Here is a 144179-nt window from a genome sequence, read left to right on the forward strand (position 1 = left end):
AGTTTGATGAGAGTCTAGTGTTTTAGAAGATACCCAAGTTTGGTTTTAAAGGTCTTTGGTCAACTTTGGATTCCGGAGTGTATGTAAATAACTTTTCCTTTTCAGATCTCCTTCCCTGCTGTTCCCTTCCCAAATCCCTTTTCCCCCCCACTTGATCACTCCAAGATTCTGTGTAATAATTACATTCGGAATTGGAGGTATCGAGAGGTGGGTCCTTATTACTTCACGACAGACCCCGAGGAAGACTTCGCCTGACAAGTAATTAATACCCCGACACCATCCCGCACTTTTCCTACTGTTGCACCTACCTGTAATTAGATTAGTAATTGATACCCCTACACCATACAACACTTACCCTACTGTTGCACCTATCTGGAGTTAGGTTAGTAATTGATATTCCTACACCAGAGTACAATTTCTCTTGCATTATGTGTTTAATATACCTTTTGGTTTTCTTTCTTTCTTTCTGGTCTGGATTCTGCTTGTATTTTCGTCTCTTGGTGGCCTTTAGAGTTGTTGTCCTTTTGAGATATTTGATGATCAGAAGATTTTTTAAGAGTTTCTAAAAAAAGGAAAAAGGAAAAAGAAATGTCATTTAAATGCAAAATGTTTATGATGAAGTTAAAAATGTCAATACATTTGGGTATAATTTATCTTGATTTTACAGTGCCCTACACCATCCTACACTTTCCCTACTGTTGCACCTACCTGGAGTTAGAATAATAATTGATACCCCTACACCATCCCACACTTTCCCTACTGTTGTACTTACCTGGAGTTAGAATAGTAATTGATACCCCTACACCATCCAACACTTATCCTACTGTTGCACCTACCTGGAGTTAGAATAGTAATTGATACCCCTACACCATCCCACACTTTCCCTACTATTGCACCTACCTGGAGTTAGAATAGTAATTAATACCCCTATACCATCCCACGCTTTCCTTACTGTTGCACCTACCTGGAGTTAGAATATTAATTGATACACCTACACCATCCAACACTTTCCCTACTGTTGCACCTACCTGGAGTTACAATAGTAATTGATACCCCTACACCATCCAACACTTACACTACTGTTGCACCTACCTGGAGTTAGAATAGTAATTGATACCCCTACACCATGAAACACTTACCCTACTGTTGCACCTACCTGGAGTTAGAATACTAATTAATACCCCTACACCATCCCACACTTTCCGTACTGTTGCACCTACCTGGAGTTAGAATATTAATTGATACCCCTACACCATCCCACACTTTCCCTACTGTTGCACCTACCTGGAGTTAGAATAGTAATTGATACACCTACACCATCCAACACTTACCCTACTATTGCACCTACCTAGAGTTAGAATAGTAATTAATACCCCGACACCATCCCGCACTTTTCCTACTGTTCCACCTACCTGTAATTAAATTAGTAATTGATACCCCTACACCATCCAACACTTACCCTACTGTTGCACCTACCTGGAGTTAGGTTAGTAGTTGATATCCCTAAACCAGAGTACACTTTCTCTTGCATTATGTGTTTAATATACCTTTTGGTTTTCTTTCTTTCTTTCTGGTTTGGATTCTGCTTGTATTTTCGTCTCTTGGTGGCCTTTAGAGTTGTTGTCCTTTTGAGATATTTGATGATCAGAAGATTTTTTAAGAGTTTCTAAAAAAATGAAAAAGGAAAAAGAAATGTCATTTAAATGCAAAATGTTTATGATGAAGTTAAAAATGTCAATAACTTTGGGTATAATTAATTTTGATTTAACAGTGCCCTACACCATCCCACACTTTCCCTACTGTTGCACCTACCTGGAGTTAGAATAATAATTGATACCCCTACACCATCCCACACTTTCCCTACTGTTGTACTTACCTGGAGTTAGAATAGTAATTGATACCCCTACACCATCCAACACTTATCCTACTGTTGCACCTACCTGGAGTTAGAATAGTAATTGATACCCCTACACCATCCCACACTTTCCCTACTATTGCACCTACTGGAGTTAGAATACTAATTAATACCCCTACACCATCCCACACTTTCCCTACTGTTGCACCTACCTGGAGTTAGAATATTAATTGATACCCCTACACCATAGTACACTTTCCTTTGCATTATGTGTTTTTTTTATACCTTTTACTTTGGTTTCTTGTTTTTGTGGTCTTGTTTCTGGTTTTATTTTCCTCTCTTGGTGGCCTTTTCAGTTGTTGTTTTTATGAGATATTTGATGATCAGAAGATTTTTTGAGAGTTTTTAAAAAAATGATTAAGGAAAAGGAAATATCATTTAAATTCAAAATGTTTATTATGCAGTTAAAAATGACAACAATATTGAGTATAATTTACTTCATTTTACAGTCCCTTTTATACTATGCTAACATTTCCATGGTATAGCATTTTTCATATGTTGCAATAGTATTTTATTCCCCTACAGCATTAAACAATCTCCCTATTGATGTAATTATCTGGAGTTAGATTACAAAATAATACCACCTACACCATCCCACACTTTTCTTTCTGCTGCTGTTACTTGGAGTTAAAATAGAAAATATTACGCCCTACATCATGTATGTAATCTTTATTTACGACTACATTTAAAAAAATCAATAATGTAAATAACAAAATATTTACCTTATTTTAAAGTTGTCGATGAAATTTTCAAAGTAGAGAAAAGATGTTTTTTTTCGAAAAAGATTTTCTATGTGAAAATTAAGTAAAATATATATGGATTTAAAAATGTATTTCCGTTTTTTTGGTTAGAATACTGATTTTAAAAAAAATCCTAAAGTACCTTCAAATTAATCTTGAAGTAGAGTGTTGCTTCTGTAGCAAAACCCAATTATTTTTGCTGTGGGCCTTTTCGTAGTAGATTATAGTACTTCGACTATTAATAAAAATATAACATTTGGTGATGTTTGGAGAATAATATATATATATATATTTTATTGAAAATATATTTAAATAATACACATTTTTATTTACATTTTAGTATGCTTTTTATATGTATGGCATTTTATTTATGGATATATGTATCCATAAATATAGTAACATTTTGGTGTTATATTATTACGTTTAAATACGAAAAATATAATTAATAGGGACAGCCTTTTAATTGTTTGTCGAAAACATTGCAGATATTACTTAGTAACTTACTTGTTTTATGAGAAATAATGCTCCTAATATATAATCGGGTATTATCTTCGCAAACAGGTCAGAGGGTCAGCTTTTGGCATCTGGTCTCTCTAGGAGTTGAGAATCAACTGTTTTAAAAATGGTGTCTGGCTCGTATTTATAAGTTTTTCACTGTGTCATTGTTTTTTCGAAGAAACACAGCGTTGGTATTCTTTTTTTAGGTACGAGTTAATTCTGTGGAAAGTTATAATTTAAAATGTAGTATAAAGGGTCATTATTTTCGCTTTCTAGTTCCGTTTTGGCATCCATTTTGGAAGTAGTGTTGTGGTATTATTTTCATGGAAAGAGTTGTAGGACATATTTTGAAAGTACACAGTTTAAAATGGCGACTAAGTGTATGTTTAATGTTTTTGTTTCCGAATAATTATTTTAAATATTACTAATATGTTTGTTCTTTATTTCAGTGTTATTTTCGTACATTTTGTAAAATTTTAAACAGTTACGAATACATGAGTATTAATTTTTAATACTCGGGTATTAATTTTAATACTTGAGTATTATTTTTAATAAAATCGATGAATTTATTTAAAATAACGTTCAGTTTTTCTCTACATTTTAAAACACTTCCCCACCCAAAACCCCTAGTTTCCCTGCATCCCGTGCCAGGTTTTATTTTACAAAAAAATATATATATATTATATTATTTGGCGTTGTAAAGGTATGCGTTGTAAATGATTTCGTTGTAATAGCATATTACTATAAATAACACTATCTTGCGTTGTAATAGTATTCGTTGTAAATACATGCGTTGTAATAGTATTTGCGTTGTAAAAAATGCGTTGTAAAAGCATGCGTTGTAATAGTATGCGTTGTAACGTCATACATCCGTTATGATTGATTGATTGATTGATTGAATTTCAAGGCTGCCAGGGTGTCAAAACGACGCCCTGTTGCACCACTGAAATGTGCATGGGTACACAGTGGCGCAGATACAAGCATGTATGTGCGCCACATGGCACTTTTAAAAATACAAAAAAATTGCATTTTTCAAAGATATAGCAAATTACCACCAACTTGAAGTTGGTGGTAATTTGCGATTTCTTAAGGCTAAATTGCACTTTTTCTGTGCTTCATACATTGCATTTAAGGAATTGCAATTTGCAATTCCTTAAATGCAATCGCAAAATAGAGAATCGCAAAAGGCCTGTTCTCGTTCGCAAACAGGCCCATTCTGCGAATCGGCCCATTTGCGAACGGGAAAAGGGCTTATTACATATGCCCCATAGTCTACTAAATCAACCCCTGCTCCCCATGTATGCACTTTCCCCAAAATTTGTTGCAGAGAAATTTGAATAGTGGTGTAAACAGGGGCGTAGTCATAGAAAGAACACAGAGACAGAATTATTGGCTGTGCGCTGCTCAGTGACGGAGTACCAACATCAGATCAAGACACTCCAAAAAGAGGTGGTGCTGATACAAGCCAGGATGGATGATGTGGAGGGATGCTTGGGGAGGAAAAATATCCAATTTGTGGGTTTCCCTGAAGGCACAGAAGGCCAAGGCATGGATTTATTCTTAGAAACATTGCTGACTGAGCAGATGCAGTGGGGGAAGATCTTCAGGTTTTTCTCAATGGAGAGGGTGCATAGAGTGCCTGGCTATCCCTCTGCGCCGGGAGACCAGCCTCGACCACTGGTTACAACACTATTTAACTTTAGAGATAGAGACAATATATTATGGATTTCTAGAACTAACGGTCCACGGACAACCATCAACAGTACTGTCACAATGTTTCAGACTACACGGTAGACATGCGCAAAATGCAAGATTTGTTTTGAGATGTGAAACAGCATCTCCGCGACATGAGTGTCAAATATGCACCATTAACTCTAGCAAAACTGAGTGTCATCTCACACAGTGAGACTCTTCACTTCTTGGCACTGAAGGATGTGTGGTCCTTACTTGAGACACAGGAAGACTTCCAATGGTTGTCCTCACTGGCCCAGGGGAGGGGAATGGAAGACAGAGTGGAACAGATGACGTGAGGGACATGGACACATATAGTCCCACTTGTGACTGAGCACACCTTGGTAGGCCCATAAGGGTCATCATGCTATTGCGGAAGGCTCTTCGGTGAGCTCCACAAGTTAGTTGTATTATATGCTCCTAACGTGGGTCAACCCCTCTTTCTTAACACGCTTTCACCGGCTCTCCTTCTATCAGCACTGTTCCCAATATTTTGGTGTGGAGCCTTCAACAGGGTTCCAGGCCTGGAGAAGGACAATTCCACTCCTCCATTGCCAGGGGCCAAAGCACATGCCACAACTAGGGAGCTCCAACAGTGGGCCCATAATGTACAAGTGTTAGATATTTGGCACACCTTGCACCCGCCCCAACCAGAGTATTCCCATTACTCTGCCCTACATGCTCTTCACATGAAGATTAACCTGGTGTATAGCAGTGGGGCATTGGCGATTAAATGTAAATATGATAAGTACTTCAGTAGGACATTTCCCCTTGATAGTGACTTTTCAGTGGGGAAAGCCCCATCCGGTGATCCCCACTTGGCATTTACAACAACGGGCATTGTAGCTGTATGTTGTAGACACAGGTGGGGGAACATATAACAGATACTTTACCTAAAATTAGGGGTCTGCCAAAGATGTGGTGATTAAGTAGGATGCATTCAAATTGGTTATACGTGGTTTGTGCATGACTACACAGTATGGCATGAAATTGGGACTTCAAAGAGAGGTGTTAGATGTGTAGGGTGGAATGAGAACAGCAGAAAGGGAATCTGTGTCAAATCCTGCTATGTACCCCACACAAGAGGAAATTAAGTCAGTCTACAGAGAAGTGTCAAGACGCTCATGTGCCTTTGATGATTGTAAATAATATATCAAGTATCAATATGAGCTTTTGGCCAGGTTGTTGAAATCTGAACACCTGTGCACCCCAGTCGGGCCATCTGTTTGGCAGAGGGCCCCAAAGTGAACTGTCAACTAGCTATAAATGGAGAATTTGAGGCCTACTACAGTGAGCTATATCGACCCGCAATGGGTGTGGAGAAAGAGGTGATCTCTGCCTATCTGAGAGCTCTTGAGACCCCCCTTCATAACCTGTTGCCCCTTGACCCTTGAGGAGGGTAAACTGGCCATTAAACAAATAGGAAGAGGCAAGATACCACACACCGATGGGCTACCAGAAAAGTTGTATGCCGCGAATCAGCCCATCTGACCCTCTGGCTCTTGAGAATGTATGAACAGGCCAGGGAGCATGGTAGACTTTCAGACACCATGAGGGAGGCTTTAATTACAGTATTTTCTAAACCTGGGAGGGATCTTGTTGAGGTGGTCACGACTCCCAATGTTGGGTGGCCTCACTGAAATGAAATGAAATGAAAAGACCATTTATAAAGCGCGATAGCTACCCTTAGGCGTCCCAGCGCTGTAGAGGTCACGCTTATTGTAAAACAGTTGAAAGCTACTCCGGTTTATTAAAAAGCAGGGTCTTTAGGAGTCTACAGGAGGTGAGTAGTTTGGGCTCCGATTTGAGTAGAAGTGGGAGGGAGTTCCAGAGCCTGGCGAGATTATAGGAGAATGAGCGGCCTCCACACCTAGCTTTCTTGATCCTAGGTATTACAGCCAGGAAGGAGGACCCAGATCTGAGCTGTCTTATTGGATGGTAGGTGGTTATCAGGGGCCGATTAATGATGGCGCCTGTTTTCCAGAAGGATCGATGTGCAATGCACATCGCCTTGAATTCGATCCTTGCCCTCACTGGGAGCCAGTGAAGGTCCTTCAGTCTGGGTTTGATTGAAACTTGGCGGGGAATTTGGAGGAGGGTTCTAGCTGTGCAGTTCTGAATTATCTGCAGCTTGTTTAGAGTGGCCTGGGATGCCCCCAGATAAAGGGCATTCCCATAGTCTAAACGGGACAAGATTAGACCTTGGACCATTATCTGTCTGGCGTGAAAAGGTAGCAAGGGGAGGATTTTGCGCAGGAGTCTCAGTAGACCAAAGCAGGTGGCTGATAGTTTAGTCGCTTTGGGGCCCGATTCACAGAACTAACTTAAGACAAAATCCTAAACTTACTACTTTTGGTATTCACAGAAGATAGGGCCCGATTCACTGAACTAAAGTAAGACAAAATACTAAACTTACTACTTTTGGTATTCACAGAAGTTAGGATTTCGTCTTAAGTTTGTCTTAAGACAAACTTAAGACAGACTTAAGACAGACTTAAGACAGACTTAAGTTAGGATTTTGTCTTAAGTCTGTCTTAAGTTTGTCTTAAGACAAACTTAAAACAAAATCCTAACTTCTGTGAATACCAACAGTAGTAAGTTTAGGATTTTGTCTTAAGTTAGTTCTGTGAATCGGCCCCTTAGGATTTTGTCTTAAGTTTGTCTTAAGACAGACTTAAGACAGACTTAAGACAAAATCCTAACTTAAGTCTGTATTAAGTCTGTCTTAAGACAAACTTAAGAGAAAATTTCGGGCCTGATTCCCAGAACTAACTTAAGACAAAATCCTAAACTTACTACTTTTGGTATTCACAGAAGTTAGGATTTTGTCTTAAGTTAGTTCTGTGAATCGGCCCCTTAGGATTTTGTCTTAAGACAGACTTAAGACAGACTTAAGACAAAATCCTAACTTAAGTCTGTATTAAGTCTGTCTTAAGACAAACTTAAGAGAAAATTTTGGGCCTGATTCCCAGAACTAACTTAAGACAAAATCCTAAACTTACTACTTTTGGTATTCACAGAAGTTAGGATTTTGTCTTAAGACAAACTTAAGACAGACTTAAGACAAACTTAAGACAAAATCCTAACTTCTGTGAATACCAAAAGTAGTAAGTTTAGGATTTTGTCTTAAGTTAGTTCTGTGAATCGGGCCCTTGGTGGTTAAAGTCGAGTGACTTGTCCAGCCAAATGCCCAAGCTTTTGATTGAATCTTTTGATCTTTTGGTGCAGGGGGGGTCCAAGGCATGGGGGCCAGAGTGGGTCAATGGTGATGTTAATGGAGTTGCCAAGGAGTATGAGCTCTGTTTTATCCCCATTTAATTTGAGGCAGGAGGATGTCATCCATTCGGTGACTGCTTCCAGACAGTTCTTCAGGTCGTGGGGTGCGTGTTGCAGGGGATTGGGAGCCACAACTAGCTGGGTATCGTCCGCATAGGTGATGATTTTTACTCTGAAGGGGCGGACGATCTCAGCTAGGGGGCTCATATAAATATTGAATAGTCTGGGGCTTACGGAGGAGCCCTGCGGGACACCACAGTTCAGAGGCCTGCTAGAAGAGATACATTGATACAAGATACGTGGAGAGGTGTGGCTCACTGGTTAGAGGTGGCAGACCTGTAAGCAGAGAATGACCCGGGACCAGGGTTCAATTCCCGACGCGGCAGGGTCTTGGACCAGGGTCAACGGACTCGATAATTCTCGCCTCAGTGCCTACTCCAACCAGGGAACACACTCGGTAACTCTGGGCATTAAGCTTGCCTCATCTCTACAACGGCCCCCCACAGACGCCGGGGATGCCTGGTTTCACCCTGGAGATACCCTGAAAGGGACCATCTCACAGGGAAAACCAGGACGGGTTCCCCAGCGGTCTACAGCGCCAGGACACTCGGGTAGAGTAACAGTGCGCTTTACAAGTATCCAACATTTAACATTTACATTCACTTTAGTATACCTAAAGGAGCGGTTGGAGAAGAAAGACTTAAACCAGGTGATTGCCGTTCCTGAGATTCCCTTCCTGCTGAGTCGTTGCACCAGGATGTTGTGGTTTACAGTGTTGAAGGCGGCACTTAGGTCGAGGAGGATGATGGCTGCTGACCCTCAATTATCCAAGATCCCCCTGGCCTCCACTGTTACTGCCACTAGGGCGGTTTCTGGGAGGGGTCTAGGAGTTTGTTGGAAGCTAGGAAATCTGTTAGTACTGTACTGGCGTGTTTTTCAAGGAGTTTACTTAGCCAGGGCAGTAGGGAGATAGGTCTGTAATTGGAAGGATTGTTTTGATCTAGGTTCAGTTTTTTTAAGAGAGCTTTGACCATGGCTTGTTTCCATGGGAGTGGGACAATGCCGGTGGATAGGGAGGTATTGAGTAGTTCAAGAATGGTAGGTAAAATGTGATTGATGACTGAGAGTAGGGTGCGTGGAAGTGCGGGGTCATTTGGGGACCCAGATTTTACCTGATGCATGATGGCTTCTAGATTGGTGGAGTCTAGGAGAGGGAAATGATCAAGTGTGGCTGGGGCCGGAGGCCCGGGTTCAAGAGGGTTCTTGAGCAGAGTGACGGGGTGGGAGAAGGAGGTGTTGATCGTTTCGATTTTGCAGAGGAAGAACTCTGCTAGATTGTCACAATGAGTTTGGACGTTCAGGAAATTTTGGGGTTTCTCAGGTAATTGAGAAGGGATTTTGCTATGCGGTATATGTCCCTGGGTTTTGAGGCTGATTTGGGGATTTTTTCCTCGGAAAAAATCGCCTGTGCGAGTTTAATACTGGCCTTGTAGGATTTGATCGCTGCTCTGTAAGCGATTTTCCTACAGGGGGAGTAGTCTAGGCGCCATTTCCTCTCCATCTTTTTGCAAATGCGTTTAGATTCCCGAAGTTCTGCTGAATACCAGGGGGCGGTCTTATTGCAGCGTTTGGATTCAGTGGTTTTGATGGGAAGCACTGAATCAAGTGAGTTGGAGATCTACTTATTGTAGTTCTCATTCCCCAGAGCGGGGTCGGAGGAGATAGGTGGTTTGGTAGTTTCAATACTTCCCAACCATTCCAATTAGGGGAGTTTCGACCAATCCCGTTTTTTGCGAATTGCTGCGGGCCTGAGAGGGTGTGGATTTGGAACGGTCCACACGAGTGGGACAAGAAAGTGGTCCGTCCAAGGAAGGGGGGAAGGAGTTCCCACTTGTAGGTCAGAGCAGTTGCTAAAGATGGGGTCAAGGAAATGGCCTTTAAGATGGGTCGATGCGGGCACTAGCTGTATAAGCTCGAGAGCTGAGAGGCTGGTGGTTAATTCTCTGGCGTTGGGGTCATTGGAGTTATCGAAATGAATGTTGAGGTCTCCTAGAAGGGTGAAGTTGGATGGGCTGTATGCTAGGTTGACTATAATAGGTGGGAGAGCATGGGGAAATTGCCCTTGTGTGCCAGGTGGGCAATATAAAAGCACCGCCGAGAAGGTGCTGGTAGAGGAAAAGTCAATAGTGAAGGGGAGACTTTCACAGTTTGGAATAGAGGTAGGTGAGCTGCGACATCCATAGCAGTTTTTGTGAATCACTGCTAATCCTCCACCCCTTTCCACTTTACGGTCGCTGCGTGGTATTAGATATTCTTGGGGGAGGGCTTGAACGAGGTCAGGTTCTGACTGATCGTGCAGCCATGTCTCTGTCAGAAATAGAGCATCACATTTTAGCTCCTCTAGTAACATTGAGATTTCTAAAGAGTGCTTGGGAAGAGACCTGCAGTTTAAAAGGTACATTTTATGCTGCAAGGTTTTGATTGGGGGGGCAGGGTGGAGTCGGAAGCCGCACTGAGGGCAGATAGTGTGTTGGGCTGCTGGGTCCCAGGAGGAGTGGCATGAGGAGGGGGTTTCCCCTCTTAGATTGTATAGGGAGTTCAGACTATAACTCCTGAAGTGGGAGGGTGGACGGGCAGGGGTTGTGGCCCCTGGCCCCGACCAACGCAGACGGGCCCAGACGGGCTTGCCTTTGGTGCGCCATAGTGAAGTGCATATGGTTTTATGTCCCCTGCCGGTGAGATCCGCCCCCTCCTTCCCTCTAACCCGGAAGTGGTGAATGTTCCGCTCCTCCCTCCACAGCAATCGGGAAAAATCCCGTGGTGGACCGGGGAGGTGCCGGGTGTCGGAGGGTACAGGAGTGCAGGTGAGTCAAAACAATTAGGTGGAGGCAATTTCTAAAATGCAGCAAAAATTTTTAAAATAAAAGTCTGTTTTTTAAAAAATGTGGCAAAGGATACCAGAGTGAGCAATCCCTGTTCTGGTAAAGCGCGCGTCCGCTGCGCTAGTGAAAGGCAGACGATTTTATGTCTGCTGCCGGTGAGATTCGCCCCTTCCTCCTCTCTAACCTGGAAGTGGTGACTGTTCCGCTCCTCCCTCCACAGCAATCGGTAAAAATCCCGTGGTTGACCGGGGAGGTGCGGGGAGCCGGGTGTCGGAGGGTACAGGAGTGCGGGTGAGTCAAAACAATTACGTGGAGGCAATTTCTAAAATGCAGTGAAATATTTTAAAATACAAGTCTGTTTTTTAAACAATGTGGCAAAGGATACCAGAGTGAGCAATCCCTGTTCTGGTAAAGCGAGCGTCCGCTGCGCGAGTGAAATGCAGACGGTTTTATGTCCGCTGCCGGTGAGATCCCCCCCCTCCTCCCCTCTAACCCGGAAGTGGTGAATGTTCCGCTCCTCCCTCCACAGCAATCGGGAAAAATCCCGTGGTGGACCGGGGAGGTGCGGAGAGCCGGGTGTCGGAGGGTACAGGAGTGCGGACATAGAGAAAGTGTTTGATACTTGAGGTGGGCCTACTTGAAAAACGTACTACTGAAATTAAGGCTGGAGCTGGGGTTTCACACATGGATAGGGTGCTTATGGGGGATCTCATCTCCGACAGTTTTGTCCCTGAATGGGGCACTAGGTGTGGTTTAATCCATCCCCCTTGCTGTTTGCATTGGCCTTGGAATAGTTGGCCTAAATGCTGGGGGGCCCTCAAATGGGGGTGTTGGGTTGCGAGTTGCCTCCTGTACATTTCCATGTATGCCGATGACACATTGATCTATCTAAAGGCATATCCACCATTCCTACTGGCCATTATGGTTGTTGTGGATGACTCTGGTTGCATCGCGGGGCAACGGATCAATTGGGGAAAGCCATGCTTATTCCCTCGATTGCAGACATCTGAACTGCCATGCCACACAGACGAGACTGAACCCCAAAAATGGAAATATGACACCATTACGTACTTGGGGGTTTAGATTTACCATTCAGGAATATGACCATGTAGATATTGAAGAGTGTGGGGCTAAGAGATGAACCCTGGGGTACTCCGCAGGTGATTTCGGTGGGGTTGGACAGGAAGGGCGGGATTCAGATCCTCTGGGTACTGTCCGCAAGGAAGGATCGGATCCAGTCGAGTGCGGTTCTTTGTATTCCTGCGTCGTGCAGTCTGGGAGAGAGCGTGCATTTTGAGACGGTGTCGAAAGCTGCGGAGAGGTCGAGAAGGATGAGGGCCGTAGTGTGCCTAGTCCAGAAGCATACGGATGTTGCAAAGAGGGTGGTCTCGGTGATGATACAAGCCCCACCATCTTCAAGACAAGCTACATCACATACAGGGCCACCAGAAGCAGCAAACCACACACTTGAGCAAGAAATAAACAACCTCAGCCAGGCAGCACACACTAGAAATCAGAACATAACTATACAAAAAATAAAAAGTGGCAAAAAGGAGTTTATGAGAAGACAGGCTGTCTCCATATATGCTCCAAGCATTTAGAACAGCATGCCTGCTAACATCGGAACTGCCTCAGCCCACCCCCAACTCAGAAAGGAGCTGCAGGTCACTCTTCAGGGCATACTGCATTACTCCTCAGTGGGAATTCTCTCCCCTGTGCACTGTACCTCGCTGTAGCTTATCTTGGTGCCCACGCATGGCCAGCTCTCAGGTGCTCTCTAGCTAGGCTCACCCATATACACATACATGCATAACTTGCATCTTCAGACTGTGGCCGTCCATGACTTACATGCTGTACCTTCCCTACATGGATACCTGCATGGATATGCACTGCACTGCCTGCTCTTGAAGCTGTGATAAAGAGAAGTGTCTCTCAAACCTTGGGGGCAGCACTTACTTTTCACCGCCAGGATTTCTGTCACTGCTGCCGGTCTCCCCCCGCGGCAAGCCTCCTGACATCTTGGCGCGGCCGCTGTGAGGGGGGGCTACACGTCCCACGAGCCTTAGCGGCAGGAAGCCGTTCCCGCCCATTCCGCGCCCGGAGGCGCAGATCGGAGGAGAGCCCCGGTGGAGCGGGTGTCTCTCAAACCTTGGGGGCAGAACTTACTTTCCACCGCCAGGATTCCTGTCACTGCTGACGGTCTCCCCCGCCGGGGCAAGCCTCCTGACATCTTGGCGTGGCAGCTGAGGAGGGGACTACACATCCCACGAGCCTTAGCGGCAGGAAGCCGCTCCCGCCCATTCCGCACCCTGAGGCGCTTAAGATTGGAGGAGAGCCCTGGTGGAGCGGGTATCTCTCAAACCTTGGGGGCAGCACTTACTTTTCACCGCCAGGATTCCTGTCACTTCTGCCAGTCTCTCCCCGCCGCCGCAAGCCTACAGACATCTTGGCGCGGCCGCTGTGAGGGGGGGACTACACGTCCCACGAGCCTTAGCGGCAGGAAGCCGCTCCCACCCATTCTGCGCCCGGAGGTGCTTATGATCGGAGGAGAGCCCCGGTGGAGCGGGTGTCTCTCAAACCTTGGGGGCAGCACTTACTTTTCACCACCAGGAATCCTGTCACTGCTGCCGTTCTCCCCCCGCCGCCGCAAGCCTCCTGACATCTTGGCGCGGCCACTGTGAGGGGGGGAACTACACATCCCACGAGCCTTAGCGGCAGGAAGCCGCTCCTGCCCATTCCGTGCCCGGAGGCGCTTAAGATCGGAGGAGAGCCCCGGTGGAGCGGATGTCTCTCAAACCTTGGGGGCAGCACTTACTTTTCACCGCCAGGATTCCTGTCACTGCTGCCGGTCTACCCCTGCCGCCGCAAGCCTCCTGACATCTTGGCGAGGCCGCTGAGAGGGGGGACTACATGTCCCATGAGCCTTAGCGGCAGGAAGCCGCTCCCACCCATTCCGCGCCCGGAGGCGCTTAAGGTCGGAGGAGAGCCCCGGTGGAGCGGGTGTCTCTCAAACCTTGGGGGCAGCACTTACTTTTCACCGCCAGGATTCCTGTCATTGCTGCCGGTCTCCCCCCGCCGCCGCAAGCCTCCTGACATCTTGGCGCGGCCGCTGTGAGGGGGGGACTACACGTCCCACGAGCCTTAGCGGCAGGAAGCCGCTCCCACCCATTCTGCGCCCTTAGGCGCTTAAGATCCGAGGAGAGCCCCCGCGTCGTAGGACGCACGCGGGCGTAGCCGGGGTAAGCCCAGGCAAAGGGCGGGCCGTCTGAGGCTGTCTGAGACGGAAGAGACTGGGCTAGGACAGTCCCCTTGGTTTGCCCCCAGTGGACTTTTGGGACATTTTTACGCAGAGAAGTAAGACATTCATAAGACACCTTTTGTCCATTTAGAAACATTTCTGCTGCGGACTTGTATTTTTTAGATTATCAAGAGGCTTCTCTAGCCCCTTACTTTTAAACATTTTACCACCATATTCATATTAGCTGTGTTCATTTTTGCTAACTAATTTTGTTAACATGACAAAGCTGATGGGAAATAAAACCCCCTTGGAACATGCTAGTGCAACCCTTGATAACTACCTGGTGAGAGCAGTCAGTGTAATTAACGATGAAATAAGCCGAGCTGAACGAAGACTCTCTTTAGATGTATGCAGTGTGCCAGTAGTTCTCCCTTCATTTTCACCAGATTCTGTTATAGTTAATTTGGCGACCAGTGGCCCAGGCTCTGTATTACCGAAGGATGCTATACAAACTCCAATAACACCACCCATATTTGATGATGGATCCAAAACCTCTACCCCAAAGACACAAGTTTCCAAAACAAGGAGGGGTTGTAGAACAGCTCAAACTAAGAGGGGTGATAACAATCAGAAAATGGGAACAGAAAGTTTGTCCTCTAACGAACCCAGTAATTGGGTAAACAGAACACTGTGGTTATGAATACGGACCAAATCCAGCATATAACCAATCTCATTGCCGCTAAAGTGGAAAGTCTTATTAAGCCCCTATCTGACAAATTAGACATCCTATCTAACAAGGTGACTAGGTTAGGCAGCCAACTATCTGCCCACAGAGAACAAGTCAAAAATGTGATAGCTACTACAGTAGAACGCAGGGAATGTAACGATGCCCCTAATAGATCTGATCCTGTAGTTCAGCGTAGAGGGGAAACGGATAAGGTAGCTTCAAGCAAGAATAACTTGCAATCGTCTAGTGGCAAGAAGAATAAGGTTGCAACTGACCTCAGGAGTGATAAGACTGCTGTTGAACCTAAGCGTTGCCATACCATTAATTCACCCCCCGATTGCGCCCCATATGTGGCTGTTCTAACAAACGTGCCACCACTGGAACATGGTTTACACCAGAATCAGACGGAATCCCATGACTCCCTTAAAAATAAAACAATATTTTGGTTGAATAGACAATGTGGGTTCCCTGTGAACCCTAATAACCAGATCCTTACCTCCAGAAGGGTTAATTGGATCGATAATTCTAACAAAAGCATTAAGGGCGACTGTGTCATTATTAATTTTAAAAATCCTCACCATGCTGCAACTTTCCTGATAAGAGCGCTTTCGCTACCACATTCTGACCAGGCAATTACCCTGCGCCCCCTTGACTTTTTCTATAGTCATGTAACTCATGTACTCAAAGATAGAGCTATGAGAGGTCCACCCTTGCTAGGAAGATGCCAAGATTTATTCTTAAACCCAGAGGTCCCTGTGTCAAATTGGTATCAAGCATTAAGTACTTTAGATGTTAACGATTGACTCAACCGGGACTGTAATATTAATTTAGAGATGGTCCACTGTAGTAAATGACTTCTCTACTGTTCTCCACTTGGTAGACTGTACTACGATATCTGTGACATCATAGAATGCCTGGGTGTTTCTCTGGCTCACAGTATCTCTCTCTATCTGACTTTGGTAGTTGGTCAATTCAGGCTGAGCTGCTGATGGAGCGAGTTTCAGAAATGCATTCATTTCAACTCGTGAAGTTACACTTCCATAATTAATTATTATTATTAATGATGATGTGTGTTGTGTGTTTACTAATTCAACCTAGAATAAAGTTGCATTCACGAATATATGGGTTTTTACATTATGTGCTCTATGTTGCAGCGAGTACGTTTTTAAAAAACAATTAGCTAACCTTGTTTGTTTGTCTATTTGTCTTATTAATTGCGGCTGTTCAATTAATGGCATGTGCCTATTTTATGTATGCTTTTGTCTATGTGGTGTCTTTTTATTTTATACAGGTATGCGGAGAATCCTGCTGGATGAAATGAAGAATAGTAGATATAAATGCTGCTTTATTTGTTTGCTTCTGCTAGGTAATATAGATTAACGGGTTAATTATTAGCAATGGTGGGTGGGTAACAGAACGAATTTCATTTTTCACATTAATTATTCCTTTGTGTTTGTTTATATATTAGTTGTCAGTGGTTTTGGGCCTAGCGCATTCGTGGCTGGCAAAAATTCTGCTCGAAAAAAGCAAGAGTCCAAATGTGGTCGAATTCTCTGCCAAACTTATTGACGTGATGAAAAATGAAACGTGGTGAGCTGGCTGTTCTTTAGTCAAGCAAGGCCAAGGCCAGGAACCGGCAGAGGAGTTTGACAAACTGAGGAAGTTATGAACCCTGTTATTATAATGTTGCAAACTGAAGGAAGCCTCACAATTCGAAAAGCGAAGGACAATGGACTCTAAGAAAGAGACGGCACTAAAGTTCTGAAAATTGCAATGACATGATGGCCTGTCACTTGACAAGCCAATCAGACTCCGACTTGAGCAGAAAAATATAAGTTTTCTTAGATTAGTTTAGCGTAGATATAAAAACTCTTCCCCCGGGGAAGAGAACTGCTGCTTCTTGCTGACCTTTAGATGGGAGTGTCGTGCTGACGGACGTCTCTTGGAGCACGTAAGAGACTCTTTAGGCCCTAAAGATTTGTACCCTTTATTTCTTTATGTAGCAAGTGTAGCCAGGAACTTAGAATTTCAATGATGTCAAACTGCTATTTTCTATTCGAATTATGCTTTTAAATTTTATTTGAAACTGTCATATCCTTTTTGCAAAGACTTTATTAAAAATGCTTTAATAAAAGATTCTAATGCACTTTCTAAACAATAGTTAATAAAAACATTCTTTGAAAGACAAGCTGGCCTTGTTATTCATGGGTTTAGGTTACCATTAGCAGATCTTTTCGCCACAGTGGCTTAATTAATCGTAGGGTTTGTTAAGGTGTGATGAATTCGTTGTACTGCAGTTGTATATAAATGTATATAATTTGTGAATAGGTTAATTAGGTCACATGATTCAGTTGGTCAAAATATGTCATGTTAGTTTATGGGCTTGTGAATAATTTTTGGTGAGTATTGTGGAGTTGGGTAGCGTTGCTTATGGCATATTTCCTATAGGCCGCTGGATCAATTTCCTGGTAGCAGAGATATGGTTGCTATGGCAACCAACATGCTACATGGTAGTTACATATGATCGATGTCTAACATATGTTGAGTTCGTTCACTTTTGTTACGTGTAGTCGAAAGGTTTTTTCCTGCAGTGTGAAAAATCCTAGTTGTACCGGTACAGAGTGGTGTAACAAGAGTGAAGTTACACAGTGCATTTGATCTGTTTCAGAATAGTGGTATTATTTTATATCACAAGTGTTGTGGTCGTGGCACACGTGTTAGGGATTTAAGTGTGCTAGATAGAATGCATGTATAGTGAGGATGACATTTTGGCTTTGAGTATAGGGACAGAGAGCCCGTTTTAAAACTCACTGCGAAAAGAGTAATAGAATATATTCGAGCTTGTGTGAAGCGTAGGATAACATCGTTTATTTTGCTGGTGGTTCTTCATTTCTGTGGCTGGTTAAAGTCCTGTCAGGGTTTCATGTATGAGTAGATAGGGTAATTTTCCGTTTGAAAGTGCGTAAATGATTCTGTAATTTCATTTGAGTCAAACTTTGAATTGCTACTTTATGTGCATTCATAGGAAAACGAGTTCGTTATTACCTGTTTGAAGGGTAGAGTAAAAGTTTACTTTATCGAGGAATGTATATTCTGTGAGAATAGCGTCGTCTATTCCACGCAAAAGAATTCTTGCATGTCTGTAAAAACTGTCACTTTATTTTAGAGAAACAGACAAATGGTTTGTTCTTTTTGTCGTTATTAATTGAGTTTTCATTGAAAAAGCGTTCTTAAAATGGCGCTGTGAAAAGTTTTTGTGAAGGAGGGGTGAGCGCTGGGAGTGAGACGCAAGAAACCGCAGCGGCTGTGTACGTCACACGTCCGCGCTGTGATTGGGTATCATACGTCACAGGCTGTACTCTGATTGGCTCACGTGACTTTGACGAGCTAGACGCTGATTGGCTTTTGCGGAAAGCTCTGTTCTTACTGGTTGAGCAAGGTGGTGACGTTGCTCGAACCTCATTGGTCTGTTGGTGTGTTTCGCGCACGGATTGGCTGGGTTTGCGGAACATACAGGAAGTGTTTACGAGCATTTCAATTAAGCGAATTTGATTTAAAAATGAGTTATTTTTACAAGAAAGTAGAGAAAAAGATTAGGATGTTTCAAAAATTTTAAATTTTTATTTCACCCGATAAGAAAATTGAAGCGCGAGGTGGAAAATTACTTCATAAATACAAAACACCTGCAGCGTATATAGAAGGTGAATATGGTTATCATACCTGCCTATGGTTTGATGTTTGGAAATATTACACTAAAGATGACGGAGTTTTAGCTTGGCCGGAAGATGGTTCATTTAACATGAGGATTTTGAGAAACTTAAGAGAAAAAATGGCAGCTCTTGTTCCAAAGCCTAGACCAACACAATTTGAAGCCTTAGTTGAATGGGACGATGAGATGTTTCAACTTCAGAAGGAAGCAAATGGTTTAATCAGACCTCCTAAAACATCGATTTACAAACGAGAAACACATGAGGATAGAATGCGTGTGTGGAGACAGGCAGACATGTGTGAAGATCTTTATGTAATATATGTAATGGTTTCTGGAACGCCAGGCGAAAAGAGTACTCAAAAGAAAAATAATGCTGTTGTAGAAAATGAAACAGAAGATGCAGTCTTAGAAGAAATTTATATGACAAATAAAAAACAGACCCCATTAAAACCAGCTTGTTCATGGTCCACTCCGATGGTTTCTCCAGGGACCACACCGAGTGCACCTCCATTAAATGAAGAATCATCCAGATTGTATCCAAATAATTCTGAATCTTTTGAAGCGCCTGAAAGGTTTGAAACAAGAACTAATTCTAGTATTTACAATGAGAGTAGAAATTTTTCTGAAACTCCAAGGAGAAGAGAAGCTCCTAGAAATGCAATGGGTACTGGGCGAGATGAGGAAGTTGCAAATACCTCAGAATATTTACGATCAAAAGAGGAATTAATTCGGCAGTTATCTAAAGGTATGGAAGCGGTGACAGTTGCAGTAACGATTGGTCCTGTCCAGCCTGTTTTTGATAAAGGAGAAATTAAACAACCAGGTTTGACAATTCCATTAAATGCAGAAATTCAGAAAGTAGCTGAAAATTTTTATTCGGAATTAACTGAAATACATCGTGAGAAAACAAAAAGGCCTGATTTAACTTCTAATGAAGGTTTGTTAAACAGAACACCAATGGGTGCAGAGTCAGATACTGAATCATCAGAAAAAACAGAGTCCACTTCTAAACTTGATGTGGCAAAAATAAAAACAGATTTAGAGGAGTTAATAATTGGCACAATTGGTCCTGACAGTTTGAAGTATTATCGAGATGATGAACTCTTGTTTATCAGCAAAAGCATTCAATGGAAAACAAAAAATAAATATGATCAGTTGAAGGAATTAGCTGCAGAGTTGGATTTTGATTTGAGCAAACAGAAAAATTTGGGAAAACATTACAGATTAGACTTTACTGAGAAAGACATTGGGAACTTCAACACAATGGGAAGAATTATGCATATAAAAGAATTGATTGTGTACATCAAAAAGTTAGGTGACTTAAGTAAGTGGAGAGTGAAGTGGACCAAAAAGAAGGAAGACGAAAGGTTAGAAAAACTATCTAGACAGCTTCCAATGAGGGAAATTGCTGGGGGTGGATATGTTAATGACCCATGATCAAGACAGGATATTCTGCTTTTTACAAATGATTTTCCTCGGCTGAGAGAAAAGCCAGTGGAATGGTATCAGCAGGTAGACAGATTCATCAAAGTTTCGAAAGTTCTGTGGATTGATCTAGATGGATTTTTTGACAACGTTGTCCCATTAGATATTTGGACAGAATGTAAAATTGCTGTGAGTTGGCCCAAGTCAGAGCCAGATCGTAACAAGGAGACAGGTGCTCCAGCACCAGTGGTCATGGATCTTTATGACAAAGTGATTTATTGGTTAAAAGAAAAAATTCCACCAAAAGAAGTTGATTGGGTAAAAATAGACAGAACAAATCAGGAGCCAAAGGAATCAGTACATTCATTTTATGAAAGATTACTGTTGGTTTTTAAACAGTACAGTGGCTATGAGAAATTAAATGAAAAGGACATGAGCCACTTTATTTACAGATTTGTTTATGGTCTTAGACCTGAAATTGGAGAAATGATCAGGAATAATATTGTCGGATGGCAATCAAATTCAGTTGATGATATTTTGAGAAAGGCAAAATACTGCAGTGATGAATTGGAAGCAAAGCAAAAGAAATTAAAAGAGAAAGCAATGTGGGCACAGGTGAAGGTAGCAGAACATCAAATTGCAAGCCTTGAGAATAAAAATTTAAACTTTGTTCAGAATCAAAACCAGAATCAGAGTCAGGGAAAGTTTAAAAATAACTTTAATAAGCCAAAATTTAATGTTAACATTGAGGAGTTAAAACAAAAATTACCTTGTTTCAATTGCGGCGAAATTGGACACTGGAAGCGTGAGTGTAAAAACCCGCCCAGAAATTTTAAAAATGCATCATTAAATCCACAGATGCAAACGATGTAGATCTGCAGCAACAGCTACAGCGACAGTTGAACGACTTGAGTCTTCAGCAACAGCTACAGCGACAGTTAGTGCAACAGCAGAGTCAGATTCCACAGCCTCCATTTCCAAACTGCGGGGGTGGTCAAAGGTTTAATTCAAACACTGGATTCAGCGGAGGTGATCAGGTAATAAGAGCTCAAAGACCAAATGTGCAGGACAATTTTTGATAACAGGAAACCAAGGAAGCGATTCTGATGACTGTTTCTGACGGTGCCCGAGAGAGGAGGAAGAGTGTGTAATTGGAGCCACTCTTGAGGTTGACCAGTCTGGTCCATATGTAAATGGTAAAGTGAATGATGTAGAAATCACTTTTCTTGTGGACACTGGTGCTACCCGTTCTACTGTTAGATCAGTGGAAATTGAAAACCTGCCTCTCTCTGGGGATCCATCCAAGTAGTTGGTGTAAGTAATCAGCAAATTAAAACAGATCTGACAGAACCTGTGAAGGTGGAAATTGGCAATTTTAAAGACAAACACAGGTTTGTAGTTTGCAACAGCAGTCCTGTAAACTTGTTGGGGAGAGATATATTGTGCAAGATGAATTGCAGAATATATTGCTCACCAGAAGGAATTGAATTACAAACTATGGAGGAAGATGGGCTGTACAGATTAACACTGTTAATGGTTGAAGCAGAAGAAACAAAATTATTTCCTGTGTTTGATAAAGAAAATTTACCTAAAGAATTAAAAGAGACAGTCAAAGCTGAAATTTGGGATTTGACAGGAAACGAAATGGGTCTGATGAAACATGTTGATCCAGTCAAGATTACAGTGAAGCAGGGAATAGATTTTCCAAACATTCCACAGTACAAAATGAAAGCTGAAACAATTGAGGGTGTTATTCCTGTGATTGAAAAATTCATTAAGCAAGGTGTTTTGAAAGAAATTGAGAGCAGTCCTTGTAACTCCCCGATTATGGGGATCAAAAAGCCAAACGGAACGTACAGAATTGTTCAGGATTTGAGAAAGGTTAACCAAATTGTTGTTCCTTGTTGTCCAGTTGTTCCAAACCCTGCAGTCATTCTTTACCAGATTCCACATGATGCAGAATGGTATACTATCATTGATCTTTGCAATGTGTTCTTCACTGTTCCATTGCATCCAGAAAGCCAGGAAATCTTTGCGTTCAGGTTCCAAAGTAGGACCCTCGCATGGTGTAGAATTCCTCAAGGGTATACTGAGAGTCCTTCTATCTTTAATGAGCTGTTAAAGAAATCTCTGGAAGATCTAGATTTACCAGGTCGATCAACTTTGGTTCAGTATATGATTACCTTTTAGTGGCAGCAAAAACAAGAGAAAACTGTGTTACAGATACAATTACTCTTTTGAATCATTTGGCAGATGAGGGACATAAAGTGTCTCCTGCAAAATTGCAGTTTTGTAAACAGGAAGTAAAATATCTTGGTCATAGAATTGCAAAAGGAATCAGACAGGTGACAATTGAGAGAATTAAAATGATTCAGGGAATGCAACCTCCAAAAACACAAAGACAAGTCAGAATGTTTCTTTTTTTATTTTTTTAATTTTTTATTAAAAGTTTTACACATTTCCCCCCCCCCCCGATATTATCCATTCCAAATTACAACACAGGAAGAAAAAAACATATCACAGTAATATACAGAAAAGAAAAACAAGAAAGCACCAACAGAAAATGGAAAATAGGCTGTTACAACATCAAGGTAAAGATCAATAGGCCTGATTGACACATGTGAACTCTAGGCTGCTCTCTAGTTAATTGATCTACTTTTCCACTGGTCAATTGGTTCCCAAATCCTTGTCCCCAGTTCTCTTGCTCTTCTTCCCTTCCTTTCATAAATGGCTTTCTCCAGATTGTATGTAGAGAGTAACCTTGCAATCCAGGTTTGGAATGACGGTGGCATCCTATCAAGCCATGTCCTAGCGATTTCAATTCGAATTATCGCAGTTACCATAAATAAAAATTCTCTAAAGTCTGCCCCCTCACCCGACAAAACACCTAAGATCATTAGTTCGTCTGTTAATTTAATCTTAATTCCTAATGGATTCTCCAAAAATTCCTCAATTGCCCCTTTTAATGTGTATAATTGTGGACATTGCGCAAACATATGCACAATATCTGCCTCTCTCGAATCACATCGCGGGCAGGTAATCCCCGTGTCACCCCCCCCACTGTGCAATTCTGGCCGGGGTGTGATACAGTGAATACACCGTCTTATAGTGCTGCGATTGTAATGTCGCTGAGCATAGCACTGTTCGTCCAAGGTCTATAGATATCTGTAACCCCTCCATTGTGGAGCCCACCTTATTTATGCATTTACTGCCGTATTTTAATCTGTCGTCTTTTTTCAAGCAGTACATCTCTGAGTATAACTTCCGAATTGTGCTATGTTCACACTTTTCGAGGTAATCTAAAATTTTGCATTGATTAAATCCTATCGATCCCCCCTTTTGTTTGTCAGGTAACTTCTTATCTGCAGGTACTTAAAGAAGTTATTACCCGGTATCCCGTGCTTCCTTTGCAAATCCTGAAATTGCACGACCATAACCTCTGTATCCAGAAGATCTCCTATCTTCCTAATACCCTTATTATCCCAGTCCTTCATGGTTATGTCCCGAAAGATTTCGGCCGGGAGTGAGTGATTTGTGTACAACCTAGTATAAAAACTGTATCTACCTATACCCAATTTTTTAGACACCGTATTCCATACATTATACACCGCTCGTAGCGTCTTGAATCTGGTATGTCTAAAGTAATTGTAGTCAATCGTGTTTACCAAACCATTCACAGCCTCGCCCCCCACCAATGCCCTGTATATGTTTCTAAGCCCTGTGTCACCGTCTTGTTGCTCAAAATTTCCACCACCTAGGAGCCCCTGTGTGTACTGTAGAACAGATGCTAAATAGTAGAGTCTAAAGTCCGGGGCCCCCCACCCCTCTTTCTCCCTGGGTAATACCATATATCTATACGCTCTTCTGGTTTTCCCTTGCGACCATATCAATCGATTGAGAACTACTTCTATTTTCCTAAACCAAATTTGATCAAAAAATAAAGGTATCGCTCTAAACATATACAAAAACTTTGGAAACGTGATCATTTAATAACATTAATTCTGCCCATTAGTGTCAAGTGGAGATTATGTATTCTTTCTGTATTTCTTTTTACCTTGGCTATTAATGGTGTCATGTTGAGATCTACGAGCTTATCTAGTTCTGTGGTCACTTTTATCCCAAGATACGTGGCTTCAGGTACCACTCTAGTATCACAGTATGATGTATACCTATTCTGTACAATCTGTGTCTTGCTTTTATTGATTGAATATCCAGCTATCTTACCAAAGCTCAATGCCTCTTGCTCAATTTCCAAAATTGCATCCGCTGGGATAGGGGTAGTAATAGCCACATCATCTGCGTATGCGAAAAGCTTATAGTCCGCCCCTTGAAGCCTAACTGGATGGATATTATTATTACTCATAAGTTTCCTTAAGAAGGGGTCTAGATATAATGCGAACAGCAATGGGGAGGCTGGGCAACCCTGCCTAGTCCCACGTCTAATCTGAACTACTTTCGTGTAGCTCCTATTTATTCTTACTCTAGCTGTTGGTTGGGCATAAAGGGCCTGAATTGCCCCAACATAGCTCTCCCCTATCCCAAACCAGTCCATGACCCTCCAAAGAAAGTCCCAGGAGACCCTGTCAAAAGCCTTCTCGGCATCCAGAAATATGGCTGCTACAGGGTCTCCTGCGGCCTCCGCGGCATCCAGGATGGTAATCATCTGCCTGCTGTGATGGGTAGTTCCTTTCCCAGGAATAAAGCCATGTTGCACGGCAATCACTAGTCCCTCGATCACCTTACTCAATCTTTGTGCAAGTGCTTTAGAAAATATTTTGGCATCAGCATTTAACAAGGTAGTTGGTCTATATGACCCTGGCTCTAATGGTGACTTGTCCTTTTTTAAAATCACTATAATATCCCCTTCTGCCCATGTGCGTGGTATTGATCTGCCACACTGTGCCTGCAACAAGGTTTCCAGCATGTTCCCTCCTAATTCATTCCAAAATGTCCTATAGAATTCCACTGGTATTTGATCAGGCCCTGTAGCCTTCCCTGCTGGAAGAGACATTATCGCATCTCTAACTTATTGTAATGTCAAGGGAAGATCTAATTTCTCTTTATCCTCTATGCTTAAAGTAGGATGCGGAATGTCTGCCAAGTAATGTAAGATCTCCATATCAGTGTTATTTAAATTCTGTTCATAAAGGTTCCCATAAAACCCCCTAAAAACTTCCTGTATTTCCTCCGGTTTGTTGACTATATTTCCTGAGCGATCTTTAATTTCCTTTATCTCCCCTGCAGCCAAATTCTGTCTAGTCCGAATGGCTAGTAAATGGCCTACTCTTTCATTAAATTCGTAGCACTTCTCCTTTTTAGCTTGAAAATTCCCTGCCGCCTTCTGAGCCAAACTCTCCCCTGCCTGCGCTTTGTTCAATTCTATCTCCAGGAGTATGCTCTCTATTGGTTCTTCTTGTGTTATGGCCATGACTAACCGCTCCTCTAATCCCTCAAGCTGTCTCAACCTATTATCCATATTAATTTGTTCCCTCTTGCTCCGCGAGAGCGTGTAGCTTAAAGTTTCCCCTCGAACTCCGGCCTTAACAGCATCCCAAACAATATAAGCTGGGACTGAGTTCCTATTATCCTCCCAGAATTGTGGAACCCATTCCTGGATATGCCTGATATAGCCTGGATCCCTCAATAATCCTCTCTCAAACGTCCAGGTAGTAGTTTTTTTAATTCCCCTGTTCAACAATGGGATCTTTAGGATCAGAGGGTTATGGTCGGAAACTAGTCTAGGCAATCTCTCTATCTGTGAACCATTTAGGCTTGAACTTGAAATAAAAAAGTAGTCTAACCTTGCTACTTTTCTATGTGGGGCTGAGTAAAACGTACACCCTGTCCCTGATGGATTCTTTTTTGCCCATACATCCTCCAGAGCGTTATGCAGCACCATGTTATAAATAGCTTTACACACTTTCTTCTTGCGGCCAGTCCGCTCTCCTTTTTTCAAAAATCCTGTCCCCTCCAGCCCATTAACGTTGAAATCCCCACAACATATTATCGGTTCTGGCCATAGTGCTAGTTCTGTATCTAAATATTCAAACATTTCAGGCTCATCTTCATTGGAGCCATATACTGATGCAATTGTAAAACAACCAGCCCCAGTTTGTGCCTCCACCACCACCCATCTTCCCTCCTGGTCTTCCTTTTTTCTTTTCATTTGCACACAGCCTTTCTTTGCTAATATGGCAACCCCGCGTGTTCTAGTTTCTTGTTTTGTGTTCGCGATCACTTCAAACCCCAGCTGATCCAGCAAGAATTTTTCCTTTCCAGCAATGTGTGTCTCTTGCAAACATATTATTTCTGCCTTAACCAGTCTCAACATTGCAGCTACTTTCTGCCTTTTTACTCCGTTATTCAGCCCACATGTGTTCAAAGAAATAATCCTTAATCCATCTGTGTATTCTAACATTCCCTACTATCTTCAAGCCTACAATCCTAAAGTCATTAGTTCCTGTTCTGTTGGGTATGTCTTCCCCTCTCTTCCAATTCAGATGTTTTCTAATCCTCTGTGTTGTTTCTTTCCAGCATCCCTTCACCCCCCAAGTGCCCCTTCCCTCCATCCCTCCACCCTCCCTACCCCTTCTTCCCACCCCTGCTGCACACTCCCCCCTCCCGCTTGTACAGGCAAATAGGTCACTCATGACCTATGTGTGACTGCTGTGTGCTATAAGGTTGCCTCTCTCTCCTCTCTCCTACCACCAATTCATCCAAAAAAAAACTGTTATATTGAAGCCTAACTGTTACTTTATATCTTATCTATTAGGCTCTCTTCTCCTTCTATTTTTTTCCTCTCCCCTTGCTCATCTCATTGAGCTCTGTAAGGTATTCTCCTGCCTTTATCTCCGAGAAGAACATCTTCGTGACGCCTCCTATAATGATTTTTAACTTGGCCGGGAACATCAGATAAGCCTCCGCTCCTTGTCGCTGGAAGGGTGCGATTAACTGCCTTAGCCTCCAGCGCCTCTCCACAGTGACGTGACAGAAGTCGGGTCTAGCAAAAAATGTAACTCCATGTGAGGTTTTCTTTGAATCTGGTCTGGCTTTTTCAATAATTTCTTGCCTTGCCAAGAAGTTCCCAAAATATACCAGCATAGCTCTAGGCAAACTCTCCTGCCTCCCATCCCTTCTTTTTTTAACAAACAAGGGAAATCTGTGCGCTCTTTGCACCTCTAACTCCCATTGCCATTGAGCTTCCGGGAAGGCCTCCTTAAGTATCTTGATGATGAAACCTCTTGGATCTTGCCCCTCCACTCCCTCCTCTAGTCCCAAAAGTCTTGCATTATTACGCCTCTGGCGATTTTCTAAGTCCTCGACTTTCCACTGCAGGTCTTCCGCTTTTTTCGTCTGGTCCAATTTAAATGTCTGCCAGTCTGTCACCTCATCCTCCAGTCTCCCTGTTCTTTCTTCCACTTGAACCACTCGCTCTTCAACCTCCTCATATTTTTTGTTCATTCTTCTTATTGCAGCCTGCAGTTTCTTGGTATCATGTCTTGCCCTCCGACTCTCTATTCTTGCTTCAGACTGCATTTGTTTCAATGTGTCATACATCATGCCCATTGTAACGTGCTGTGGGATATCGCTTTCTCCCCCACCTACGGCCCCCACCTCCCCTTGGGCTCCCTCCTGATACATGGTGGAGGTAGCCGAGTAGTCCCATGATAGTTTCTTGCTGGTTTTATCTGGGAATCCTTCTCCTTCACCACCTCCTCCTCCTTGACCTTGACCTGCCGTAGTTCTCCTTCTTTTCAGCCTGATTTTTGTCCCTTGATTTCCTTCCCAGCCTGAGCTGGATTCTCCCGAAGTACCTCTCTCCTCCTCACTCGCGGAAGTATCCGTTCCTTCAACCACTGAAAAGAATTCCCCATCCCGGTCTCTCTGTGAGTCAAGGCTCACGATGCTCCCCCATTCAGATTCCTGGGCCCGAGTAGTTTTAATGTTCAGTCCTTCCTCCACTTGGAGCAGCGCCTCCATCATCTGAGCGTTATTGGAGCTCCCTGCCTCGCATGCCGCACCGCTCAATGCTCCGCTTGCAGGCATCCCTGACCCACTCCTCACCTGTGGCGGCTGGTCGATGTTCACGTCAGCCGTTTCCTCTGGTGCCGCCGGCTCTGCTGGATCCGCTGTCTTCGTGTCTGGGGCGTCGGTAGCGTCGATAGTTAGTGTCCGTGGTTGCTCAGCAACAGGGACGCCAGCGTCCTCGAGGACGGCACCAGTTCCCGCATTGGCTACGTCTCCGCCGGCCTCTTCAATCAAGTCGGCGTTTTCTCCTGGGGAATCCTTTGCTGAGTTTCGCGCGAGTAAAGACCTACCGCCGAATGACTCAGGTAGGGTGGGTTGCCTATAATTGAAATCCTTCTGTTCTTTAGCCGTGTCAGATCTGCTACTCCTTGGGCATGAGTTATTACAATCTTTATCCTGCGTTTGAGTCATCAGCGCTGCATGACCCTTAACCACCGTCGTATGCCCCGATTTGCTTTCGTTCTTTTTCTCTCCTTTTTCCGCTTTTCTTTGATAAACTCTCTGAGGGGCGCTTGCTGTCGGGTTTGTTCGCTTAGTGGCCGGCATGATCTTCGGTGTGGTGCCCGATCCTGACAACTTAGCTGCACTCCCTGCTGTGCTAGACGTTGTAGGCGCCAATTTGTCCTTTTCTTTCTCGCCTCTGCCCCTTTGTGACATTTTTAGGATTTTAGACCAGGCAGCCTTCCAAAGTGATTTTATCTTCTTAAGCCCCGCCGAGGCCTGTGTCCTAAGGTTTGGGCCAGTCGGATTATCTTGACCATGAACAATAATCCGAAGCAACAGTCGCATCCCCAAACCAGCAGTCTCTTGCTCTGCTTGGTGGGTATTCTTTTCCTTTCAACAAGACCGGAGAGAGAGTATAGTGCGACCGCTCTCTACAGCACACTGGCGGCCATCTTGCCCCGACAAGTCAGAATGTTTCTAGGAATGGTTGGTTACTGTCGTCAATGGATTAGTGGATTTTCAGTAGTTGCGAAACCACTGCAGAGACTGACAAAATCAGATATAAAAGATCCAATTGTTCTTACTGAAACTGAGTTGGAAGCTTTTGAAAAGTTAAAAAGAAGCTTGTGTGAAGCTCCAGCTCTGGGCATGCAGGCTATGAAAAGGATTTTGAGTTGTATTGCAGTGAGAGGGAAGGATGTGCAGTGTCTGTGTTAATACAGAGACATGGAAATTTGAGAAAACCCATTGCCTATTTCTCAGCAGTACTTGATCCAGTTGCAAAGGCATTACCAGGTTTCTTAAAAGCAGTTGCAGCAACTAGTGTGAGTCTTGAGCAAAGTGAAGGAATCATAATGGGATTTCCTGTAAAAGTCTATGTTCCCCATTCAGTTGAAATTCTCCTTACAAGGAGCAAGACACAGCATATAACAAGCAATAGACTCACAAAATACGAAAAAATTATTCTGGGATCAGATAATGTGTCAATAGCAAGATGTGTGAATCTGAATCCATCCACATTGTTACCTGATGGAACTGTAACTGAAATTGGAGATGAGAATGATGTGGATCATGAGTGCTTGGATGTTTTGGAATACTGTACCAAGCCAAGGCAGGACATTAAAGATGTACCTTTGCCTGTTTCAGATCACGTTTACTTTGTTGATGGTTCATGTTTGAGAACAGAGGGAGGTTTTCTCAGAGCAGCTTACTCAGTCTGCACAGTTGCAGATGTTGTGGAAGCATCATGTCTTGAAGGAATTCGTTCAGCACAAGTAGCTGAATTGATTGCTTTAATTCGTGCATATGAAAGAGCAAAAGACATGAAGATTACCATAATAACTGATAGCCAATATGGGTATGGAGTTGTGCATGATTATGGACAGCTCTGGTCTCAGAGAGGCTATATGACATCAGCAGGTTCACCAATAAGAAACGCAAAATGTACCAAAAGATTAATTGATGGCATACAGTTGCCAGAGGAAATTGCAGTAGTAAAATGTGCTGCTCATAAGAAAGGTGAAGATTTTATCACCAAAGGGAATGCTTACGCAGATGAAATTGCAAAATATTGTGCAAGAAACAATTTTGCACTGAATCGAGAGAAAAACGATGAATATGCTTTGAATTCACTAATGCTAACATCAATAGTAGAGACATGGCAAGAAGTTAAAGATTTACAAGATGAAGCTGATGATGAGGAGAAAAACACATGGTTGAAGGCAGAATGTAGACAGCGAGATGAGGATGGAGTTTGGACTTACAAAGATGGCAGGGTAGTTTTACCAAATTGCATGATTGCTGACATGGCCAGAATGTACCATGGCCCAGGTCATATTGGAAGAGATTCGATGGTTAGGCTTTTCAAAGAAACTTGGTTTAATACCAAATTCAGAACAATTGCAGAATCACTTTGCCGAAGGTGTTTGATCTGTCAACAAATGAACCCAAACAGAAAGACGGTTGTGGGAACAGGAACCATAGGACGGGAGGGTGGTCCTTTCACCAGGTTACAGATGGATTTCATTGAAATGCCCAAACACAACAGGCTACAATATGTTTTGGTAATTGTCTGTTTGTTTTCAAGATGGGTGGAAGCATTCCCCACACTTCACAGTGATTCAATTACTGTAGCAAAGTTGCTTTTGAGAGAGATTATACCAAGATACGGATTCCCTGTGACTATAGAGAGTGATAGAGGAGGTCATTTTGATAAAAGACTGTTGAAATTAATTTGTGAAGCCTTACACATTGAGCAGAAGTTGCACTGTGCATACAGACCAGAGGCATCTGGAGTTGTAGAGCGAATAAATGGAACGATCAAGAACAGAATAGGGAAAATGTGTTTAGCTACAGGTATAAAGTGGACAGATGCTCTTCCACTTGTTTTGATGACCCTAAGAAGTACACCAGATAAAAAGACAGGTTTAAGTCCACATGATATCCTCATGGGCAGAGTAATGAGACAAGCATTTATACCAGTGGGAAAACTGTTGAGCATTAATGACAGTGCAATTTTGGAATACTGTAAGAAGCTGTCTGACGTCGTGACTTCTGTGTCTAATCAGGTGGGAACTGAACTACAGTCAAGAGACAAAGTGCAAACGCATGATCTGGAGATTGGGTGAGAACAAAAGTTCACCGAAGAAGAAACTGTCTGGTGCCGAGGTGGCAGAAACTGAGACAGGTGATACTTGTGACAACAAATGCAGTAAAGTGTAGAGGCATAAAAAGGTGGATACATCCCAGTCATACTATCCCTATACCTACACCTGAAAACTCTGATGAAGAGAGTGATACAACGGCTGATTCAGATTCTGAAGAAGAAGCTGAAGAAAATCCAGATTCTGAAGATCGACAGGAAGGTCGACATCTGGAAAGTTCATCTGTGAATGGAGATTTGACTGAAAAGGATTTAAAAATCATTGTTGTAGACTCTGGGGATGATGAAGATCTGCTAGAAAGAGAAATATCAGAAGAATCTGAAAAAGAAGTGGAAGAGACAGAAGAGTCTGATCAGGTTCAGAAGCAAGACCAGGAGAGTATTGAAGAGCAGAAAAGAAGCTCTGAAAACAGGAACGAGAAATCTGAAGCTGGGAAGTTGAAGGTAATTGAAGAAGAGGACAAATTGCCGAGTACCAATTATGGAAGTAATGTTCCTAACGGAGTGAAGCTGCAGAGTAAAGAAATACCTGAGTCAAGAATTGAAGTTTCTGACAGTGATTCTGGAGAAAGGGATGAAGATTCTCAATTAGGCAGATTGAGAAAGAGATCTTGGAGAACAGAATTGAAGAAGAGGACGAATTGCCGAGTGCCAGTTATGGAAGTAATGTTCCTAACGGAGTGAAGCTGCCGAGTAAAGAAATACCTGAGTCAAGAATTGAAGTTTCTGACAGTGATTCTGGAGAAAGTGATGAAGATTCTCAATTAGGCAGATTGAGAAAGAGATCTTGGAGAACAGAATCGAATGTGACTGAGCCAAAGAAGAAAATACTAAGAAAAGGTGATATCTGGCCAAGTGTAAATGGAGGGCTGAGATACAGATTAATAAACAGATCAAAAGAACAGGTGAATGAGATAACTAGTCAGGAGGACCCTGAAAAGAAAGCAGAAGAAGGAAAGAAAATAGAAGTTGTCTCTAGAAAAACAAAGAGAGTTTTAAGGCCAAACCAAAAGTATAAGTCTCCAGAGTGGGCTTATATAATTATCCCGCCTGTAGTTGAGATACATAGTAGCAGTCAGGAAGAAGTTGAGGACAATAGTGACAATCATTGAAGTACTAATCTGTTAGAATTTAGGTTTCTGTTTTTGGCATAAGGCTGAAGAAATTGTGTTAGGTGACACAATGTCGAAGAAATTGTGTTTAGCTGGAAAATAACTTGTGACGTAAGGTCGAAGAAAAGTTGTTAGAGGGTTAAAAAAAAAACATTCAAAAGGGGGGTGTTTAAATTTTGGGTTTTACATTTAGACATATTTTAAAATTTTTGTTTTCCTTTTCTGAGATAAAGCTAGTGAAAAATGCCTGTTGTTTTGAAGCGTAGTACCTCGAAATGTTCCTTTTTTAGAAATTGCTGTAAGATGACTCTGATATGTATGCTCATATTAATTCTGCTCTGGTTAGTTTTAGCTGTCATCTTTCCTTTCGGGGTCGATAAGGAGATGTACAAAGTCAATATGACAAGCAAAGCTTCAGTTAGTCAAGACAAACATAGTGCAACAAACAAAGCTAACAAAGTAATCGATCACAGACCAGAGGCTCATCGAGATAGGTCTGTTGGTGATTTTCCTAGCAATACATTTTCAAGACTATTGGGAGAGTATGTTAAGGTTATGGGTGTCAAAGATTGTTACATTTGTGTAAAGTTACCTGCTTCTGTTTCTGAGGGAGTGACATACAATATGCTTCCTCTTACTTATGGCATGACCTGCAGTGTGATAGCTAGCTTATTTTATCAGACTGGTCGTTCAGAGTATTATTACTCCAATTACGATGAGATTTTTGCTAATCTAAAAATTGAAAAAGCTTTAAATAAACACAAGCAAGCTAAACAGATGAGGGAATTCTTTTTAGTTACTAATGAACTCACTTATGAGTATGCTTACAGAAATAATTTAACCTGCAAATTGAGAGCTGAGGAAAAGACTTTCCTGAATTTGGTTGAGGAAAGAAGGGCAATTTATAAAAGAAATGAGATGGTCAAACAGACCAAATCCAAGTTCTGGCAGAAGGAGGATGAAAAATTCAATGGCAAATCTTTTGATAATGTTGCAATTCACATGGACAAACCAATTAGTGGCAAGCTTTGCATTAGAAGAGATAACACACTTTTTGATAATTATTTTGTGGGAGCTAGCAATTGTGAAGACACTTATCAGATCATGGGGGGTTGGGGATTTAAAGGTGGTAAAGACCCAATTTTTCCTGGAATTTATTTTGTCTGCGGAGACAAAGCCTATTATAACCTCCCGGACCATTGGTATGGGACGTGTTTTGTTGGTCTTGTATTTCCAAAGATATTTCACGTTGACAGAAATGCGGAAGGCTCATTCGAAATCAGTAATCATGTAAATAGGTATAAAAGAGAAAGTTTCTCCGAAATTTTGGGAGACATTTTTGAGGCAGTGATACCTTTAGTAGGTATTACCCTGAATGCAGGTAGATTCAGAAAATTGTCCACAATAGTTGACAGATTATCAACTGACACAGCTGGTGGTTTCCAATTAGTGGATACCGAGGTCATTGCAATTAGATCGATGGTAATGCAGAATCGTCTTGCCCTAGACATACTCCTAGCAAAAGAGGGAGGAGTCTGTGGCATTTTACATGTTCAGCATTGCTGTACATATATCCCAGACGAAAGCAGAAACATTGAAATGTACATTAGGAACATCACAGAGATGCATTCAGAAATAGTTCCCTTAGAAGAGGATGATTTTTCAGAACGTCTTTCCAAAAGATTTCAGGCTATCAAAACCTGGTTTCAAGAGATTGGTGGTTCAGTTCTTGGCAAGATTCTAACACCTTTGTTTGTAATAATTTTTGTGATAATCTTATCGAAGATCAGTTGCATGTTACATAAGAGGAAAAAGTACATGAAGGAAAAGAGAAGAATTTACAAAATCAGAAAGGAACAGGAGAGGGAGGTAGAGCTGGAGGAGTTTCGTAGAGCTCAATATGATAGTTGCAAAGAAATAGCTGAAACAAGTCTTTAGAAATACTAACACAGTGAAATCAAATCATGTTCATCCTAGATAAAATTTGCTAAATTTTGGGTGTGCTGTGGTGATTTGGAAATCACCAGATGAGGGAGTTGATGGATCGAGTTTCAGAAATGCATTCATTTCAACTCGTGAAGTTACACTTCCATAATTAATTAATATTATTAATGATGATGTGTGTTGTGTGTTTACTAATTCAACCTAGAATAAAGTTGCATTCACGAATATATGTTGCAGCGAGTACGTTTTTAAAAAACAATTAGCTAACCTTGTTTGTTTGTCTATTTGTCTTATTAATTGCGGCTGTTCAATTAATGGCATGTGCCTATTTTATGTATGCTTTTGTCTATGTGGTGTCTTTTTATTTTATACAGGTATGCGGAGAATCCTGCTGGACGAAATGAAGAATGGTAGATATAAATGCTGCTTTATTTGTTTGCTTCTGCTAGGTAATATAGATTAATGGGTTAATTATTAGTAATGGTGGGTGGGTAACAGAACGAATTTCATTTCTCACATTAATTATTCCTTTGTGTTTGTTTATATATTAGTTGTCAGTGGTTTTGGGCCTAGCGCATTCATGGCTGGCAAAAATTCTGCTCGAAGAAAGCAAGAGTCCAAATGTGGTCGAATTCTCTGCCAAACTTATTGACGTGATGAAAAATGAAACGTGATGAGCTGGCTGTTCTTTAGTCAAGCAACGCCAAGGCCAGTAACCGGCAGAGGAGTTTGACAAACTGAGGAAGTTATGAACCCTGTTATTATAATGTTGCAAACTGGAGGAAGCCTCACAATTCGAAAAGCGAAGGACAATGGACTCTAAGAAAGAGACGGAACTAAAGTTCTGAAAATTGCAATGACATGATGGCCTGTCACTTGACAAGCCAATCTGACTCCGACTTGAGCAGAAAAATATAAGTTTTCTTAGATTAGTTTAGCGTAGAAAGGTATAAAAACTCTTCCCCCGGGGAAGAGAGCTGCTGCTTCTTGCTGACCTTTAGATGGGAGTGTCGTGCTGACGGACTTCTCTTGGAGCACGTAAGAGACTCTTTAGGCCCTAAAGATTTTTACCCTTTATTTCTTTATGTAGCAAGTGTAGTCAGGAACTTAGAATTTCAATGATGTCAAACTGCTATTTTCTATTCGAATTATGCTTTTAAATTTTATTTGAAACTGTCATATCCTTTTTGCAAAGACTTTAATAAAAATGCTTTAATAAAAGATTCTAATGCACTTTCTAAACAATAGTTAATAAAAACATTCTTTGAAAGACAAGCTGGCCTTGTTATTCATGCGTTTAGGTTACCATTAGCAGATCTTTTCGCCACAGTGGCTTAATTAATCGTAGGGTTTGTTAAGGTGTGATGAATTTGTTCTACTGCAGTTGTATATAAATTTATATATTTTGTGAATAGGTTAATTAGGTCACATGATTCAGTTGGTCAAAATATGTCATGTTAGTTTATGGGCTTGTGAATACATTTTGGTGAGTATTGTGGAGTTGGGTAGCGTTGCTTATGGCATATTTCCTATAGGCCGCTGGATCACTGCTAACAGCTGGCTCCTGGTGGGATTGTTATATATGTACTTCCTAACTTGTTCTACTCATCTAACCTAGAAGGGATCTACAATAAAGGATTTACCTACTTACAGAGTTGGACTCTGCATCTTTCTTTACTACAATTTGGCGACGTTTGAAGAGGATGAACCCACGTGTGAACTAAGGAAGCTTCTACAAGAAAAGGAACTAAAGACATTTTGAAATTATACATAAGCAGAAAGGTAACGCCCGGCTGACCCCACCAGTGTCCGGTTTCGTCTAGGACAGCCTGCACCTGGGCGTTTGTTTGTGAGAGAGCCAACTACTTTGAAGGAAAATTTTGTCATCTTGCTGTCATCTGGATTGTCTCCAGCAACAAAAGCGTTTGAGACTCAGCTGGCCTGATCACCCTTCTGTGTTTCATCGATTTTTTAACCTTGACAGTTTGCAGTATGATCAAGCCTTATCCCAAGAGCATGTGATGTGCCTACTTTCACGGATTTGCCCAGCGCTAGCAGTACCCTTCGCAACAGCTACCTTCGAGTCAAGGACCACCTGTGAGTGTTTCATCAGTAAATCAAGTGTCTCTGCCCTGTGTGTGGAAAAGAGTCTTCACTTTTGAGGCATCCTGTGTGGACTCATGACATGTGCTTGAGTTTCTGAGAGGTGCAAAACAGCATTTTGAGCTATCTACAACGATATATCAGTGGTTCTTCATTGAGGAACAGTCTCTCTGGTGAGTTGTTGCTCTTTTTATCGATTTACAATGCCAGAACTCGCTACTATCTGCGCTTAAGTCTTGTACTTCGCTGGCTGAGTGTTCTGTTGCATGGCAACTCCGTGTGTAAGCTCATTGAAGAATCGGAAGAATTTAGCAGCGCGTAAATACAGGGCTGCTTCAGCATAAGTCTACTGTATCACTGTTCTTTGCAAGTTTGTTTACTCACCGTACTGTACGTTGATGACGGTTGGCTGACGGTTGGCCGACCGCGATCTTCTCTGTTTCCCTGCTACCATTCATTTGATGACGTTTTTGGAATGCATCTGGGAGTTAGCGAAGCTCTGTGACAACTGACTTCTCCGCGAGATCTTTCCTGCAGTGGACGTTTTTGAGCACGCTTCAGCCGTGAGCCACCCTGGACAGCGTCATGGATGCGTGCCGCCATTTTGTTTTGGTTCACGCTATTTCCTGTACAATGCTTCAGATTGTCGGACATCTGACGCGGCAAAGGATTTATTGGACAGTATGGTCGCAAACTTAAACGTGACATGTACCGCATGGAGAGAGGGCAGAACAATGGAACTCTCGACTCCTACATTTCAGACCGTGATTCGGTGCCGCCCGCGAAGAGCTGTGCAACATGATCCCGGGTGAGAGTTCTCTCACCGGAGCTCAAGCATTATGTTTTTTGCTTCGTTTTTTTTTAGCATTTCTTGTTTTGGGTGGGCGTGTGTTTGGCATGGTCCCTTGTTCTGTTTGCTTTATCATTGGCAACTGTTTGGAGCGTTTTGTCTATTTTGCGGTCAGGTCAAGTTTCTTTTCACCTGTGTTATAAAGGGTTATTTGTGGTGTTTCAAAGGAAAACGTCTGCAGTTGTGTTCACGTCAAATTACAGCATGGGTTTCAGTGGTACTGTGTGTTTTACTTACTTCTTACCCTACGGTGTACACTTCTTTGGGGATGTTGTGTGCTAGTGGGTAGTCCATGCCCATTTCTGTTTCCTAGGGTGATCTTTAACCTTATGGTCTTGGGCATGTTGTAGTTTTGGGTTTCAAAGGAGTGTAATGTATCTTGTGTTGTACTCTTGTTTGGTGACGTTGTAGTGTTTGTGAGTAGTCAATGCCCCATTCATGGTCCCAGGGTTGGTTTCCTGCAGTGTACCCTACATAGGGGAGGTTGTGTGTGTGTGGGTAGTCAATGGCCATTTCTATTAGTTTTCTGAGGTGGTGCTGTTTGCGGGTAGTCCATGCCCCATTTTGGTTCCCAGGTATTGTCCTGTAGTGTACCCTACTCAGGGGAGATTGTGTGTTTGCGGGTAGTCCATGCCCCATTCTATTCCCAGGTTTATTGTCCTGTAGTGTACCCTACTCAGGAGAGATTGTGTTTGCGGGTAGTCCATTCCCCAATTTTGTTCCCAGGTTTATTCTCCTGTGGTGTACCCTTTTCAGGGGAGATTGTGTGTTTGCGGGTAGTCAATGCCCCATTTTTGTTCCAATTTTAATTCTCAGGATTGTTATCTTGTGTAGTTTCCTGAGTTGTTTCTTGTGCAGATTGTTTGGGCACAATGTTTTGCTCGAAGACTACCTTCTTGGAACTCGTGGCCAAAGGTTTCATGTTGGTAGGACTTTGAGTTAGGAGTTTTACCGTCAGTGTCAGCATACCTTCATCAGGGGAACTCTTAGTTTCTTTCCTGAGCGTTTTTTTTCTGTAGTGAATTTTTGTTTTGGGGTTTACTCTTATACCCCTGTTGTATCTCTTTCAAGTGTCGGTGTTTACACTCATTTTTGTTTCCAGGGTGTTTATCCTGTGGTGTACCTACGTATGGGGAGGTGTTGAGTTTGACCACCTTTCTTAGCTGTTTTGGACTTGTTTCATCTAAACCATGCTGTTTCCCTAAGGGAGGGGGATGTGGCATGTTATTGTGTTTTTGCTCATCTTATGTTTAGCATCTCATTGTATTTCTGCTCATGCTATTGATATCTCATATCGTACATTATTAGGTTTTGTTTACCTCTTTTTGTACTTTCCTGCGAATGCTATATTTGAGGTATCTTGCTTATTCTTTCCTCTATTTTGTGTCATTCCCTAAGGAGAGAGGATGTGTAGTAAATTACTTCTCTACTGTCCTCCACTTGATAGACTGTACTACGATATCTGTGACATCATAGAATGCCTGGGTGTCTCTCTGGCTCACAGTATCTCTCTCTACCTGACTGTGGCAGTTGGTCAATTCAGGCTGAGCTGCTAACAGCTGGCTCCTGGTGGGATTGTTATATATGTACTTCCTAACTTGTTCTACTCATCTAACCTAGAAGGGATCTACAATAAAGGATTTACCTACTTACATAGTTGGACTCTGCATCTTTCTTTACTACATCCACCCAGGTTGCAATAAAACTGACGAGGTAACATCAGATGACCCAGTATTACTACCTAATGGCAATGTTGATAACGCTGTTGAAGCAAGTGGCGGACAAGACAATGGTCAAAGGGTTGAGGGTATTTTGACGGGTGACCTCCCTCAAGCAAATATGTGTACTAGGGATAATAGAGGGATTTCTATTGTTAGCTGGAATATTGCCGAGTTGGCATCTAAAGGGGATACACCGGGCTGGATGGATTGGATAAATTCTTATGATATAATCTGTTTCCAAGAAACATGGTGTACTGTCCCAGTAAGCTACGATGGTTTCGCCTCCTATAATCTACTAGCGCAAGGCTCCATATCTGGTAAAGCCAAAGGGGGACTTCTGGTACTGGTATCTATCAATCAACCTTTGACCGTGGTAAAGTATATACATGTTGGGGTGCATGTTCAGATCCTATGGTAGCATGAGAAGCATGGCCGTAATGTCCTTTTATTTAATTTGTATAACAATATTTTCGATAATACACGCCATCAAGTTGTGACTGATCTAGTCGTTACAGTAGAGAAGTTGATAGCTGAGATTAATGTTATTTTTGATTTTCTATGGGTGGGTGATTTTAATATACCAATTTGTGCATTGTCTACTCAGAAGGTCTGCGGGGTTAAAAACAATGCAGGATTTGCATTTCCATCATAATAAATATGGGAGTCACCTAACAAATTTATGGCGGATCAAGACTTGGAAATTTTGCAATACTCAAATGACTCTAATGGTAACACTGTCCCCATGCTCAGGGGTAGGAATATAAACACTATAATTGACCATGTTATTGTATCCTCCAACATTGTACCCTACTGTAAGGCTCCTAAGATTGAAGAGACCTCTCTGAGTCACCATAATTATTATTTTAGAAATTGTTATCGTGAAAGAAGGACAGCCCAGTGTGTGAGAACTGTGGGGAACTTTGAACCTCACAGGCCGAATGGTGTGAGGCTGAGATGGAAAGGTGAAAAATGTGCGGAATTGCTTAGTACCATTGTTAACAAGTGTTTAGGGGAAATTAACGATATCCTAAGTTTTGATTCTGAGTCAGAAGGGGTTTTGAACAATTTTAATGGTATTAATAAATCTATAAACGCTATATTTACTAGGCCTGGCAAATCGAAACCCAATGCCAGTCCAGGTTGGTTTGACCATACTTGTACGTCACTTTTGACTGAGTTAAAACGGGCAATATCGACGAAGCCTAGGGACCAGAATTCGATTATTCAGTTGAGACTAGATTATAAACTTGCTCTTAAATGCAGAAAGGATGAGCTGCAACAGCAGGCTTGGGAAACTCTGACGCAGGCTGTGGAATTGGCTAATTGTGCCCTTTTCTGGGATATGGTCAACTCCCCGTTTCTTAAAGATGACTCTATCCCAGTGCTTACATCAAATGTTACTAGTGAGTGCTGGGTTTCCCATTTTTCGGAAATCTTTAAATCCAGCCATTTACCCGGAACCAATCATTGCCTATGGCCGATTGTGCCTTTGGATATTAGGGTAGCGTAGGTGGAACTTGGAATTAGTAATAGTAAGAGGGTGAAAACCCAGGGGCCGGATGGGGTCCCTATCAATGTCTATAAGGCCGCCCCATCTTTGTGGAGCCCCATACTGGCAATCGTATTTAATACTGCTGTGAGTAACGGGGCACCTTCCAGTGGGGAGAATCGATTATCATCCCAATCCATAAGAAGGGTGATAGGTCGGATGTTAAAAACTACCAGCCTATATCTCTGCTGGACTCCTCAATTAAAATCATGAGTAGAGTATTACTGGTTAGATTGGAAGAATGGGCAGAGACAAACGGAATTCTGTATGGCTTTCGGAAAGGCAGTGGCACTGTCGAACAATTTTTAAATCTAGATCTTTTGATTGGGAAATACACCCAGGGAAAACAGGGATCTCTCTATCTCTGCTTTGCAGATCTAAGCAGTGCGTTTGATCTGGTGGATCACACCATTTTATGGAGGACCCTGCCAGAGCTCGGTGCCCCTGAGGGTATAATTTATTTATTTTTTTAGCCCGGCTCTATGAAAAACTGCAATGTAGTGTGCGATTTGGTGTAAGTGGAGAGTGCACCCCTAGATTTAGTGTTGAGAGGGGTATTAGACAAGGTTGTGTCCTTGCCCCTCTTCTTTTCACTCTATTTATTAATGGAATAGACGAGGTTTTAAAAACTGTTAATTCTGACGCCCCCCAGGGTAATGGGACTGCAGTGCCGGTATTGCTGTACGCGGACGATGCCGTGCTACTGTCCAGGACCCCATTGGTCTCCAACGATTGATGGATAGATTCTCTTATTTATTAAGGACAGGAAACTGCTCATCAATAAAAAGAAAACTCACACTATGACATGTGGGTTGAGCCGCAAGAAGTCTCACGCCTTCTTCTTAGATGGTCAGGAAATGCTACATGTAGACAAATTCTGCTATCTAGGAATTACATTCAATAAAGATAGCTCATGGACCCATGAATTTACAAATGTCCGTGCCAAGATGGCTAAAAGCACCCATGGGGTATTTAGATTTGTGGCTAAGGTTGGCAATAGACGAACCAGGGATATGACACAGATCTATAAAGCAAGATGTGTTTCAATTGCCACTTATGGGGCAGGCATGTGGGGGCATTATCTCGATAGTCGTCTGCAAACCGAGGAAAACTGTTTTCTTAAAAAGCTATTATGTTTACCCACTTCTGCCCCAACCGAGTTAATACATCGGGAATTGGGGATTAATTACCTGTCAGATCTGACGTCCCTAAGGCCACTAATGATTTGGCGATCCATCTGGCAAAAGGAGGAGACATCCTTTAATAGATCTGTCATAGAGGATTGTCACACACTGGACAACTCTCAAAAGATCCCCTGGTTAAAATATATCATCTATAGTTTTTAGGAAATGTTTTATTTAAATATTCTGGCCAACCCACACGCTGCCGCTGACATACCTAGAAGCGAGCTGAATTTAACATTTCTACTGTACAGAGCTAGGATGCGGGCGGTCAGTATAGGACTGTTGTCTTCGACCGTTTTTTACAATATATTGTTTCCGAAGGTTTCCAACTATATCTAATCCAGGTGACCCGTCCCGCACACAGATTTTTATTTACCAGGCTCAGATTCGGGCTGGTACATCACCTGGTGGCTTTCCCCAGCCTTAAAAAACACCTGGTCGGACCTTGTCCATGTGATGGTTCATCAAAGCAGAGCACAATGCACTTTCTTTTAACCTGCAATCTTTACATGAACTTACACACTGTTTATTTCAAACCGATGTTTATTAAATATGAAGCTTGTTCTGTACATAATGCAATGAAAATTATTTTTAACATGCAGTATGCAGATGTCTGCTTTTTTACGGCCACCTTTCTTTGTAAATCCATTAATGTAAGGAAAAGTATGGTTTTTTAAATTGTTATGTTTACATTGTATACCTCTGCAATTATGATTTTATGTGCTTTTATGGTCATTTTTTATGCACCGAATAAAACTTTATGAATTGAATTGAATTGACTCTCACTTGAAGCAATAATAGTTGTGCACTTTGGAGGCTGGTGACACCAGATCTAAGTGTCATCTCCCTCTGTACTGGGCATTGTTAACAGGTAAGTACCAAGTGGCACAAGTTGCATCAGTGACATGCTGGGTTCCTGTTGCATGTCCTCAAGGGGTTCCCTCTCAACCTACTTGGACCACAATAGGGCCAGCAGGTCGAAGGACAGGGCAACAACTCCCAGCAGTCCAGTCCACTGAGTAGAGAAAGGCCGGCTTATTTAGGAGTATGGGACCCCACCATAGAGTATAGAGCCATTCCAATGCTCCTGATGCAGTGGCCAGTGGACACACAGATAGAGGGTTCTGGGGACAAAGCCAGAATTAGGAACACTATCTGGGTGGGAATTGCCTTTATCTGAAGTGAGTGTTGTGGGCCTTGCGGCCAAGCACTGAGTCTTATGTGAGCTAAAAAGGGCTGTATTTGTCATGCTGAAGCTGCCTCTTTGGGATTATTGGAAACTACAAAGAACCTCTTCTAATACGACCTATAAATAGCCACAGCTCGGGTGTCACGCCCAGAAGGCAAAGTTCATACTATGGAAAGGGGGTGGTTCCGGGAAATATTCTCAAAAGAGAGAATTACCAGCGCCCCTGGTAAGCCTGTGACATTCCATCCTGTCTTAGATGCTGTGTCATGCAGTTGAAAAATGTCACACAAAGCTTGTTTTCAGTCTGGAGTAGGAATGCAACACTTCTGCCTGGCAGCCCTGCCCGCTCCCATGCATGGTCAGCCCGATGACGTGCCACAACCTTTGTATGGCCGTGCAGATGGGTGGGAGAGCTATTCAGGTTCTATGCATGGTGTGATCTGATAATTATTGGTTTCAGTGTCTGGCTTAGCCTACAATACAGCCATCTGCATATAAATACAAGGGCGCAAACCTCTGTGTCTTCAGAGGGAGAGTGGAGTTTCGGACTTCGCATCCTCTCAAAGACCCACTCTGACCTCTGCAGTGACCTCTGACAGATTCACCACAATGAAGATCCTCATCTTGGCCTTGATGGTGGCCACTGACCTGGCAGCTGCTGGTGAGTCTGGACTGGATACAGACACAAGGAGGGAGAGGTCACGTGATTGTTAGAGAGAAGGGACAGTAGGAGGCAAGAGTGTGGTGCTAGAAGAAAAGAGGGTTGGCTTCAGTGTAGTTCACAGTGGATGCTCTAAAGAATACAAGAAAAGGGAATCAGATGGCTTCAAGGGACTGCTGGGAGATGGCTGTGGAAATGGCAGAGAGGGGAGACTGCAGAGGCAAAGAGGAAGAGGTTGCAGAAGGTTAAAAGGTGATGTTGAGGGAATGGCAGATAGAGGCCTTTTTAGGGGATCAATAGATATGACTTGTTAAAGGTGAAAAGGTTAGAAGAATTGGAAAGAGTGGGTAAAGAAAGTGGTAAAAGTGGAGAAGAAGGTAGGGGACAAAGGTTGTTAAACTCTGAAAGGTCTGAAGAATGTGGGGAATGGTGGATAGACACAGTTAAGTAGGAGCGCTAAGAAAGAAAAGTGAGGTAAGCTTGAGGCATAGAGTAAGGAAAGCAGAAGTGATGAAAGATTGAGAGGTGAAGAAGAAGGTATGGGATACTGGGCGACAGAAAGGTGTTGAGTGAGTTAGGTGATGGAAATAAGAAATCGCTTATTAAGGAGACAGGCATCACTAGTTATAGAGGATGAAAGGACGAGCGGGTAAAAGCGATGGAAGGAAACCTAGAGTAAAGAGGAAAGTGTTGAAAAGAGGAGATGGGAAATTGAGAACAGGGAATGAGAAGAAAGCAGGGAAGATTACATTGGCCTAAATGGAAAGAACATGAAGAGGCATGGTACACATGGGTCACGGAGGAAGAAATGGCAATAGATTTGGGAGGGAAATGAAGAAGTGTAAAAGAATTGGGAGACTGGAGGAGTGAAGACAGAAGAGATGAAAGCAAAAGGGAGAAGGAAACATATGTTGGGAGTGTGAAGAAAAAGAAGTAAGTTGTAGGAAATAAAGAGCTGCATGTCAAGGATTAGGTGACAGAAGAATGTAGTAGTAGGCAGGATTCAGGAAGTGAGGAGGAGATGTTACCAATGTGGTCTTCTCACTTATCTCTATGTTTTATTTCCAGAACCCTTTCTTCCACCTACAAGCACACCATCCCGGCAACCTGCTGGGGGTGAGCCATCCGTGCCACCTTCTGGGGGTGCACCTTTGATGCCACTTCCTGGAAGTGCACCGATGTCACCACCTCCTGGGGGTGTGCCATCCCGGCCACCTCCTGGGGGTGCACTGTTGATGCCAAATCCTGGGAGTGCACCAATGCCACCACCTCCTGGGGTGCCACCATTCATGTCCCTGCCTGGAATGCCACCTGGAATGCCGCCACATGCGAGCTCACCATTTCCGATGCCTCCCGGCTTCCCAGATCTCACATTGGCCAGTAACTGCACCCAGAACGCAGACTGCTTGGGGGAGCTGAAATGCTGCTCGCTACCCTGTGGGCGGAAGTGCATCCCGCTTGTCCCAGGTGAGTACTGCATGTAGCCTCTATCACTGGACGTCAGAGGTCATGGGGAAGCAGACACACTATTGAAGGGCTGAAGGTATGCAAGTAGGGTGGTTGCCTAACCTCAGACCTGCTATTTTATATCTGAGGGTCACTGAGAGGGGTTTCGTTGTTTACCTTTTATTTCTAGCGAATATGAATTGAAAGACACTCATGAAAGAGCAGACGTGTGTAGCAAAACGACAGTAGTAAATGCTATGCACAGGCTCTTGTAGGGCATTACGGGGATTGACAAGTACAAGAACTACTATCACTCAGGCACAGAAAAGTCTGGTTTAGAAGTTGGGTGATACCTCAGAAGAGGGAGTCATGTGGCGTCAGGCAGATAGCTGTACTACCCCAACAATTGCACTGTGCTACCTAAAGAAGGAAAGGCTGCCCCACCAATAATAATAATAATAATAATAATAATACTGACATTTATAGAGCGCGAACAGCTACCTCCAGCGGAGGTGTCCCGGTGCTATAGCAACAGGTGGCCCACGCAGGTGGCATGGCACTTCAACAGAACCCTCGAGAATTAGTTTAGACAGAAGAGCCCAGTTTTCACAGTTTTCCTGGTTCAGAATCAATGTGGCGCATGTGGTTTGGCAGAGAATTCCATAATTTGGCTACTTCCGCCGTGAAAGATCTGCAGCCAAGCCGAGCTTTCCTAACTCGAGGAATGCAAAGCAGGTTTTGAGTATTAGACCTCAGTAGGCGATTTTGCTTATAAGTACGAAGCTGTTGTTTCAGGTAACTAGGACAGTTACCATGGAATGTCTGGAAGGCTAGGGTTAAGGCCTTCAACTCAATTCTTTTTTTCACCAGCAAACAGAGCAGTTCTTTGATATGTGGAGAGAAATTATGACAAAATGGAACAAGTCTAATCAATCTTGCAGCCACATTCTGTACCATCTGTAGTTTCCTGACAAGGTACGCTGGCAGGCCCATATAAAGGCCATTGGCTCAGTCCAGCCTAGATGTCACAGAGTCATGGACTATGATGCGTTGGCATTTCTCCGGCAGCAGATGTAAAACATTTTGCAAATTTCTCAATTTACTAAAGCAGGAGGCTGTCACCTGCTGAATTTGAGCCACAAAAGAAATATCTGCCTCCCACTTTACTCCCAGATTTTTAAAAGTGCCTGCCGGAATGGGCGGGAAGCTCATTTCCTCTGGCCACCACAAATCCGGTGCTGGTGGCTGGGTCTTATCATGGAACATCCATTTTCTTTGCATTAAGCTTGAGTTTGTTGTTATTCATTCAAAAAGCAATGTCTTTCAAACAGCCCTTGAAGCACTTAAAGGTTTCCTCCGAATGATCATTAAAAGAACACAACAGCTGAGTATTGTCAGCATAAGAGATTGCCATCACACCCCAGTTGGCTATAAGTGAGAACACTGGGGCCAGATAAATATTGAAAAAAAGCGGCCTCACTGCCGCCCCCTGAGGAACCACACACCATAAATGCTTACGATTGGACTGATATGGTTGGAGAGTCACCCTTTGAGTACGGTTGTTAAGGAATGATTTCAGGGAAGCAAGACTTGTTCCACCAATACCGATATCCTGGAGTCATTGAACCAGTATTAAGTGGTCCACTGTGTCGAATGCCAATGATAAATCCAGGAGCACCAGCGTGGCTGATGCCCTGAATCTACCGTAATCCTCACTCACTTTTCCACCTCTAATAAAGCCGTCTTTAGATTGGGTATCGTGCAAAATATTGTTGCTCTCAAGAAACTTTGCCAGTTGTTGCTGCACCACTTTTCCTAACATTTTTGCTGGAGCAAAGAGATGGGTCTATAGTTGTTCAGTCACCTAAATTGATATTAGTTTTTTTTAAGAGGCAGGATTGTGGCATGCTTCCACAGGTCAGGGAAAATGCCAGAAGTAAGAGAGGTGTTCCAAATGTGAGATAACATATGGATAGAAGAGGGCGCCAACTCTTTCCATCGTTTAGGGGGGCAAGGGTCCTCCGGTGACTCTGATATGCAGCTCTTGATCTCTACCAGCGCCTCCTGCTAGGAGATAGGAGCGAATTCTAAGAAAAGAGGCTTGGATCTATTTCTATCAGTCACATCTGTTTTAACTGTCTCTACTTCCGCTGAGAAAGAATTTTAGACTGTTCAAATTTTGCTGTCAAATGAATCAGAGATTCTTTCACACAGTGAAAGAGAAGGCAATGCTTCAATCACTAATTCGTGCGGTTTAATGAAAGAATTAACAACCTTAAAAATGTCTTTGCTTGAGTTCTCAGCATTGCTGATGCACATTGCTATATAGTCCTTCCTAGCCTCTCTCATAAATTTATGAAGCTCTTTCAGAGATTTCTTATATGTCACTTTATGCAGAGCACCATAATCCGCCCTCCACTGACGTTCCAGGTGTTTGCACCTGCGTTTGTGTTTCATAAGAGTCTCTGTAAAACAAGGGGCCAAAGGGGATTTTCTCATTGATTTAGTAACTCTGGCTGGGGCGGTGGACTCCACCGCTGTGCAAATCCACTTATTTAGCGCCATTGTATCTACGTTAGGTTCTATAGATAATGGTGGCTGGCTATTCAGCAAAACTGGGCTTAGGAACTCATCCGTCAGTTTATTCCAATGTCTCTTTGAAAGGTAGTGGGTACTCTCAGGCAGAAAGACATACTAAAGAATAAGTCATCCTTCCACAGGAAGAAAGCAGTGCAGACTGAGGTAAGCACTGTAGACTGAAGCCACTGCAGCCTGTGGAAGACTGACTTGCTGTTCCAGACAGTGCTGTTGAGCCTGCCATGTGCTCCCCGGCAACAGCAGAATATATGGACAGCAGTCGCAGGTGGTTGCTCACTCCCCCATCTGTAGGCAGTTGCAGTGAATATACTTTCTATATGAAGTCAGTGGAGGTCCAGTTTAGGGTAATGCTACCCACGCCATGACAATGTTTTTTTCTGGTGGAGCAGCAACACCAGGGGCACCGCTATAAAAATACATTGTTGAGGGGACTTTGTGAATCTACTGTGAGTTTCTCTGAGTGGCCCTTCTTTTTCCTTGAGTGTCCCATTTCGCTCTAGGCATGGCCTTCTAACTCTCGATGTCACCCAGACTTACCAGAGAGGAACCTTTGAGTGAAATTAACATATGAGATGCGAGCAGCAGTTGGTGAGTATGGTGGGATCAACAGCAATCTAGAGATATTGCAGTCTCTTTTTTAGGGGTGTAGGTAACAGTGGATCAAAGGGTGTGCTGATGCCAGGGAGTCATAGACATAGTACAGTGAGAGTCCTTGATAATGGTGGCACCGCAATCCACCAGGATGCCATTGGTCATTGTTAGAAATTGAGCTTCTCGTTGGCAGAGGTATCCACTCAGGAACCACAATCCTTGTCAGGGATAAGTTAGATACATACCATACATTACCCTGTGTGTAACCCTTAGTAGCTTGGCACATAGAAGTCAGCCTTTACAAGTCAGGCATAACTTAAGAGACAATGTGTAAAGTATTTGGGCAACACTTCAAACAGTGAACCAGTGAAAACACCACAAAAAGACTCCACACCAGTTTAGAAAATTAAATTATGATGTTATTAATATGCTAAGAGCAAAATGAAAAAAAATCAATAAGTAGAAGTCAAGACATTAATTTTTAAAGATTCAATGCAAAAATATCACTTACAAGCAGTAAGCGCTTTTAGAGCTAATAGGTCACGCTGGACAGAAACAAGGTCACAAGTTCAGGTGGACCATGATGGAACGTGGGGTGGATATAGGACCCACGCAGGGCCCGTTGAGCAAAAGTACCCTAATCCTGGCTGCAAACGAGATACGGGGGCAGCCAATTGATGGGTTGGTGTCAATCTCGCAGTCGAAGACATGCGTTAGTTTTCTCCACATAACAATGGCGATGTGCTGCACCTGAAAGCAAAGCATCGGTTCCAGGATGTGTTGGTTCCAAAGCCAATACAACAGGTTTCTCCACGCAGTTGAGGGGATGCATAAATCATTGTTCACTGTTGTTGCAACCATTAAGCATTCCAATGGTGATGTGGCAGTTTCATGTGCGATGCAACAGTTCTGTTCCAACAACAGCGATGATGGGTCGATTCTGCTCTTGCAGCAGAGGATGCGTTAGTCCGCTGAAGCAAGTACCTGGGTTCACTTCCAATGAACCAGACAATGGAGTAGAGTTAAAGACTTTGATGTCCCTGAGTCTTTGAAAAAAAGAAGGCTAGTCAGCTAGCCCTTGAAGTCACTCTGGGTCAAGTGATGAAGCAGCAGGCAGCAGAGTGCATAGCAAGGCTGCAGTCTTCGAGAGCAGCAGCCCAGATGTGTGGCAGTTCTTAGCAGAGCAGTTATTATTCTTGGCCAGTTGGTTTCAGGTCTAGAAGTGCGCTGAGTTGGTGGGGGTCAAAGGTCCAGTATCTATACCCAGTCATGCTTAGGAGTGGGGGTGTCTTAAAAGAAGTGTCTTTGAAGTGCATAGAGGTCCTTTCTTCCTGCTCTGGCTCCAGACTCCCTACAGGGGGAGTATGCAGTCCTTCGTGTGTGGCTGCAGCACAGCCTAGCACAGCCTATTCAGGTGTAAATGTGAGGCCGTGCCCAGCTCCTCCCTCCCTTCCTCTCAGGAAGAAGAATGAAGTCACCCCTAGCCTTCCATTGTATGTGGCTGTCTAGAGGGAATACACAAAGTGAACGGAAACTCAGCCAGTGATCAGAGACAGGCAACAGGCACCAAATAGCTAAGAGCAGGAAAATTACCAACTTTCTAAAAGTGGAATTTTTAGAATTGTAACTAGAAATCCAATGTTACGATTAAAGAGGAAGTGTCATTACCATTCTAGTGGTACTAAACATGAAAACGCCACCTTCTGTCAATTAGGAATGACAGCTTATAAAATTGTAATAAGGAATCTCCAATGTTAACCTATGAGAGGGGTAGACCCATCAGTAGTGAAAAACGAGTTTTTTTACTACCAGGATATGTAAAACTTTAAAGTACATGTCCTTCCTTATTGTTACATATCACCCTGTCCTATGGGCCACCTAGGGACTACCTTAGGGGTGACTTATATGTAATAAAAAGAGAATTTTAGGTTTGGCAACGGATACTAAATGCCAAGTTGACATGGCAGTGTAAACTGCACACACAGCCTTTGCAGCAAAAGACCTGAGACATATTTAAAGGCTACGTGAGTGGATGGCATAGACATTGGTGCAGTCCCCCCATTAGCATTTAATTTATTGGGCCAAAGCACATGTAGTGTATTGTCCTAGGGACTTACAGGTAAATGAAATATACAATTTGTGGATACATCAATCAAACTATGATTAGCGGAAATGCACATGCACTTTAGCACTGGTTGGCAGTGATTAAATGTTTATAGTCCTAAGGGTAACAAAAACGAGGTCAGAAAAAAAGAGGAGGAAGGCAAAATGTTTCGGCTGACCCTTCAGGCAGGCCATTTTCCAACAGTCATGATGTAGCAGAATAGAATCAGATATAGGTATTGGTGGCACAGAGGGTATGAGGATGCCAGGGGTCACAATAGAATGAGGGGAAAATCATCCATAGATAATAGTGTTATCAAAGGCCACCTGGATGCCGACGGTCCCACCAGAATTTAGGAGAAGGGAACAATGGAGATGGTGAGTCCAAGAGACACCATGATGTCTTGCTTGCCATGAAATGAGATAAAACATAGCCACAGAGAGTAATGATGTCGAAAGCTAACACAGTTCCATATGTGACCACGTAATGAGAGCAGGAATCAACATTAGAGAATGGTGAGTCCAAAGGGCACCAGGATGCTATGGGATAGTGTGGCCCCTACATATTGACGCCAAAATAACAAAGCATAGAAATATCAAGGACAAAATATAGAGTCCAAAATAATAAAAGGTTAGCATTGATTTTCTATACATTACTCCACATATACGTACCTCGAAAATATATATATTATCAAGGTACATAGAAGTTAGGAATAGTACTTATACGCTTCATCTACATACACTTACCTTTCGGTACTTCGTCCCTTGATATTCTGTCCATAATATACTTTTATTCTGATATTCTTAGGATGTTCAGTAGCACCCAGTATGGGACAGTATCAATAAATAATGACCCAGAAATAATGTTAAGTTAAAAAAGCACCAGAATCTCACAGGTCACTATATTATGAGAGACAAAATAGAGCTGACAGAGAATGGTAAGTTCAAACAACAGCAAGATACAATGGATCACCAGAAGATGAAAGAAAAGTCAGTGATAGAAACTGAAGGGGTCAAATGTCACTATGGTATTAAAGGATGACATAAAATTCAGTGAAAGAGACACATGAGACCAAAGGGCATGAGGATGCCATGGGTCACCATAGCATGAAGTAAAAATCAGTGATGCTGACTGGTGGGGCCAAAGGGCACCAGGATGCCAGGGGTCCCCACTGAAGGAAAGCCATGAAGGAGGAATAACGTTCCCAGAATGCAATAGGTTGCTAAAGATAGAAATAAGACTGTAACGTGTTCTTCTGATGGAATGGATTCATCTGGTGACCTTATTGCTTTGCTATGCGCTTCTCTTCTCCCCCTAAAGATGTGACTCAGCCGGAGGGTCCTAAAGTTTGCCCAGAAGACATCCTGAGGAAACTGAATATTACGGTCCCGCCTTCTGGATTTCCTGACCCCAGCACCATGAAGAACTGCTCTCAGCCAACAGAATGTGCCATGAACATGAAGTGCTGCCTGACCCCCTATGGAGGGAAGTGCATGCCAACCATCTCCTGTGAGTACACACTTATCTCCTTAGAGTAAGACATCTCCCCTCTGAGTACACATCACTTCCTGTAAGTACACACTGATCTGCAGTGAATAGAGGCACGTCTGCTATGAGTACTCACAACATAGGTCTCCCATGAGTAAGCATCCATCTCCTGTGAGTGCACGCTCACGTCTTACAAATCTCTTTCTTTCCATTTCCTTCTCTGTCAACTTCGCTCTCTCTCTCACTCTTTATTTATTTATTTATTTAATTTATATAGCGCGTTATAACCACCGGGGTCTCTAAGCGCTGTTTGTCCAGGTTATGTAGTGGGGTTCAGCATTTACTTGATCTTGACACCACCTCTAGAGGCTACTCCATGCTTGCTTGAACAGTGCAGTTTTTAACTTTTTTCTGAAGGATAACAAATTGCTTTCCTTCCTTAGCTCTGGGGCCAGTTTGTTCCATAAAGCTGGGAGTGTGTTGGAGAAAGCACGTCCCCCCACCATAGCCAGTTTAAAACGGGATTGGGACAGGAGGGTAGCGTCCGACGAGCGCAAAGTCCTGCTCGGTGTGTATGGGGACAGGCGGGATTTCAAGTATCTTGGTGCCTTACCGTACAGCGCCTTATGTACGATACACAGACCTTTGAATTCAACCCTCTGCCGAATCAGGAGCCAATGTAGCTCCTGCATCAGGGGGTAAGAGTGGGCAGTCCTAGGTTTCTTATAAATCAGCCGGGCTGCATCATTCATAACCCCCTGTAGCATATCCAGCAACCGCTGGGGTAGACCAATATACAGGGAATTTCCATAGTCCAGCCTAGCCAAGATTGTGGCTAAGACCACGTGTCTCAAGGTGGAAAATGAAAGTAATGCAGAGATCTTCCTCAATTGTCGCATCAGGCCTATACAGGTACCCACTACCGTGGTGACTTGTTTTTTCATGGAAAGTTTGTCATCCACGTACAGGCCCAAACTTTTGACTGCAGACGCCGGTTCCGGTGGCGCACCCAGTTCCGCAGGCCAGAATTTCTCGCTCCAGGGGTTGCCCTTGATGGAAATAGGCAACACTTCCGTCTTATCCGGGTTGATTTTTAAAGAATTCTCGGACATCCAATTGACCGTGGCTTTAAGTATGTCCTGCAACCTGGTAGACGCTCCTGGGCCATCATCCAGCCGGATGATTATCTGGGTGTCATCGGCGTAGTTATATACTAGGCAGTCCATCCTATTCAGGGGTGCAATCAAAGGCTGCAAGTAGATATTAAAGAGTAGGGGTGACAGGGCCGAACCCTGTGGGACCCCACAAGTGATGGAAGCAGAAGTAGAAAGAAGATCCCCCAACTGTACTTTTTGTGTCCTGCCCTGCAGGAATGATGTAAGCCATGCATGTGCTGTACCCCTGATACCAAAGAACCTCAACCGCGACAATAGTTGTTCATGACACACGGTATCAAAAGCCGCGGAGAGATCCAATAGTACCAGGGCGCTCGCTGTTTTTATATCAGCCCGACTCCTCAGTTCATCCTGGATTGATAGCATGACTAATTCCGTGCTATGGTTGGCACGCAAACCCGCCTGATTAGGCTCCAGCAAGTTATTGCTCTCTAGATGTCCTGAGAGCAATGCCAGCACATGCTGCTCGATCACTTTTGCCAGAAAAGGCAGCTGAGAGATAGGTCGGAAGTTCTTCAAACACTTCGTGTCCGATCCAGGTTTTTTTAGTAAAGGAATCAGGCGGGCCTCTTTGAAAGCTAGGGGGACCTGTCCTGTGTGAAGAGAAGAGTTCAACAGATGCAAAACTTCTTTCTCAACTCCTGGCAGTGCCAATTTAAACACATCAGGAGGACATAGATCAACCCGAGAGCCAGATTTAACTCGGTCCATAATCGTGAGTAATTCCTGTTTTGCAATTGGGGAGAACTCAGCTAACAGTGTAATATCGGCCAGGCCAATATGGTCAGGTGGGCGAGGACAATCAAGGGGTATAGTTGCAGCAATTTCTCCCAGAATATCGGAGATCTTGTTCACAAAGAAGTCCTGAAACCTCTGGCAATCCTCCTGGGTGAACTCAGTGCTTTGCTCTTTGTTTGTCCTGAGCTCAGCCAGGACCCGAAAGATTTCCTTCTGAGGATTTCTAGCTGCAACTATTCTTTCCTCAAAGAAAGCAGCCTTCCTGGTTTGGATGGCTAGTTTATAAATCGCTAAGGATGAAATATATTCTTTCTTAGCTGTGGCGTCATACTCTTTCCGCCATGCTCGTTCTTTCCTCCTCACCCCACGTTTCAAATCACGTAAGGAATCATTATACCAGGGAGCCCCAGCTCCTCTCTCCACCTTCTTCACCCTGCGAAAGGGTGCCACCAAATCAAGGCTCTCCCCAGTCTATGCTGAAGGTGTCCACAGAGGGCATCAACATTAGCATTCTGCTCCTTTACCGGAGGAGACTCTTCCAGGAGATGCACCATTTTCTCCCCATCGATGTTTCTCCACTTCCGGGCCATTTCCACCATGAAGAACTGCTCTCAGCCAACAGAATGTGCCATGAACATGAAGTGCTGCCTGACCCCCTATGGAGGGAAGTGCATGCCAACCATCTCCTGTGAGTACACACTTATCTCCTTAGAGTAAGACATCTCCCCTCTGAGTACACATCACTTCCTGTAAGTACACACTGATCTGCAGTGAATAGAGGCACGTCTGCTATGAGTACTCACAACATAGGTCTCCCATGAGTAAGCATCCATCTCCTGTGAGTGCACGCTCACGTCTTACAAATCTCTTTCTTTCTATTTCCTTCTCTGTCAACTTCGCAGTTGGCCGTTCAATAGAATTCTACCCCTTATTAAGGAATGGTCAGACCAGGCGCATGGCAAGATCTCTGTAGAGCCCTGGACTGGCATGGTGGTCCAAACTAAATCAAGCGCATGTCCCTTCTCGTGTGTCGGTCCCTTCACTTGTTGAGTGAAGTCCAAGGAGGAGATTGCTTCCTCAATCTGTAGCGCTTGCCCCTCTTTAGGGGATTTTTCCCAATGGTAGTTGAAGTCTCCGACAATAATCATTTTGTCATATCTCGACCGCAGATCCTGAACCAGTCTAATGAAGAGAGCCGGGAATTCAGGCGAGGCCCAAGGCGGTCGGTATACTACCAGAAACACCACACATACCGGCCCCTGCCTGAGTTTTACCCCCATAACCTCTGCGCCCCCCAGGGTTTCGGATAGAAACCTTTCGGCGCGGAGACGGGCCTGATAGACAAGAGCTACTCCACCTCCTTTCTTAGCTCCCTTCCTATTGAAATGGTGTGCCAGATAGTTATCTGGTAGAGCCGCCACTAAATCCGGCGCCGAACAATCCTCCAGCCATGTTTCGGTAAGGGCAAGGGCATCTTGCTCCCCGTCTTCCAATAGTGAAAAGACCTCCAACTTGTGGCCCGGTAAAGAGCGCGTATTCAACAGGCCATAGTTTAAAGCGTGAGCATTGGAGTAACGCTGCCGCGCTCTTGTGCTCTGAGATGTAATCAGAAGGCCCTCCCGAGCTAGCAGATGTATACAATCCTGATCAAGGTGGGACTTACCCATGTTAAGTTCCAATAGATCACACCTAGAGTAATGCACAATTGGGCCAGGGGTTCTGGCCCCGGGTCCCGGATGGTCACTGATGGGCAAAGATGGGCTCGCCTCTGGCGAGCCTCCGGCGCGCATATGGCGCGCCCGCTGCGCGTCACAGCTGCGCGTCATCATGGGGACGTTTAAATAGCACCCAATCGTGCTATGTCTGCAGCAACAACTATAACGCCAACAAAGATGGCGTCCCTTGCCGGCACTTCCCCTCCCAAAATGGCGCCTAACCCCCAGTCCAGCTGACGGGCCGCCGAACAGCGGTGCAGATAACAATTTTAATGTGCAAGTATGTCCTAATCAAGCCCCCTAGTCGCAGCAAATCCAAAGTGAAGTATTCCCTTTTTAAAACGCGCAGATAAAAGCGCACAAGACCGTGCTTCAAGCGCCGAGCATGTGGCACACTTAAAATTTAGGTTTGAGGTCCCCAGATTGAATTAAATATCCACGAGTAAGTTGCAGTTAGTAGACTTTAGAAATAAGCAAGCGCAGCAACAGAGTGTCCAAAAATGCCTCGCCTACACTGACGCTTACCTGAACAGAGCGAGCGCCTGCTCTGGTCGGCTTAAATAGCACCCAATCGTGCTATGTCTGCAGCAACAACTATAACGCCAACAAAGATGGCGTCCCTTGCCGGCACTTCCCCTCCCAAAATGGCGCCTAACCCCCAGTCCAGCTGACGGGCCGCCGAACAGCGGTGCAGATAACAATTTTAATGTGCAGGTATGTCCTAATCAAGCCCCCTAGTCGCAGCAAATCCAAAGTGAAGTATTCCCCTTTTAAAACGCGCAGATAAAAGCGCACAAGACCGCGCTTCAAGCGCCGAGCATGTGGCACAGTTAAAATTTAGGTTTCAGGTTCCCAGATTGAATTAAATATCCACAAGTAAGTTGCAGTTAGTAGACTTTAGAAATAAGCAAGCGCAGCAACAGAGTGTCCAAAAATGCCTCGCCTACACTGACGCTTACCTGAACTCTCTCTATCTCTTTCTCTCCCTCCTCTCTGTCTCTGTCTCTCTATATGTCTATCTCTCCCTTTCTCTGTCTTTTTGCCTCTATCTCTGTTCCTCTTTCTCTCTCTCTCTTTCTCTCTATCTTTTTCTCTGTCTCCCTCTCTCTCTCACTCTCTGTCTCTCACTTTCTCTCTCCCTCTGTCTCCCTCTCTCTCAATCTCTTTCGCTCTGACTCTGTCTCTGTCTCTCTCTCTCTCTCTTGGAATGCTGTTTCTCACAATTTATTTCAGAAACCACATTTTAATAATCTCTATTTTCATAACCTACCAACTCTACACTACTAATGATGAACTCAGATTCAGCAGGTTAATGGGCAGGAAATAGCCCCGCCCCATTAACTGATCCCTGGTAGAGGGCAAGGGTTGTTCTGCACAAAGTGAGAGATCATTCGAGGCCATTTAATGACTGATGCCATCAGTGGACCAATGGGCCTGATCACCAATGTCAACCAGTAGGTCTTCACCAGATCCTCCAAGGGCGGATGGCTACCAGAGGGGATATGGACTTTGCCATCACGAGCACATGGCACATCATCTGCTAAAAGTTGTGTTCAATTATGTTTCACACATTCTTCATGAGCACTGTAAACGTATTTACTGATGGGGAATGTACATGTTTTGTCCTTATATGCAGATAATTCCTCTACGGAAGGCTTTGTGAATATGTGCCCAATGGACTTCTTTATAAAGTTGTTTACTCCTAACAAGCAGCCTGGAGGACCAATGATGCCGGGGCCAGGAGAACACCCTCCCTTTGGTAAGAGCACCGGATAAAGTTCAAGTTCAAGTTCAGAAATTTATATAGCGCACTACTCACCCAGAGGGTCTCAAGGCGCTTGGGGGAGGGGGGGGGGGGCATTTACTTATCGAATATCCAAGTTTTTAGTTGTTTTCTGAAGGAGAGGTGGTTCTGAGTAAGGCGGAGGTGGGTGGGGAGAGAATTCCAGGTCTTGGCCGCTAGGTAGGAGAAGGATCTGCCCCCCATGGTGGATTTACGGATGCGTGGGATAGCGACGAGGGCTTGATTGGATGATCGTAGTTGGCGGGTGAGGGTGTAGAAGGTTAGTCGTGTGTTGAGGCATTCGGGTCCAAGGTCGTAGAGGGCTTTGTGTGCGTGGGTGAGGCGACGAAACGTTATTCTCTTGTTGACGGGGAGCCAGTGGAGGTCTTTCAGGTGACCGGAAATGTGAGCCTGACGAGGAATGTCCAGTATGAGTCTGGCTGAGGCATTTTGGATGCGTTGGAGTTTTTTCTGTAGTTTGGCTGTGGTTCCGGCGTAAAGGGTGTTTCCGTAATCTAGACGGCTGGTGACCAGGGCATGGGTGACCGTCTTTCTAGTTTCGGTGGGGATCCAACGGAAGACTTTTTTGAGCATGCGTAGAATGTTGAAGCAGGATGATGAGACGGCGTTGACTTGTCTGGACATCGAGAGAGAGGAGTCTAGGATGAAGCCCAGGTTGCGTGCGTGATCCGTAGGTGTGGGTGCGGTTCCCAGGGCAGGTGGCCACCAAGAGTTGTCCCAGGCAGAGGGGGATGAACCTAAGATGAGGACTTCCGTTTTGTCCGAGTTTAGTTTTAAACAGCTGTTCTTCATCCACTCGGCTACATCTTTCATTCCTTCGTGTAGGTTTGTTTTGGTGGTGTTTAGGTCTTTGGTGTGTGCGAGGATTAGCTGGGTGTCGTCTGCGTATGAGATGATGTTGAGGTTGTGTTGGTGTGCGATGGATGCGAGGGGGCTCATGTATACGTTGAAGAGGGTGGGGCTGAGTGATGATCCTTGTGGTACGCCGCAGATGACTTCGGTGGCCTCTGATCTGAAAGGGGGAAGGCGGACTCTCTGGGTTCTTCCGGCAAGGAACGAGATGATCCATTCCAGTGCTTTTCCTTGTATTCCGACATTGTTGAGACGTTGTATGAGGGTGCTGTGACAGACTGTGTCGAAGGCTGCGGAGAGGTCAAGTAGGATGAGGGCAACCGTTTCTCCGTTGTCCAGTAGTGTTCTAATGTCGTCTGTTTCTGCGATGAGGGCTGTTCCGGTGCTGTGTTTGGCTCGGAAGCCGGACTGTGAGGGGTCAAGGGATTTTGTTGGATTCAAGGAAGGCGGCGAGCTGACTGTTGACAGCTTTCTCTATGACTTTGGCGGGGAATGAGAGGAGCGAGATGGGGCGGTAGTTCTTAAGTTCAGTGGGGTCTGCTGTGGGTTTCTTTAGAAGGGCGCTGAGTTCGGCGTGTTTCCAGCTTTCCGGGAAGGTAGCGGAGTTGAAGGAGCAGTTGATGACATCGCGGAGATGGGGTGCGATGATAGAGTCTGCTTTGTTGAAAATGTGGTGGGGGCAAGGGTCGGTTGGCGATCCTGAGTGGATGGAGTTCATCAGGCGGATGGTGTCTTCGGTGGTGATTGTGTTCCAGGTGTAGAGGTTGTTAGAGTGCGGTTTTGGTTCGGGCGGGTGAAGTGGGCTGGTCTTCGGATTGGTTTTTGAAGCTGTTATGTATGTCGGCGATTTTGTTATAGAAAAATAAGGATAGAGAGTCGCAGAGGTCTTGGGAGGGGGTGATGTCGTTGGAGCCGGCGTTGGGGTTGGTAAATTCTTTGATGATGTTGAATAGTTCCCTGCTGTTTTGGGCGTTGTTGTCAAGTCAATCCTTGAATGTTGATTTCTTGGTGGATCGGATGAGTTGGTGGTGTTTGCGGGTGGCGTTCTTGAAGGAGGCCAGGTTGTCGATGGTTGGGTTTTTTCTCCAGGCTTTCTCTAGGGTACTGTAGAGAATGGGTCCACACAGAAGTAGGTTTCCAATTGGTTTATTTGTAGATAGGAACAGCTTAACATCCACAAGAGGGAACAGTGCAGGAAAGCATCCACTCTTCACAGCAACCGCTATCCCCACTCTCAGGTTCTTCTCTGACGCTCCAGGTTCTAAGAACCCTAAGCAAGTCACAGGTATGGAATACCACACACCTCCCCCCTTTAGCAGAAACAAAAAAAAACAACAAAAAAAAACTAAAAACGAACAAAATCTCTAAATTTCTGTGGAAAAAACTTCACTCGAGAACTCCTGCGGGAGATATTTGGAGATTGAAGAGAATCAGGACAAACATGAGGAGAAACATTGTCATGAAAAGGAGAATTAGATACATTGTCAAATGAAACATGTTCCTGAACAGTGTTATGCATTGTACCAACATTGGTTGAATTGTCATGACATGAATCTTCAATTTGATGGGAAAGATGATCAAACACTTCACGGGTACCTGAAAAGCAAGAATCATTATTAATAATACATGGGTGTTCAGAGAGTTCTGAATTGGGTTGATGAACTGTGGACAGAGGAAAATTAGGTTTGTACAAGGAAATACGACGAAAATTCAAAATTTTCCCACCTTCCACTCTGACGGCTTTACTAAAAACTTCAGTGACAACAACGGGATTAGACCATCTAGAAACACCTTTGCGAACAAGACCACCAAATTTTACACGCACAAGGTCACCCACACGTAACTTTGAAGAGCTAGTTCCCTGTGGAAAATTTTCCAAAACTTTTGCGTGGTATTTACTAACACAATCTTTCACACCTTTAAGATCCAATTCTAAGTAATCTTTGTCCTTGGCCTTCAACCACCAAGGCATGAGCTTAGAGCTAGGTTTCCTGCAACGCAACATCTCAAAAGGAGATAAACCAGTCACAGAATTGGGAGACATGCGATAAGTGAAAAGAGTAGCTTGCAAAGCTTCTCTCCATTTCAAACCGCTACGTAGAGCTAGCTGACAGGATTCCTTAATGACTCTATTAAAACGCTCAACTTGACCGTTGGCTTGTGGAAAATAATTAGAAACTCTTTTGTGAGTAACTCCACAGCTGGAAAGAAAAGAAGAAAAGGTAGCACTAACAAACTGAGGACCATTATCAGATATAATTTCTTCAGGCAAACCTTCACGGCAAAAAACTTCATTCAAAAATTCAATAATGACTTCAGAATTGACTTTCTCTACGATTTTCAATTCAGGCCACTTAGAAAAGTAGTCGACTAAAACGACAGCAAACATGTCTTTGCCAGATTGATAATTAAAAGGCCCAATAATGTCCACACCTAGCTTGCGCCAAGGGCTCTGAACAAATTCTATGGGTGTGAAACCACCAGAAGAAACAGGCTTAACAGTTTTATCGCTTAAAGAACAAGGTGTACAATTCCTGACCCACTTGTCAATCATAGCATCCATACTGGGCCACCAGTAAAATTCCCTGATCCTTCTTTTGGTAGTAGACATCCCCATGTGTCCTTCATGAGCGATGTTACAAATAGAATCTCTGATATCTCTGGGAGGAACAATTTTATCAGATCTAAAAACCATGCCAAAATTTTCCATTAACTCATCTTTAACTTTAAAGAAAGAGGCCAAATCACCACTCAACTTCCTCTCCTCAGGCCAACCATCCTTTAAAAAGGTTCTCACTTTCAACATCACTTCATCCATCTGCATAGCTTGTGCCCATCGGGTTTCAGAAATTAAGTTGGACTGAGCATCACCCGAAATAAGGTTAACATCAGACAAAGTAAAAGCGACATCACATTCATCAGACAGCACAGAATCAGGACCATCACTAACAGGAAAACGTGACATAAAATCTGCATGAACATTCATGCGTCCAGCAACATAAATAACCTCACAACGATATTCCTGTAACTTGGCTGCGAGTCTCGCTAAGCGAGCAGTCAGAACCCTGCCCCCACCTGCAGACAACATACTAACAAGAGGTTTATGGTCTGTCCTCAGAGAAAACTTAGTGCCCCAAAGAAATTGGCGGAAATGTTGGACTGCCCAAGTACAGGAAAGTAATTCCTTTTCTATTGTTGAATAATTAAACTCACCTCCACGCAAGGTCCTGGAAGCATAAGAAACTACATACTCCCCAAATTTATCTTTTTGCATTAGAACGGCACCAAGGCCAACATTACTGGCATCCATGCACACAATACACTCTTTGGTAACAGAAAAGGGTTTAAGAAAAGGGGCTTCTACAATTTTACTTTTAAGAGTATCAAAAGAAACTTGTTGATCATTACTCCAAATAAATGTAACTTGTTTTTTGAGTAAAGAACGTAAAGGATGGACAATCGTAGAATAATTTTGTACAAATCTTCCATAAAATTCAGTGAGGCCAAGAAAGGATAATAACTGCTCCTTGGAGGTTGGAACCGGAGCTGAGGTAATACTTTTAACATGATTGATTTTTGGCTTGATGCCATCACAAGAAATTTCATGTCCCAAATATTCAACATGAGATTGTCTAAATTTGCATTTTGAAAATTTTAAAGTGAGACCTTTCTCTTGCACGCTGCTTAAGACTGAATGTAGATTACTATCATGTTCCTGAGAATCCTTGCCAAAAATTAATATATCATCTTGAAAAGCTATTGCCCCTTAACAATTCATCAACAACTCTTTCATTAACCGTTGGAAAACAGAGGCGGCACTTGCCAGCCCAAAAGGCATTCTTAGATATTGAAACATACCTTCCGGGGTGACAAATGCAGTACATTTTTTGGAGTCTTCGTGTAATTCTACTTGGTGGTATGCGCTAGCTAAATCAATTGTAGAAAACACAGTGGCACCAGCCAGAGAAGAAATTAACTCGTGAATATTGGGTAGAGGATGTTTGTCCACCCAGATTTCTTGATTCAAGCTGCGGTCAACACACAAACGAAGATCTCCTGAGCTTTTAAGTGATAAAACAATGGGCGAAACCCACGGGGAAGCCTCAATAGGTTCAATAATTCTTTTTAAAACAAGATCATCTAAAATTTCCTTGAGTTTGCCTCTGTAGGCTAAAGGAACATTCCTGACTTTATGTCTGACAGAAACTGCGTTATCATTGAGAATTATTTTGTGTTTAAAATTCGTAAATTTCCCAAGGGTATCAGTAAACACATCAGGAAATTTAGACTTAAGGCTGGTAACATAAGAGGCATTCTCAGTTGAGGTACAAGAATTAATTTCACTCACAGAAAGTACACTCAAATCTGTGAAACAGACAGGAGGATTGGAATTAGGATCGAGTTTGATTCCTATACATGTTGGTGTGGCCAACCCAGGATGGCCACTCCCTTAGTAGCTACATGTACTTTGCCTTTGGTAATTCTGTCTTTGACTTGGATAGTAGCCCAAAAGAAACCTTCTAGACTAATTTTTGTCCCAGAGTAACCTCCAGGCTGATTGTCAGATTTTAACAATTCCCTGTCTTTCCATATGTTATTGAATAATTTCAGACCAATTATAGTATACCACCATGAACAGGAATCTATCATCAAATCAATGGAAACGTTGTCTATGAAAATGGGCCAAGAAGGAAATTGTTTAAGTTCAACTTCATCAACAGAAAGTATGCAATTAAAACTGTTGATGACCTCTTCTTCTTCTTGAGACATGTAATTAACTTTTTGGATAGAGCGGCACACATTACCAAAATGACCTTTTCTCTTACATTTTACACAAATTCTATCCCAAGCAGGGCATCCTCTAAAATTACCCAGATGGTTAGGACTACCACATCTATAACATGCAATATTTCTTTTAGTAAATGTTCTGTTATCAGAGAAGTTCTTGTTGTCTACAAATTTCCTTTCGTAGTCTTTCTTGAAAACGTTTTTGGAATTAGAAGATATTTGGCTTTTAACTAAAGAAACTTCTGGTTCAGTAGTCTGTGGTTTTGGAGAAGTAGTGGAACCACGAATCTCGGAAACAAATAGTTCGGACTGTTCAATTCCCTTTGCAATATTAATTACTGCGCTAAGAGATGATTCTGTGCCTAGCCAAAGTCTTTCTTGGATTTTTTTGCTTTTGGTTCGCATCATGATCTGGTCACGGAGAACCTGTTCATAAGAAATGGTTTCGAAGGCACAAGAACAAGCTAATGAGCGTAAGGCAGAAACATAGTCTTCAATCGATTCATCTTGTTTCTGTACACGGGAGTAAAACTTGAACCTCTCCATAACAGTATTTATTTTCCTACCAAAACGAGTTTTCATTTGTCTGGTAGCTTTCTCAAAAATATCTATGTCTCCTGCTCCTTCAATAGGAGGAAGATTGTCGAATTCTTTGATGCCAGCACCGCCTAAACAATGTCTCAAAAGTGCTAGTTTGCGTTTGGCTGAACATCCATCCTTTTCAAGTACATCAACATATGCCATGAACATCGGAAACCATAAGTCCCATTCAATGGTGGGTTCACCAGCAGATTGTAGAAAATGAGGAGGAGCAGCTATATTTGACATTCTGATAAGCAAAGTTTAATACTGCTGTAAAATGTATCAAGATTTTAATGAAAACGTTTGAATATAAATACCTCTTTTAATTTTCGAATGAACTGTAGTGCCAGAGTGTAATATGAATTGTAAGGATCTAAACGCTGAAGAAATAACAAAAATATGAAGTGAGAACAAGATGGAGGCACGTTGATGACGTCACGGCGTTTAGAGGGTTGAAAGGTGACACCCACAGTGCTGCGCGCGAGTCACGACGCTCGCGTTGTCCCAGAGTTCCGGTGGAGCTTCGTAGTGATCAGCGCGTGTGAACACGGAGGAGTGGAGGCAGGAGATGCGCGGGGACAGAACGCAGGGTAATTTTAAATAGCGCGTAGATTAACGGCAGTACAAATGTGAAGTCTTGTTACTTCATAAAAGTAAACTATACGTTACTGAAATGCTGAGTTGATGTAGACGGTGTTCCGATGATGCCGAATCCAGTGCAGTCTTTTTCTTTTTCTTTCCGAAAATGAGACGAACAATGAAGTGAACGCTGTTCCTTAATTTCTTTACCCAGGAATTTTCGTTGAAAATGCTCCCAAACGTCGCCAAAGTTTATGTAGAGAATGGGTCCACACAGAAGTAGGTTTCCAATTGGTTTATTTGTAGATAGGAACAGCTTAACATCCACAAGAGGGAACAGTGCAGGAAAGCATCCACTCTTCACAGCAACCGCTATCCCCACTCTCAGGTTCTTCTCTGACGCTCCAGGTTCTAAGAACCCTAAGCAAGTCACAGGTATGGAATACCACAGGTACGTCAGAGCTTCTTGGATTTCTTAAGGTCGTCGTTGAACCAGGGGGCTTTTTTGTTGCCTTGCTTGATTTGATGGTTTTTCAGGGGTGCTAGTTCGTCAGCGCTGTGGGTGATCCATTGTGTGAGGTTGGTGGCTGCTTGGTTTGGGTCCGATGATTTGGCAGGGGGGTTTTGGTGAAGCGATGTGAGGAGTTGGTCGGTGGTAATTTTGTTCCAGTTTCTTCGGGGAATAGGTTGTGGGGGGTTGTGGGTCGAGGTCTTTTTGTAGTTGAAGTGAACGCAGCTGTGGTCCGTCCAATGGAGAGTGGTGGTGTGATCGAAGGAGATGTGCATGCTGGAGGTGAAGAGTGGGTCGAGCGTGTGTCCGGCAAGATGGGTGGGGGTGTCAACAAGTTGTTTGAGTCCGAGATTGGCCAGGTTGTCTAGAAGGTTGGTGGTATTGCTGTCGTTCTTCTTTTCCAGGTGGAAGTTCAGGTCTCCCAGTAAGATGTAGTTCTCGGAGGGGAGGGCATGTGGGCTGATGAAGTCAGTGATGTCTTCGCTGAATTGTGTACAGGGTCCTGGTGGTCTGTAGATGAGGGTGCCTCTGAGTGTGGTCTTGGGGTCGGTGTGGATCTGGAAGTGAAGGTGTTCGGCGGCTGCGAGGTGATCGTCGGAACTGGTCGTGATGCGGATTGTGTTCTTATGGACGATGGCGATGCCTCCTCCTGTTGGGTTGGTGCGGTCCTTCCGGATGATCTTGTAGCCGTCTGGGATGGCTATGGCGATGTCGGGAGCTGAAGAGGCGTTCATCCATGTTTCTGTGAGGAAGGCGACGTCCGGAGATGTGGTGTCGAGGATATTCCAGAGTTCAATGGAGTGTTTGTGGATCGAGCGGGTGTTGAGGAGGATGCACTTCAGGTAGTTGTTGTCGGGGCACTGTTTGGAGTTACTGGGTTTGGTGTGGGTCCTGATACAGTCGAATTTGCAGGAGTGGCAGGTGAAGGGTCCATGGGTGTGTCCCGGGGCAGCCTGGTAGCATTGTGGTGAGCGGCCGGGGTTCAGAGCTGAGAGGGTTGCTGCGTCGTATGTAATGCGAGCGGGGTGAGTCTTGCAGGGTCCAGGGTGCCTGGCGCTGGGCGCGGTCCAGCCGCGGACGTGCGTAGACGGGCTTACCTTTGGCGCACCTTCGGCGCGCATAGGGCGCGACCGCTGCGCGTGGACGCTGCGCGCAAGTGCATCTGACATAAGTGGGTAGTGGAGGGGGGGCGGAGCGAGGGAGGAGCAGCTGGGAGGCGGGGTGGAGCGGGGTGGAGAGGCTGGCTACGAGGCACAACAACAAGTATGGCGGCGAAAGCAAAATCCAAACAGGGCGAGAATGGGGGCAGAAAGTTAGATGTCGCAGTGGCACCGGCACAATGAGGCAATAATAGGTTATTTCAAATCAGGCGATGCGAGCGCTCACTAAAAATATAGTACTTTGCACAGATTACAATGCGAGCAGCGGCAGTGAGCTCTAGCAGGCAGCAATTCTTTGTAAGTAAAGCCAACAAAGTGCTACGATACCCAGATCACAAGTAAAGCCAGCAAAGCGCTTCGAAATCCAGGAGGGGAGCGTGGGGAGCGACCGCTTCTCAGAGAGGCAGAGCGGTCACAGCGCTATTGCTAACGGGACAAGCCTTAAGTCAGTGGGAGGGAGGAGCAGCTGGGAGGCGGGGTGGAGCGGGGTGGAGAGGCTGGCTACGAGGCACAACAACAAGTATGGCGGCGAAAGCAAAACCAAAACAGGACGAGAATGGGGGCAGAAAGTTAGATGTCGCAGTGGCACCGGCAAAATGAGGCAATAATAGGTTATTTCAAATCAGGCGATGCGAGCGCTCACTAAAAATGTAGTACTTTGCACAGATTATAATGTGAGCAGCTGCAGTGAGCTCTAGCAGGCAGCAATTCTTTGTAAGTAAAGCCAACAAAGCGCTACGATACCCAGATCACAAGTAAAGCCAGCAAAGCGCTTCGAAATCCAGGAGGGGAGCGTGGGGAGCGACCGCTTCTCAGGGAGGCAGAGCGGTTACAAAAGACAGTCACTGATGGTAATGTGAGAAAGAAACTGAAGGAGGAGGCTGCTCAGTGCTCGCTCCCACTCTTTGCACCTTTGTCTCTCCCTACATTTTTCTCTGTTATTTCTCCATACCTTCCCCTTCTCTAGACTACAAAATACCTCTTTATTTTTTTCTCTGTACTACTGTTCTAAAATATTTTTCTTTCAGTACTTCCTCGTTCTGTCTTCTAAGAATTAGCCGCCTTCTCTGCATACAGTTCTCTCTTCCAGGACAGGTCCTCCCACTCATTTATTGACTATTTATTTTCTCTGTCTTCTCTCCTCCTATGTCCTCAGGTGTCTCCTCACATTCCCCACTCTCTCACCCTTCTACAAATTGTCACCCGGTCAGTTCTCGCCCTCATTCCCTCTTTGAGCCCTACGTTTCTCCTATCACTCTCCAGGTGCCCCGTTATATGGTGTCCTGCCTCATTCTCCAAGTCTCTTTTGCTTAGTTCTAACTCACCATATCACTAATGTCTGTCACTCTCTACTACCCTTTTTTATAGTCTCTTCTCTACCTCTTTTCGCGTTTCTCTCATATAATCTGTATCCTCATCTGTTTTCCATCCATCCGACCCTACAGACCTCATTAGTTGTCTCTAATACGTCCTCTATAAATAAGTTATTTAAAAAGAGCAAAATATATTTCATTTTCCTTGTCCTAAGGACAATGATAGGGTCAGCACGGATACGCTTCCTTGTGGCAGACCTCTGTCGTATGCAGACCTCCAGCAATGCTTCTGAAGCCACCTTGCTTTGCATCTAATTATTAGTGGTCAAGAACCATAGGATGCTGCAATGACTAAAGTTCACCCATCACACAGAAAGAATGTTACAGTGCATTCTACGTAATGTTAATACCACCAATGTAGAGTAAGTTAAACAACACTTCACTCGACTCATGAAGAAGGGAACAAGCTCAATGACCGTTCGGACCATATCCACAATCATGCTGTTCATCATGCCTAAGTCAGCAGTGATATAGGTAGAGGTGGAAACATATTACCACATTCTTTGCTTCTAAATTTGAAGACAAAAACTGAGAAAAAAGTTTGCAGTATTGCTAAATTGTTTTTCTTATGATTGTGCTCCACCGTTGCCCATCCCCCATGGCACAGCAGAGCTCTTGCTCACCTGGAACGGTCGGGCTGTGGGCAGTAGGAATGTGATCATCTATTTGTGTTTCCTCTCTGCTCCCTTCCATTTATTAGGTCCTTCTATTGACCCACTCCCACTATCTCCTACAGGTGAATTTTTTCCAGGACCCAAGAACAGCGTCGCCGCCCAGCTTAATGCCCTGATCACTGGGATAGCAGCAGAGGTCAAGAGACTAGTCCCGGAGAAGAGTAAGGAAGTGGACAACATCAATAAGAAGATACAAGAAAAGATCAGAGAAGCTGTCAATCACATTAAGGAGAAGATGGAGGATGGTCTGGAGGCCCTGGAGACTGTCCACAAGCTTCTCAAGGACAACAAACTTCCTAAGCCTAAAATCATTGAAATTCTGGCGAATGCACACAAAGCTTGCCCAACTGACAAGAAGGATGGGCCATGGGACATGGTCCAGATAATTGACACCGTCTTAACTACCGTGAAAAAGTACCAGTCAATGACACCCCCAAAGAGCAGCCGTCCCTAAAGAATCTCGTCAATTCTGGTGAGAATAATGTCTGTATTGAAGTCTTCTCTCATGTTCTGAGGTACGCTTTGTTTATGACTGCTAATCACTGCGGGGCTTCGATGGGTCATACAGACATATTCAGGATGTCATGGAGTTGCCTTTTTTCAGTAATCCTCCTTATAGAGTTTATGTTATCAAATTTGTGATAGGATAGGATGTTTCATCCCCTCTAACACCACCTGTTAGAGGCACTCTCAAGGTGACCCTTTGCAGAGGAGAGCACCCTTACACACCTTCTTTCCAAAAGAACCTTCTGTTTAATCAAACCCATGCTCACGTGATCCTTCGGAGAACGTTGCCTCAGTCCCACAGCCCACAGTGGTACATCACCACTGGCTTCTCCGGCAGCAGGCAATTAACAACTCCATCCAGACACTCACAGGATGCAATGGGCCATCTCACATAGAGCCATCGGCCACTCTGGTGTACCCTCATCAGCACTGCTTCTGTGTCCCACAAACTAAGGCCTGAAATGTTTTTCTTATTGCCCATGCCAGCTATTTTGCTTGAATGTTTGCTCCACTTATCTCCCTTCTCTCTCCCTCAGAAACATCACTTAGGCTTTCCAGGGCACCCAGTTCAATGGCCACTCTTTAACTATCATTGCTTCCTGTCATGCACTTTGTTATTAGTTCAATATTACTTCCTACAGTTTCATAACTGGATTCCCTTCGGACACTGCACTACATTTTCACTAAAAAAGCTTACACCAACAGCTGTGCCTTCATGGAACATTTATGTATTTTTCCTGTTGGTGACTGCCTGCATGGTGGTCACCAAGAGGAAAGTATGTGATGGAAGCCTACCCCTAATTGGGCAGTCATTCTGACATTTAGAGCTGGCAAATGATTTCTAGAGATGGACCCAGCTGATGTTCTGCAGTGTGAATCTGAGCAGGTCACAGTTGTAAATGAATCAGAGGAACTGTGAGAGGGAAAACCAGAAACCCAGTTTATGGCAAACTTCCCCTTACTGCCTTACTCTAAATGGTTGCCTTAGTCTTTCCATCTCCAAAGCAGATGAAATAGTTTCTCTCAAGTCATTCAATGACTTCTCTCCTCTAGATGGTGTAACCTACATATAATTTCAGTGTTTCCCTAGGTTATCAGGATCCCCAGATGTGGGAGGACAGTTGGGTTCTGATGCCAAAATTTGTAGAACAGTTTTCTCTAAATTCCAGCTCCCTTATTACCACCACATAAAATCTGTTACCACTGCTTCCAAACCCAATCACTGGCAAAATGTGATAAATAAGCTTTGTAAAGCAGATCGTGTTGTATTAAAACTGTTTTGAAAAAATAGGTGTCACTGGAACAAAAATGTTCCCCCACATAATTGGTGTCCCATTCCATTCCTTTACCTATGCTGTGCTAGAAATGTAAAAAAATCACATACGCGTATAGCACATAGACTAATTCAAGTAAAAGAAATATTGATTCTGCCTTAAAAAGTGCTTCCTGTGCCTACTCAGCTGATGCCTACAGCATGGACACTCAACGTAGTCTAATGGCCTTTGACTAATTGCCCTGCCTACAATGCACATGTACACAGGATTCCCTATATGTATCAATAATCTGGTCTCTCATTGTACTACGCTGCCTTCCACTGACTTGAGTCCACCCAGTTATTCTTCACTCATGACTGCTGGTCTCTGACAAAGCGTGTTCCCAGTCTTCTGTGAAGGATCCGCTGCATGGAGCGTGATAAAGTCCACCAACACCACATCCTATTTGCCACTAAACAGGCATTATGCGGCAAATTATATACATTTAATAATATCATACCTATATGAATGACTAGCAGGGCAACCTAAGAAGAATTTGTTATTCCAACATTTGCCCAGACAGAACAACCAGGCTCAACACGTATAGTCATCCATCAAGTGCTCCAATAAGAAACTCCCATCCAGTGACTAACTACCCACCAGCAATGACAGGTGAATGGGCAGCTCTCCACCCTGGCAATAATGGTCCATTCCCATCCTCACAGAATCAAACCCCACATTCTGCTCCAACATTCTAGGTTGAAACCACCCACCAGACCACAACCACAATAACAAGCAACACCGCCCGTCCTCCTTGACATCAACACTTAGAATGTGGTCAGGCACAGTGTAGGTTACAGGTAAATGAATTCTTGGGAAGTGTTTGCTGCTCTTCATGTCATGACCCGGCAGTTCCCAGACCAGCCTCCAGGGGGGAGTATCCTCTATGCTTGAAGCCACCTTTGCAGTCAGAACCAATCAACTCTTTGGACACTTCAGAACATGCATTATGATTGATGGGTTCTGGACTTTGCAGTGCTTGATGTGGCAGCAGGCAAACAACTTAAATCATCATAAATTGCTGACATGATATTGCTGGGCTCTACTGCAACGCACCAAATACAAATATAGGCACATTTGTGTCTTTGTCACTCTTCGGTCGACAAAGCAAATATGTAAAGAAATACTTTATTTTAGTTAAATACCATCCACATTAAGGACAACAGAGTAACCAAATGTGTTCCATTCTTTTTCAGCAGGAACAGAGAAAACAGAGTCAAGATGAGTAGGCAGAATATGCCATCGTCGCCATCAGGAGCGTGTTTCTTAATGACTGGAATTCCTGTTTTCCCTGCATTTAATTTTAAAAATATCCTACTTGTGATAAAGTAGCTGGTAAAAAAATCTGTGTGCACGTTCAGCTTAGGGATGAGTTGCCTATTAACTATTAGACCCTCTCTTACAGCTGGTCTTGCAAAATGCTGGCGGTGCAGACAGTCATCCGTTGTCCCCACTCCCAAATGAAGTAACCTTTGTTTCTCCGAAAAATAGCATATTTGGCTCAAAATGTTTGGATTTTGGTTAAACTTTCACATTTTATCAAACGTTTCTAATTGAAAAGCATGCGTTTAGCATTGACAACGTTGATTTGTAGTTATTATGTTTCATTAATAAAAATATATCATTCTAAATATTGTTGTGATGGTTGCACACATTGGCCTTTCTCCAAGATTGTGAAGATTGTGATGTCTGAAAGTGAGAGAAGTCGTGTTCAGGCTGAAAAATACACCGAAGTGCAATTATCTGCGTCATCCAAAAATATTACTGGTTGATTTCAAGGTCACATATGCTTTGAATGTTTATTACTCAATATTATGAAACAAAATCATTTTATACAAGTAATATTCATTGTATAAAAGTATTTTTCTTGTGTTGCTTTGGTAAATGGCAATAGCATTACAAGAGAGTTCAGTATTAGCAATATAGTATGCTTTTATGAAGTTCACTAAGGTTCACTTGGCATGTGGGATGTGAGACACGGCTGAGACCAGAGCCCACTGAGATACCTCTAATGCTCAGCTCATGTCCTATGGAGTACAGCTCTCTGTAAGACTCTTGAGTCCTCTCGGTGAAACAATCATGTTTAGCTGCATCAACATGTCAGACAAGACGTGGCACAATCACATCTCTTGCCACCAGCTTCATGGTGACACCAAACAGCCCTGGTGTGACAGCCCAGCCCACACACACCTCTGGCCACTCATGCAGCCCCTTGCACACTCACTACCACAAGGGCTCATTTCTTACATCAGGAAACTCAGAGGCGGTGACAATCCTCCAGTGGGGCGCACTCAGCGCCCATCTCTAGCCTCAGACCACTTTCCACCAATGCACTATAGGTGGAGAAGTGTGGCTCAATGGTTAGAGCAGGTAGACCTCGATGCAGAGCTCTGGCCAGGGACCAGGGTTCGATTCCCGCCTCGGCGGGTCTCAGACTCATTAATTCCCCTGACCGGATATTCTCGCCTCAGTGCCTATTCTGGTCATGGGTCCCGCGCTGCAACTCTGGGCAATAGCTTGCTTAGTCTCCACAACGGCCCCCACAACGCGAGGGATGCCTGGTCTGCACCATGGGGGTGCCCAGGAGTGGACACTTCACAGGGAAAGCCAGGAAGGGTTCCCTTGCGGTATTCGTACAAGCGCCGGGAAACCCACTGCGGGTAGCTGTGCGCTATACAAGTACAAAAACATTTACATTTACATTTATCCCACCACTGAAGGAGTCGAGGCATCCTCGACAAATCTACAAATGACTCCGCCATATGATCAAGCTTCCATGCAGCACCAAGTCCTCGTGCACCTCCCTATCATAGGCGATAGACCCCAACGCGTGAAGGAAACCCACCATCCCTCCAAGCACTTGTGCAGTCTCCGGCCTGCCACAGCTCGCGACAAGAGCCGGATGTACCTCCAGTGTCTGCTGTAAGATACACAAGCACCAGAGAGCATAAAACACGTGTCATTTCAACGATTAGTTGACCAGGGTGAGTGAACAGACCAGCTGGAAAAAGAGTCAATCAAATGAGCCTCTGACAACAAATGGAAAGTGGATCTCAGACCGGCTGCCTGCAGAAGGGCAATATCATCTGGGAGCATCAGATATTTATAATGGTTAAGGCCATGGAGCAGAGACGGAATCATAGTATGACAATGGGGAACACTTGTCTTTCTATTGAGAGAAGGTGTTTCTGCATCTAGGGCTTGCCTTGTGCTTTATTGGTGCTAAGCACATGAATGATCCATGACTTATGGTCACTGATCGGTCATTCTGTTCTTTAACTGTGAGAGTATCTTGGAAGCACATTAGAAGCAAGGCAGCTTTCGATTTGCACATTTTATATTCATGAAGAACAGATTTCTAAATTGTGCAGAATTCATTTATTTTTTCAAATCTGACCTTTGGCGAAAGATATCCCCGAAAAATAAGTGCTAGCAGCGGGGTGAATTTCACTATCTGAATCGTTAAGTGGGGTCCGGTGGTCTGTACAGATTTGGCCTTCCACACCAAAGTGTCTCAGACCGTGGCACACTGGCTCGAGGTTTCTGTCCCTTCTTTATCCTTGCAGCCTTTGAGTATTCCAGCAACTTAGATCTGCAGCCAATTCTGGGCAGTTCTGCCCCCTTAAAGTTTCCATGTACATTGGTCCAACCCTAGTCTTTGGTCTGTCAAGAGGATCTCAAAATAAGGGCACACATACAAGGAATGCTGCTCCATAAAACTACTTGTTAACTGTTGCAAAGTCATCCTGTGCCCTGGGCACCCCCCAACTTTTTGCTGACTGGAACTGGTGTTAACTGACTGTGACTGACCCTGGGCTCTGTTTAACCAGGCCCAGGGCCAGTGCCAAGCTAAAAGGAACACATTAGAATACAGTTAAGACACCCAACATACACTAGGGTACACTAGGGTATGGTGGGGTACCCCTGTAGTTGGCATGACCTACCCCATAAGCCCCTAGTATGTAATAGGGCAGGGGATTGAAACTACCTGGAAGTCTCCAGTATCCTGGGACATGGCAGTTTAGAGGCCAGCATATTCTCTGCACCAGCATGTGTGGAGTGTTGAAGCCTGAGGCAAGTTTAAAAGCTGCACTGGTGGGCCGGACAGCTTTTAAACCTTAAATTGTGTCCAAACTCGACTTTGGGAGGAAGGGCCCTTAAAAGTTAAAACACCTACCATGTTTTGCATATTAGGGACCCCCGGGATCACACCTAGGTATCCCAGGGGTGGGGGGGTCAGTTATCTATAAGGAGCGCCCTTATAAAATGAGTTTTTCTATGCCTGGGTAAAGTGAAAGTTTACATTTCACTCCCCACATTGTATTAAAGAGGTGCTCAAATTCGACGTTGATGCTAGAAGAATTGGGTAAGGATGATCTGCAATATTTCTGCAGATTCAGAACCCCTGAAGTTTCCCCTAGTTGCACAGGGGTGGGGGTACGGTAGAAATTAGGGACATACTTATAAAATATGGTTTTATAAGCCCTGGTGCTATAAAAGTGGCGCAAGTAATTTTCCCCATTGCAAACTCCATGGCCCATAGGTTAACATGGTAGGAAGTGATTGATTAATAAATATTGATAGGTGAGAAGTAGCCGGACCATTCAAAGACTTTCCAGAATGGTAGTAGTAAATCCAACAATATTATATTGTTGAATTTCTCTTAAAGTGTACATACAATAAGTTATGAGACTTTCTTGTTTGTAAGTCCAAATTCAGCCTTTCAGTGGTCTGCCCTGATTGGTCAGAGTTAAGTGGATTAGCCAGGTTGCTGGAGGGCAATGTGGTGGTCTATAGGAATGCCAGGCCAGGAGGTGGCGTCGTAAACTATGCTCTTCAAAGGCAGAGGGGAGGCCTGGGTTTCAGTCCACTATGACAGTCTTGACCCAGAGTCAGGGCTAGGCTTAAGGAAGGTATGTGCAAATGGTAGGGGGAGAGTCCATGGAGCTAAGACATCCCAGGGGGTGTGTTTAGCCTGCTCTTACCTCCTTGTTGGAAAATCAGCCATTATGGATTTGGAAGAATGATGCACTCTGGGACAAACTAATGCCACACTCCACAGGATGTGGTCATAACTATGAGGAGTTGCCCTGCTCTCATTGGTCAGCAGTGACCTGGTGCTTGATTCAGAGAATTTTGAATAAGTATCTGAGAGGGGCAGAGCCCTCCAGATCTTCTGCTTGAAACTGAATGAAGCAAGAAGTGCCCTGCTGGAGAGTTTTGCTGTGCAATGAACTCTAAGGCCTGGCCTATGAAGACTGCACCATCTGAAACTATAGCCCTGTGGATTACCTTGCTGCCAAAGGACTCAAGAGTTCCTTGCACAGCAATAGCAAACATGACAGCTACTGCCACACCCCAAATATATGCATTTTACCAATAGTTTGTTGAAATAGATATAGGCTTGTAAGATTAACTTTTCCATATGTCTGCTGGGTTGGAATTAGACCAGTACATCTTCCCACAATGTATGCACTTCCCTCATTGTTTGTTACACTGGACTTACAATAGAAATTATGACCACAACCCTCACCCTCCCACCAAATATATGAAAATCCCTTATTGTTTGTTTGTCTGCAGTTAGAATAGTCAGTATACCCCTTCCAGAGTATGCACTTTCCATAATGTGTCTGGGACTGGAGTTAGAATAGGAAATATGAACACTACAAACATATTCATTTCCCCAATATCTGTTGGAATAGAGTTAGTCTGTTGAATCAGACCCTGCCCCAAAGACTTGTGCTTTTCCTAATGTGTGTTGAAATGAAATGATAAATATGATCCCTCCCCCATATGTATGCACTTTTACCAATGATTGTGGAATGTAGTAAGAATAGTTCCTCTGGTTTCCTCCCTCTACAATACATGCACTTTCCCCAGTGTGTATTAGTAACTAATTAAAATAGTAAATCTAACTCCCCTCCAACGTATACTCTGCCACCATTATTTGTTGGTCTAATGTTACAATAATATGTATGACTAGCAGCCCGTCCCGACGTTGTCCGGGTATGAATTGCTGCCGGCCAGTAGTATATTGGTTTGTAGGATTTAGTTTTGATAGCATTTCTTATCTGTGACAGGCCTGTGAAACGCTCTGATTCACAGTGCACTGCTGATACACTTAAGAGTGCGCGTTCAGTAGTGTGTGAACTCGAGTTTACCTACTTTATTTTTCCTTGCAATATTATATAGCGTGAACTCGACAACATGGCATGAGCACAATTTACATTACAGAAGAACACATTCATTTGTGGTAGGCACGGGGAGGCAAAGCGATTTGCCTGGAATCACAGGATGTTGAGCTGATGCCGAGATTCAAACGTAGCTCCCCAGCTCTAAAGTTCGCAATTCTAGAACTTGTGGCGAGAGGTGTGTCTAAAAGTGTATGTCGGTGCTGACCATCAATGAGAGAGACCTGTGCATTTTTCGAATCGGTGGTGAAAAAATACGAGTATGTTGCTGGAGATGTGGGCCGCCGTGCCACCAATGTACTTACTGGGGGATGGTAAACACCCATTATTCCGCAACTTTCTTTCCGCATACCATCACTCCGCATACTTTCATTACGAAAGTACCATGACTCCGCAATGCCATTATAACTCATGGCATTACATTTTATATGCTTTTACCAAGCATACATTTACAACGAAATTCGTTGTAAATGCATGAATGGTAAAAGCATGTTTTTTATGTTTGGACATGGTAAGTATGGGTATAGGGGTATATCTTTTGGGGTACTGAGGTATATGTTTTGGGGTGTTTGGGTATTTTAAGGGTTCAGATATAGTTTTGGGTTATGGGGTACAGGGGTAGTTTTAGGGCTTAGGGATAGGTATGGGTTTTGGGGTACAGGGGTATTTATAGGGTTCAGGGCTAGGTTTGGGTTTTGGGGTATAGGGGTATTTTTAGGGTTCAGGGGTAGGTTTGGGTTTTGGGGAACAGGGGTATTTTAAGGGTTCAGGGCTAGGTTTGGGTTTTGGGGTACAGGGGTATTTTTAGGGTTCAGGGCTAGGTTTGGATTTTGGGGTACAGGGGTATTTTAGGGTTCAGGGGTAGGTTTGGGTTTTGGGGTACAGGGTTATTCTTATGGTTCAGGGCTAGGTTTGGGTTTTGGGGTACAGGGGTATTTTTAGGCTTCAGGGGTAGGTTTGGGTTTTGGGGTACAGTGGTATTTTAAGGGTTCAGAGCTAGGTTTTGGGGTACAGGGGTATTTTAGGGTTCGGGTAGGTTTGGGTTTTGGGGTACAGGGGTATTATTAGGGTTCAGGGGTAGGTTTGGGTTTTGAGGTACAGGGGTATTTATAGGGTTCAGGGCTAGGTTTGGGTTTTGGGGTACAGGGGTATTTTTAGGGTTTAGGGATAGGTTTGGGTTTTGGAGTACAGGGTATATTTATAGGGTTAAGATGGGTTAGTGTTTAAGGGTGTTGGGGTATTTTAAGGAGTAAGGGTGGGTTATGATTATGGGGTGCAGAGGTATTTAAAGGGAGCAGGGTGGACACCCGGTGCTGAATGTACAGAGCCTGGGAAGAAAAAACAATGAAATATTGGGCACAACACTCGCTTTTTTTCCGTAATCCCGCGCCCCGCACATGCCCACGCCCCCAGCACACGCCCACAGCACACGATATGAGACATGGTATGAAGGGTGGAACGTACCACACACCCCCAGCGTTTGTCACACCCCCAGCACACGCCCACAGCACAAAGCAGACACGCCCACAAGGGACTACTATGCTGGCACAGTTCTTTTACCTTTTAAATGTATATGGTGGCCGTCTGCATAGCCTATGTCCTTCTGCTGCAACTGCCCTTTCCAACGCTGTATTGGGTGTTGTGATTGGTGCTGTGGTTCCTGAGATTACCCGCCTCAAAAGTTTGGGCTCTCTCTTTATTATATTAGTATGGATGTGTGTACTTTCTTCGAGGTTTGTTTGGCTGGAGTTAGAATAGTAAATCTATCCTCCCTCCTTGTAACCATGTTCCCCAATGCTTGTCGGACTGGAGTTAGAATATTAAATAAGACTCCCACCAAACACACACACTTTTCTCAATGTTTTTTGTAAGGAGTTAGTCTACTAAATCAACCCCTGCTCCCCATGTATGCACTTTCCCCAACAATTGTTGTAGAGAAGTTTGAATAGTTGTGTAAACAGGGGCGTGGTCGTAGAAAGAACACATAGACATAATAATTGGCTGTGTGCCACTCAGTGACGAAGTACCAACATCAGATTAAGACACTCCAAAAAGAGGTGGTGCTTATACAAGCCAGGATGGATGATGTGGGGGGATGCTTCTGGACGAATATTATCAGATTTGTGGGTGTCCCTGAAGGCACAGAAGGCGAAGGCATGAATTTATTTTTAGAACCATTGCTGACTGAGCAGCTGCAGTGGGGGAAGATCTTCAGGTTTTCCTCAATGGAGAGGGCGTATTGAGTGCCTGGCTATCCCCCTGCGCCAGGAGGCCGGCCTCGACCAGTGGTTACAACACTATTTAACTTTAGAGATAGAGACAATATATTATGGATTGCTAGAACTAAAGGTCCACGAACAATCAACAACAGTACTGTCGCAATCTTTCAGCCTACACGGTGGACATGCGCAAAATACGAGATTCGTTTTGAGATGTGAAACAGCATCTCCGCGACATGAGTGTCAAATATGCACTATTAACTCTACCAAAACTGAGGGTCATCTCACACAGTGAGACTCTTTACTTCTTGGCACTGAAGGATGTGTGGTCCTTACTTGAGACACAGGGAGACTTCCAATGCTTGTCCACACTGGCCCAGGGAAGGGAACGGAAGACAGAGTGGAACAGGCGACGTGAGGGGCATGGCCACATATACTCCCACTTGTGACTGCGCACACCTTGGTAGGCCCATAAGGGTCATCATGTTATTGCGGAAGGCTCTTCAGTGAGCTCCACAAATTAGTGGTATTATATGCTCCTAATGTGGGCCAACCTCTCTTTCTTAACACGCTTGCACCGGCTATCCTCCTTTCAGCACTGTTCCCAATATTTTGGTGTGGAGACTCCAACAGGATTCCAGGCCTGGAGAAGGACAAGTCTACTCCTCCATTGCCAGGGGCCAAAGCACACGCCACCTCTAGGGAGCTACAACAGTGGGCCCATAATGTACAAGTGTTAGATATTTGGCACACCTTCCACCCGCACCAACAAGAGTATTCCCATTACTCTGCCCTACATGGGTTCACACGAGGGTTAACCAGGTGTATAGCAGGGGCATTGGCAATTAAATGTAAATGCGTGAAGTGCTTCAGTTGGACATTTCCCCTTGATAGTGACTTTTCAGCGGGCAAAGCCCCACCCGGTGATCCCCACTTGGCATTTACAACCACAGGCATTGCAGCTGTCTGTTGTAGACACAGGTGGGGGAACATATAACAGATACTTTTCCTAAAATTAGGGTTCTGCCAAAGATGTGGTGATTGAGTGGGATGCATTCAAAGTGGTGATACGTGGTTTGTGCATGACTACACAGTATGGCATGAAATGGGGATTTCAGACAGAGGTGTTAGATGTGTAGGGTAGATTGAGAACAGCAGAAAGGGAATCTGTGTCTAATCCAGTCTACAGGGAAGTGTCAAGACGCTTATGTGCCTTTGATTGTAAAGGATATATCAAGTATCAACATGAGCTTTTAGCCTGGTTGTTGAGATCTGAACACCCCTGCACCCCAGTCTGGCCATCTCTCCGCCAGAGGGCCCCATGGTGAACTCTCAACTAGCTATAAATGGGGAATTTGAGGCCTACTACAGGGAGCTATATCAAGCCCCAATAGGTGTGGACAAAGAGGTGATCTCTGCCTATCTGAGAGCTCTTGAGACCCCCCCCCCTTCATAACCCATCACTGAGGCAGAAGCTGGATGCCCCTGACCCTTGAGGAGGTTAAACTGTCCATTAAACAAATAGGAAGAGGCAAGATGCCACACACCGATGGGCTACCAGAAGAGTTTTATGCCACAAATCAGCCCATCTGACCCTCTGGCTGGAATGCATGAACAGGCCAGGGAGCATGGTAGACTTTCAGACACCATGAGGGAGGCTTTAATTAGTATTTTTGAAACCTAGGAGGGATCTGCTTGAGGTGGTCAAAACTCTCAATGTTGGGTGGCCTCATTGGACATAGAGAAAGTGTTTGACACTTGAGGTGGGCCTACTTGAAAAACGTACTACTGAAATTAGGGCGGGAACTGGAGTTTCATACATGGATGGGTGCGAATGGGGAATCTCATCTTTGACAGTTTTGTCCTTGAAAGGGCCCTAGGTAGGGTTTAATCCATCCCCCTTGCTGTTTGCCGTGGCCTTGGAACAGTTGGCCTAAATGCTGGAAGGGGCGTGCCCTTAAATGGGGTGTTGGGTTGCAAGTTGCCCCCCAGTACATCTCCATGTATGCTGATGACACACTGATGTATCTAAAGGCATATCCACCATTCCTACTGGCCATTATGGTTATTTTGGATGACTTTGGTTGCATCGCGGGCGCCGGATCAATTGGGGAAAGCCATGCTTATTCCCTCTATTGCAGACATCTGAATTGCTATGCCACACAGATGAGACTGAACGCCTACAATGGAAATATGACACCATTAAGTACTTGGGGGTCTAGCTTTACCACTCAGGAATATGACTTGAAAGAAGATGATCTGGGTAAAGCACTACTCACAATCCAACAGTCTTTGCCCTTTTGGACACAGTTTCTCCTGTCGCCTATGGGTAGGATGTAGATCACAAAAAATGTTATTCTCCCCCCGACTCCTCTACTTTTTCACAGCAATTCCGGTGATACTGAAGAAATCATTCTTCATGGAGCTGCAGCGACTGCTCACTTCCTTGTTCTGGGGAAATAAGAGACACCTTGTAGCAATCATCACTGAATATTCTGCAATGGAGGCTTAGGGCCTGAGAGTCCCCAATTATGAGCTCTACTATGCCGTTGCCCAACTCCAATGGCCTTTGCAATGGCTACAGGACACTTTGAAGCCCAAGCCGGATATGCTGGGCTTTGATTTAACAGGCACCCTGCAGCTGGTGTGGTTCCTGGAATACCTCTCCTTCCATACCACAATGAACATGCAGCTGAAGGTAGCAGTTTGGTGCTGGAGGAGATATATACGTGGAGGCGACAGGGGAGTGTCATATGCACCAAGTCTACCATTATGGGCACCACCATTCTGTAGGCATTTGACAGCCACTTACCAGATAGATGGCTGGACCACAGCAGGGTATACGAAATGGAGGGACATGGTGGTCCACACGTTCAAGGATTTGGAGGAGGCAGGTACTCTGGACCAAGGACAATTCGTACTGCACTTGGCTCTCCATGGGGTGGAGAGGAGGATGTGAGGCCATGATGGGGGTGCACCACCGGTTGCAGGTCCAATAGAAATAATAATAACTTTGGCAGGCACTAGAAAGGTGATGCCCAGAATCTATGGAGCTTTGATTTGATACTCAGCTGGAGCATACTGTCTGGCTCTCAGGGGTTGGTGAGAGAAAAGAATTTTGATAGAACTCTTGGACCCAGTCTGGTAGGGATGTTTGGGTTCTGTCAGGAACCCAAACTTTACGCAATGCAGCTACATACACCATACATCCCTTTCACCGGCCTGGATATGGAGAATGTATCCAAGCACCAGGGCGATATGCCCCAGATGTCAGCATGTTGAGGCGGACTTTCTCTATCTAGTAGGATATGCTCAGTAATAGTGACATTTTGGCAAATGGTGACCTCACCCATATCCGAGGTTATGGGCTCTGTCATGCCACGAGTCCCCACCCACTGCATTCTCAATACTGAAGCCATGAAAAAGCGGACAAAACAGATCGTTGGGTTTAAGGTCCTGGCACAGATACTTGTGAAGCACAGCATCGCCATGTCTTGGAAAGTGGCAGCAGCCCTCCAGACCCCTTATGGAAGATAGATGTAGTCCGTTGGGTCTCACCAGGACTCTCAGTGCTGGCGGATACCAGGGCAAGGGATGGGAGATTCAACCTTATGGACCCGTGGGATGAAAATTTGACCAGATTGAAGGATATTCTCACTCCAGTTGCACAGAGCATCGACGGCTAACAGGGGTACTCTACGGGGGCTATTCTATATGAGGATGGGGCTCCCTGAAGAGAGATACCATGTGCACTTATGTCAAGCGCAGGGGAAAGGGGATGTGGGGGGAGCTGGTTCTGTTGTGTTGATTAGACGCCTGACTATATATTACGTCTTTATCTTCTGCATGTGGGCGAGGGGACAGCGGTCCACATGACAATGTTTTTCTCCCTTTGTACATGCACTTTTGCATTGCTGTGTTGGGGATTCAAGCCAACCTACACACTGCTGGTACTGTACTCCGGTGTTCAAGGCAACTGTTATCTTCGAATCAATAAAACTATTTACAAAAAAACTAAGTGGGTGTTAGTTTCTCCTGGAAATTCAAGAGCAAATCAGGAGTAAGTGAGAACAAGTCATACATCAATCAGCTCCTCAGTGCTCTAAAATCATACATCGCAGTCTTTGTGATACTCTTTTTCCTTGCTGTTTTCATTTGGCAAATACAGGCATATTGGGGGATTCGTTTCAGGTTTCTGTACTAACGGGGCCCTTTACTTCATGCATTTAAAAATATCCCATCTGAGCCTACCATCCTTCATTCCTTAAGGAACACCCTGAAGAAGGAGACACCATCCAGATGGAACTTGCTGCACCTTGTTTAGCATCACCCTGTCTGGGTTCAGTGTGGGCAAAAGGAGCTCATCTGTGGGGGGATGGGGTAATGTTACCTTTGTGAGTCTTGATGTTTGGTAACTTTCAATGCCTGAGTTCAAGCTGTGCCGCTGTGAAATCTACAGAGGCCTAAAAGTGTGTGTTCCACCCTATTAGGTGTCTGTGTTTCTATAGGATAACGTTTCAGCCCTTCTGAAGAAAGTGAATTATTTCTAACCAGAAAACGGCTTCAGAACAACTGCCAAAGCCTTCATCCCCGTGCATCTGGATGGAGGCAAAGGCTTGCTCCCGGGTTTCCAGAGCCCCAAATTGACCCCTCTGAAAAGCATCTTACATGCTGCAGATATACTAACTAAAGGTCTGAAGAAGTACAACCATTAAATTCATACACTGAAAGAACTATACTGTCTTTTCGTCCAAGCCCCACCATCTTCAAAACCAGCTACATCACATACAAGGCCACCAGGAGCAGCACCCTGCATACTTGAGCGAGAAATGAACAACCTCAGACAGGCAGCACCACACTAGAAACCAGAACATCACTATACTAAAAATGAAAACTGGCAAAATAAAGTTTACAAGAAGACAGGCCTTCTCCATATATACTTTCAGGATCTGGAACAACATGCCCGCTAGCATCAGAACTGTCTCAGCATGCCGTCAGCTGAGAAAGGAGCTGCAGATTCATCTATTCAGAGTACACTGCATTTCTCCTCAGTAGGAATCATCTCCACTGCGCCTCACTGTAGGGAATCCTGAATCACACCACACCTTGGTGCCCACAAGTGGTCAGCTCTCAGGTGCTCTTTAGCTAGGTTCACCTGTACACCCATACATACATAGGGCCAATTTTAGCACTGGCGGCGCCCAGTGCAGCAATCTTTGTTGACGTCCCCTCAATGACCACATCCGCCATGGATTCCCTCACCATAACCCCTTAACAGTGGCCCTCAAGTCTCCATAACCACTCTCTCTCAGATGCATTTAATATAGCCTTATAGCCCGCCGCAGCGGGCTATACCAGCTATTCAAGTCCCACTCCAGCATTAAAGGCCGAAGGCGAGGGCCTTTAACAAGGGAGCGGAACTTTAATAGCTGGCATAGCCCAGCTACGAAGGATATCAGAACATTCTGCCACTAGAGGGCAGAATGTTCTAACAAATAAAACAAAGGCCTCTCGGAGCCCAAGAGCGTGTAAATGTCCTCGGGCTCCGAGAGGCCTTTGTGTAAACAATGGAATGTTGCTTTGCGGGCCTTTACCGACCCATAGAAGCACGGAGCACTCCATTGTCTTCAAAGGAGTGCTCCACATTCCAATGTTCTAATTCGTTTTATAGCGCCACTCATAACAGTGTAGGGTGTCAGAGCTCTTTACCTCACACACACTACACAGAGACAATCAATCATAGGTGTGTAAATCAGTGAATAGGAGATGTTACATAAGACAGAGGACTGCACGATGTAGGAGTCAAACGTCATCCCTACTGGTAGACAGAAAGTTTAATAGTGCTTGGTCTGGAGAAGCACAAATTCAGAAATTAAAATGTAACCCCACAGTCATGGTTAGAGTTTCTCTTTAAAAATCAGATTTGATTTCTATCCAAATAAATCCTTTTTCCAACATTAGGATGATGAAAGACTGGCGCAAAAAAATCATAACGCTTTCATCTATACCTTGTGGTTTCCACGCAGCTCTTTGATGACAGTTAATAGCTCACTGTTCTATGTTAGGATTTTAACTTATAAACTGTAAGTAACAAAAGGATCCCTCAGACAAAATCAGTAACCTACCAACCTATTTACATTATATGCACTTTGTGATCTGCATGGTACATGTTCTTTGCAGCAAGCATATTAACCCTCTGCCCTACCTTACTATGAGTCAAAACTTCCACTAAACAAACCTCCAATCTCTCTCTAAAAAGAACATTACTCACCTTGATTATATTGACTTTTTTATTGTTGACTGAAAATTGCTGGAGACCAGGAAAGCGGCAGCTAGTGCTTTTCAAACCATAATATACTTCAAACACGACGCCCCCCACCCAAAGTCAGCGCCCAGTGCGGTTGCACCCGTCGCTCTGCCCTAGAGCCCTGGTTACATACAAAACTTGCATCGGCAGACTGTGGCCGTCCATGATTCGCAAGCTGTACCCAGTGCTTAATTTGAGCAGGTGGTTTACGGTGCTCAGCACCTGAACTTAAGTGAAAGCACCGGGGCCTGTCACAGTCTGCCACAAGGTGGCGCTGTCTGACTAATTTGGAGATGAGCATAACAACAGTTAGGCCCAGATGTAGGTAATAGCACATTACCGAATGGTAAATACCGAATTTTACCGATTCAGTATTTACAATAGGGTAATTGCTATGTAGGTAAATAATTCGGTACAAATACCGAATCTGTAATATTCGGTAATTACCGATTCGGTAATTACCGAATCGGTATTTGCCATTGATTCCTATGGGCCTTGAAGGGGGACAGGGGCCTAGATGTAGGTAATTCCCATTTACAGACTCTTAAATACCGAATTTTACCGATTCGGTATTTAAGAGTCTGTAAATGGGAAGGGGGCAGATGTAGGTAATTCCGATTTCAAGAATACTGAATCTGTAAGATTCGGTATTTACCGATTCGGTAAATACCGAATCGGTATTGCCCATTGATTCCTATGGGCCTTGAAGCCCATAGGAATCAATGGGCAATACCGATTCGATATTTACCGAATCGGTAAATACCGAATCCTGCAAGGGTGCAGGGGGTGTCACTTTGACACCCTCTAGCACCCCAAGTACAGGCTTGTGTGACATGTGGCACACATACATGCTCTAAGGGCATGTCTGTGTGTCACATTGCACAGGTGTGCATGCACAGATGTGCATGCACACCTGAATTCGGTATTTTACCACACAATAGGATTGTGTGGTAAAATACCGACTCTTAAGGGCCTGTGGCACTGTAAACTGTGCCACCTACATTTGGAATTACAGAATCGGTATATTTACCGATTCGGTAATTTACCGATTCAGTAATTTTACCGAATCGGTAAATATACTGATTCTGTAATTTTCAGCCCCCTACATCTGAAAACCCTAATACCGGTCGGAAACGGCCGAAATCGGCCGTTTCCGACCGGTATTAGGGCTCCTACATCTGGCCCAGGGTGTCACTTTGACACCCTGTTGCACCCCTGTTTCTGGCTTGTGTGCCATGTGACACACAGACATGCCCTTAGGGCATGTCTGTGTGCCACATGGCACAGGTGTACATGCACAGATGTGCATGTACACTGGAATTCGTTATTTACCATGGAAAAGTATTCCATGGTAAATAACGAATTTCTAAGGGCCTGTGGCACTGTAAACTGTGCCACCTACATTTGGAATTACAGAATCGGTATATTTACCGATTCGGTAATTTACTCAATCGGTAATTTTACCGAATCGGTAAATATACAGATTCTGTAATTTTCAGCCCCCACATAGCAAAACCCAAATACCGGTCGGTAACGGCCGAAATCGGCCGTTACCGACCGGTATGTGGGCTCCTACATCTGCCCCTTAGTTATTTACCCAATATACTTTAGAAATTAATATTACCTGTCACCCAAGCCATTCTTATAGATTTGGGGGCCTGAAATAGTCCGAATTGTCACACTTGTAGGAGTGTGTGAATGTTAGTACTTGCGTTGTTACTATCATTGGCAGGACTGGCAGGGGCAAGTTGTGGCACAAGATGTGGTGGCCTCCTGGCGAGAGCCCCAGCATTTAGGTTTTTGCAAATGAAGCACTGGCTGTACCTTCCCTACAAGGATACCCGCGTGGGTATGCACCATACTTTCTGCTCTTGAAGCTGTGATAAAGTGCAGCGATGGATCTCACCCAAGGCACTGATAGTCGTGCACCCCGGATGGTGGTGGCACCAGATCTAAGTCTCATTTACCTCTCGAATGGGCAACGAAAGTGGTCGCATCTTTATACTGTTAACAGGTAAGTACCAAGTGGCACAAGTTGCATCAAAGTCAGGCTGGGGTCTTGTTACATGTCCTCAAAGGGTTCCCTCTCAACCGACTTGGACCACATTATGGCCCGGCAGAGTCGAAGGACAGGACAACACCTCTAAATAGAGTAGTCCACAGAGCTGAGAAAGGGCGGATCTTTTTGGAGCATGGGACCCCACTGGCCCCACTGGCCCCTGCATCAAGGGCATTGGAATGGCTCTATTCTCTGTGAGTATAGAGCCATTCCAATGCCCTTGATGCAGGGGCCAGTGGACACACAGATAGAGGGGCCTGTTGGACAAAGTCAGAATCAGAAACACTATCTGGGCGGGAACTGCCTTTACGTATTGTGCGTCTGAGCCTGCCTCTCTGTGATTGTAGGAAGCCACAAAGGACCTCTTCTAATGCGACCTATAAATAGCCACAGCTCGGGTGTCACGCATAGAAAGGCACAATTCTCACTATGGAAAGGGGGTGGTTCCTGGAAATATTCTCAAAAGAGGGCATTTTTGCACCAGCGCGGTGACAAAGGGTGACCAGAGCTCCTGGCAAGCCCGTGACATCCCATCCTGCCTTAGACGCTGCGTCACGCAGGTGGAAACTATCCCGTGGAGGGGTCCGACACTCGTCCCCGGCAGCCCTGCCCGCTCCCATGCGTGGAGCGTGGTCGGCTCAAGTTCCCTGGCATGACGTGAATAGATAATTATTAGTTTCGGTGCGTCATGACCCCCATCTTAGCCCACAATGGAATCATCCGCAGATAAATACAAGGGCGCAAACCGTTGAGTCTTCAGACTGAAAGTGGAGTTTTAGACTTCCATCCCCTCCAAGACGCACTCTGACCTCTGCAGTGACCTCGGACAGATTCGCCACAATGAAGACCCTCATCTTGGCCTTGATGGTGGCCACAGGCCTGGCAGCTGCTGCAGGTGAGTCTGAACCGGAAGAAGAGACAAGGAGGGAGAGGTCACGTGACTGTTAGGGTGGTGGGAAGGCAAAGTTAAGGCGCTGCCCTAGGGAAGAAGTAAAATTGTTGAAGGTTTAAAGGTCAGAGGGCATCGGATATGGTGAGGTAAGCTCGAGGCAGGGAGGAAGACGTGAGGATAGGCTGAGACAGAAAGGTATAGAGGGGGCGATGGGGGACGGAAGTGGGAAGACATTGACTTTGGAGAAGGAATGAGCGCGTAAAAGAGAAGAAAGGAAACCTCGAGATAACTGGAGCGAGGAGGAAACGTGGTGAAAAGAGAAAATTGAAAATTGAGAAGCAGGAGTGATAAACAGGAAAGATAACCCCGGCGTAAATGGAAAGGAATTGATTGAAGAGTCATTGTATGCATGGAGCCAGGAAGGAAGGAGTCGTGAAGGATTTGTGAAGGAAATGCATAAGAGAGGGAGAAGTGGGAGGTCAGAGGAGTGAAGTAGGAAGAGAAGAGAGCAAAAGAGAGGAGAGAGACGTTGAGGTTTTGTTGAAAAAGAAGTAAGTCGTAGGAAATAAGAAACAGAAGATGCGACAAAGTCGAGGTGAAAGAAGAGTGTAGTAGTGGGCAGGAAGAGATTTCCCAATGTTGATTGTCTCACCTTTCTCTCTGTTTAATTTCCAGGCTCCTCTCTTCCACCTGCAAGCTCGCCATCCCCGCTAGCACAAAAGAACGAACCATTCCAGCCACCTCCTGGGGGTGTGCCATCCCAGCCACCTCCTGGGAGTGCACCATTCCAGCCACCTCATGGGGGTGCACCATCCCAGCCACCTCCTGGGAGTGCACCATTCCAGCCACCTCCTGGGGGTGTGCCATCCCAGCCACCTCCTGGGAGTGCACCATTCCAGCCACATCCTGGGGGTGCACCATCCCAGCCACCTCCTGGGAGTGCACCATTCCAGCCACATCCTGGGGGTGCACCATTCCAGCCACCTCCTGGGGTGCCACCATTCATGTCCCTGCCTGGAATGCCGCCTGGAATGCTGACACCTGCAAACACACCATTTCCGATGCCTCCCGGCTTCCCAGATCTCACATTGGCCAGGAACTGCACCCAGAACGCAGACTGCTCGGGGGAGCTGAAATGCTGCTCGCTACCTTGTGGCCGGAAGTGCATCCCGCTTGTCCCAGGTGAGTACACCTGGAGCCGGAAGTCAGAGGTAAAGGGGGAGGAGACACAGTACTGAAGGGCTGCCTGTAGGGTGGGTGGCTTCCCTCAGACCTGCTATTTTATATCTGAGGCCCACTGAGAGGGGTTTCATTGTTTACATTTTATTTCTAGCGAATGTGAATTGAAAGACACTCATGAAAGAGCGTGTGTAGCAAAGAGACACTAGTACATTATATGTACAGGCTCTTGTATAGTTAGGAGCCTTACCCGAATAAGACGCGTCAGAGAGGGAGCATTGTGGTGATTGAAAAGTACAAGGACTACTATCACTCAGGCACAGAACAGAAAAGTCTGGTTTAGAAGTTGGGTGATACCTCAGAAGTGGGATTCATGTGGCATCAGGCAGATAACTAGACTATCTCAACGATTGCACTGTGCTACCTGAAGATGAAAAGGCCACCCCACCAAGAAAGACATACTAAAGAGTAAGTCATCCTTCCACAGGGTAGAAAGCTGTGCAGACTGAGGTTAGCACTCTAGACTGAAGCCACTGCAGCCTGTGGAAGACTGACTTCCTGTTCCAGACAGTGATGCTGAACCCGCCATGGGGTCCCTGGCTACAGCAGAATATGTGAACATCAGTCTGCAGCTGCTTGCTCACTCCCTCATCTGTAGGCAGTTGCCATGAATTTACTTCTATATGAAGTCAGTGTAGGGTCCACTTTATGGTAATACTACCCACGCCATGACAATGTCCTGTCTAGCGGAGCAGCGACACCAGGGGCGTCGCTATGAGAAGCCCTTGTTGAGGGGACTTTGTGACTCGGCTGTGAGCTTCTCTGGATGGCCCTTCTTTTGCCTTGAGTGTCCCCGTGTTTCTCTAGGTATGGCCTTCTAACTCTCCATGTCACCCAGACATACCAGAGAGGAACCTTTGAGTAAAATTCACATATGAGACGCGAACAGCTATGTGGCGAGTGTTGCGGGATCAAAGGCAACCTGGAAACATTGTTGTAACTTCTTTAAGGGTGTAAGCACCATGGGTAACAGGTTACTGTGGATCAAACAGTGTGCTGATGCCAGGGGTCACAGTACAGTGAGAGACGAGAGTCCTAGAAAATGGTGGAACGGCAAGCCACCAAGGCGCCCTTGGTCATGATGTATCAGAGAAGAATCCGGCTTAGGTTGTGGTGGCACAGAGGGCATGAGAATTCCAGGGGATCACAACAGAATGAGAAAAAAATCATCCATAGACAGTGGTGGAATCAAAGACAATCAGGATGCCGGGGGTAATAAGAATTAATAATAACAATAAATCCGTATTTGTAAAGCATGAACTACTCACCCTTATGGGTCTCCAGGCACTGCGGGCCGTCGTGGAAATTAAGTGAGCTATTGCCCAGAGTCACATGGTGCTGAGCTGAGCTGCTGCCGGATCCGGGGATCAAACCGTGAACTCTGTGCTTCGAAGTCAGCTGCCCTGGCCGCTGCACCACACCTCTCCACTGGGGTCTCACCAGAAATAGAGAAAAGGGAACACCAGAGATGGTGAGTCCACAAGGCACCATGATGTCTTGGTCACCATAAAATGAGTGAAAAAGGAACAAAAAGGAATGGTGGAACCTCAAGCCACAGCGATGCTGTTCGCTACCCATGAAGCAGAGAAGAATCAGACATTGTTACTGGTGGGACAGGGCTCCCCGCTGAATGAGGGAAAAATATGCTGTAAAGAATGTCAAAACCACAGGGTCACCGTAGAGTGAGAGGACAATTTTCTATAGATTATGTTATCAAAGGCCACCAGGATTCCCAGGGGTCCCACTAGAATAAGAGAAAAAGAAACAATAGAGATGGTGGGTCCAAAAGGTACCACTTTACCTTGGTCGCCACTGAATGAGACAAAATAGTCACGGAGAGTAATGATGCCTTGAGACCCTCACGGGTGAGTAGCCACGCTTTACAAGCCCTTGATTGATTGATTAATTGATGCCGAAAGCTTCCACAGCTTCAAAGACAACCATGTAATAAGAGCAGAAACCAGCATTAGAGAATGGTGAGGCCAAAGGGCACCATTTTGCCTTGGTCGCCAGAGAATGCGAAAAAAATAGCTACGCAGGGTAATGATGCCTTGAGACCCTCACGGGTGAGTAGCCACGCTTTACAAGCCCTTGATTGATTGACGCCGAATGCTTCCACAGCTTCGTAGACGACCATGTAATAAGAGCAGAAACCAGCATTAGAGAATAGTGAGTCCATAGGGCACCAGGATGCTATGGGATAGTGTGCCCCCTAGGTTAGCATTGATTTTCTATACATTACCCCACATATATGTACCTTGAAAATATATATATTATCCAGGTATGTAGAAGGTAGGAATAGTACTTTTACGCTTTTCTACATGCACGTACCTTTCGATACTTCGTCCCTTGATATTCTGTCCATGATATACTTTTATCTTGATATTCATAGGATGGTCAGTAGCAGCCCTATGGGACAGTATCAATAAATAATGACCCAGAGATAATGTTAAGTTAAAAAAGCACCAGAATGTCACTGGTCATTACATTATGACAGACAAAAATCACCCATAGAGCTGACAGAGAATGGTAAGTTCAAACAACAGGAAGATACAATGGATGGAAGAAAAATCGGAGATAGAGACTGATGGGGTTAAATGCCACCATGGTGTTAAAGGATGACATAAAATACAGTGAAAGAGACACGTGAGACCAAAGGGCTCGGGAATGCCATGGCCCACCAAAGGATGAAGTAAAAATCAGTGATGCTGACTGGTGGGGCCAGAGGGCATCAGGATGCCAGGGTCCACACTGAATGAAAACCATAAAGGAGGAATAACGTTCCCAGAATGCAATACGTTGCTAAAGATACAAATAAGAATGTAAAGTGTTCTCTGAGGGTATGGAGTGATCTGGTGACCTTATTGCTTTGCTATGCACTTCTCTTCTCCCCCTAAAGATGTGACCCAGCCGGACGGGCCTAAGGTTTGCCCAGAAGACATCCTGAGGAAACTGAATATTACGGTCCCGCCTTCTGGATTTCCTGACCCCAGCACCATGAAGAACTGTTCTCAGTCGACAGAATGTGCCAAGAACATGAAGTGCTGCCAGACCCCCTATGGAGGAAAGTGCATGCCAACCATCTCCTGTGAGTACAAACATATTCACTTAGAGTAAGACATCTCCCCTCTGAGTGCACGTTACTTCCTGTAAGTACATACTGATCTGCAGTGAGTAGAGGCACATCTACTGTGAGTACTCACAACAAGGGTCTCCCAAGAGTAAGCATCCATCTCCTGTGAGTGCATGCTCATGTTTTACAAATCTCTTTCTCTTTCCTTATCTGTCAACTTCTCTCTCTCTCTCTCTCTCGCTCTCTCTCTATCTCTCTCTCTCTCTCTCTCCCTCTTGCTCTCTGTCTCCCCCAACTGTCTCTCGCTCCCTCACTCCCTCTTCCTCTACCTCTCTCTCACTCTCCCTTTCTCTTTCTCTCTGTCTCTTTCTCTCTCTGTCCATCTCTCTCTCTATCTCCATCTCTCTCTCAGTCTCCCTCTCTCTCTTTCTCTCTGAGACTCTATCTCTTTCCGCCTCTTTCATTCTATCTCTCTAACTCTCTCTCTCTCCCTCCCTCCCTTCCTCCCTCTTTCCCTCTCTCTGTCTCTCTTTGACTTTCTCTCTATCTCTCTCTTTCTATGTCTGTCTCTCTCTCTTTGGATGGTGATATATGAGGCCAAATTTACACAGTATTTTTTGAAGCAACTATGGCCCATATGTATCACAGTGTTGAGTCGCGCAAGGTGGCACAAGGGCAACACAACACTATAATCCGTGGTCTGCAAAACTAGCTGCCAATCTAGATAAATTGCTAGAACAAAGTGCACCAGAAAAGACCCATTCAGGATTGTTGTAATCCCATCATTCACCGAAGTGACCATTGTCATCATCTGGGGTTCCAACCAAACTCTCCTCTGTCCTCACTATTTTTCGAGGAATACTGAGTGAGTTGTGTCCTCTCTTGGATCGTTTCGGAGGAAACAGAGAAAACGTAGAGTAATGTTAGAGCTTGTGTTTAACTTATAGGGATATTTCCAATTACAAAAGTGCAGTTCAAAAAGAAGAAAAGTGTGTAATTAAAATAGGATTCCCAAAAGAGAGAAACATTTTTTATCCATTTGAAACTCTCAATTGTGTTCCTAAGTAAAAACCAGTACAGAGAGAGAGCAGTTAAAAAAAGTCACTGCTTATAAATGGTCGATACGTTTCAGCCAATGGGACAGCTGTCCCCGGCTTTTTTCAGGATCTCACCATAAATTTATTCGCTACTGCATTGTTATTTTTACTTGAAAAAAGTATATATTACATTTTAATTACACTTACAATTTGGGTTTGATATACCCTTGTTGTTTTGTGCCGATCCTCTGTAACTACAAGATGTGTAGGACATCTGTAAAACAATAAGGTTATAACTCCAGTCAAAGTGCATCAAGACTTCTTAGTCAAAAAAGGCAGCTTTATACTTGGAGAAAACATCACAATGGTAGGAAAACTCAAAAAAGCTCACCTGTAGAGTACGAGGACTAGACCTCACCTCACCCGGCACCAGCTCCAGTCAATGAGGCCCGCTCTAAATAACATCCATCAAGCACGCAAAAAGTAAAAAGGATGCAAGATTTCATTTAGAAAAACACTTTCTCGTGTCCATGTATCAACTCGCACATGATCACTTTCAGTTGCATGCTTTTGGAAAGAATGTGTATCATTTGAAGTATACACTAGAGTAAAGAACACCAATATAATCTAATAGCATGTTGCAGTAATGGCATCTGAATGAACAGCAGTCAATATTCTTATCTCTCATAATTGTCAAATACAATTGTGCTTACATCAGAAGAAAATGGCGGTCATTGCTGAGTCACAAGCATTACTATTCACTTCTGATGTGTATAGTTATATGTCTAAACAGAAGGTATTATCTGTTTAACATTCTTACATTCTAATCCTATTCTCCATAAAGTGGCTCTAAAAATTCTAAGTCAACTCCTAGACATGTCCGTCCTGCACATGAAAGGGATAGAGGGGAAACATCCTTTACAACGTAACTGGTACAACGTGGTACCGTTACAACGCAGCTTTAACAACGAAAGTCGTTAAAACGACTTTCGCTGGAGGGCGCTCTAGGATAGGGGATAGTTTAATTTACTATCCAACACCTTCCCTACTATCCACGGGGACTGGTGTTGGAATAGTAAATTAAACTATTCACTATCAGCGCCCCCCCAAAGCAAGTCGTTGTAACGACTTGCGTTGTTAAAACTGCGTCGTAAAGGGACGCGTTGTAAGGGTACGCGTTGTAGCGTCATACGTCCGGGATAGAGTCTCGGTTTCATTACAGTCCTCGTAGTATCTAATATGCTCTAACTTGGCAGTTAGTTGTTCACTTTTCACAAAGGTGCCCAATTAATTAATCAGAGGGTTTTATCTGGTTCCATGTTTTTAACGTTTGGTGCAATAATATAAACCTCCATATATCGAGAGAATGCTCGGTTGTGCATACGATATATAACAACACTGTATTAGCTCATTAACAGTTCAAGAATAGACACATAGATACTATATCTGGTTGGGACTAGCGCATGTTTCCATTGGGTGCCTTTGTGAAAAGTGAACAACTGACCGCTGTACATTCAGATGCCATTCCTGCAACATGCCATTAGATGATATTGGTGTTATTTACTCTAGTGTATACTTCAAATGATACACATTCTTTCCAAAAGCATGCAACTAATGAGAAAGTGATCCATGTGCGAGATGATACATGCACACGAGATAGTGTTTTCTAAATGAAATCTTGTATCCTTTTTACTTATTGGGTGCTTGATGGATGTTATTTAGATGTGGCCTCATTGGAGCTGGTGCCGGGTGAGGTGAGCTCTAGTCCTCGTACTCTACGGGTGAACTTTTTTGAGTTTTCATACCATTGTGATGTTTTCTCTATGTATAAAGCTGCCTGTTTTGACTACGAAGTCTTGATGCACTTTGACTGAAATTGTAACCTTATTGTTTTACAGATGTCCTGCACATCTTGTAGTTACAGAGGATCAGCACAAAACAAGGGTATATTAAACCCAAATTTTATGTATAATTAAAATGTAATATATATTTCTTTCACGTTAAAAAACAATGCAGGAGCGAAGACATTTATCATGAGGTCCTGAAGAAAGCCGGGGACAGTTGTCCCATTGGCTGAAACATGTCAACTGTTTATGAGCAGTGACTTTTTTGAACTGCTCTCTCTCTGCACTGGTTTTTAATTAGGAACACAATTGAGAGTATCAAAAGGATAACAAATGTTTCTCTCTCTTGGGAATCCTATTTTAATTATGCACTTTTCTTCTTTTTGCACTACACTTTTCTAATTGGAAATATCCCTATAAGTTAAACACAAGCTCTAACCTTACTCTACGTTTTCTCTGTTTCCTCCAAAACGATCCAATAGAGGACACAACTCACTCAGTATTCCTCGAAAAATAGTGAGGACAGAGAAGAGTTCAGTTGGAACACCAGATGATGACAATGGTTACTTTGGCGAATGAAGGGAGTTCAACAATCCTGAATGGGTCTTATTCTTTTCTGTTTACTAACTTGTGTACTTATGCGTGATCCGCCTGGGTCACACTCAGCCTGAGAGCATTTTTTGGTGCACTTTGTTCTAGCAATTTATCTAGATTGGCAGCTAGTTTTCCAGACCGCGGATTATAATGTTGTGTTTCCCTTGTGCCATCTTGCACGACTCTTGTGATAAATATGGGCCATAGTTGCTACAAAACATACTGTAGATTATATGTTTTGTTTTGTGATTAATAGAATAGGGGGATGTAATCCGCGTCAAGTCTATAAAATTCCCTCAGACCTTTTGTAGTGTATTTTTTTTAACACAACACTATAGTCAGATTTATTAAGCCATGGAAGGCCACCTTGTGCGCCCCTGCATGGCTTGATAAACCTAGAGTAACGCAAGGCAGTGCAAATTGCTGCCTTGTGTTACTCTGCCCCAGAGAGGCACACTGCGGGTGCCGCGTGGGTGTTCACACGTATCCACCCATGGATTTTGCAGCATGCCTAGATTTACCATTAGTGTTACACCAGGAAATGTTTCAAAATACTACGCCTTCTCAGGGGAGGAGTAATTGAGGAGAAATATATTTATCCTTAATTTTTTCTCTTTCGATGTGTGCTGCATTCTGCAACTCGCGCAGAAAGAGGAGAATGCTTCTCAGGATTGTTTTAGTGAGGGAAGGTGTATTGTCCTGCCCAATAACCATTCTACCGACAACACAGGTCCCTTTGCATCATGTTGAAAGGGTGCCTCCATTGGCACTAGGCAGTCAAAGGCACACCAGGAGAAGGAAAGAAAAGGAAAGTGCTGTGTGTTATTAAAAATGGCAAATTCCTGCCCTTTCACGCGGCGCAACAAGGTGGCTTGCTGTGTTGTGCTGTGTGAAAGTATAATAAATATGCCTCTACATTTTCATAATCTCTATCTTTATAACCTACCAACTCTACACATCACATGATGAAATAAGATGCAGCAGATTAATAATTAGGTAATAGCCCCACCCCATTTAAAGAGCCCTTGTAGAGGCAAGGCTTGTTCTGAACAGAGGCGATTTAATGACTGATGGCATCTGTGGACCAATGGTCAACCAGATCACCAATGTCAACCAGTAGGACTTCAACAGATCCTCCGGGGCGCCGATGGCTACCAGCAGGGATGTGGACTTTGCCATCACGAGCACACGGCCCATCATCGGCTAAAAGTTGCATTCAATTATGTTTCACATATTATTCCTGAGTGCAGCAAACTCATGTCCTGATGGGGAATGTACATGTTTTTTCTTTATATGCAGATAATTCCTCTACGGAAGGCTTGGTGAATATGTGCCCAATGGACTTCTTTATAAAGTTGTTTACTCCTAGCAACCAGTCTGGAGGACCAATGATGCCGGGGCCAGGAGACCACCCTCCCTTTGGTAAGAGCACCTGATGGGGAAGTCAGTCACTCATGGTAATGGCAGAAAGGAAGAGAGGGAGTATCATTAGCACTTGTTCCTGCTCTTTGCACTTTTGTCTCTCCCAACATTTTTCTCTTTCTTCTCCATACCTTCCCATTCTCTATACTATAAAAAACCTCTCTCATTTTTCTCTGTGCTACCGTTCTAGAATATTCCTTCTTCTGATTCTCCCTCGTTCTTTCTTCTAGAAAAGGGCCTCCTTCTTTGCATACAATTCTCTCTTTCAGGACAGGTCCTCCCACTCATTTATTTGTTATTTATTTTCTCTATTTTCTCTCCTCCTATGCTCCCAGGTGTCTCCTCCCATTCCCCATTCCCTCGCCATTCTACAACTTGTCCTCCAGTCAGTTTTCGCCCTCACTCCCTCTTTAAAACCTACGTTTCTCCTATCACTCTCGAAGTGCCTTGTTATTTGGTGTCCTGTCTCATTCTCTTTTCCGTAGTTCTAACTCACCATATCACTAATGTGTGTCACTCTCTACTACCCTTTTTACTGTCTTTTCTCTACCTCTTTTTGCGTTTCTTTCATATAATCTGTATCCTCATCTGTTTTACTTTCATCCCACCCTACAGACCTCATTAGATGTCTCTGATACAACCTCAATACATTAGTTATTTAAAAAGAGCAAAATATATTTAATTTGCTTTGTCCTATGGACAATGATAGGGTGAGCACTGATACACTCCCTTGTGGCAGGCCTCTTTGGGTACGCAGACCTCCAGCGATGCTTCTGAAGCCACCTTGCTTTGCATCTCCTTATTAGTGGTCAAGAAACATAGGATGCTGCAATGACTAAAGCTCACCTATCACTCAGAAATATATCTTTTTTAAAGTGCCAAGGTTAGGGAACAGTCTGCCTCAAATTCCACACTGGAGTCCTCTTCCTTTTCTTGTGGCATCGTCAGTCTGGGTGAGGGCGGGGCCACCAATGCATCCTCATGTGACAAATTGTATTAGTCACAGTGGGGTGCAGGCAGGTAGCATCGTCTAAATGAGATGTAAATCAGTGCAGCAGCAGGGGCATCATTGGAAGCCACTTTCTCATGCTGCTGGATTGCTCCCACAGTGCAAAATGGCTCCTACGGTGTTACTGGGCAGGCCCCTTCCCACAGAGAGGAAGGGGGAGGAGGTCCCGCAACTTCAGAGGCCATCCTCAATGTGCACCAAACAGGGCTCGTAATATTTTTCAAGTTCAGACCATTCCTGCTGTCCTGGGACGCATTTTAAAAAGAAGTAGAGGAACGGACTTTGTTTAATTAAAAAAGTAGGGGCGCACCGTGCCCTTCCGATCCCACCCACTTCTACCACTGCCTGCAGCGAAGCTGTTGTATTTCATCCGTTGACACATGGTCTACCTGCCTGGACTTGTGATGGGAGCAGTAAAAGTGCACGGGTAGCCTGTGTACTGCTGCTGACTGAAAACAGCACTGCCCAAAGCCCACCCACAATGGTGATTTTTTGTGAAAATAAGTAATGACGCATGCACAAGTCTCCTGGCGTGTTCATTCAGGCAAGGCTTTATGCCTAAGGATATACTGCCTTACCGGACTTCCACGTGCTCATTACAAAATCATAATTACACTTTATTTGTCATTTTCTTTAAACAAAAACATACTGAAATGCCAAAAAGCACTGTAATTATTGGCTCAGCAATCCCAACAATGGATGACTAAGGCTAAAAGAAGCAAGCTTGTCTGACGGTGCATCTTGTGGCATAGGGTTGCCACCTTTCCAAGAGAAAAATTGTCTGCATTATTTGTTAGCATGCTCTTTCTGTCTTTATTTACACTGCTTATCATACAGGGGTTAGTGTGGCAACTTGAAAACACATTTTAAAGTGTTTTCTTCTCGTATTAGTCATGGGGAAAGTTCAGCATGGGCACGGTCAGTGCACTGTTGGCACACAATCCTGCCAGCTTCCAGTGTAAATTGGCACAGACACACATTGAAACTGGCAGCAGATAAGGACTGAACTGTGCAAGCTTGGACTTTAAAGCCAATACTTACAATGGGAAAAGTCCAATGTGCCATTGGTTAAAAAGCTAGGAATAAAGTAATGGTATGACAATATGGCTTGGTAACACTTGGCAGCTATTGTGACAGACCTAGACCACGTAAAAAGGGATCTCTCCGTCTCTATAGCATGATACATAGGCTAGTTAATAATCAAATAAAAGGAAAAACCTATATACTGAAGGCAGAAAAGCACCAGCAGGCACTTCCATATGCCCCTCACTGCAGTACCATTCTCCTTGTATTATGAATGTAGAGTGTCTAGCTTTTCAGGTTGTCGTGGTGAGCCTCAGCTAGGCCTACCAGTGCTAGAGGTTCGCCCTTCTCTGCACAAGTCCTCAGACCAATAGAATAGAAGTTGGCACGGAAACTGAAATATAAAACAAAGCACTTTTATTAATCTCATGTGGTGGAACTGCATTTACACAACACCAGTCGGTAGTGTATGAAGTAGCACACTGAATAAAAGGAACATGCATCTTTTATACCCACACAGGGGCTCCAAAGAAGGCGGTACAAGTACAGAAGAGAAGGTTTACATACATAAAAGGTCATACAGAAACGCACAGTCAACAGTAGGGAGGAGCTTAACAGTTTGCTAATTACGGTAAAAATACCCTGACAGTTACAGACTAACACATGTGTGAACAGTTACAGTGTCTTCTGCGCATGTGCTGAGTAGCAGAGCTTAAATATAGTCTGCCTATAAGCAGTGTACAAGGGTAAACGACAGCAAGGAAGGACAGAGCACATGGTGAGCACATGGCAGACTAGATGGCTGCCGAACACAAAATGGCTTCAGCTCAATGCTAACATGGATCTCTGCCAATTTACAACAAGGTCTGCCCTAGAGACTTCTTTAATTGTCGCATCAGTCTCATATTTTCCCCAAAAATCATATTACAAATATATACATATTTATATTCAAATTTTGCTTCCTCACACTACATCCCATTGGGTCACGCTACTTCAACTTTTATCCGCTTTCACTGTGAGTGACAGTATTTTGCTCTTCCATCTTGTGAGTTGCAGGCTACCTGTGCCCCAGATTGCCGTGAGCAGAGTCCAGGAAGTGGTAAGGAGGCAGACTAGTGAGGTCTCTTCCCTAAAAAAGTTTAAAAAACGATTTTCCCTACCTGTGATTGCATCATCTTATTTGTTTCTTTTTTAATTTCTTTAACAGTCTTTCTCTGTGGTTGTTCAGTTTAAAATTGTAGTTTTAACTTGCCAGTGACTCTATAATTTATCCCAAATTTTTGTGTTTAAACTTGTGTTTTTTCCTGCCTGTGACTGCTTCCATTTAACTTGTTGAATTGTGGGATTTGCAGTCCAAACTCTGTGGTTTTCCCCTCTCATTCTCCGTGATTATCAGTTTTTTCCCTCCAAATGACTCCTTTGCTCTGTGCTAAGACCTGTATGTCAAGCAGTGCACCCTCAGCGACCATTTGGTGTTAACAAGTCAGTGAAACCAGCCCCCCCCCCCCCTTACCCCCTGAGACAGCAGTAATGTGCTGTAAGCTGTTTAAACTGTGTTTAATAGGGACTGTGCACTTCTTTTTTTGGCAGGGAGAGGGAGTAAAGTTTTATACAAATAGTGTTGTTAGAGGACAAATTTGTTGATGCCTTAACAAAGTGTGGATTGAGCCAGTCTGTCTCCTAGGAGATTTCTGAATAGATGAGCAGCTTCCAACTCCCTGGCCAGCAAACCTTGTCTGAGGTAGCTGGGACCTTATATAGTCTGATATTGTTTGGTACATGTGTACACTGATTGGTGGTTGTGTCTGATCTTTCTATTAGATTAGGATTAATGTCCTCATTGGTTACGTATTTGAGGGCTCAGATTGGTTTCTGGGTCTGTGATTCATTCGATGAGGGCTGGGACTAGGGCTAGGGTTAGGATTTCTATTGGAAGTAGGGACTAGGGCTTCCTATGTTATTAGTTGTTGGGACTAGGGTGGGACTAGGGCTAGGGTTAGGCCTTTAATTGGAAGTAGCGATTAGGGCTTCTGGTGTGATTGGTTGCTGGACTAGGTGTGGGACTAAGAGTAGGGTAAGGCTTTCTATTTGAAGTAGGGACTAGGGCTTCCTGTGCAATTGGTTGCTTGGACTAGGATTGAGACTACTGGTAGGGCTAGGGCCTCTATTGGACATAGAGATCAGGGTTTTTTAAACTGATTGGGTGCTTCGACTAGGGCTAAAATTGGTTGTAAGGTCCTCGTCTCGTTTTAGATCGAGATTTTAGGGCTAGTGCTGTGATTGGCTAGTGTTAGGGCTAGGGTTCTCATTGGTTGAAGGGGTCACCTGACTTCTAGGGCTATAAACGGCCAAGGCTTAGGGCATCTCAGCCTGGGCGTCAAGGCTAACGGTGGAGAGGACAAGGGTGAGTGCCTGTTTGAGCCTTTTCGAGACTGGTCGGGACAAGGGCCAGGAATGCTGCCCATTTTCCCATTCATTAATACCCACCCTATGTACTTTTCCCTCTGTATATAGTCATTGATTTGCACTATAGATATGTGCCTATCTTCGTGTATTGCTTTGTATAAACATGTACAGTAATTAAGTTGTTATAAAAACTAAAACAAATGAAAAAAAAAATATTCTTTGGTCTACACATACTTGCTTCGATTGTGCAGCTATATACCTTCCATATACTTGGATCTGTGTGTCTGTTACTTCTCTCCTGAAAAAGCATATCCAATGCACTACCCTATTTTTCATCCTGTACCTCTATCAATATCTTTAATCTGCATATACTTACCTCCTTTATGCATCTATATACTTTTAATGTACTTATGGATCTCTATATTTATCACTTTCTTCTAATTTAGCATTTCCAAAGCACTACCCTATTTCTCAGCCTATACTTCTCTCAATATATCTTCTAGCCCAACTTTCTGGCTCATCTCAAACTTATTTCCACTACTCTTTCCAATTCACTACCCTATCTCTCCCCCTATACATCTATCATTATATCCTCTACACCCACTCTCATTTATTCCAAACGCCATACCACTGCTATGTTCCCCAAAATAACCCTTTCTTAACTCTCTCCTACTCTACCCCTCCTTGCATCTTCTGACACCTCTTTTACTGTACCGATCCCCCAGAACAAACCTTTCTAAACTCTTCCCTCTGACTCTTACCCTCCAAAAACCCTTTTTACTCATCCAAAAACCTCCTACTGCTATGACCTAAAAAAGAAATCCTTCACTCTTCTATTCCTCCACTATCCTTTTCAATCAAAATACCAGACTAGCATGTTCACTTCTCTAATTCCTCTATTCCACTATACTAATTCACCACTAATCATTTATGGGTTCCAGAGTAGCATGCTACTCGCCAAGTGTTTCAACACCTTATCAGAGTTACAAGCGCTATATAAATACAAACCTTTTTTCCTTTTTTACCCCTCCCCAAACCTTCTCAATCCAACTAACTGACTAACATATCCACTACTCAAATTACTTAATATTTCACTACACTAATTTTCAACACTAATCCTTTATGGGTTCCGGAGTAGCCTGCTACGCATCAGAAAAGGGCTTCAACAGCCTATCAAGGGTAACAAGCGCTATATGAATGCAAACCTTTCTTTCCCTTCTATCCCTCCGCTATCCTTCTCACTCCAAATAACTGACTAATATCCATCACTCAAATTACTTTCATATTTCACCATACTAATTCACCACTAATCCTTTATGGGTTTCCGGAGTAGCATGCTACTCGCCAAAAAAAGCTCTTCAACACCCCATCAGGGGTTATAAGTGCTATATAAATACAAACCTTCTTTCCTCTTCTATCGTTTTGCTATCCTTCTGAATCCAAATAACTGACTAACATATCCACCACTTAAAATGTACTTGCATTTTTCACTATACTAATTCAACACTAATCCTCTATCGGTCCCGGAGTAGCGGGCTACTCGCCGAAAAAGCGCTTTGGCGCCTCGTCAGGGGTAGTTAGCGCTATACAAATGCAATTACAATACAATAGAATACAATGTTACTGTGGATTCTATGTTAATGTTAATAACCCAATGTAGAGTAATTAAACAACACTTCACTCGACTCGAGAAGAGGGGAACAAGCCCAATGACCATTTGGACCATATCCACGGTCATGCTGTTCACCATGACTGAATCAGCAGTGATATAGGTAGAGGTGGACACATATTAACACACTCTTTGCTTCCACATTTCAAGGCAAAGACTGAGAACAAAGTTTGTAGTATTTAAAAAATGTTTTTCTTACAGTTGTGCTCTCGCTCACCTGGAACTGTCTGGCTGTGGTTAGTACGAATGTGAACATCTCCCTGCTCACTGTCCTATCTCTGCTTCTACTAATGATTCACACCGTCTGTCTCCTCCAGGCGACTTCCATCCACCGCCCATGGACAACATCCCTGCACAGTTTGATGCCCTGATCAACGGAATAGCAGCAGAGATCAAGAGACAGGTCCCCGAGAAGAGTAAGGAAGTGGAGAACGTAAATAATAGGATCCAAGCGAAGGTCGAGGAAGCTTTCCATAACCTCCAGAAGAAGGTAGAGGATGGTCTGGAGGCCCTGAAGACTGTCCTCAAGCTTCTCAAGGACAACAAAATTCCTAAGCCAAAGATCATTCAAATTTTGACAAATGCAGGCAATGCTTGCCCAGCAAACAAGAAGGGAGATCCATGGGACGTGGCACAGAAGATTGACACCGTCTTAACTGCCCTGAAAGCATTCCAGCCACCGCCACCCACAAAGAGTAGCCGTCCATAACGAATCTCGTCAATTCTGGTGAGAATAATTAATGTAGTGAAGTCTTCTCTCATGTTCAGAGGCACACTGTTTATGGCTGCTTGACACTGCGTGGCTTCGGTGGCTTCGGTGGGTCATTCAGACATATGCAGGATATTACGGAGTGGCCTTCCATTTCCGTATTCCTCATTACAGAGCTTATGTTATCTGAATGTGAAAGGACGGTTAACCCCCTCTAACCTCCACCTCATGTTAGAGGCACTCTCAAGGTGACACTTTGCAGAGGAGACAACCCTTACACACCTTGTTTCCAAAAGAACCTTTAGTTTAGTCAAACCCATGCTCTTGTGATCCATTGGAGAGAGTCCCACAAGATGCAGTGGTATGTCACCAATTGCTTCTCCTGCAGCAGACACTTAACATTACCATCCAGACATTCACAAGATGCCCTGGACTATCCCACCTTGGGCCATCTGGTCTCTCTGGCGAACCCTCATCAGCATAGCTCCTGTTTCCCACCAACTAACACCTGAAACAACTTTTCTTATTGTGCATGTCAGCTATTTTGCATGACGTTTTGATCCACTTATCTCCCTTCTCCCTCCCTCAGAAACATCACTTAGATTGACCAGCACTCCCACCTCAGTGCCCACTCTGTCACTATCATGGCTTCTTTTTATGCACTTTTTTATTAGTTTAATATTACTTGCTACAGCTTCCAAACCAGAGTCCCCTTTGACACTGCACTGGATTTTCACTAAAAAAGACCCCACCAGCAGTTGTGTCTTTATGGAACATTTATGAATTGTTCCTGTTGGTGACAGCCTGCATAGTGGCCACCTAGAAGAAATTATATGTCGGAAACCTAGCCTCAATAGGGCAGTCAATCTGACGTTGTAGAGCTGGCAAATGATCTCTGACGGTGGACCCAGCTGATGTTCTGCAGTGTGAACCTGAGCAGGACACAGTTCTAAAGGAAGCAGAGGAACTGTGAGAAGGGGCAAAGCAGAAACCCAGTTTATGGCAAAGTTCCCCTTACTGCCCTACTCTAAATGGATGCCTTAGACTTTCCATATTAAATGTAGGGTAAGTAGCTTCTCTCAAGACATTCAAAGACCTCTATTCTCTAGATGATGTGGGGGCAGTTGGACTCTGAGGCCGAAATTTGAAGAACAGTTCTCCCCTAATTACCACCATCAAAACACTCTTGCCCACACTGCCAAACCCAGTATGTAGCAACACGTTACTAGAGTTTCATATACACCAGCAAGTAATATATATATATATAACTTTTTCTATAATTTGTGTCATTGGAACAGCCCTTTTTCCCCACATCGTTTAGTCCCATTCTATCCCTAAACCTATGCAGCACTAGAAATGTCGACAAATCACATACGCACGTAGGAAAATCCAGGTAAAAGCAAATACTGATGCCACACACTGCCAAACCCAGTCAGTAGCAACACGTTACTAGAGTTTCATATACACCAGCAAGTAATATATATATATTTTTTTTCTACAATTTGTGTCATTGGAACAGCCCTTTTTCCCCACATCGTTGAGTCCCATTCCATCCCTAAACCTATGCAGCACTAGAAATGTCGACAAATCACATACGCACGTAGAAAAATCCAGGTAAAAGCAAATACTGATGCTGCTTTAAAGAGCGATTCCTGTGCCTTCTCATCTGATTCCTGGATCCTGGACACTCAACACAGTTTAATGCCATGTGACTCATTGCTCTGCCTAAAGTGCTCATGTATACATGATTCCCTATATATTCCTAATCTGGTCTCTGATAAAAGAGGTACAACATGCGAGGTCACAGACATCCTCACACTTGGGGAGAACACACTTGTCCACACTCCAGTGCGCTACGTATAAGACACACAAATCTCATCACCGCCCACCATTATGGCCTGTGGAGAATGCCAGTGTGAGTAGAAACCCAAGCAAACTCTGGGGAGCATGCTTGGGTCCAAGGTCCAGCTGCCTCAAGTGTTACAACCGCGCTCCCTTCCGTAGACGAGAGTCCGCCCAGTTAGTCTCCACTCCTGACTGCTGGTCTCTGACAAAATTTGTTCCCAGTCTCCTGTAGAGAATCCTTAAATGTGATACAGTCCATCAACACCCAATCCATGTCCACAAAGCACCCCTGCTAGTCCTCCATCATGGACCCATGAAGAAACTCCCATTACTAACTACACACCAGAAATGACAGGTGAGTGGCCAGCTCTTGGCCCTGACCATAAGTGTCTGTTCCCATCCTCACAGAACCAAACCCTACATTTTACTCCAGCATTCTAAGTTGTAAATTACCCAGCACACCACAACAACACGCAACACACCAGGTTCACCTCAACTTCAACAATTAGAATGTGGTCCAGCTCAGTGTAGGATACAGGTAAATAAACTCTTGTGAAGTGTTTGCTGCTCTGCAGGTCATGACCTGGCAGTTCCCAGACCAGCCTCCAGTGGAAAGTGTCCTCTATGCTTGAAGCCACTTTTGAAGTCAGAGCCAATCAACTGTGCGGGACACTTCAGAACATCTAATAGGATTGGTGGGTTCTGGACTTCACAGTGATTGTTGTGACAGGCCAATAACTTTAATAGTGCCACATTGGCGCCATTGTTGGGTTCTACTTAGGAGCACTACATATAAATATTAGTAAAAATGTGACTATGTCAATCTTCGGTCTACAGAAGCATATATACTAAGAAATACCAAATTCTTAGTAAAACAAATAACCCGTGTTGAGGACAACAGGGTAACCAAACATTCCCTCTTCTTTTTCAGCATAACAGAAAGAACAAAGTCAAGATTGGTGGGCATAATATGCCATTGTGGCAATGAAGAGCACCTTTCTTTGTCGATGGGCATCCTGTTTTCTTGATATTGTATGCTTTGTCGAAAATTCCTACAGATAATAAAGCAGATGGTAAAACACATCTGTATGTAGGGTTGGCTTAGTGTTGAGTTGCCTATATTGCCAGCTGGTCGTGCAGTATGCTGGTGGTGCAGACATCAACCTCTACCATTGTCCCACCTCCCACTACCAAATATACTCACCTTTGCTTCAAGGAAAATCTGCCAGATGACTGAAAAATAGCATCTTTGGCTCAAACTGTTTGGCTTTCGGTCAAAGTTTCCAAAAGTATCAAATCTTTCTAATTGAAAAGCCTGATTTTTTTAATTGACAACGTAGACTTGTACTTATAATGTTTATTGAATACAAATATATGCATAGACATTTTGGATTTTGTTGTGATACTTGTACTCGTTGGCCTTTCTGAATCTTCCTGGGGAAGATTGTGATGCATGAAAGTCAAAGAAGTGGTGACTCCATAACCACTATGTGTAGTTTGTGGTGTTCAGGCTGGGAAAAAAAAACTACCTGCTTCGTCCAAAAATACTACTGGTTGGTTTCTGATCACTGATGCTGACGTCACAGGGCTTCACATTTGATTTGTATGTTTATCAGTCAATTTTATGAAATAAGTTATTCTATGAAAACAATAAACATTTGTTACAATAATTGTATTTAACACGTTGTTTTGGTAAATTGTAATACAGTTACAAGAGAATTCCTTATTAGCAATACAGCACAAGTGCGCTTTTATGAATTTCACTACAGTTTACTTGGCATGTGGGATGTGGAGACATGACTGAGACCAGAGCCCACAGAGATACTTTTAATGCACAGCTCATGTCCTATATAGTACACATTGTTGTGAGACTCTCGAATCTTCTAGGTGAGACAGTCCAGTGTATCTGCATAAAACTTGAAAAGACTTGGTGTGCACATCTCTTGCCCCATGCTTGATGGTTGCACTAGCAACGTCCCACATGTGACAGCCCCACCCACACACATCTCTGCCCATGTATGAAGACCTTTCTACAATTACTACCACAAGAGTTGTTTGTTGAAACAGCAGAGTCACACTGCTCTGACAGTCCTGCAGTGGGGCACACTCAACTTCCATCTGCAGCCTCACACGCCACTCCACTCCTTCCACAAAGAACCAACCTCCACCATTGCACCTCTCCCATCTCTGATAGGACTAAGCAATCCATACCGATATAAATACTTCTCTGCAACGTAAACAAGCATATTTATTTATTTATTTATAATATAGCGCGACCTTAATCCCGAAGTATATCAGAGCGCTTTACACTTGTGGGAGTGAGGTAACATAACAGTACAAGAGTCAAATTGGGAATATACAAAAGCAATACAATGGTGTACATAGAAGACTCAAGATAGACCTTGGCTAGGAGTATAATGCGCTATGCAATGAAACAGAATTACCAAGGGGAGCCAGTCCAATAGTAAAGAGCCTGAATGATGTCCTTTCTTGAAGTGTGATGAATGCGCTAATAGATGATCTTCGCTCCTCTTATGAAGGTAAGAACTTGTTCATGAGGAATCGTTTTGCTTCCCATTTGAATGCAGCCTTGGAGGAGATTCTCCAGATTTCCGGTGGGAGTGAGTTCCAAATTTTTGGCGCAGAACACGAGAAGGCTCGTTGACAAGTTCTCTTTATGTGGAAGCTCTTGGGTTCCAGGAGGAGGGAGTTAGCACTCCTCGGCGGTCTAACCCCTCCAGATAGTATTAACTTTTGCTTCAGGTCATTGAGGGTTTTGAAGTGGATGGCCTTGTGCGCTAGGCATGCGATCTTTAGTTGAATTCTAGCTTCGTAGGGCAGCCAGTATAGAGATTTTAGGACCGGGGAGATGTGTGCATTTCGCTTGGTGGCCCGTAATGAGCCTGGCCGCAGCATTCAATGAAGCCTTTAAAGGAGCCAAAGTGTATATGGCTGGACCATAATCCTATCTCATGCAATAGACCCAATGCACAAAGAAAACCCACATCTACTCGAAGTCCCCAATCCATCCCCAGTGTGCCACATCTACCGGGCAAGGGAACAAGAGCTAGAGGTCCCTCCCGCATGTGCTGTATGAAGCAGAATTTGGAACTAATATATAATACATGGACAGGCTTATTTGGGAGAGCGCTGTGCCACGTTTTCACCACGTACAGTGGTACATGCGTGACACAGGGTTCTCTTAAAGATTTCCCATGGAATTTGATGCTGGCCCAGATGTGCAAAGTGATGTAAGCCCGGGGAAGCATCAAATCCTTGCACCTCCCAAAGTAAGGCATAACGAGGAGAAATATGTTAATTTCTCCTCGTTTTTTCCCTCGTTCTATCTGTGCTGCATTCTGCAGCACACATAGAAAGAGGAAAACACCTCCTAGGATTGTTTTTGTTCAGGACCGTACCCCTTCCAGCCCAAAAACAATCCTGCATGCAACTGAGGCATTCTTGCACCATGGTGCCAGGGAGACTACACTGGCGCTAGGCTGCCAAAATGGCGCCAGCACAGGTAGAAAGGATGGGAATGCACTGTGTTGCATGAATACGGTGCAATCCTGCCCTTCCACTTTGGCATAGAGCAGAGCAGCAAGATTCCTTGCTGCGCTTCCCTATGCCATAATGCCATAAATGAGGCCCTTAACACAAAGGAAGAAGACCACAGTGAGGGAGTAAGACTAAACGAGCCTTTGATAAAAAATGCAAAGTTAGTGAGTTCACCCAGCTGCCTGTAGAAGGGCAATATCATCTGGTAACATCAGACACTTGTGTTGGGCATGACCAACAAACAGAGAAAACAACCACAGTGCAACAACAGGTATGCACCCTTTTATTGAGAGGAGGCTATTCTGCTTCTTTGGCTTGCCTTCTAGTGTGTTGGTGGTAATCACATTATTATCCTAAGACTCATGGTCACTGATCGGCTATACTGTTGTTTTTACTGTGATTGTATATTGCAAGGACATTAATAGCAAGGGAACTTTAGATTTTAAAATGATATATTGATCTGTGGTGAACAGACTTTTGAGTTGTGCAGAATAAACTTTCATTTACTAATTTGACCTTTGGCGAAAGATATCCTGAAAAAATAAGTGCTGGTAGTGGGGTGAATTTTACTATCCGAATCATTAGCTGGGGTTCCATGATCTGTGACACCCGCAATCAAGCGTCTCAAAGCTTGGCACAGTGGCTGGAAGTTTCTGTCCCTTCTTTATACTTTCAGCCTTTGAGTATTCCAGCCAATCAGATCTGCAGCCAATTCTGGGCAGTTCTGCTCTTTTGTATTTCCATGCCCACTGGTCCTGCCCTGGACTTTGCTACAAGTGCGATCAGGAAGACAGGGGTGATGTCCCCAACTAACTACCTATTAGCGTGTGAGGGGTATCCTATCCAGAGAAGAATAGGCCAGGTAAGGGCAGGGGGAAAAACCTTAGCTACAAGACGTCCCTCTGTCTCCTCCCTTTACAATCCTCATATGACACAGTCACACAAATCCCTGGAATTTTTTTAAAATTCTTTTTTAACACAAATTTGATTGCATTATTGTGGTACCCTGGTATTGCTAGTGACAACAATTGACATAGGAAAAATAGCGATAAAGCAAATGTCATTACATATAGTCTGAGATGAGTCACAGTTAATACAGGATTTATTGTGAAGAGGAAATAAAGCAGCGATAACCCCCCCCCCACCTATCAAACATGTCACCTAAGCTCTGACATTCGACTATGCATCAAAGATCTAGAAGGGAGATACTAATGATATAAACATGCCAGGGGAGGCAGGAAATAATACCAAGTGGAATCAGACAGGGGATAGATGGGGGACCCGCCTAAGCAATTATCGTCATCCAAAAGACTGCCTAGAGCATAAGTGACAAACCCAGTGGGTGCAGGAGGGTGGCCAACAAAGCAACTTTATATCGGGATTATTGTAAAATATGTGCAAAGGTCGATTAATCAAGCACCATGTCTTGTGCTTTAAACCCCTCTAAGAGTGTCTCACGCCATGGAGATGGGTTTTTTAGGCAGGCGCGTTATTCCTCGCGACGAATAGTATCACTTCCCGCAAGCCCCCAATGGGCCACCTCTTCTCGCCACGTGTTCATCCTAGGGGCTATCAGGGATTTCCATTGTCGTTTTATAAGCCTCTTTGCTAATAATAAGGCCAGATCTGCAAACCGCAGTGTCACCCTGGAACCTCGCGGATGTGGATGGAGGCCAAGAAGACACTGCACCCGCGTACCCCATTAATCCAACCCAGTTACATCAGACAAGGGCAATGCTATTCCTGGCCAATCTACCCCAAATCTGAGGTAATACAAATGTATCATGTATACATGTTTAATGCATATCATATATCATGTGTCAAATGTATTTGTGGTGGCACAAATGTATAACAAATACACAATGGAACCCAGGGTGGCCACAGCCCCATGAGTCATATGCTCTGACATGCATTCCCTACACACAGAAGCAGTATATACACATGCGAAATCCTTGTCCCAAATGGATGGGTGAAGGATTAGACTGTTGGGTACTGCAAGAACACATTTAGGAATAATCAAGGATGCTTTTTGAAACAGACGATAGGTAAAAAGACCTGCCCTACTATCACATTCATCTCACTGTCACCACTGTCAGTCCTCAACAGCCCGGTTATGTGAACGTAGTCAGACGTATCCACAGGAAAGGCGCACATGGTGTGCAACTCCAAACACAGATCCCTGCTTTGGTTCTCATTTTGTGTCATGTAAGGGCCCCGGTGCACATGCATGATCTTCATGTGTACTAAGGTGGGGATCCAAAACACTACAATTTGCTAGTGTGATCCTAAGACAATGATGCACTCTCACAAGAGCATGCAGAGAATGAAGGTATTTGTTCCAAACCGATTACCTAGCTCAAGCATCCTCAGTTTTATTCACAGGACTGGACCAGTTACACAGGTTGTACCCTACTGGTGCACGGAGAGAGGATGTTAGAGGGCGAGACTTCAACCCAACTACACGTGGGTTGAATGGTAATCTATGCCTTTCTTCTCTCAAAACAACAGTCACCAAGAGGTCTCTCGGTAGTGAGAAGCCTGCTCCAGACCAGCACTCTGACATATCTGGCAAAGGTGCATGGGAAGATGGTATCACCCACATGGGCTTCTGATGGTTGGCTAGAGAATGAGAAGGAGGAGTATAGGGCACTGAGTGACACACCTCAACAACATGTGGCATGAAGAGGCAGGGGTATCAATGGGTTTAGTGCACGTTGGGCCTGTCACCTATGGTCAAATAGTGCTGGGTGGGCCAATGTAGGCTGGATCTTAAAGAATGTATCAGGGGGTGTCTGTAATTTCTTGAAAACAGGGTTGAGGTAGTAGAGGCATTAGGACTTGTGCCTCTTGCTTCAAATAAATGCAACTTGAATCATGATTAGAATGTGGGGCTACAGCAGCATGCTGCCCTGTGTGTGGATATTAATCCACCAAACCCAAGGTAGGCACATACACATGGCCTGACCCATTGGATACAAATCTTATTAGAAAAATTGGAAGAAAAAACAATTTCTGTGGAGGGTGCAGGTAACCAATAGTTAGTCCCACAACACTCTGGCTAAATGGGCAGGCTTGGCCTACTGTTGACTGGGTGAGACTGCATTTTGCTAGGCTGAGGGCCTCTTTGTTGGGTTCTTCACTTACTTCAATGGCCAGGGGGGCATGACATTAAAATGCTAAAGGGTAACAAGTGAATCAATGTAAAAACACACACAGCCAAAGACACAGGTCAGACCCAGCCACACAGGATCAACCCCTCATCTCCATGTGTATATACACATAGAGGGTACAGTAAGGGCAACCATGCCCTAAAGAATAACCATGCCACTGAAGGTTTCTGATGACATGATAATTACCCTCACGGCCTGAAGTTGAGGGATTTATTAATGTAACCAGAACCCCAAGATGCCATTACTGGACCAAAATAATGATCTCACCTTAAAGACGTGGGTTTGAAGGATGTATTCAAAGGAAGGGTTGGCCAAAAGGACACTGATAAAGGGTCCCCAGACAGCCGAAAGACCCACACCATAAAAGAATACAGGGTGATTTGTAGAGAGCTAGGGCTTAATAAATAGCTGTTAGCATAAAGAGGTTTTGGGAGAGGTAGGGAGGTGAATTGTACTGCCTTGAAGTGGTATGTGCAGGTATGAACAGAGCAAGAAAGTTTGGTGTTGATAGGGAGGCATGGGTTCTCATTCTAGTGAGGTATAGGAACATGTTATGTAATGAAGTTGAATTTTACTAAGGTGGGAAGCAGTTGTGTAGGAGTATAACAAGGGAATAGTTGCAGTAATGCAGTTTCTTCATGACCAGGGGATTAGTGTAGGGATTTGCCATTTTGCAAAGAGAGGTACAGGAGGGCTTAAATGATATCCAGTTTGCTGGAACCTCACTGAAATAAGACTCCAGACCAAAAAACATCGGAGGACATGAATATGTTGAGTGTTACATTTGCTAATATTACTTCAAACAAACCATAGCAAAACTGCATATGTTTGTGCGAGCCCCATATACTATCCTAACTCCAGTGCAACAAATATTTTTTTGGAAGTCATATTTGCCAGTCTAACTCCAGTCCAAGAAAGACTTGGAAAATTGCATACAAAATGAGCTAAATTTACTATTTTTACCTCAGGCCAAAAACAGTTGTGGGGAGGGGGAAGCAGATCTACTATTCTAACTTGAGTTCAACAAACATTTGGGAAAGTGCATATTTTGGTGGGCAGGGATGATAGCTTCACTAGTCAAACTCCAGAACAGAAATTAGTAAGGAAAGTCCATATTTCTGCTTAAAGAGGCAGGCATATTTACTATTCGAACTCCAGTCAGTTAAACATTAGGGAATGTACAAACATAGGGTGGGGGGTATAATTAATAGTCTAGCTACTTTCTCACAAACATAGTGCATGTGTTGGAGAAGGGTGAGATTTCCTATTCTAGTTCAATACCATCAAACATTGGAGATGGTCAATATATTGTGGGGTGAGGGACAGATATGCAAATTCTACTCTAGTCTAACAAACATTGGGGAACATGCATGCATTAGGGTGTGGGGAACGTTACTATTCTATCTCCAGATCAACAAACATTAAGCAAAGTGCATATGTTTAAGGGAGCGAAAAGTGGTGGTCATACTTACAATTCTAATTGGAATCCAACAAACAATGGCGAAAGTATATATATATATATATTCACTGAAAAAACCATAGGTTATAGACCATATATAGTTAGGAATTAGCATTTAAAAAACCTTTTTTTACTCACACAAAACCATTGAAATTCCATATATAGTTAGTTGTACTAACTATATATCGCGCACCCGCAATCCACTGCTGATCATGTCACATATTACATCATTCATGACATGGTCAGTGACATCACTGATGACATCACTGATGACATCTCAAATGACATCACTGATGACATCACTGATGACAACATCCAGTGACTGTGTATTTCTGTAAAGTTAAAATATGTCTTACATATTGAAGAATGAGTGGATGTAGAAGTGTCTGGATGAAGGATTTAGTAGGTGCATGACTGACTGTATGAGTGAGTGGTTAAATGTGTCTCACTGAGTGCATGGGTTAGTGACTGAACTGTGTTAATTTGTGCATCATTATGTTTGTTGTACTGTAAACTGCTGCATGTGTTGATCAGTAGCTATATGAGTAAGTATATGGGTTATTGATTGGTTGCTCAAGTATTTGTATGGGAGACTGAGTGTGTGTGTGGGTGGCTGGGAGGTGTATGACTCTGTGCATAGATGTGTGAGCAGTTGATTCACTAGATGTATGGGTTCAAAAGTGCACGTGGAAACAGCTGTATGGGTGGTTGACTGTGTGCATCAGTGTATTGGTGAGTGAATGGATATCTCAGTGCTACATGTCAAAGTAAGTACATATGTAAAACACAGTACATGTGAGAGTTGGCATATATAAATAACTGTGCATAAGAGCCAGTGAATGTGTGAGTGGCTGTATGGATGATTGTGAACTTGTATCAAGGATTGTAAAAGAGAGTAAATATGTGTTAGTATATGTTTTAATAAGTAAGGTGTGTATAACTGTATAGTTGAGGAAATGGAAGTGTGATTGATTCTTTGCATGACTGACTAGGTGTATAAGTAACTCCATGGATGAGTGACAGTCTGTGAGTGTCTGTTTACACTGAGTGTATCTAAGGTTATATTAGAGTCTGAAGAGGTTCATCGTATTATCACATGAATGATGTCATCAGTGATTTGATCAGTAATGTCAAATGAGATGTCATCAGTGATGTCATCAGTGATGTCATTTGAGATGTCATCAGTGATGTCATCAGTGATGTCATTTGAGATGTCATCAGTGATGTCATCAGTGATGTCATTTGAGATGTCATCAGTGATGTCATCAGTGATGTCACTGACCATGTCATGAATGATGTAATATGTGACATGATCAGCAGTGGATTGCGGGTGCGCGATATATAGTTAGTACTACTAACTATATATGGAATTTCAATGGTTTTGTGTGAGTAAAAAAAGGTTTTTTAAATGCTAATTCCTAACTATATATGGTCTATAACCTATGGGTTTTTCAGTGAATTTTCAAGGTTTTGTAAATGCTAATTCCTAACTATATATGGTCTATAACCTATGGTTTTTTCCGTGAATTTTCAAGGTTTTGTAAATGCTAATTCCTAACTATATATGGTCTATAACCTATGGTTTTTTCAGTGAATTTCAATGGTTTTTTAATAGCAAATATCATAAGCTGTCGAATGTCAAGTACGTGGTAAGAAAAAACATTTTCGTGTTTATGCACACTGATCTGCTTTGAATGCTGCCCCCCCCCCCTCATTTCTATTAGGAGTACTCTCTCTTTGCAGATAGTGAAGGGTAGTTAACGCAGGCCTTTGCCCCCGTTGTAATCCGTCGTGCCTGCTTCTCTCTCCATTTGATTGATTGTTATCCAAGCATTTACTGTTTTAGAATTGGTTCTCTTTGGTTCATTCTCTATTTACAAACAAACACAGAGTCGCAATACTCTGTTTAGTCTTTGCAGATAACGAAAAATCGTGTAAAAAAACAAAAGGAATCGAGCAAAATCACTAGGCCACTAATGGGATCTCTTTTTGACCTCGCTAAAATAGAAACATTAGGAACAACCCCTCATGACAAATACGAAACTAGTGAGATGAACTGAACTCCACACCATGATGGCTGCAATACAGCTCGGCTCTGCCACCCACCCCGCCCAAAATAACGATAAATTCTATACAAATATTACAAATATATACTACACACCAGCAAAGTAACAGGGTAAAACATTTTATTAAACAACTATTTACATAACTATTTTATACTTTTTGTTGCCCGATCCGGCTAGCTCAATCGATCGAGCATGAAACTCATGCACTCTGATGGTTCAAAGTTTTGAGGAGTGCTTGTAACACTGTCTGAAGCCTATTTGCACTTGCTTCAGCTTCACTATTCTCAAAGTAAAGTGGGGGCTGTTTGAGGACGTGACTGCATTTGTGAACAATGTGATGCGGTTCCACCCTGAACCGCTTGACGGAGGCCCCCGAGGGACGGTGTGATGGCGCGGACTCGGACGGGGCGCTTGGCTCCGGCCCCCTCCCCAAGTCGTGTTCTCCTGGTGTGGCCTGAGATCGCCCCCGACATAGGTGGCCGGCTCCCGGGATCAAGTGGAACTTTTTGCCTTTTGGTAACTCTTCCATTCTTGACCTTGTCCCACAATCCGTTTCACCTAAAGACACGCTGTAGTGGGGCGCCCCTTTACCGTTTCAGTTGCCATTCCGCCCGCTTTTGCTACACTGTGCCTCTTCCGCTATTCAGCTGTTTACCGCCCGCTCTTTCGACTACAGCGTCTCGCTCACCATGTAGTTGAGTTACTCCCGCTCTTGCGGTGCAGCGATAGGCGGCTGCCACAGGACTCTCAAAATGGCGGCCGGCTCTTCAGATTTGGGCGTGGTCCACTAAAATTGCCCTGCGACACCTTGGAACTCGGACGCTTGTCTGCTAGAGATTGGGCTCCATTCTCGAAAGCGTCCCCTCAGCCTTGAAGATTCTACAAAAGTCTTGGGGGCCCCCGACTCCCGCAGGCTTTTGGTGGGGAGCGGCTAGCATTATTGCTCGTGGAATGGCCATGACGGAGCTACGAAATGGTGGTGCTCTCATGCTAACGCCAGCTTCAGTCTGAAACATCCAGAAACACTGTAGACTACCAATTCGATCAGTTCCGGTAGCGCCCCAACGTGACCCGGTAGAGAACAACTAGCCCTCCCCTCTTTGACTGATGGTTCTTGTTGCCTGTCCCTTCTGTTGTCATTTAACAGAACTATTTAGCCTGCTGAAAGGGGTTGTGTTCCGACCGCTGGTTGGTGGAGACATTTTGACTATATTCTGAACCTGCGTTGTCGCGTAATGCGTCATATGACGCGCCGCGTTAGCGCATCCGGAAGTGATCCGGGGCGCGACGCGCAGCACGTAACGTAAGCATAACAGGTCATGTGACTTGTTAATAAAACTTTTCATTGGTTCATTTTACTTTTCTTATTCTAATGATGAAAGGCTTGGTCATATGACCTAAAAATTACGCTTTTTATTACTTCCGAACATTATTTTTTCTTAAACATATGTTATAATGTTCCAGGCTAATGTACTTTCCCGGAAAATTTACAACTGTCCTGCAAGTCAAATATATTCTTTTTTCGAGAAAAAGGGCGTTTCTTCGTCCCATGACGGAGCCGTTGAGCAAAAGAGGGTCGACCTGCTGTCTTAGTCGCCGATACGCCTGAATATGAGATTCTTATCGATCACTTTATGTTGCAGGAGTAGAAAACACAACAGCCCTTGACCATTTATCTTTACTGCGTTCCTGCGTATTATACCTTTTACCCTTCATGTAATTGGTCTGCTTTATTTCACTTTCCTTTTACTGATTATAAAACAGTGACTATTATTAAAAACTTTACCAATGTATATACTACTACCATGTTTTCTTTTAAAAACCTTTATTGTGAAAATGTCATTATACAAATACGAGCCTATAACCACGTGGGCCGGCCACGGAGCAAACTGTAATCGTATATGATGAGTAGACATTTACACTGTAGAGGAACGTAACGGGCGGGCCATTAGGTTGCAAGAACTAAGGTGTCTAACAGTTGCGGAATCGGTGGACGTACATTTTATAATTAAAATACGACAGGGCCAGTTACAATAAAATTATCTAGATATACATTTGCGGGCAAGTACCATGGGTGACGTTAATTCGAACTTTCAATAGTACAGTAATCAATAACACATCAGAACTTAATATCAATAGGGATGTCGAAATATTCAATCTATTCTCGTCCCCGCCCGCCATGTGCTTCAAAACTGCATACGTATCTCGTGATATCAAGGTTGTGCAACCAGTACACAACAAGGAGTTACGAGTCCCATTTATTCCGGCGCCATTTTGGGCGAGGACGGGCAGGTCCAGGATATAGTCAAAATGTCTCTACCAACCATCGACTATGATGATGTTCATATGCTGCATTTATTAGAGTAACACTCATCTGTCCACATGAAATTAATTTGCCACAATCTAAACATGTCATTTTAATCTTTCCAAAGTTCTTCTAAATATTTGGGACCGTTTCCCTTGCCTCTGATGCTGTCAGTGCCACTTCTTTGATGAATGTACTGGCAGGTCGGGGTTCTCCTCCAAATCTCTCTTTTATGCAGCACTATAATTAATCGGTGCCACCTCTCCATATGACGATGCATGGTATAGTTACAATAACTATATTTTTTTTCGGTTCCTCTGGAGAGTACATCGTGGCAGATTAAGCGTGTAACGTACCGGGCATTTACCTTTTTTTGCATGTAGAGGAAAGGAAAAAAAATTCGAGCGTCCGAGTTCTAAGGTGTCCCAGGGCCATTTTAGTGGACCAGGCCCAAATCCAAAGAACAGGCCGCCATTTTGAGAGTCCTGTTGCAGCCGCCTGTCGCTGTAGCATCAAGAGCGGCCAAAACTCAGCTAAATGGCAACTGAAACGGTAAAGGGGCGCCCCACTACAGCAAACGAGCCTCCACCTAGGAAGGCCCATTCACGCCGCCTCCCCCCCCCTTCGGGCACCCCACGCCGTTATTCGGAGCAGTACTGTAGGATGGCCACACCACTGCGGCAACTTGCTAGACACCACCTCGGTGCTAACCGAATCTCAGCGCCTTGTGGTGTCTTCTATTCAGAAAATATTGTTGCGCTGCCTTTGGCCCCATTCGCACATCGGTCCGCTACTGACGCCATCTCACAGGCCAACGGGGCGCCCCACGCCGACTTTCAGCATTGTAGGATGGCCACACCAGTGCGGCAACTTGCTAGACACCACCTCGGTGCCATCCGGATCTTGGCATCTCAGCGCCTTGTGGTGTCTTCTATTCAGAAAATATTGTTGCGCTGCCTTTGGCCCCATTCGCACATCGGTCCGCTACTTCCGCCATCTCACAGGCCAACGGGGCGCCCCACGCCGACTTTCACAGTTGTAGGATGGCCACACCAGTGCGGCAACTTGCTGGACACCACCTCGGTGCCATCCGGATCTTGGCATCTCAGCGCCTTGTGGTGTCTTCTATTCGGAAAATATTGTTGCGCTGCCTTTGGCCCCATTCGTACATCGGTCCGCTACTGACGCCATCTCACAGGCCAACGGGGGCGCCCCACGCCGACTTTCAGCATTGTAGGATGGCCACACCAGTGTGGCAACTTGCTAGACACCACCTCAGACTGGACCCCGACGATGTCTGCGCGGGCTCAGGTCTGTTCTTAAGAGCAAAATTGTAAAGTGCCGATCATTTCCGGGTGGGCGTTGCAGAATGGCAGGCTGGTAGACGGAGCAATTGATTGGCTTAGACAGGTGGTCACGAGTGTACCGTTACCAGGCGCCTCCGTGCAAACAAGGAAGCGACTCTCAGGGGAGCGTCACAGGTCACATGGCAGGTGTTGTAAAATGACGCGTTGGTAGCCGGAGCATCGATTGGTTTAAATCCAGCAGTTACGGGTGCGCCGTTGCTGGGCGCCCGGTACAAACAGACCTGAGCCCGCGCAGACATCGTCGGGGTCCAGTCTGAGGGCGACTTAGGTGTACCACGGGTGCCGAGCGTCGAGGGCGTAAGTTGAAGCCCCCTGCTGAGAATCGAGCTAAGTACACTATGCGCTCCGTTTTCCAAGGGGCAATACATTAATTCCGTCTTTGTTTTCCTTTACTTTGCCATGTTTTAGGGTGTGCCGAATACGCTTCCACCCCCCTCCTGAGACCCATGGTGTTTATTTATAACACCCAGAAAGTGAGACAATTTTTAACTGATGGCGATCTTTATAGATTTATGTATTGATCGCAATATTGACGATCTTCTATGAAGATTTTCACTTATTTTAACCCTTAGGCACCACTAGTTTGTACCACGAATAGAACACCCCACTTCTCCTAGCTCTTACGAACCCGGGGCTATCAGGTGGTGTTAACCATAGCGCTATTCGACCACAGCTAAAATGCCTTCACATTTTGGAGCACTCTTGTAACCACTGAACCTATGACAGTCAGAAACTATTCTAAGTGTCTGTCTTGTTCTATCTGTTTGTCTCTGTCCTTCTTTCTCCTAGGTGCAGAAACGATCAGCAGAAGCCTCCTAAACCAGGAGTAATTAGGGATAAGTCTCTATTCCTAATTTTTTTGCACTTTTTACACTCTTTAATTTAATCTTTTCACATTCACGTCCCTTGGTCAGGGTGGGCCTTAGCGTGTCCATACCGCCGTGGTTTTTTGCACACCCAGTCCTGAAGAATTGCCGGGTAAATTAACACCGTTTCTATGGCAAGAAACATGTCGACAACATTGTAGGAACCCACCACTCAATTAAAAGTGGACTGGTCCCTCACATACTTTTAACTCCATTGTCTTTAGTGATCATTTAATAAAAAAAATTTCTTTGATACACTACTGACGTTTTTTAATCCTCCATCACTCACTAGTTTAAGTTTGCACGCAACACGCCCTCTCCTCACCATCCCGCTCCGCAGTAATTCTGGTGTTGCAGCACACCAAAGAGACACTCGGTCTCTTTGGTGGGGCCCGATGATGAAGCATGTCATCACTAGGTGGTGAGTGAGGGCCTTCCTTAACATCCCAGTGAGGTTGTTCTGATGCTCCCGTGATTGGCTCAGTCCTTTCTACATGGACACTCTTCTTTTGTTGATAAAAAACCATAAACTACATCTGCAGGGCTAGCTGATAGCCTAGGACCGGCCTGGACAATCGGACACAGAGGAAGAGGAGTGTCAGAGGGTGCGGTAGTGAATAGGGCGAAAGGGAGGTGTCGGGCGGGCACAAGGTGTGATTCTCAGGGAAGAGCAGCGCAGATGGGGGGAGGTTTATTGCCCATGCATAAGACAGAGAGCGGGGGTGACCAGTGCCTGGGAGAGATGCTTGCGAGGGTGGGGAGCCATGCTAAGGATCGACAGCGTGCAGAGAGTGGGTCTGGTCAAGGCATCTAAAATGGCTGCCGTGCACGACAAAAGTGTGGCATTTGAAAAAAGGCAAGAAGGCGCAGACAATGTTTTTCAACACTTCCTGATTTCCTTCGAATCGAACGTTAACAGACGTTGGGGCATATTACCAAAGTTAAGCGATATTTATCCCTAACGATGCTTAGCAACGAATTTTTTACCGCTAAGCATCGTCAGAAATTATCGCAGATAAACCTTGCTATTATCAAGGTTTATCGCAAATGCGATAAAAAACGGCCGCAATGCATTAATATCGCTGAAAAGTCAGCGATATTCATGCATTACAGAGCGAATGCTCTTAGCCATGTTATCCACCTCCCATTGGATAACATGGCTAAGAACTGCTCAGGGCAGGTGTTACTTTTTGGAGATATTCGCGCTTAGCTGGTAATAGGAGATAGCGATGTTAGCGACTGTTTCCAGTCGCTAACATCTTGGCATGCCCACTTTGCATGTCATTAGTGATAAATATCACTGACATGCAAAGTGGAGCCCAAGATGGTCGCTATCTCCTACTAGCGGTCGCTAACTGGTGTTAGCGACAGCTAGGTAATACGGAGATAATTTTATCTCCGCTTTCTTGGCTTTTAAAGCCAAAAAAGCGGAGATAAACCCCCTTGATAATATGCCCCGTTATCTCTCCCACACTACCGGTCCCCCTGGGCTTAAACGCCGAGATGGTAGGGACTGCATCCCGTGGAGATAGGCCGAGACGTCACTCATCAGAAAAACAAGTCTATAAACATACAATAAGTTAAAAGTCAATCATTCTTCTTTCCTTGTAGTACGCTCCCCAGTCCGCTTCCCGTTACACTAACCGGGCACACCCCACCAAAAAAACGTTTTTTTTTTTTTTTGCCCCTTCAAATTATCTTAAAGTGTACAACATAGTTCCCCTTACAAATTAACAACTCACCTTTTTGAAAGTAGGAGAAGTGTTAGTACTGTGTAAATCAAACACCAGAAATTGAGCACCAAAAATTCCTCACAAATGTACCTCAGACAGTAGTATCACAAAATGGATGTGGTTTCCTCTCATTTTAGATATATACATAACCAATTAACTTTCATCACACACAAATACAAAACCAAAGTAACATTTTAATTGGTTCTAAATTTCAACACTTTCAAATGTGTTTTCCCCATACAATTTTCCATAGGACATTTAGATACGTCTACAGCCTGAATGGCTGAACGGAATTACACCAAACTTGGCAAAATGGTACATCAAACCTAAGAGGTCAAGGAGGATCTACTATGCCCCCTTATGGTCATTTGCCCCTTCGCTTTGGCCTCCTCTTGTCTCTCGATCCTACAGAGAGACAAGATGGCGGCCGCTACGGACTGTTTGGAATGTTTACAGACGCCGGAGAACCAATCAGCTTCGCTTCACAAAGCTCCGTAACGCGAAAAGTACGCGAAGCGGAGCACTGCCCGGTCCGCTGTCACAGATATATATCTTTTTTTGAACATTAATTTCTCAAAATCCACTGGAGCACATATATTGAGACATAGCAAAGGCACATCGGGCTACCAGTACCTACAATTTTGCCAAGTTTCGTGCAAATCCATTCAGCCGTTCGATTATTATTTTTCTTTTTTTTTTTTGCCCCGCGGGGCCCTTTTAAAGCCTCCACATCAAACCTAGGGGGTCAGGGAGGATCTACTATGCCCCCTTATGGTCATTTGCCCCTTCGCTTTGGCCTCCTCATCGGGCTACCAGTCCCTACAATTTTGCCAAGTTTCCTGCAAATCCATTCAGCCGTTCGGGCTAAAACTGAGGCCAACCGCCCTATGGAAAACTCAATGTTAAAAACACGTTTTGGGACCCCCCTTTTTTCTCGGCCCCCCCTTGACGAAACCCCCCCCAAATTTTCAGGGGCTGCTCAGAAACAAAATGTTCCATTTTCCTGAAAATTTCAGCCAATTCCGTCCACAAACGCCAAAGTTATTAGACATAGAATTTTCAAAAATCCCATAGAGAAAAAATCCTAACTATATATACCTACTGGCGACCGCCAGTAGGTAATATATATATATATATATATGTATATATATATACATATATATATATATATATATATATATATATAGTGGGGTTGATTTACGGTCTCTTAATTCCATACCAAAAATATGGAGGAAAGTACATACTTTTGGGGGTGATATTTACTATTCTTACTTCAATCTAACAAACATTGTCAAAAATGCATATATCTGTGAAGGTCATAATTATTAACCTCACTACAGGTCAACAAACATTTAGTGATGTGCATATGTTGGGGGAGAGGGGTTCATAGTTACTTTTCGAAGTGCAGTGTAAGAAACATTGGCCAAAGTACATTTATTCAGGGTATATTTTCTCTTCTTCTTTCAGACCAATAACTTTAGGAATAATGCATATATCTTTGGGGGGGGAGAGGTGGTCATACATACGATTCGAACTCCAGTCCAATAAAAAAAATCAGGAAGAGTATATAACTTGGAGAAGTTGTTGGGTCAGTCATCTTTTCTTTTCAGACTCCTATCCAACCAACACTGGGGAAACTGCAAACATGGGGAGGGGAGGGAGGTTGATTTACTAGACTAATTTCGTTCCAAAAACATTGTACAAAGAGTGTATATTTGGGGAGTCATATATTCTAACTCTAGCAGCAAGCACTGAGGGGGGAGTCATATATTCTAACTCTAGCAGCAAGCACTGAGGATACATGAAGGGGAGATACATTTAATATTCTAACTCCAGCCCCGCAATCCTTAAGGAAAGAACACCCAAAATATATACTATTCTAAATTGAGAAAAAACAAAAACTGGTGCCAGTGTATACATCAGAGGGGGAGTTAGTTTTACTATATTAATGCAAGATGAATACACATTTGGGAAACTGCATATATATTGAGGAGGGAGGGAATCAGATTTTCTATTCTTACTCCCGCCCAGAAACATTGACGACATTGCTTATATTTGGAGGTGGGTCCTATTTGCAGGTCCAATTCAACACACTTGGGGTAAGCACATGTATTTGGGGGCAAGGTGAGATTCAACAGACTAACTCAATTCTAACAAACATTGGGGGAAATTATTATGTTTAGGATTATTATATTTACTATTCCAACTTCAGTTTCAGACACATTGGAGAAAGTGCATACATTGATAGGGTATAATACCTATTCTAACTCCAGTCCAGCAAACATTAAGGATATTGCATGTGTTTGGTGAGGAGAGGAGAGGAGGACTGTGGTCATAATTATATCCAGTCCAACAAACAAGGAGGAAAATGCATACATTGAGGGTAGATTTACTAATTTAATTCCAGCCCGGCAGACATGTGGAAAAGTTTACACTGGGATATCATAATTACTATTTAGTCAGAGTTACTGTTTTTGATCCAGTCCAACTAACCTTGGTGAAAGAGCATATATATCGTGATGGTCATGTTTACTGTCATACCTCCAGTCCAACAAACACTGGATGATGTATATATATTTGGGGGAAATGCTTACTTCGGACTAACAAACATTGGGGTCACAGTTGCTATTCTAATTTGAGGCCAATAGAAAATAGAGACATATATTTTGTGAGGGTGCAGGGTTTTCTCATATTTACTATTGTAACTCCAGTCCAACAAACACTGGGGAAATACACACATGGGGAGGAGGATATATTTACTAGCCTACATCTCTTTCCACAAACTTTTGGGAAAGTGCGTACATTTTGGGTGTAGTAATGACCATTGTATTTACGATTCTAACTCCAGACCAACAGATAATAGGCAAAGTGTATACTTTTGGGTGGGGATAAAAGCTTTACACTTCCAACTACAGTTCATGAAACCATAGGGAAAATGCTTATATTTGAGTGGGGGTAGATTTACGAGTCTAACTCCAGTCCAGAAACATTTGGGAAAGTGCACTCATTGGGTCCATCATATTTAATATTGTAACTCAAGACCAATACATATTGGGGAAACTAAATTCTTCATAGTGGGATAAAATTTGATATTCTAGCTCAATACCAAAAACATTGGGTATATTGCATACATTGTGATTGGCTGAAAGGGTCAGATCTAATAGTTCTACTCCAGTTCAACAAACATTGGGGAAGTAAATATATTTGTGGTAGACGGTCTACCCTATATTGGACCAAGGTCCAATATAGGGTAGACCTTGGCCCATCCTATATTAAGTGGGACTACGTACAATTATAAATAAGTATTTGGTGATCTGCAACAAAGCCACATAGCAATACTGAAAAAGCATAGTGGCAGTTTGGCAATACAGAGTGGATTGCCAGCTAAGAAGTTTGGTTATTTGCTAAATATCCATAGAAATTTATACAGATTGTTTATATTTATAATTGTACGTATTCCCACTTAATAGACTAGTATTTACAGCATGTTAGGGCAACTGCTAAAATTGTACCCATGCCTTGCAGATTTCAAACCCTTTACCAAAGATATTGTGAGTGACAATACTCAATTGGAATTTGGGATTAGTGTGTTTAAGACGTTGAAGTGCGGGTCACGTCAAGTTCACGGATGACCACGTTGGTGGGTGTATTCTTAAAATAGTTTTTCATAAATAGAAGACTACATAGTCTAAACAGTCCTCCATCTTTAGCAGTATACGATGGGAGGGAAATAGGTCCCTTGAACGTTGAGCCGAGAGACAACTTGTTGAAGAGTCTCAATATAACTTTATTTGGTAAGGCTCTTTTTTCATTTTCTTTTGCCTATAAGGTTGTTCTATCCTCGTCAAATGGATAGATAAATAGATACGAATCACCACGAATCATGTCTTATACTCACAAAAAACATTGCTTGTACTAATGATTGGGAGGTCATAAAGCAAAAGTCACATTGCATGCATAATCAGGTTAATGTATGTGATTTATACATTTGTGAGGGTGTTTTCTATTAAGTTGCTAGTTTTAGTTTAATGTGCTTCAAATGTGTAATATATTAAATGGAATATGTTATTAATGTGATGCCATTATGTGTTTTTGTCATCCAGAGAAACTGAAATAAAATTTGTTTGTCCTGAAGAAGCGAGGAACTACTAAAATCTCGCCGAAACGCTGCGTCAACAGTTTTTGTCAGTTTTTCTGTTTATATAATACTTGTATTTTGTGTTTTTTTAAAAATCTTTCTGTATTTGCAATTTACCTTTTGATACAATATTACAGATAAAGGTAAAGAGATGTATTAACTATCAATGTCAGCAGTGATATAGGTAGAGGTGGAAACATATTAACACATTATTTGCTTCCACATTTCAAGACAAAGACTGAGAAAAAAGTTTGCGGTATTGGTAATTGTTTTTCTTATGATTGTGCTCCACCGTTGGCCATCCCCCATTGCACAGAAGAGCTCTCGCTCACCTGGAACGGTCTGGCTGTGGGCAGTATGAATGTGATCATCTCTTTGTGTTTCCTCTCTGCTCACTTTCATTTCTCAGGTCCTTCTATTGAACCACCCCCACTATCACCTCCAGGTGACCTTTTCCAGGACCCAAGGACAGCTTCGCCGCCCAGCTTAATGCCCTGATCACTGGGATAACAGCAGAGGTTAAGAGACTAGTCCCGGCGAAAAGTAAGGAAGTGGACAACATCAATATTAAGATACAAGAAAAGATCAGAGAAGCTGTCAATCACATTAAGGAGAAGATGGAGGATGGTCTAGAGGCCCTGAAGACTGTCCACAAGCTTCTCAAGGACAACAAACTTCCTAAGCCAAAGATCCTCGAAATTGTGGCGAATGCAGGCAAAGCTTGCCCAGCAAACAAGAAGGGAGAGCCATGGGACATGACCCAGAGAATTGACACAGTCTTAACTGCCCTGAAAACGTTCCAGTCAATGACACCCCCAAAAAGCAGCCGTCCCTAAAGAATCTCGTCAATTCTGGTGAGAATACTTTCTGTGTTGAAGTCTTCTCTCATGTTCAGAGGCACGCTTCATTTATGACTACTCACTGCGGGGTTTCGATGGGTCATACAGACATATTCAGGATGTCATGGAGTTTCCTTCTTTTTCAGTAATCCTCCTTACAGAGCTCATTTTATCAAATTTGTGATCGGATAGGAAGTTTCACCTAACACCACCTCATGTTAGAGTCACTCTCAAGGTGACCCTTTGCAGAGTTGAGCACCCTTACACACCTTGTTTCTAAATGTACCTTCTGTTTAGTCAAACTCATGCTCACGTGATCCTTTGGAGAACGTTGCCTCAGTCCCACAACCTGCAGTGGTACATCACCACTGGCTTCTCCTGCAGCAGGCACTAACCACCTCCATCCAGACACTCGCAGGATGCCATGGGCTACCCACAAAGGCCATCTGGCCTCTCTGGTGATCCCTCATCAGATCGCTCCTGTGCCCCACAAACTATGGCCTGAAATGTTTTTCTTATTGCTCATGCCAGCTATTTTGCTTGAAGGTTTGCTCAACGTATCTCCCTTCTCTATCCCTCAGAAACATCACTTAGGCTTTCCAGGGCTCCCACCTCAATGGTCACTCTTTAACTATCATTGCTTCCTGTCATGCACTTTGATATTAATTCAATATCACTTCCTACAGTTTCACAACTGGGTTCCCTTCTGACACTGCACTACATTTTCAATAAAAAAGATCCCACCAACAGCTGTGCTTTTATGGAACATTTATGGATTTTTCCTGTTGATGCCTGCCTGCATGGTGGTCACCAAGAGGAAAGTATGTGATGGAAGCCTACCCCTAATTGGGCAGTCATTCTGACATTGTAGAGCTGGAAAATGATTTCTGGAGATGGACCCAGCTGATGTTCTGCAGTGTGAATCTGAGCAGGTCACAGTTGTAAATGAATCAGAGGAACTGTGAGAGGGAAAACCAGAAATCCATTTTATGGCAAACTTCCCCTTACTGCCCTACTATAAACGAGTATCTTAGACTTTTCATCTCCAAAGCAGATGAAATAGCTGCTCTCAAATCATTCAATGACCTCTCTCCTCTAGATGGTGTAACCTACATATAATTTCAGTACAAGCAAGTCCTGTGCACACGTAACGAAAATATAGTTTTTTAAAGGTTTTCAAAGGTAAAGCAAGCAAAGTAATAATCAATGAGGCAAGATGGACTCATAAAGATGGTTTTTCTCAAAAGACATGTATTAAGCCTCCCATTTCGGAGGGGTGACATCAAGACCAATACAACCAGCCGACACGTGTTTCGTCAAGCGAGCAAATGGCTTGTGACTCTTCAGGGCTGAAACAAAGGGGAGTACATTTGGGAATGGGGGACAACGGATAAAGCTAATGTCTGCACCACCAGCATTTTGCAAGACCAGCTGGAAGAGAGGGTCTAATAGTTAATAGGCAACTCAACCCTAACCTGAAAGAACATGCACGTTTTTTTTACCGATTTGAAATAAAAAAAACAGGGAAAACAGGAAGTCCAGTAATTAAGAAATTCACTCTTGAAGGCCACAATGGCATTTTCTGCTTACTCTTCTTGACTCTGCTTTCTCTGTCCTGAAAAAGAAGGGAAAAATGTGGTTACCCTGTTGCCTTCGATGTAGATTATTTTTAACTAAAAATGAAGAACCTCAGCATATTTCCTTCTGTAGATCATAGTGACACAGTCGCATCTTTGCCTATATGTATGTGTATTTAGTGCATTGAAGTAGAGCTCAACAATGGCACCTATTTATAATAATAGAAGTTATTTGCCTGCTGCCTCAACAAGCACTCCAAAGTCAAGAGCCCACCAATCACACTGCCAGTAGTGACCGGCGAGTTGACTGAGTGGCGGGGCAGGGGAGAGGTGGGAAACAGGGATGAGTGGGAGACAAATAAAAAAAAACACTTACCTTCTCGTCACATCGCATTCCTCCAGGCTGAGGGTCCCAGATTGCACTGCGGCCAATCCTGATGATGCGTTCATGCTGCTGAAAGCAGTGTCAGGATTGGCCTGAGCGACGATCATTTGTGCTCCCACATAGACTGGGAACCTGTGCTTGCTCTCTTCAACCCTGCAGTGAAGCTGGGGTTGGAGAGAACTTGACTGCACATGTGGGTTTGGGCGGCCTCAGACGGCCGGACAAACCCACATGCGCAGTGCAGGCAGTGCCAAACACTCCCTCTCCAGCCTGTCACCATCCTTGCCCCGCCCCAAGGCTTGGCTTGAGAGAAAAATAAAACAAAAATAAACAAGAGTTTATCATTTTATTTTCCCGGCTGCGGGCAAGTGGGGCAACACTCATTTACCATAGCGGAGGAGCCACTGTTGCACATTGCCTGTTCTGAAGTGTCCCGCAGAGTTGATTGGTTCTGACTTCAAAGGTGGCTTCAATCATAGAGGCCACTTTCCACTGTTGGCTGCTCTCAGAACTGCCAGGTCTTATTTATTTATTTATTTTATTTATTTTATCAATTTATAGGGCGCAACAGCTACCCAAAAAGGGTTTCCCGGCGTCTTGGCATGCAGAGCAGCAAACAAGTCACCAGAGTTTATTTACCTGTATCCTACACTGTGCCTGACCACATTCTAAGTGTTGACGTCGAGGAGGACGTGTGGTGCTGCATGTTGTTGTGGTTGTGGTGCGGTGGGTGGTTTCAACCTAGAATGCTGGAGCAGAATGTGGGGTTTGATTCTGTGAGGATGGGAATAGACAATTATTGCCAGGTTGGAGAGCTGCCCATTCATCTGTCATTGCTGGTTGGTAGTTAGTCACTGGATGGGAGTTTCTTATTGGAGCTCTTGTTGGATGACTATCCGGGGTGAGCCTGGTAGTTCTGTGTGGACAAATGTTGCAATAAATAATTCTTCTTAGGTTGCCCTGCTAGTCATTCATATAGGTATGATATTAATAAATGTATATCATTTACCACATAATGCCTGTTTAATGGCAAACAGGATGGGGTGTTGAGGGACAGGAGAACAGGAACAAGTTTTGTCAGAGACCAGGAGTCAGGAGTGAAGAATAACTGGGTGGACTCAAGTCAGTGGAAGGCAGCGTAGTAAGATGAGAGACCAGATTATTGATACATATAGGGAATCCTGTGTACATGTGCATTGTAGGCAGAGCAATTAGTGACAGACCATTAGACTCTGTTGAGTGACCAGGCTGTATGCATCCGCTGATTAGGCACAAGAAGCACATTTTAAGGCAGAAGAACAAAAGTTACTTACCTGTAAACTGTGGTTCTCCAGTATTGGTGTCTTTCATAGATTCACATGCTTGAATATTCCCGTCGTCGAAGTGGGAGTCCCACGGTACATAAAATAGCAGTAACATATGCATGTATACATGAAAAATATGAATAAAAATATACATACATATAATGTAATAAATTGTAAATTCTAAAAGTACCATAGAACATAATAGGCCCATTGAAAAGCCTAAGGGAGAACTCACTTTAGTAGCATATTAGTGTCATTATGTGTTGGTCCACATTCCAGCCAATCAGGCTGTAGCCTCCTCTAGAACCTTCTCCTCAGAAGCCCAAGTCCTCAGATTTGCGTAGCACAAAGTAAGTAAAAGTGCCTGAGGAGAAGAGAGCCTCTGAGGGGAGGATGGGAGGGTCGCATGTGAATCTATGAAAGACACCAATACTGGAGAACCACAGTTTACAGGTAAGTAACTTTTGTTCTTCTCCAGTATTAGGGGTGTCTTTCATAGATTCACATGCTTGAATAAGAGTAGAAAGCAGTAAATCATCACATAAGTCATAAAGGTGACATACCAAGCAAATAAGGTAAACATATTAGATAATATGCAATAAATACCAAAACATTATTAGCAAAAAACCTTTATGACTGAAGGCAAGTAGCAACAGAGGCTCACCTTTATTGGAAAAGATTCCGCAGCACCGCTTGACCTACTGCCGCATCCGCGGCATCTGTTGATTGCAGGCAGTAGTGCTTAGTAAAAGTATGGCTGCTCGACCAAGTAGCAGCTCTGCAGATCTGTCTTAGGGGTATCCCCGCAAAAAGGGCAGCCGAAGTAGACACCGCTCTAGTTGAATGAGCACGAACTGGAGCAGGAAGGGGCTTCCCAGCCCGTTGGTGGCAAAAGGATATGGTAGAGGATATCCACCTGGTTATGGTCTGTTTGGTAACAGGTTGTCCTTTGCAAATTGGGCCATATGCCACAAACAATTGATCTGACTTTCTGATATTTGCAGTTCGTTGAATGTAGAATTTGAGACAACATTTCACATCTAATGAATGCAATGATCGCTCAGCTGGAGTTTGCGGAGCAGGAAAGAAAGTTTTCAGGATGACAGGTTCGTTGAGATGAAAGTCACTGGGAACCTTCGGGATGAACTTAGGATTAGTTCGCAATGTCACAGCCTCATTGGAGAATTGCAGGAAAGGAGGCTGTATGGTAAACGCCTGGATGTCACTGACACATCTTGAGGATGTCAAGGCGAGCAAGAGAGCAACTTTCCATGTGAGAAATTTTAGATTTGCAGAGTGGATAGGCTCAAATGGAGGTAGAAGTAGTTGAGACAAGACCAAATTTAAGCGCCAAGCAGGCGGAGGGCGACGGATAGGTGGTAACATCCTGAAAAGGCCCTTGTAAAATTGCTTAATGATCCTCGAGGAACATAGAGATGTGGAACCATCATGTCGGAAGCGGGAAATTGCCGCCAAGAACACTTTAAGAGTTGAGTGTGACAGTCCTGATCTCGTCAGGGATAAAAAGAAAGGCAAAATTTGTTCAGGTTTTGCAGTCATTGGGTCCAAATCTTTAGTGTGGCACCAGACACAGAAACGCTTCCACTTTAATTGGTAGGTTTTTATGGTGGATGGAGCGCGAGCACGCGCTAACACCTCCCTGCAGTCCTCGTCGATATTTAAACGTGCACATTCGTTGTACTCAGGTTCCAGGCATGGAGTTGGAGGTATGCCGGATCCGGGTGACAGATTTGTCCCCGCTGCATCGTGAGGAGGTGCGGTAGAGGTAGAAGCGGTAACGGGTCGGACTGCGAGAAGAGGAGCAGGTCCGTGAACCATGGACGTCTCGGCCATTTGGGTGCAATCAGGATGATGTGACAAGGTTGGAACCTCATCCTGTGTAACAGGCGAGGGATCAGAGGAAGTGGAGGGAAAGCATAGATGAAGTCGTTCGACCAATTGATCGAAAATGCACTTCCGCTCGACTCTCTGTGGGGATGCCGACTTGCAAAGCGTTGGCATTTCCTGTTGGCAGCAGTCGCGAAAAGATCCATCTGCAGCTGGCCCCACCGCCGTAAGATGAACTCGACCATTGGTTGGTTGAGCTCCCACTCGTGGTTGTCCGACGACGCCCGGCTGAGTGAGTCCGCCAGAACATTGGCCACACCCGGCACATGAATGGCTGTGAGATGAATTTGACGTTGAATCGCCCAATCCCATATTTCTTGTGCCAGTTGTGAAAGTAGGAGAGACCTCGTGCCGCCCTGCTTGTTGAGGTAGTGCATGCTGGTGGTGTTGTCCGTCCTCACTAGCAAAGTGTGTCCCTGCACTAACCTCTGGAAGGATTTTAGGGCTAAGAAAATCGCCAAGCGTTCCAGTCGATTGATGTGCCAAGTACGTTGGGTCCACTTTCCTTTCACAGACATGCCGTCAAGATGCGCTCCCCATCCCTCGAGAGACGCGTCTGTTGTAAGCGTCAGAGTTGGAGGTTCGTCCTGGAATGAACGGCTCGCAGATATGTTTGGAGGGTGAGCCCACCACTCCAGCGCTTTCTGGATGCGAGGGGTTAGAAGGACCCTGTCCTCGAATGACCCTGACACCTGTTTCCACTGCTTGTCTAATTCCTCCTGTAGAGCCTTCATGTGCAATCTGCAATTTGGGATAAGTTGGATGCACGAGGAAGCCATGCCAAGGAATGATTTGAACGTTCGAACAGAAACGTACAGTTTTGATTGGAGGAACCGCACCATATTTACCATGTGGTCCTGTCTTTCCTGGGAAACGAATACTTTCCCCTGCCGAGAATCTAGCGAGGCTCCGAGAAAATCTCGCCTTTGCGATGGATGGAAGTGTGACTTCTGGCAATTGATTGAAAGCCCCAAGATTTGGAAGAGGGAGACGCAGACTTGAGTGTGCTGCTCCGTTAGGTGAAAAGTTTTGGCCATGATGAGGCAGTCGTCCAGGTATGGGTAAAATTGGACACCTTGGAGACGCAGGAAGGCAGCTACCGGGGCTAAGATCTTGGTAAAGACCCTCGGGGCTGATCGAAGGCCGAATGGTAGGACTTGGAATTGGAAGTGCTGCTGTCCGACTGTGAAGCGTAGATACTTCCTGTGTCTGGGGTGGATTGGCACATGGAAATATGCGTCTTGGAGGTCGATCGTTGAAAAGAATTCCCCTTGATTGAGATAATTCAGAATTTGAAGCAGAGTTAACATCTGAAAAGTTTTTGAAATGATACATTTGTTTAGGGCCCCTGAATCTAAAATTGGACGCCATTCCCCCAACTTTTTCTTGACTAAGAAAAATCGGGAATAAAACCCCTTGCCGCGTTGACCTTGCGGCACGACTTCGATGGCTCCTTTTTTGATCATCAATTTCACCTGGGCCAAAAGTTCTTTGAGATGGGGAGAGGGTGGCCCCGAAGTTGGACGAGTGGGAGGGAATTTTGTGAATTCCAGGGTATGTCCTTTGGAGATAACGTCCAGGACCCATTGGTCGGAGGTGATTTCAGACCATTTGCAAAAGTACTTTGAGATGCGACCTCCAAGATTTACAGTCGGCAGAAGAAAGGAACTGTGACTGTCACTGCTTTTTATTGTTTGAGCCACCTCTATATGTTGATTTTCGTTGATATGGTCTGGTGGTGAACTGACGATTCTGGGATTGGTAGGAACCCCTCTGTTGGTTATCGTTATAGGTGTTGTACGAACGATATTGACTTGATCCTCGAAAAGTAGAGGAACCTCCGCCTCTACCTCGTGCCCCCCGAAAGGGCCGCTTCTTGTACTGGAGGGTAGCTAAAGACTTTGCAGTGTCGGTGTCCTTTTTGATCGCCTCAAGGAGCTTCATCAACATGTTTGCCAAACAACAATTCTCCGTCGTACGGCAAGTCCAGGACTCTTGCCTGTACCTCTGGGCGGAATGTGGTAGACTTCAACCAGCCTTGACGCCTCAAGACTGCAGTCCCAGCCAATTGACGAAAACCCGTTGAGGAAATGTCGAGTGCGCAATCAATGATTTCGGATGAAATCAACTCCCCCTCTTGTATAATGGTCTGCGCTTCTGCACGGATGACATCAGGTAGTTGAGGAATCAGTGCGGCAACCTCGGACCACATCTGGCGGTCGTAACGGCCCAGAATAGCCAAAGTATTAGCCGCCCTCACCGTAGTAATCGCCATGGTTGTGAATTTCTTTCCTATAGAATCCAACTTGCGGCCTTCCTGATCAGGAGGAGACGTGAGTGGTGTAGCAGGATTGCGTGATCGTTTCTGTGCTGCCTGAGTTATAACCGAATCTGCTTTTGGTTGTGACACCAAACAGGCCGGGGAAGACGCCGGAGCCTTGTATTTCCTGTCCAATCTGGGCAAAACTGCAGGTACAGAATTTGGACGTTCCATTAATTTAAGGCCCTCCTGCCAAATATAATCAATGATTGGTATAGTGTGAGACTGTCTTTGTGATAGGTCCTTAAAATCATACAAGAAGCATTCACTTTCATGTTGTTGTTTTTCGACCGTGAGATGAAAACGTTTTGCAGCACGGATCATCAAATTGTGGACATTTGCAATGTCCACTGGAGGCGATGCTAGAGGTGAGGTGGGCAGAGTGGAAGGTGTTTGAGCCCTGTAATTGTCCCACTCATTCATATCGACATCATTGTCGTGGTCATCAGTATTGTGAGGATCAGGATCCTCGTCGTCAGTGTCAGGACGAGTACCACCCGGTGACACGGGTGAAACTGGTGCAGGTGCCTGAGGAAGTTGAGGTTGAGGCTGTGGAGGAGGTGGTGGTGCTGGAGAGGCAGGTGTAGAAGGAGGAAACCTGCGGTTATAGTCATCTAGCATGTGCTGTAGGTTCATGACCAGAGATAGATGTATCTGTGTAATTGGTTCCGAAGGCACTGGTTCTGATGCATCAACAGGAAATAATTTGTTCCCATCTTCGACGTTATCCACTACATCACCCTCATCACCATACTCCTGGCACTTAATGTGTAAATCAGATGGACTGGATGCCTGTTTAAATAGTTCTTCCACCTCTGAATCGTTTCCGGATTCTTCCTCACCAGACTGGAACAATTAATCTGGGAGATGAGTTCCACTTCTCACTGGACTCAGTTGGATGAGAGGTACTCTCCTCAAAGAAGAAGCAGTAACCACTGTATAGATGGCAGCTGTTTTCGGCAAAGGTTGATGAGACGTCAACGAGCCAGTTGACGTAAATGTGGCAGTGTTAGAATGAACCTGAGGCGTCTGCGTCGTCGCCATAGAGGTAATCGGCGCTGAAATTGAAGGTTTTTTCTTCGTCGACGAAGATTTCTTGTCCGTCGACAGAGCCGTCGACGGAGCCGTCGACGAGATTGGAGCCTTCAACGAGATTGGAGCCTTGATCATCGACGATGATCTAGACGTCGACGGGATGACAGCCGTCGACGAAGCCGTCGACGATGTTAAGATGGTCGACGGAGGCGCCGTCGACGGGCCCGTCGACGAGCTGCTTCTAGAAGGCTTGATCTTCGTCGACGGTGTTCGCGTCGACGAAGGAAGCGTCGACGATGACTTCGTCGTCGACGGTTTCGCTTTGACGGTCGTCGACGAGATGTTTACAATAGAAGTGATGGGTCTCACCTTCTGGGCCGCTGTCGACGAGGTGATCGTCGTCGACGTAGCGCTGGTCGACATAGTACATGTCGTCGTCGACGTAGAGGTGACAGTCACTGACTTCGTCGTCGCTGAAGACGTCGACGGACGCGTCGACGAGCCCGTCGACGAGCCAATGCCAGATTTTTTAATGGAAGGCAAGGCTTTGGGCGCAGACGTCAGAGAACCAGGTCCCATAGACGTGCCCTGAAGCAAATCCTGTGGGGAGACAATCCTGGAGGACTCCAACAGTCTACTCTTCTTCAGAAAAGGAGATGGAACCTCAGTCTCAGACCCACGCTTCTGAGAGGATTTAGAAATAACAGATGATAAACTTTCTATGTCAGAAACCACAGACTCTGAAGTCTTCAACTTCTGTAGCCACAGAAAGAGATGGGCCTCTCTTTCCCTCAGAGTCTTGGGAGGGAAAGTGCGGCAGTACTTACAGTCTTTCACCTCGTGGTCTGGGTAGAGACAGTAAATGCATTTACTGTGTGGATCCTCGTGGAAAAGGCGCAGTTTACCACAAGAAGGGCAGGCTTTAAATAAAGATTTCTTATTTGAAGACATTTTCTGAAGAAAACTGAACAGAGCTCAGGGAGACTCCCTTCACACGACGTGCGGTAGAAAATCGGAGGACTTGGGCTTCTGAGGAGAAGGTTCTAGAGGAGGCTACAGCCTGATTGGCTGGAATGTGGACCAACACATAATGACACTAATATGCTACTAAAGTGAGTTCTCCCTTAGGCTTTTCAATGGGCCTATTATGTTCTATGGTACTTTTAAAATTTACAATTTATTACATTATATGTATGTATATTTTTATTTATGATATTTTTCATGTATACATGCATATGTTATTGCTATTTTATGTACCGTGGGACTCCCACTTCGACGACGGGGAATATTTAAGCATGTGAATCTATGAAAGACACCCCTAATATTGGAGAATCAATATTTCTTTTACTTGGATTAGTCTATGTGCTATACGCGTATGTGTTTTTTTTACATTTCTAGCATAGCATAAGTTTAGGAATGGAATGGGACTCAGTTATATGGGGGAACATTGGTGTTCCAGTGACACTTATTTTCTGAAAACCGTTTATATGCCATACTATCTGGTTTACAAAGCCTGTGTATCACATTTTGCTAGTGATTGTGGTTGGCAGCGTGGGTGACAGAGATTAGGTGTAAGTAAATAGGGAGTGGGAATTTAGTGGAAACTGTTCTACAATTTTTCGCATCAGACCCCAGCTATCCTCCCACATCTGTGGAGCCTGATAACCTAGGGAACCTAGGGAAACACTGAAATTATATTGTGGGTTCTGTGTAGGGTTTTGGAGTGTACAAGAAAAGATGGCGCCTATGCTGGTAGCGGTAGATGTAAGAAATAGTAACAGTATAAGAACGGTGCAGCACGGTCACCCAATTAAGTACAAGCAAGTCCTGTGCACACGTAACGAAAAGTTAGTTTTTTAAAGGTTTTCAAAGGTAAAGCAAGCAAAGTAATAATCAATGAGGCAAGATGGACTCATAAAGATGTTTTTTCTCAAAAGAAATGTATTAAGCCTCGCATTTCGGAGGGGTGACATCAAGACCAAAACAACCAGCCGACACGTGTTTCGAAAATATGTCAGATGACTGAGAAAAATAGCATATGTGGCTCAAAATTTTGACTTTTGGTTAAACTTTAAAAAAATCGAATTTTTTCAAATGTTTCCAATTGAAACGCCTGAGTCTTTCATTGACAACGTTGATGTGTACTTATTACGTTTCATTAATAAAAATATATCATTCTGAATTTTGTTGTGATGGTTGCACACATTGGCCTTTCTCCAAGATTGTGAAGAGTGTGATGCCTGAAAGTGAGAGAAGTGGTGTACAGGCTGAAACATACACTGAAGTGCAATTATCTGTGCCATCCAAAAATATTACTGGTTGATTTCAAGGTCACATATGATTTGAATGTTTATCCCTCGAAATTATGAAACAAAATCACTTTATAAAAGCAATATTCATTGTTTAAAAGAATTGTTTTTGATATCTTTCTTTGGTGAATTGCAATAGCATTACAAGAGAGTACAGTATTAGGAATGAGTATGCCTTTATGAAGTTCACTACAGTTCACTTAGCATGTGGGATGTGAGACATGGCTGAGACCAGAGCCCACTGATATACTTTTAATGCACAGCTCATGTCCTATAGATTATAGCTCTCTGTGAGTTATCTCGGTGAAACAATCATGTTTAGCTGCAGCAACCAGTCAGACAAGACGTGGTACAATCACATCTCTTGCCCCAAGCTTCATAGTGACACCAAACAGTCCCGCGCATGACAGCTTCACCCACACACACCTCTGGCCACTCATGCAACCCCTTGCACAGTTACTACCTCAAGAGCTCATTTGTTACATCAGGAGACCCAGAGGCGGTGACAGTCCTGCAGTGGGGTGCACTCAGCACCCATCTCTATAATTACACACCTCTACACCCTATGTCTACATGGGACCACCTTCCACCAATGCACCTCTCCAACCGCTGATGAGACCATGCAGTCCAGACCAATCTGCATATGACTCACCAAATGATCAAGCTTCGATGCAGAAACAAATTCTCTGCGACCTGACCAGAGCACCTCCCTATCTCAGGCGATAGACCCCAACGTGCGAAGGAAACCCACCATCCACTCCAACCCTCCAACCACTGGTGAAGTCTCCAGCCTGCCACAGCTCGCGACAAGAGCTAGATGTCCCTCCACTGTCTGCTGTAAGATACACAAGCACCAGAGAGCATAAAATAGGTGTTATTTCAAAGACAAGTTGACCAGAGTGAGTAGACAGACCAGATGGAAAAAGAGTCAATCATATAAGCCTCTGATAAGAAATGCAAAGTTGGTGAGCTCAGACCAGCTGGCTTCAGAAGAGCAATATCATCTGGGAGCATCAGATAGTTCCAATGGTTAAGTCCATGGAGCAGAGAATAAATCACAGTATAACAATGGGGAGCACTTGTCATTCTATTGAGAGAATGTGTTTTTGTTTCTTGGGCTTGCCTTATGCTTTATTGGTGCTAATCACATTAATGATCCATGACTCATGGTCACTGATCGGTCATTCTGTTCTTTAACTGTTATTTTATCTTGCAAGCACATTAGAAGAAAGAAAGCTTTCAATTTGCTAATTTTATATTCACGAAGAAAAGATTTCTAAATTGTGCGGAATTAACTTATGTTTTCAAATCTGACCTTTGGCGAAAGATATCCCCAAAAAACTGCTGGCAGCGGGGTGAATTTCACTGTCCGAATCGTTCAGTGGGGTCTGGTGCTCTGTACAGATCCGGCCTTCCACACCAAAGTGTCTCAGTCCTTGGCCACTGGCTCGAAGTTTCTGTCCCTTCTTTATCCTTGCAGCCTTTGAGTATTCCAGCAATTTAGATCTGCAGCCAATTCTGGGCGGTTCTGCCGCCTTACTGTTTCCATGTCCATTGATCCAACCCTTAGCGAAGCTGTGGTAAGGTGACGGTGGCAGTGTCCCCGACCCGCTTGCTTAAGAAGGTTGCCTAATTTGCGCTCCATGTTGTGTGTGATTTGAAATTTTAATTCGTTGTAATTGTACTTGCCTGCTGAAAACTATCACGCCAGAATCGGTATTTAAAATCGCTATTTCACCGCTTTCCCCTACCTGACTAAATAGGAGGGGAAGCAGCTTTCTTCATTTTTCTTGGGGGCAGCAACAAGCCGAGGCTCTACTTCCTTCCTGCCTGCCCCGGTCGGACAGGGTAACTAGTACCGTTGTGCGGAGGGCGGTCAGGTGAGAGCAAGACACTTCCGGCAGCATTGGAGCGGTTAGCGCTCTAGTGCTCTCACTTCTGGGGCTATTTAGCCCTCACCCCCTTCAAGAGCGCAGCGGTTGCGCGCAGCCGAAGACACGCCGAAGAGCAGCCAAAGAGCTGCCCGTCTGCGCCCGTCCGCGACAGGACGGGGCAAGGGGGCAATGGGCTCTTTTCATCTGGACCCTTCATCTTCAAGGACTAATACTATCACGTACTCTGTCCAGGCTCTATTAAATCTTCGATCTACACCTCAGGTAGGCTGTATGAGAGAATCCTGGCCAGGTCCAGAGGGCCCCTCTTCATGTATGAACTGCCACTTTCAATCATCATTCGCTAACCCCACTAACAAGGAAAATAAAGAAAAAATCACACAATTAGGTGGCCTAAAAAGCTTCCTTTTGAATGTTCGCTCCTTGCCCAAGCACCACCATGAGGTATGGGACCTTGTACATACGTTGCAGCCAGATATATTTTTCTTAACTGAAACCTGGCTGAAACCCCATACAGTCCCAGTGATAACATTAGGGGTTCCTTTAGGCTATAAGTTCCTAAATTTAGATCGTCCTGAAAAAACAGGTGGAGGCTTGGCCATCATGTATGAAGAGGACTTGAAGGTTACTATATTGGAACAAAGACACAGCCCACTATTGGAAATTATGATTTTTGAAATTAGTTCAGCTGCTAGAACCTTTTGGAAAGAAGCTTTATTTTATCGCCCCCCAGGACCCAATCCGGGTTTTACCCTCTCCCTCCTGGAGCTAATAGCCCCGTATTTTAAAGCCAAAGAAGATTTCATCCTTCTCGGTGATTTTAATGTTCACATAGATAACCACACGCACCCAGAAACTATATCTCTGCTTGCTGATTTATCCACCCTAGGATCAGAATAGTGGACCAACACATATAGGGGGCCACACCCTAGATTTACTCTTTTCTAACTGTGCCAAGGTACGATGTTTATCCACCAGTGAGATTAGTTGGTCGGACCACTGTCTAGTGGAGTTCATCTTATTGGGCTTGAATAAACCCCCTCAAATGACTCCTTCTCCGCCAATTTGGCGTCGACAGTGGCATAAGGTATCCTTAGAGGAGCTGCAGAAAATATGGAAACAACCTATCCTTACAGATAAGGACAGTGTGGAATCCGCACTGTCCAAATTTAACAACTCACTTATAGAAGCTATTGATACACTGGCCCCTCTGAAGCTACATAAGCAACATCCCCCCTCCAAACAAGAAGCCTGGTACACTGAAGTACTTAGAATAGAGAAACGGGGATGTAGAAAGATAAAAAAATATGGAGGAAAACTAGAACTGAGGAGAGCAAGAAAGCGCATCAAGAGGCTCAATCTAACTATTATAAAAACAAAACTGACCAGGAAGAACAGTCTCACTCAGCAACTGGCAGAGGCAGGCAATTCATCGAGGGAGTTGTTTAAAATTTTACTGGCTTTCATAAAACCGGTAGCCTGTGAGAGCCCTGACGAATTTTCTCAATCCCTTTGTGATGATATTTCATGGTTTTTCGAAAATAAGATAAATTTGATTCATGATAAAATCATGGTGGCCTCCAGTAAAAGGAATAATATTCCTCCCCCTTCTAATCTGCCTGCATGCAGAGAGAACTCATTAATGTCCTTTCCAGCAATTTGTGCCCTTGACCTTCCTCCCCTTATCAGTCATATAAAATCGGGGTCTCCTGATGATTTTTTGCCTGCCAAAATGGTTGCACCCCTGAGCACCCTGCTTGGACCTTTGATCCAATCAGTAATAAATCTTTCACTTAGGGAGGGGCAAGTGCCCTCGGAATGGAAGAAAGCGGTGGTGAACCCTATTTGAAAGAATGCGGCACATCCATGGACAGACCTCTCTAATCTCCGGCCCATCTCCCTCCTGCCATACCTTAGCAAGATGACCGAGAAGCATGTGAACACCCATCTATCTAAATATATCGAAGCAGCGGAAGGTCTGGACTATTCTCAATCTGGGTTCAGACCTAATCACAGCACCGACGCAGCCCTCCTTTCAGTGACCGATAACATCAGGATGCAACTGGATGGAGGGGGCTCTATGATTCTGGTGCTGTTAGATTTATCCGCTGCCTTCGATACGGTGTCACATGAGGTACTTCTTGGTCGTCTAAGGGAAGTGGGCTTAGGAGGTATGGCGCTGTCCTGGTTGGAGAGGTTTCTCTCAGGCCGCTCACAAGAAGTCAGACTGGGCTCCCATCGGTCCATCTCTAGGGAGCTCACCAAGGGAGTGCAACAGGGCTCATTCCTAAGCTCCACACTGTTTAACGTGTATGCGGCCCCCTTGGCGGACATTGTAAGAACCTATGGGTTCACCCCGGTGTCGTATGCCGACGACACTCAACTTCTGTTCCCTTTTAAGACTCTTATGCCCGCATTAAAAAAATCCTTTGCGGACAGAATGAGGGCAGTATCAGACTGATTGCTTCCAGTGCAATGTAGGCAAAACAGAGGTTATGCTGTTCGGGGAGGCCACGCTTTTGTGGTCCCCTGAATGGTGGCCTTTGGACTTAGGACCAGCACCGAGCCCTAAACAGACTGTGAAAAACCTGGGAGTCCGATTAGATCAGGCACTACTACTTAAAGAACATGTAGGTCAAGTTGCTGGATCTTGCTTCCAGGTCATCGGACTACTATGACGGGTTTTTCCTTTCCTGCCTGATAGTCACAGGAAAACACTTGTCCAGACTTTGGTGATCAGTAGATTGGACTACTGTAATGGTCTGCTTCTCTCGACCAATGAGGAGCAACTCAATAGATTACAAGTAGTCCAAAACACTGCGGCGAGACTTGTCCTTAATGTCCAGCCCAGGACCTCCTCACGCCCCCTTCTGGATAAACGCCATTGGTTGCCGGTGCAACAACACATTAAATTTAAAATCTGCTGCACTATACACAGATGTTTGTTTGGCACCGGCCCTAAATATTTGATTGGAAAATTTAACTTCTATACTCCGGGACGTTCTTTGCGCTCCAGTAAGCTACAACTACTACAGATACCCAAGATTAGGAGATCTAGGCAGGGAGGACGAGCCCTCTCCTACAAGGGCCCTATCCTCTGGAATTCACAACCCCCTATTCTGAAACAAACCACTAATTATTCATCCTTCAAGAAATCATTAAAAACGTACTTATTCTCGACTTCCTAAAAACTATAAATTATCAATCATCCTATAGACCATGGACCAACTGGGCAATTCTTAACTAAAAGCGCAAGCGCGGAGATACCCCTTCGGGGGTCGAGTCCTGCGCTATACAAGAATATAAATAAATAAATAAACCCTGGTCTTTGGTCTGTCAAGAGGATCTCAAAATAAGGACACACAGACAAGGGATGCTGCTCCATTAAACTACCGGCTAACTTGTGAGGGGTGTTCTCTCCAGGAATGAATGGGCCCCAGGCAGTCGAACGACCCACACCAGAAAAGGGTCCAGGGTAATTTGTAGAGAGACAGGACATGGTGACTAGCTGATTACAGTTAGCATGAAGAGGTTTCAGTAGAGGTAACCCCTTCGCCGCAGGGGTAATTCCCCCACGGCACGGGGGGAGGGGGTAAGGCGCGGTGCCGCGGTACTCATGATGAGTCCAGCTCGTCATGAGGCACAGTGGAGCTGTGCTCATGACGAGCTGGACTCGTCATGACTCCGCCCACTCCCATAGAATGCCCGAACAGGTGTGGAATTTGCCGCGCGTGGGAGTGCTGCGGCTGTTATGACGGGCCCAGCTCGTCATGAGCACAGCCTCATGACGAGCTGGGCTTGTCATAAGCATCGATGTGGTTAAAGAGGAGGTGAATTGTATTGCCTTGAAGTGGTAAGTGGAGGTATGTACAGAGACGGATAGCTAGGTGTCCATAAGGAGACATGGCTTCTTTCTCTAGTGAGGTTCATGAACGTATGTTAAGGCTGGGAAGGAGATGTGCAAGAGTACAACAAGGGAGAAGTTGCAGTAATGCATTTTCCTCATGACCAGGGGATCAGTGAAGGGATGTGCCATTGCGCAAACAAAGGTATAGGGGTACTTTAATGAAATTAGGTTTGCTGGAACATCACTTGTGGAGCAATAAATTAGCTTCCAGGTCAAAAACATTGGAGAATGCACATTCATTGAGCGTTACATTTATTAATCTTCAAACAAACTATGGCAAAAGTGCATATATTTGTGTGGGTCTCATTTACTATTCTAACTCTAGTCCAACAAACATTGGAAGAAGTGCATATATTTGGAATTCATATTTGCCATTCTATACCTGGTCTAAGAAACATTCCGAAATTGCATACATTGGGAGTTACACCTACCATTTTTATTTGAGGCCAAAAATCGTAGGGAAGGGGGGCAGGGTTAGATTTACGATTCTAATTTCAGTTCATCAAACACTGGAGAAAGTGCATATTTTGGTGGGCGGGGGTGATAGCTATACTATTCAAACTCCAGAACCGCAATGATTATGGAAAGTGCATATTATTGAGTGGAGAAGCAGGCATATTTACTATTCTAACTCCAGTCCATTAAACATTAGGGAACATAGTATGGGGGATATAATTCATAGTCTAGCTCCTTTCCCACAAACACAGTTCATGCATTGGAGAAGAGTTAGATTTCATGTTCTAGTTCAATACCATCAAACACAGGGAAGGTCCAAATATTGTGCGATAGAGGGGCAGATTTGCAAACTCTACTCCAGTCCAACAAGCATTGGGGAAAGCGCATGCATCAGGGGTGGGGGGGAGGTACTCTTCCACTTCCAGATCTACAAACAGTAAGCAAAGTGCATGTGTTTAAGG

The 144179-nt window shown here is 44.1% G+C and overlaps 2 protein-coding genes across 2 annotated transcripts; both read left to right on the forward strand.

The window, feature by feature from the left end:
* Positions 1-54325: 54325 nt before the first annotated feature.
* On the forward strand, positions 54326-71217 carry LOC144770832 (uncharacterized). The gene is made up of 4 exons (XM_078655609.1): positions 54326-54416; positions 57080-57202; positions 67829-68238; positions 70783-71217. Exons 1-3 carry the CDS (start codon positions 54326-54328, stop codon positions 68218-68220), a joined length of 606 nt encoding a protein of 201 aa, XP_078511735.1. The 3' UTR covers positions 68221-68238; positions 70783-71217.
* Positions 71218-87140: 15923 nt separating this feature from the next.
* LOC144769748 (uncharacterized) lies at positions 87141-106191 on the forward strand. Its single transcript, XM_078653929.1, has 6 exons — positions 87141-87257; positions 87930-88436; positions 91393-91581; positions 96341-96463; positions 102888-103297; positions 106056-106191. Exons 1-5 carry the CDS (start codon positions 87203-87205, stop codon positions 103277-103279), a joined length of 1266 nt encoding a protein of 421 aa, XP_078510055.1. The 5' UTR covers positions 87141-87202; the 3' UTR covers positions 103280-103297; positions 106056-106191.
* Positions 106192-144179: the final 37988 nt, after the last annotated feature.

Source organism: Lissotriton helveticus, chromosome 7 (assembly GCF_964261635.1).
Source record: "Lissotriton helveticus chromosome 7, aLisHel1.1, whole genome shotgun sequence".
Lineage (NCBI taxonomy): Eukaryota > Metazoa > Chordata > Amphibia > Caudata > Salamandridae > Lissotriton > Lissotriton helveticus.

Bases quoted from the DNA above. Each gene is read 5' to 3' on its own strand.
- LOC144769748 (XM_078653929.1), top strand. From the start codon at position 87,203: ATGAAGACCCTCATCTTGGCCTTGATGGTGGCCACAGGCCTGGCAGCT. The intron at 88,437-91,392 runs GTGAGTACACCT...CTCCCCCTAAAG, and splicing joins GTGCATCCCGCTTGTCCCAG to ATGTGACCCAGCCGGACGGG. The intron at 96,464-102,887 runs GTAAGAGCACCT...TGTCTCCTCCAG, and splicing joins AGGAGACCACCCTCCCTTTG to GCGACTTCCATCCACCGCCC.
- LOC144770832 (XM_078655609.1), top strand. From the start codon at position 54,326: ATGAAGAACTGCTCTCAGCCAACAGAATGTGCCATGAACATGAAGTGC. The intron at 54,417-57,079 runs GTGAGTACACAC...CCTTATATGCAG, and splicing joins GTGCATGCCAACCATCTCCT to ATAATTCCTCTACGGAAGGC. The intron at 57,203-67,828 runs GTAAGAGCACCG...TATCTCCTACAG, and splicing joins AGGAGAACACCCTCCCTTTG to GTGAATTTTTTCCAGGACCC.